The following is a 144179-nucleotide window of genomic DNA, read 5'->3' on the forward strand; positions in this document are numbered from 1 at the left end:
GGTTCTTAATATAGAATCTAATTAGAAGGTTGATATATGACTTATTTCTTATATTTACCAATTCTTTCTTAAATTACCCCTATTAAATAATTAAATACCACAATAATACTTATTACTCATTAACAATGCACCTATATATTTTATAAAGTGAGTGAATGCTTATTACTCATTAATTCCACGCATATATCAATTCTACCATTTTATATTTTTAATAAAATAATTTAAAACATTTTTTGAAATGTCAGTTTTTTAAATAAGTTTTAACTGAGAGTATTTTAGGAAATACATACCATGTTTATTATTATTACCTAATTTAATTAGCTTTCTTAATTTAATCAAAGTAGTTAAATAGGTCTTATATTAAGGATCGGAGGAGTACATTATTATGATTAGGGCTGCACATGGGCAGGGCTGGGCAGGGCAAACCCCTTGCCCGATGCCCAGCCCGAAAGATGAGCGGGCTGTGTTTTGCAGCCCACTGCCCGGCCCTGCCCAGTAGAAGCCCTAACCATTTTAAGCAGGGCAAGGACGGGCTGGGCAGGGCGGGCTTTTTAAGCCCAGCGTAATGACACTATGCCTTATATCATATGTAGAAAAAAAAATTCAATTATCGTGTTTTGAGACAAGTGAGAGGAAAAAAATTATCACGAATGAGTCTATCACTCATATATATATATATAAGGCCCATGTAGTCTTGTTCTTCAACTTTCAATTTCTTATGGGAGGTAAACAAAAATATATTTAATAATTAGAACATTTAATAATCAAGCTAAATCAGTAGTTCAATCCCTTAGTTTATTCATATAGTTGGCAGATTCTTATAATCATGTGAAAGCACAAAATTTGAAAGGTGGTTTTATTTTTCTTTTTTTTGTTTTAAAAAATTGGATGTAAGAGAAAAAGAAGGAAATTTGACTTGGAGTAATTTAGCATATTGAATCTTATATTTTGATATTTAGCTCTTTTATATAATTATAATTTTATGTTCCTTTCATTTTTTCTAATTTTACCTAATTTTTTTGGCCAAAACAAAAGAGATAATTGCTTAAAATAATATTATCTTATATATAATTATATATTTTTTCGGGCAGGGCGAAATGGGCAGGGCAGCATACCCTGCCCGTGGCCCTGCCCTGCCCGTGAATCAGCCCAGCCTGAAGATGCCCATTTTTGTTTGGGCAGCTTTTTACTGGGCTGGGCTAGGCGCTTTTCTTGCGGGCTCTGACGGGCTTATTGGGCATGCGAGCTTCATGCACACCCCTAATTATGATGTGTAAGGGCAGTTATTTATTTATTATAAATGAAATAAATTATTATTGTAAAATGATGTACTTATTATAAATATAATGTCATATATATTACATTGAATATTAAAAAAAAAAAGTTACATTATGTATAATGGGACTTATCATGAATTTATATATAACATAAAAACTCTATTAAGTCAAATCATTTATGAATTCATTATTAATTATGAATGATGTGAATTATTTTTCACATTTGCACCGATACTAAATACTTGATTGGTAATATTGATGTAAAATTGTACATTAATATAGGGGGCATTTATATACTGATTGTTGACTGGAATTAATAATTTTTACGTCATAAATTATTACTGAAAGTTACTTGATGTTTATTGATTTGTGCATTTAAAAAAAAAGATAAAATAATTTTTTTGATATTTTGTTTGAAAAGAATAATAACAATATAAAATTATACAATAAACTTACAAATAACAATACATTTTTAAAAAAAATTATTATTTTAGATTTAGTAATTTTATAGTTTTTTTTTAGGATTCTCTCTTTTATATTTTTGTTTCTTGCTTTTCCTTTTTTGAAAGAGCAGTTTGTCTATCTAATTTAAATTATCAGAAAATATTTCTGAGTTGAGAGGATAATAGGGAATTTTCTCTTTTAAATTGGTTTTTTTTAAAATTGTATTGTTATCACAAAATTTAGCTAACTGAGATATAATAAATATGTATAACTTTATGGTTAAATTGTTAATTCCATTAACACGATATGTGTATCACATAAAATAAAAATAAAAAGATATAATAAAAGATGAAGTAAAATTAAAGCAATCGTTTTATCTTAGTATGATACAAATCTTGCTTTAGTGTGATCTCTCACCTTAATATCTTATATTTTATTAATTTTTAGTTAATTAACATTTTCATCAACTCAATCATGTCTCTTCAGTCAGAGTTAAATGAAAGCAATTTGCCTTAACCTGGAAATCAAAATGAATAAAAATAAATCAAATTAAGAATATGCCAGAAAAATAATATTAATTCCCCTTCAGGACTCAAATTAATACGGAACTATTAGCAGACATAACTTCAAATCATTTGTTTCTAATCAGCTCCAATTTCTGTCTAATCAATTGCTATTAAAGTTCACCTAATATACTTTCATTCTTCTAAGTTATAATTATAACTATAAGTTATAAATGTAATAATAACAAACAAAAAAAAGCAGTAGTAATTTTGAGGGAGGATGCATAAATAAGGATTTTAAATTTTTTAAAAGTATAAATGAGTTTTTTCTTTTTCAGTTTATTTGAATATTAAAGTTTTGTTTGATTTTCTAAACAAAAAAAATAAGACAAAAAACAAAACAAAATTTTTATCACTAATTTTTAAAAAGTGGAAATTTCATCACAATAACAGGGCAGCTTCTTCTCTGTGTATTTTCTTTAAAAAAAATTCCAAACAAATTATTTAATTTATTGTACTATTGAGCTGATTTGAATCTGAGTCATATTAACCACAATTCAAGAAAAAAATATTTTAAATCCACAAGGCTTGTCTTTACTGGTTAAGGATCTTACTTAGTTTTTATATATGTCTCAAGAAATAAAATTAAAAACATTTTGCTTGTGTTTTAACAACTAAAAAATGACGAATATGACATAGCCATTTCCTTAGCTAGTAAACAAAGTTGGGATCTTTTTTATGACTAATTTATGACAAGAAAGGGAAAAAAGATGCATCCAATAAAATAGAGTGACCAAAAAAGAAAGTGACATAATATTAATTAGGATAATGGAATTTCCATTTATATTGAAGTTTTCATTCAGAAAGTTATACCTCATCAGACACTGATAGATATTCCCGTGACTTTTTCTTGATGTTAAGTTTCTTAAATAATTCAATTTTTTGTCAAAGTAAAATTATACAAATTTTATCTATTTTAAAAAATACATACAAACTTAAGTTACCAATTTTCTAAATTCTAACTAAAATATTTTTTTGGATATACTATCTCATAAATTTGTTTTATAGATGATGCTTTAGCTAAAATAATTTAAAATTACTCTAAAATATATAGTTAGAAAAATAAAAGTAGTGTAACTTCAATTTGTGAATTATATAAATCATTAAATAAAACCTGCATGTTATGCAATTTCTAAAGTAAGAGAGAATTACAAAAAGTAATTTTTTAGTCAGAACAAAACTCATAAAATATTTTTATGCAGTTTAATTTTATATTTATTTAAGAGAGAATTACCCAAAAAAAGAAAATAATTAAAAAAAAGTCTTAATAACAGCATGTAACGATAAGTTCTAAAGTAGAAAATAACAACTTCTTATACTTGTTTTATAATTTTTTTTTAAGTGAGACCTCATTATAATTCTCTCTTTATTTAATCTAATAATATATATTTTATTCTAGATAGGTCAGTCAATAAATTTAATTTAATCCCAATTTAATTTTATGACCCAAGTAAGCGTTGACGCGAACATTAGCAAGTGGGGATTGACTATTCCATTTAAGACCAAGGAAGATTAGTGCTAATTTGCTTAATGCTCATCCCACATCAATTAATTTAAATATTTAAATGTTAAAATATTAACTTAAAAATGCGAGAATGAATTGGCATTTCATCTTTTTGCCTCAGTTTGCTCCATCTTTATCCTCCACCGTGGCCCACCTCCTCCACTAGCGGTGGCGGGCCGTGGACGGCAAAACTTGCTCAGTTGAGTTTTGCACACTTCTTTCCCAATTTCATTTTCTCAATAACTTCTAAAAATCTCATAATAATAACATACTATTTTTATAGTATAAGAACTAGTTAATTTATTGAATTTGATGTTAAATATAATATCTAAATTCACTTTGTCTTCCAAAATTAATAATTTTTTAAAAATATTTATTCATATTAAATGTAAAAGGTTTAAGATTAAAAATAATAGTTTAGAGAAGTTACCAAGTTAAATAATTTTATTAATTTTTTAAATGATTTATATAATTCTTATATTAAAAACCAGAGGTAGTATTATCATTGGTCTAAAAATAAATTATTATACTCATAATTGTTTCGTTGCATCTTTATATAATCTGTAATGCGGTTAATTTTCATTTTATATAATTTTTTGTGGTAAGATTAATACAAATGCACGTTAGGTGAGAGTTACATTATTGGCTGCCAATTTCTTTTTTTAATAAATTAACAAATTATGAGTATATAATGATTAATATCTATAATTGAAAAAACTATAAGACCTAACAAAAAACGGTAAAAAAATAAATTAAAAAGGAGGTGATAAGGAATTGAATTCCAAATTTCCAATTACTTGACTTCATTACCTTTAATATTTACATAATACTAAAATTTAATGGAACGAAGTAAAATATGCCTGTTCATAGAATAATGCGACTTACGTGACTCAATTTATTGCGGATTCCAACTTGGTTTATTTGAAAATAAGACAACTGGATTTGGTGCAATAGTGAAAGATATTCATCCAATTGTGCAACTTTATTTTTTTAAAAAAAAAGTACTACCTCCGGTCCTTAATATAAGACCCTGTTTGACTTTTATTTTGGTTATAAATATAAGACCCCAATCCACTTTATCTCTCATATTTATACATTTTTTTCCAAGATAGTCCTTCTAATAATTGTAGTTCTAACCAATATAGTTGATTAGAAAGGATATTTTAGGAAAAACAACATCTATTTATTATTAATAAATAACTTAACTTCTTTCCTTAATTCCTCAAATTAGTCAACTGGGTCTTATAATTAGGACCGGAGGTAGTACAATTCGCTTTATTTGAGCTGGATTTCTACTATTGAAAAGAATAAATTAATATGATAGCGTAATACGTAAGAATGCATACGGATAAGTGTATACTTAACCACATTGTTAATCCTTAAACTTGGGTTTAACTTTTTAAGGTAGCTATTGTTATTTTGATATATCAGCTTATCTGATGAGTATTCTCATCAAATTGTTTTTTTTTTTCCTTTTACTTGTTCAATTTTATTTGTAAAAAGGCCAATGGACAAAATACATACAGTCACATAGATTTTACAATAATTAATTCAAAATTCATTTACTTGAGCTTATTTGTCCCATCAGTTATAAGCATAAAAGATTTGGATCTTATATTTAGGACCAAAATAAAAATCAAACAAGGTCTTATATTAAGGACCGGAGGTAGTATTATATTTAGATTTAAATATTGTCAAGTTTAAATAAATGAATTTTTTTAATATGATTTTTTTATTTATAAAATTTAAAGATATAATCTTACTTAAAGTGTATTAAGTCATTTTCATTCAATCGAACCACTATTAGTAAAATGTTTTATTTTTAATTATCTTTTATCCTAATGATGAAAACTGACACAAAATTAGATGGATTTGTCTTTCAGATAAATAAATGAGTGAGAGTTGTAGGCTAAGGATCTAATGGAAAAGGAGATTGAGGGTGGATTTATGACTTACTCTTGAAGTTTCCTCTATTGATTTTTTTTTTTGTGGTTAATATTATTGTTCTTCCTACAATTTCATCTAATTTTGGGTTCGACTCCAGCAGTTTTAAATTATTAGTTTTGATCCTTATAATTTTACAAGGACTTAGTTTGAGTTTAAGTATAGGGATGAAAGTCAAAACTTATTGAAAATATAAGAACTATTCGTTAAATTCAGACTAAAAAAATTTACTAAAACCAACAATTTGAAACTCATGCCATCAAAACTAAAATTCAATCAAATATTAAGCACTGACAATATTATCAACCCATTTCTTTTCTTTGCTTCTTTTAGTACTAAAATTAATTGATAGTAATTAATTAGTAGTATATGGTTTTCTTAGAGTCCAAGGAAAAATGGGAATAATAATAATTGTGTTGCTTAACAAAGAGTGAAGTTTGTTAGAGGAATTATGGATAACGCCAATTAACAATATTCTTTAGCTTAATGATTGCAACCATGGCAGGTTGTAGACCAATCAGAGACATTCATTCTTCCAAATGCTTTCATTGAAAGCTCTCTTATACTTTCTTGACATGCAAATTAGGCAAATTCAAATTTTTTTTAACAATTTTGCGTCTACACTAGAGTTTTTTTTTTTGGAAAAAAAATTGGGCCTGCATGTCTCTATAGGTCTATGGGATTTATATTCAAAATAATAAAGCCATAATTTTTTAAAAAATTAAAACTTTGATGGTTTTTAATATGAAATCAAAGACAATAACTCAATAGACATTGGAAAATGTGACTTTCCAAGGCAACACAATGTCAAACATACATATAAACAATGTTCGAAATAAGGAGAGGATGTTGTTGGGATCAAAGGGAGACTAAAATGTAATTGTTTGTAAGGAAAAGGGAGTTGCATTTCAATTGTCTTCGATCAAACAAATAATCAATGTTGTAATAGTTAATGTTTGTAGCATCTTTCAATTATTTAAAAACTCCATGTATATTTTTGTATCTAAAACTTGTTTGGCCTTAGATGCATATTTGAAAAAAGTTCAGGAATGTATATGCACCTTAAGCTAAAAATTTATCAAGTATTCCTCACCAATAAAATTTTCTTTATTATTACCGCTTTAATTTGGCAAAAAAAAAAAATCAATGCTTCAAAATTTACATATATGATTTTATTAGACAAAAATATACTACCTCAGGTCCTATTCTTATAATTAGGACTGGAGATAATATTAAATATATAAGGCTAAACATTTTTTTTTTACTAGTTACATATTCTTTTGTTAGAAGTAATCTATTTAAAATACTATCAAGTATTATATGTAAGTATTTTTGCTAGTAAAGATTTGAATTTCAATTAGGGGACGTTTAGGCAACTCCAAAAACGCTTTTTCGCAAATGAAAACAAAATTTCTAACATATTTACTTCGTATACTGTAAAAATATTTTAAAATCATAATTTTACTTCTATCTAAACACCCCCTAATCACGTTATGAGTCACAGCCCGCGTCATGATGCTTACTGGCTCAGTTTCCAATAGAATTTGGGTGACATTTTTTGTCCCCACTCAAAGCAGAAGGCCCACATCCTTGACAGCACGCTCAAGCATTCGATCAACTCACGAAGAGCCCACAAAAGGCAGCGGGACCTTCGTGTCACATTACGCGCCCACCATAAACGCTCCACACAATAACCCACTAACAAAATTCATCATCATATCTTTTTTTTTTTTGGGGTTGCCGGACATCATGTCAATGATACTCTATATAGCAAAAATAATAATAATGTGTCCAATTTTTAAAATACTAACATTTAATTATAAATTCATATAAAATAAAAAAAAGTACACATTATCATGTTTGATTGGATAAGTTTTTCCATAATAATAAAAGAGAAGATTTCTCTGCTTGATTTGTGTGATATTTTATAAAGAAATAAAAATTAATTATTTGGTTATTTTAAAATTTTATGATATTTTTATGCTTCTCATGTATCTCTGATTAAAAAATGTATATTATTTAATAATTCTATGATATCTTTATCAATCGCCATATCTTTAAACATTCTCCCTCATCCACTCACGCACATCACTGAATTTTCAGAAGCAACTAACCAATTTATTTACATGCATTTTACCATGTTCAGTCATTTTAATATGAGAAAATTACACACAGATCCCACAGAAGATAATTAATTCTTCAAAAGTCCCTCGAAATCCTCAAATGCTTTCTAAGTCCCCACTACTTCAGAGCAAACAATTAAAATTGTGAAATTGCCTACTTGCCCTCACTGATTGAAAATGTTGTAATTGACTGCTATGTAGGTTGTGACTGTATGCTGTGCATGTTATCATTCAGTTGAGTATATGTTGTGATTAGCTTCTGTGTATATTGTGAATGGCTCAAATATAGGTTGTGATTAGGAATGTTTAAGGTCGGCCCGTCCCGGTCGACCCGTTCCGGTCCCGATCTTATTGGGACAGGACGGATCTATTCCAAAATTTTTCGGGACGGGACGGGACACAGGACGGGGTCGTCCCGGTCCCGTCCCGGTTCCTTTTTTTTTTAATTTTTTTAATTTTTTATCCTATTTATATAATATTATTTTTTATATATTTTTTTAAGATTTGAGATTATAGTATGGAACTATGGATATATTTATTTAGAGTTTTTATATTTGTTAATGATTTGAGATTATTGATGATTAGAATTTTTAGCAAGTTTTTATTGTGTTAAAAGCTTTTGTTTAGAGTGTTTAATGATTATTATATGTAATATTTTGAATTTTTGTTTAAGAGTGTCCAAACAAATAAAAAAGAAAATAAAGATGTGTTTTGATAAGGTTTAAGCCCAAAAAAATATAATTAAAAAAACAGATTTTATTAAAAAAATTTAAAAAAAAAAGTTCAGGACGTCCCGGTCCCGTCCTGACCGAGACCGGGACAACCCCGGGATGGGCCGGGACACGGGACAGAAAATCTGTCTCGTTACTGTTCACCGGGACGGGCCTGTCCCGGTCCCGATCCGTCCCGTGAACAGCCCTAGTTGTGATTGGCTACTATGTAAATTATAACTGTAACTGTGCATGTTGTCATTTGGTGAGGGTAAGTATGTAATTTCACAATTTTTTTTTTTACTCTGAGGTCCTTGGGGATTTAGGAAACATTTGGGGATTTTGAGGGACTTTTTCAAAATTAATTGTCTTCTATGAAACCTGTGTGTAATTTTCCCTTTCAATATATACATGCATGCATTGCCTCTACTTTTTATACTTTCTTTAATATTGCTATAATTTGATCAAATTAATTAACGGTGCTCCGGTCCAACCAATGAGATGCCATAATAAGATGAACCAAGTTTCAAGTATTTTTTCAAAAGAGTTATAATTTTAATAAGATGAATCAAGTTTCATATTTAGTGGCCAATCTAAAATTTTACGAATGAATGTGCAAATTTACTTATGATTTTATTTCTCAGGTGTATCCAACACTTTGATTTTTTAGTGGTGCAATTTCACTAACAATATTTTTTTATTGTAATTTTATCCCTGATTTTTGGATGCAATTTTACTTCTTAGAAGTCAAATTACACTAAAAAATAAGATTATGAAAAAAAATCACAGCACCAAAAAGGTCAAAGTAGTAGATGCATCTGAAAAATAAGATCATGGGTAAATTTGCACCTCTTATTATTATTTGGACCAATCATGGGTAAAATCATAATTTTACTTCTATCTAAACACCTTAATAAGTCACTGCCCACGTCATGATGCTCACTGGCTCAGTTTCCAATAGAATTTGGATGACATTTTTTGTCGGGAAAATTACACTCAGGTCCCACAGAACACAATTAATATAAAAAAGGTCCCTCGAAATCGCAAAATAATTCTGAAATCCCCAGGGACCTGTGTGTAATTAATTCTAATTGTGAAATTACGTAGTTACCCCTGTTAATTTGAACTTATTTACAACCTCAACAGTGGCTGTTAACAACCCGAGAAGAGGTGGTTAACAACCTCAACAACGCCCCTGGTATTCCACAGAATGAGTTGTCATGAGCATTGCCGAGGTTGTCAATCACGTCTTCTTGGGTTGTTAACAGCCACTGTTGAGATTGTAAACGAATTACTGCAATAAAATTAGAACCTATTTACAACCTCAACAGTGGCTGTTAACAACCCGAGAAGAGGTGGTTAACAACCTCAACAACGCCCCTGGCATTCCACAGAGTGAGTTGTCATGAGCACTGCCGAGGTTGTCAATCACGTCTTCTCGAGTTGTTAACAGCCACTGTTGAGATTGTAAACGAATTGCTGCAATAAAATTAACAGGGGTAAGTAGGTAATTTCACAATTAGAATTAATTACACACAGGTCCCTAGGGACTTCAAAATCATTTCGCGATTTCGAGGGACCTTTTTGATATTAATTGTGCTCTGTGGGACCTGAGTGTAATTTTCCCTTTTTTGTCCCCACTCAAAGCAGAAGGCCCACATCCTTGACGGCACGCTCAAGCATTCGATCAGCTCACGAAGAGCCCACAAAAGGCAGCGCGTCCTTGGTGTCACATTACGCGTCCGCCATAAACGCTCCACACAATAACCCACAAACAAAGGTCATCATCATATCTTCTTTTTTTTTTTTTTGGGTCGCCAGACATCATGTCAATGATACTTTATATAGCAAAAATAATAATAATGTGTCCAATTTTTAAAATACTAACATTTAATTATAAATTCATATAAAATAAAAAAGTACACATTATCATGTTTGATTGGATAAGTTTTTCCATAATAATAAAAGAGAAGATTTCTCTGCTTGATTTGTGTGATATTTTATAAAGAAATAAAGATTAATTATTTGGTTATTTTAAAATTTTATGATATTTTTATGCATCTCATGTATCTCTGATTAAAAAGTGTATATTATTTAATAATTCTATGATATCTTTATCAATCGCCATATCTTTAAACATTCTCCCTCATCCACTCACGCACATCACTGAATTTTCAGAAGCAACTAACCAATTTATTTACATGCATTTTACCATGTTCAGTCATTTTAATATGAGAAAATTGCACACAGATCCCACAGAAGGTAATTAATTCTTAAAAAGTCCCTCGAAATCCTCAAATGCTTCTTAAGTCCCCACTACTTCAAAGCAAACAATTAAAATTGTGAAATTACCTACTTACTCTCACTAATTAAAAAAGTTGTAATTGACTGTTGTGTGGGTTGTGACTGTATGCTGTGCATGTTATCATTCAGTTGAGTGTAAGTTGTGATTAGCTTTTGTGTATATTGTGAATGGCTCAAATATAGGTTGTGATTGACTACTATGTAGATTGTAACTGTAATTGTGCATGTTGTCATTTGGTGAGGGTAAGTACATAATTTCACAATTTTAATTTTTTATTCTGAGGTCCTTAGGGACTTAGGAAACACTTGGGAATTTTGAGGGACTTTTTCAAAATTAATTGTCTTCTGTGAAACTTGTGTGTAATTTTCCCTTTCAATATATACATGCATGCATTGCCTCTGCTTTTTATACTTTCTTTAGTATTGCTATAATTTGATCAAATTAATTAACGGTGCTTCGGTCCTACCAATGGGATGTCATAATAAGATGAACCAAGTTTCAAGTATTTTTTCAAAAGAGTTATAATTTTAATAAGATGAATCAAGTTTCATATTTAGTGGCTAATCTAAAATTTTACGAATGAATGTGCAAATTTACTTATGATTTTATTTCTCAGGTGCATCCAACACTTTGATATTTTTAGTGGTGCAATTTCACTAACAATATTTTTTTATTGTAATTTTATCCCCGATTTTTGGATGCAATTTTACTTCTTAGAAGTCAAATTACACTAAAAAATAAGATTATGAAAAAAAATTGCAGCACCAAAAAGGTCAAAGTAGTAGATGCATCTGAAAAATAAGATCATGGGTAAATTTGCACCCTTACCAGGTCTTATTATTATTTGGACCAATCAACTTGGGCTAACATTAGCTCTCATTCGGGGCCCAACCATCAACTTTCAGGCTTATGTACAGGCCCATGTTAGAGTACAAGAACCCAGAGATAATTTCAAAAAACGAAAAACACATCATAACCTCAGAAGTCAGAACCCCACGCGGAAACCAAAAAAAAAAAAAAAAATGGAAATACTGAGTGTTCCGAGTAGGGTTTAATTACTGGTCGTTAAGACGCTGAAACCCCTCTTTCGCAGAAGCCGAAGCCCTCTGCTTCTGTAGCAGCACGCCCCCACAAAGCTGCGCGAATTACAACCCTATCACATTCATCAAGAAAACTCGCGTTTACGCGTATGTTCATATTCATTTTGTAACATTGGTGGTTCCGTGGAAATCTCGAGGTTTTGTTGTGAAGATGGTGGAGAGCCTGTTGGCAGGTACAGAGACCAAGAATCCATTGGATTCTGGTTCGGATCATTCTAACGGGTCGGTGTTATTCAGCCGTAGAATCGAGTTTCTTCCCGCGAAGAAGCCCTTCAAAGGATTTTCCGATGGCGGGAGTGATTTTAAGCTCGAGACTTTAAACCCCGTCAGCTCATCTGAAGCTCGGCGACCTGGTTCCGGTTCGGTTGGAAAGAAGCACGATGGTTCCGAATTCTTTGATTTTGGTTTGGATCCGGAGCTCAGTTTTGGGATTACCGTTCGAAGGATTGTGAGTCCGTCCTTCACTGGAATTCATCTGCTTTAGCTTCTTTCCTTTGTTTTTTTTTTTTAATTAACCTGATTGCCACAGCTGAAAATGGGACAGTGTGAAGGTTAATAATTTGGGATGAAAGTCAGTTCAAATAGAGATGCTCTTCATCTTTCCTTTTTCAGGAGCGAAAGCTGAAACGCGTTAATTTCCGTTTCCTCTCTACTTCCCACCTTCGTTATTCAAGTCTTCCCTTGAACTTCGTTAGTTGGCATGCCTTCTGTTTTCATGACTGCTTCTTGATATTGGGATTACCGTTCCAAGAATTACCTGTGCGATCACCTCAGTTTGATTGCTTTTCATTTGCTTCAGCTGCTTTCTTTTCCTTCTTTTCAATTAACTTGATTGCCGTGTCAGAAAATGGGACAATGTAATTGTTAATAAAGATAAAGCTCGGACAGGGAGCATGTGCCACCGATAGCAAAACAACGGGCGCTGAATCTTTATTATTTTTTTGGGGGGGGGGGGTTCACTCTTCAAACTTTTCACAATGCTAGCATAATTTTAAATTCTTTTATTTAATACTGTTATAGCTCTTCATTTGTTTATTCTGGGTAAGGACATGGCATTTTACGTTTTGTGCTTATCTGTCTTTGGGCTCAATTACAACTCGTTATTTGTTATTTCCAGGGAGCTGGCTTGCGAAATTTAGGAAACACTTGTTTCCTTAATTCGGTATTGCAGTGTTTGACATATACGGAGCCTTTAGCTGCATATCTACAAAGTGGAAAGCATAAAAGTTCTTGTGAGCTGCTCAGCTTTATTTTCTATTCTATTCTATGACATGTATCTTGTGTAGATTTTTATATAAAGTACTTTATTTATGTTCACCTTTTGCTTTGGGGTATTGTTTCATTTAATTTCTACTAACATTTTATGATCAATGTAGGTCATGTTGCTGGATTTTGTGCATTGTGCGCGATACAGAATCATGTCAGTCGTGCACTCCAATCAACTGGGAGAATATTATCTCCAGAGGATCTGGTTATGAACCTGCGCTGTATCCTTGTGTTCGATTCTCTGCTTTTTGAATAGACAGTTAGAGAGAACTAATTTTTCGTTTGCTTAAAATGTTGGTAAATTGATAAGAGGTTAAACTGCCTATCTTCAAATGTTGTGGTTCTTGTTATATTTTTTTCCTGCTCTTTTGTGAATTTAATCTTTTTCCACAATGGAGGATCTTGGCACAAATGGTTGTTCTTATTGGGATGCTAAGGTGTCCATTGGCCCACAAATTGTCAGGATTTGTTGCCAGTTATGATTTTTTTTTTCGTTCCAAATATTACTTACAATTGACATGTTGTAAAATACAAATATCGTATATTTTCTGCATCAGTCATGATGTCCATATCTGCTACTTCTGTTAGGGTGTAATAACAGCTGATTAGATTATGGTATGAAGCATCATTTTATTTTCTCTTTTGTTGACCATGCGCTAGATTATGTTAGCTGAGGCATTGTGAAGCCGTGTGAGGTTAATGTCACTAATTGTTTCTTAAATATAGAGTAATCTCCTCTTAAGATGTATTAGAATTTGTCCTTCTTGACAATGAGATAGGCATATCACGGAATTTCCGAAATGCAAGGCAGGAGGATGCACATGAGTATATGGTCAACTTGCTTGAATCAATGCATAAATGCTGCCTGCCTTCTGGAGTTCCAAGTGAATCCCCTGGTGCCTATGAGAGGAGTTTGGTTCACAAGATCTTTGGTGGTCGTCTCCGTAGTCAGGTATCTCTGGTTTTCTTACTCCTAGGTTTCTCTGGAGAAACTTGATCAGTAACTATTGTTTGGTTATGACGGGGGAATCTATGTAAAACGGACACCTTTATTTTAATGATTTGGCAGTTCTTGTTCGATGATTATTCCTTGACAATAACAAAACAGTTTGACTTCTTTTCCAGGTCAAATGTCATCAATGCTTGAATTGCTCCAACAAGTTTGATCCATTCTTAGATTTAAGCCTTGAAATATTCAAGGCAGATTCATTGCAGAAGGCACTTTCAAATTTCACAGCTGCTGAGTGGTTAGATGGAGGAGAAAGGCAGTATCAGTGCCAACGATGCAAGCAGAAAGTTAAAGCTCTCAAACAGCTTACAATTCATAAGGCTCCATATGTGCTGACCATTCATCTAAAGCGGTTTTATGCTCATGATCCTGGACAAAAGATTAAGAAAAGAGTTCAGTTTGGTTGTGCACTGGATTTGAAACCTTTTGTCAGTGGCTCCTATGTGAGTAACTTTTTTCATTACATAAAAACTGCAACACTTTCTTTCCATATGCTATTTGCTGTTCTTCCAATTTCTTAAAATTAAATAACATGATAGACATATGGCCCTTATATGAATTGCAAAGGGTGAAAGGACCCAAAAACACAACATCAATTCACTGAAAAATGAATTGCTTATCCCCCCTCAATATTTAAAGCTGCAAGGAGTTGGTTACAGACGCAAAACAGAAACATTCATTCTGTCTCCTAATTTCCTAATATCCTGAAACTACCCGCTCCTAAGATCGTCGTCCTAAGCACATGGAGTTAACAGATAAACCTCATGCGACACATGAAGATAACAGATAAACCATAGAAATTATGCAAAGATAACGGATAAACCAGATAGACTAGTAAAACAACACTAAAGTCAGGTAACAATGTGTTTTCCACCGGGATAACTATCCTCAAATAATGTTTTGCTTATTGGGAAATGTCGAGCTGTGTTGTTTGATTGGCTTCTATATGTATCTGTAAATTATCATCATGGTTAACTCATTTTCTTAACTGTAATCTATGGTAGGATGGAGACTTAACGTATTCTCTTTATGGGGTGCTGGTTCATTCTGGCAGCAGCACTCATTCTGGTCACTATTACTGCTATGTCCGCACAGCAAATAACATGTGGTACACCCTGGATGACAATCGGGTATGGAAAACAATCTCTATATGGAGTTCTTGGCCTCTGATTTAGTTGAATATGAAGTTGAAGTGGGAAAAAGAAGCCATTTTTTTGTCATGGAAAGGGGAACGTAGCATGCATGTTTTTCTCAAACTCTGTTCACAGCTATAACACCTATAAGTTGTCATTTTGTTGCTTCAGTTATATTTGAATAAAACAGCTGGTGAACTACTGGCTATAAAATGGTCTGCATACATTTTCAACTTTTGTTTTGATGACCGTGCTTGGAAAGAATAATATTTACATGTGGAAAGATACTAGTCTGTTTTAATTTGTTGTCTTCTGTGGGCTCCTCATTACTGTAACTTGTTACAACAGGTGAGCCATGTTAGTGAGCGGGAAGTTCTGAATCAGCAGGCTTACATGTTATTTTATGTTCGGGATAGGAAAAGCAGTGTTTCAAAGAAACCTGTCGACATAGCCCAGAAGGAGAATATAGAAGTGAATGTGAGTGCAAGTAAAGCTACTGTATATTCGAGCCAAGCTTTGAAGAAAGAATTGGTTCTAACTGGTCAAACAGAAAATTTACTCAGCAAAACATGTTCGTCTGCTGAAGCTCCGAAAAGTTCATTAAATATTGATTCTTTGAGGGGTTCCTTATCAAAGGATGCATCAAATCAGCAAAGAAATAGCCCTTTAAAAAATCGCTTGATACAAAATAAACAATCTGTATCTGAGCCATGTTCTCAGCCACCGGCACAAAAAGATTGCTTGATACAAAATAAACAATCTGTATCTGAATCATGCTCTCAGCCACCGGCTCAAAAAGAGTCATTAGAATTGCCCCCTCTTGCTAAATCAGAACCTGAAAGCTTGTTGCCATTAGGTGAATGTGTAAACAACAGTTGCACTCATAATATGAAAAACTTAGTTGCTTCGGCAACTGACTTTATAAATAAAGGCAAAGAGAATGGAGTTTCTAAAGAGGACGTGAAAGACACTCTCTCCTTGGCACCATCTGTTAGTGACCCTGAAAAAGCTGCTTCTCAACCTGTGATAGATGAAACCTCTCAGAAGGTAGATGATTTCATTTCATTAGCTAACATAAGTTTGGGGCAGATTTGGTGCTCTTAAAATTATATTGGTTACTAAACTGTGATTCTCTCTTCATGTAGATTAATGGTGTTACTACGCTTGGAGGTTCAAGTGCTAATACATCAAAAAGCACTGCTTCTACAATTTCTCTAATTCAACCAAGCAATAGCAGTTGTCAGGTTAATATATTTTCCCCTTAAAATGGACTTTGCTTGGAGCTTGGTTGACTTTCTTTTTACCCTTTTTTTTTTTTTGTAGGTTGGGGGTTCTGCAACTGGTTCGGAAGGTTGTGACAAATCAGGCAATCAAGTGTGTGAAAAGGTTGTTGGTAATCAACCATTGGTTCTTGACAAGTCAGGAAGAAGGTCAATGGATATTGGTGGCCTTAGCCACAAACGCATCAAGAAGTCAAGGAAGAAACTTTTGAAGTATCGGGTTTCAAGTTTGCATGTTGGCTCTAACTTCCTTGTGATGGCATCTTTTAGCTTGCGGAAGAAAAAGAAAAATAAAAAAATTGAACGCCAGACTTCTGATATAAAGAATCTAAATAAAGAAAAGCTGGATGAATATATCTCTTCAGATGTAGGGCCATCAAGTAGTGTTGGGAGTGTGGGAACCAAATCATCTTATAAACATGCTACTAATCATCTGTCTATGAACTCAGTTGGTGGTGAATCAGTGATGGAAAATATTGCCAATGGAGAATTTAGAAAGAGGATTGATCAGGACTGTGCTGTGCTTGCCACTGCCAAGCATGTAGAAAAGGTCTCTGGGCATAGCTCAGTTGCAAACCATTGTGATTCTAGACAGCCCAATAGGCTACGAGATGGTAACAGAGAACAAATGCATAGTAGTTCGATGAGTAAGCTTGCCCGAGGTCTAGAGGGTGAGTTCTTATTGCTGCTCTCCAGGTTCCTGATTTGAGTCTTGGTATCTTCATATCTGACATCACTGTTCTTTATTTTGGTACAGTTCCACGTTGGGATGATGTAGAATTGCCTTCATCTCAATCCAAGGAGTCAAAGAGTGAGATCATGAGCATTGGCTATGTTGGGGATGAATGGTAAGTCTAATTTTAAAATGCTCTTTTATCTGTAAGCAATGATGACATGGCAGGTAGTATTGTTTTTAGTAATCCATATCGTATTCAAGTAGCGCATACGACTCATGCATGTACATACATGCCCACCTACGCATACACATGTTCACGCACTTTTAAAAAAAAAACGTTACTCTGATGTGTGTTTCAGATAAATCTTTTTATGCTTTTCATATTTTGGTGCCAAACTTTTCAAATTGGAAGTTATGACATGTTTAATGTCTCCAGGACATGTCAGTATGGTGGAATTTTTTATGATGAGTAGTAATTTTGGACTAATTTTTTCAAGAAATATTGATTCTGCGCTATATTATTTGTTATACATATAAACATGTTCTTATTTAAACATATCGCCACAATGATTTTTCCATTCTACATTTTTTCACAAGCTGCTGCATATTGCAGTGCTTTTACTATAACCGCACTGGACTGGCTGATACATACTGTGTATTGCTATTTACAAATTAAACTTTGGTCATTTTAAAATGTTATAGGGATGAAGAATATGATATGGGGAAGAGAAAGAAGTTAAGGCGCTTTAAGCATAGCTTTGGTGGGCCAAACCCTTTCCAAGAAATTGCCACTGAGAAATCTCGGTTTAAAAGGGCAAAACTCGAGCAATGTCGCTCAGGGAACCTTCCGTTCCGTTCAGGATTTGTGGTAGACATTAGTAAGTTGTCGAGCTGAAATTGTAACGGAAAACACTTATGATTTTCCCAGTTCAAAGTTGTGTTCCTAGCATTAATTTGCCTGAGAGCAGAGTGTTGTTAGGCTTTTATCATATGCTTTGTGGACATTTCTCTTTTCAGAGAACTGTTAGCTGCGCATGTTCGAGAAATGATATGTGGCTACCTTGGGTGGCTCGAAAATTTTGTTCCTCTTAGTTTTCACCTTAGCAGGGTCATCTTCTAACACGTAAAACTGTTTCCTGTATCGTTTATTTGGTGGATGGATGTATTTGGCTATGTACTTGAGGTTAATAGAATTCGTATATTTATTTTTATTCTATGATTCTTGCACTCACATTTTGTTATTTTCGTGTGGCACACTAACGGTCATTTTCAAGACTGTAACAGAGCAGCTGATGGATTGAAGTTTTTTCCCTTCGCCAACTCATAGGTTGGAAGGTTAAGTGAATTGGAGTAGTAGTGAAATTTCTGAGGGTTTATTCATTACACGAGGAGTTTACTGTTATTTTAATTAGAAAAGGAAATAATCGTAATTTTAACTAGAGGTGGGCATGTGTTAGTTTGGCTAGGTTGCAAATTATTTAAGATTAATAATTAAATAGGGCAATTCCAGCTAATGAGCTAAACCGATTTATCTGAGGGAAATGAACCGAAATGGTTGGGCTTTTGGGCATGGCCTATTTTTGCTCACATTTTTTCCTTGGCCAAAAATTTTAAAAAAAGGAAGAAAAAAAATTAAAATTTTGAAATGTAAAAAAAACTAAAAAAATGCCTTTTGATTCCCCCCCCCAAAAAAAAGTGGGGAGCCCCTCGCTGGAACCCTGACGGCAGCCGGCAGGCAGCCTACTCGGCACAAGTGCGGTGACTGCCAATGGGGGGCTTTTCTTTTGCAAGGGGAATTCTTTTTTCCAAAAAGGGAAGGAAAGTGAGATTGGTGGGATTTGATCTTCCAACTCGGTGGTTTCCAAAATCAAGAGTGGCTGCTGAACTGACAAACTTTGTTGATATTATGGAGCAAAAGAAAAAATTAACTACTTTATTTTGGCTCTAGCTTATGATAACAGTTCATCTAGGAATAACAAGTCTTGATTATAAAATGATATGTTTGAATTTGGGATTAACAACATAGTTTTTTTTCCTAACACAACTTGTAAGTCAATTAAAAGTGATAATAATTCATCTTAGAATAAAAAATCTTGATTGTAAAATAACAACAATTCATCTTTAATTTTTGGAATCACCAAGTTGGGAAATCAAATCACACCAACCTCACTTCCCTCCCCTTTTTTTTTTTTTTTTTAAAATCCTCCTGCAAAAAATAAAAAGCCCCAATGGTAGCCACCTTGCAGGTGCCTAGTGTCGGAGCTCCCGCATTGACAGGAGGCCCGCCAGCTACCACAGTGGTCGTCCGCCAACAAAACCCTGCGAAGGGGCTCCAAACTTTAAAAAAATGAGCATTTTTTGTAATTTTTCTTGAAATTCAAAATTTCAATTTGGGTTTATCTTTTTTCTATTATTTTGAGGTTTAAGGTGTCTCAATTGAAATATCATAATTTTAGGCTTCTTTATTTAGAATTTTTCTAAATAAAAATCTAACTATACTAAATTTTTATACAAAATATCTAACAAAGCGGGGGCTAGAATTTTTTTTTTAGAAAAATGAATACTAGAACAATATATATTATTATTATGGAACAGATATTTTGAAAACCACCTGGATACATAATTGCAATTAGCACATCATGATAAGATTCAGAAATTTTTTTTTAAAAAAATTTTAAGTCAAACGATAACTAACATTTGCCTTTTATCTAATGCAACATACAATTGGCCAAAATTTAAAAAAAGTAATGATTTTGGATTGGTTTATTTGAGTCCTCATAGGCTCAACACTAAATCAAATCAAAATAACATTAAAATAAAATAACTGAAGTGAACCAGGAAAGAAGGATGATGGATAGATCCGTACTTGATAATGATTTTGCAGGTAATAACTATTATTAAGCCAGGCCTTGAAGCTCTCTAATGATTTAGCCACAAGAGCATAATTTTGCGTGATGATGAACTGCATGGTTTCGTTTCTGTTAATAATTCAAGTGAATCCAAAAACCACTCATTGAGCAGCAATTATATATTTTTATTTTTATTTTGAGGCATAAAAACACCAAGCCAGACCAAACTGCTCAGACCTTTAAGGGCAAAGGCAAAAGCAGCAATTGTATATTCTTTCTTTGTTTCCAGTGCGTCGAAACCTTTCCGAATTCTTCATAACTCTTCGAATAGAGTTGCTTGATGTCTGGCTCTGTAGTCAATATTAATATACAACCTCAGGTTCTAATTATAAGAAGTAGTTAACTAATTTGAGGAGATTAAGAAAAGAAATTAAATTGGTTATTTATAATAAATGGATGTTATCTTTCCTAAAATTCCTTGCTAATCAAGTTTATTAGTTAGAACTACCATTGTTAGAAGGATTACATTAGAAAAAAAAATACATAAATATAAGAGACAAAGTGAATTTGGATATTATATTTTAAATCAAAATAAAAGTCAAACATATACTTATATTAAAGACCGGAGGTAGTATTGTTCAAATAGAAAATCTAGAGTTTAGATATAAATTTACCTGTGAAATATTCCCCCAAGCGTATTTGATATCATAAATATTATCATGAGCATTTTTAAATGGAGCAAAAATGTCATATCTACTACTTATACTTAGCGACTGTCGTGATGGGGCCATGTTCAGATACCGTAAAGTAATGGACATTGGACATATTTAATGGATATACTCCTCCGGTCCTAATTATAAAACTCAATTGACTTATTTGAGGAGATTAAGGAAGTAAGTTAAGTTGGTTATTTATAATAAATAAGTGTTGTCATTCCTAAAATATCCTTGCTAATTAAGTATATTGACTAAAACTATCATTATTAGAAGGATTATCTTGAAAAAAAAATGCATAAATATAATAGACAAAATGGATTAGGGTCTTATAATTAGGACCAAATAAAAAGTTAAATGGGGTCTTATAATAAGGACCGGAGGAGTAACATTTATGCTCAATTTGAAAATCAAATGTTAATGTGTGATGTTACACTTACACCCAAAAAATATTTATTGGATTAGATGTACATGGAAAAAAATTTTATAAGTAGGTTTGAATTTTAACCCCTAACTTTATTTGGCTTTGGTAACCCAAAAAAAAAATTATTTGGCTTTTAAAGTTAGGAATTCATAAGGTAGTACTCCAAGATTCTAAATACGGGAGCCAATTAAAAAATCAATTTTGATCTTGAATATAAACCAACACGTAATCTAATTTGTATAAAGATATTTTAAGGAGATAATGCTATATTAATTAGAATTAAGTAACTTAGTTATATTTCTTAATCTATTCATTTTAAATAAGTAACTCTTATATTACAGAATAGATGAGTACTCTCCAGCTTTTTATATAAATTGCTTATAACTAATTCATAGCACAAGAGAGACAATTAAATTATTAATTTTGTCTGTAACTTCTTTTTCCCAAATTTTTCTATTTAAAAACAAAAGAAAGAAAAGCAAATCCTGTCTCATAGTTGAATGTACTGTTACAAGATTGGAAAAGATGTAGTCCTAAAAAAGTTAATGCTCAATTTGGTGATTAAAATGTAAATGTCCTACATAAAGGAGAGGAAAGAGTATTTAATAAATTTTTTAAACTATTAAAAAATAATGGGAAAATGACAGATAAAGAAGTTTCAAAATGTGAAATGTCAATTTGGGAAGCTAAGGAAATGTAATTACATATAGGGAAGTCCTTCCCAAATTAAAATTTTGAAATTAAGTGAAATGACAAAAATACCATTTGTTCTTTTTTTTTAAAAAAAAACCCAGCCCCTCACTAGTGGCTGGCGACCGGTGACCACCGCCGGCAAATGGCCTCCGATGGCCGCCGACTGCCTTCGGCCACCGGTGTGGTGGCTGTCAGTGAAGGATTTTTGTGACAAGATTTTTTTTTGGAATGGGATAATATTGGTTCAGAGTGGCAGGGGTGGGATTTGATCCCACAACCCCTTGGCCACTTGGACCAACAAAAAGGAAGATAGTCATTGGGCCATCAAAGATTTCTTAACTTTATAATGCAAACAAAAATATAAGTTAACTCTTTTACTGTGACTCCAGCTCGTAACAACAATTTATCTGAGGATGACAAGTCTTAATTGAGAAATAAAAAGTCTAAATTTGATATTCACAAAGCAAATTTTCCTTATACATAACAAATAGCAGCATGTGCATTAATTAAAAATGATAATAATTTATTTAAAAATGACACGTCTTTACTGAAAAATGACAAGTCTAAACTTGATATTAACAAAGAATGTACGTTAATTAAAAATGACCATAATTTATTTGAAAATAACACATCTTTACTAGAAAATGATAAGTCTAAACTTGATATTAACAAGGCAACTTTTCCTTATACATAACAAGAAATACCGAATAAATTGTTGTTATTTTTCAGTAAAGACGTGTTATTTTCAAATAAATTATGGTCATTTTTAATTAACATACATGCTATTTCTTGTTATGTATAAGGAAAAGTTGCCTTGTTAATATCAAGTTTAGACTTGTTATTTCTCAATTAAGACTTGTGATCCTTAGATAAATTGTTGTTACGGGTTGGAGTCATAGTAAAAGAGTCAACTTATATTTTGTTTGCATTATAAGTTAAGAAATCTTTGATGGCCCAATGGCCATTTTCTCTTTTGTTGGTCCAAGTGGCCAAGGGGTTGTGGGATCAAATCTCACCCCCGCCACTTTGAACCAATGTTATCTCATTCCAAAAAGAAAATATATCTTGTCACTGCCTCTGGCTGCCGGTCACAGGCCACCAATGAGGGGCTGGTTCTTTTTTTCCAAAAAGGACAAAGGGTATTTTTGTCATTTTATTGAATTTCAAAATTCCAATTTGGGAAGGAATTCCCTATCTGTAATTACATTTCCTTAGCTTTCCAAATTGGCATTTCACTTTTTGAAGCTTCTTTATCTATTATCTTCCCAAAAATAATACTCCTAGGAAATAATGAGTCTTTTATTTTGGAACACTAAACTTTGACTTAATAATTAAAGACAACAATAATTATTAATTATTATAAAAAATCAATAACATCAGCAAATTGACAAAAAGTAAGAACTCTTGAAGAATGCAAGTAGCCAAGTACCAGCTTTTATCCCCCCACCGAAAGCCGCAAATCATATTAACCCACTTTTTAATATTTGAATCATTAGTTAAGTAAGATTAATTAGTTTACATTTTTGACCAAAGAGATTAGTTTAGATTAGTACTTTAATTAGGAGATAAGATAGAAAGAGACTGAAAATGAAATATGAACTCTATTTTCATTTGACTAATTTGAACTCAGATTTACCGACTAACACAATGTTTTAGCGTTTTGAATGTTAAAACCAACAATAACAAGAAGTTTTATCTATTCTATGGGATGGATTACGTAGATTATATTTCTCCGATTCTAAATATAAGACTTTTATACACCTCCGGTTCTAAATATAAGGCTTTTATACATACTAGTATAGGGTCATATATTTAGGACCGAAAGAGTACTATATTAATAAGTAAAAATATTTTTCAGAACAACTAATTTGAATTTATTTTAGATTAAACTCTAATTACAACTTAAAAGGATATTTTCCTAATATAATTTTCTTTTCCATAAAATTCAAAAGACAAAAAAGGGAGAGTAGATATGCTACTGAAATATGGGAATCCTAAAATGGCCCTTTAAAATAATTTAATTGTTATGAAATCTATAAGAACTATTATATTATGAAATTAATTTTTGTGAAGTGACTTTGTTGCCTTCAATAAAATTAGTTTCACTGCTTTAATAATTATTGTCCTTTGATAAGTTAAAGTTTTTACTCATTAAATTGTTGTCATCATTTTGTTTTTTGTTTTCATATTTCAAATTAAGAGCATTTAGCTAATTTTGCTATAAAATTTATCTTTAGACTAATTTGTAGTGATCCCACTGTGATCAGATCATTTTGAAGATTCAGAATTGGAATTTGCAGATTTTAACAGTATTTTTGTGTCCTTTTTCCATTAAAAAAATTAAAAATAAAAAGCAAAAGATGAAGATAAGAGACAGTGGAGTCATGATTATTGTAAATAAAAATGTAATAATGTGTGCGTGTGTTGATTTCACGTTACTCCTCAAGCCCTCACCCTTCAATGAATGCAAATCATTTCTGTACTTTTTTTTTGCTCTTTTATCCTTCCACTGTCTCCCTTTTGGCACGCGTATCCTTTTTTGTGTGTCTTTTGATCTTTTCACCCAGCAAGTAAATGTGATGATATTGTTTATATTTCACTATATATATAAATTTTAGGAGAAATTAGAATAGAAGACCTAAAAAAATCATATTTATTGTGGAGGATCTTAAAAATTCTAATTATTTAAAAAGACCAAAAACTAAAATATAAATATACTAATACTAAACTACCTCTAATGAACCTTATACTCCCTCTAACCACATTTCAATTGCTTAACAATTAGCAGCTAAAAAATAGCACTCTATTATCTTCACTTTTTATTATTTTTTATTCAATCTATACATTATAAAAATTGTGCAATATAATTATATATAATAATGTTCACTTAAATTTGATCACTAAAATTTAATAGTCTGTGTTCTAATTTATTTTTAAAAAAGTTAAATTTTATATACGAATCTAATTTTTTCTTTTCTATAACATTAAATTAGAAGCAATATTTCAAAATAAATTATGCTAAATTAATTTAAAATTTTCATAAAAATTTATACATGTTGAAATATGTTTTGAAAAATAATTTTTATTTTGATTTTGATTAAAATAATTAAAACAATTTATTATTAATTATTTTGCAAATTTTATATATCTTTATCTATCCATATATTTTTATTATCATTTTCGCTCATTTATTATATCTGACTATTTTTTAAAAATTATTTAATCTAATTTTTAAAAATAATTAAATATATAGTTTTTATTATAATATATTTAATATGACGAACACGGTTGAGAAAAAAAGTAGAGATGAAGAATTTGCCCTCATCTTAATGGCTGAACAAAAAGACTTTATTTTTGGTTAAATATTTTGAGTGCGTTTTGTTTCCAGTAAATAAAAATAGTATAGATATTAATGGTAATTGGCAAATATTTAAGGTATGGTTAGTGGAAATGGAAGCGATTTAATCAGGGACAATCAGGAACAAGCAACCATGTCTTCCATTCTGTCTTGTCCTGGCACTTATTTTGACTGCAACTGTGTCTTCCATTAGTATATAGAGGGACTATAATGAAATAAAGCTACTTTGAAGTTTTTTATGAAATGAGGCATAAAACAAAACCACTACAAAGAAGTTTTGTGAGTTCGAAGGAAACTTTGAGTTCATATTGGTTGTGGGTTGAGAATAGAAATTAAGCTCTATGAGATCTGATTTTCTGTTATTTCTTAGTAGCTCAGTGGTGAAGTGGTAGGCTATGAACTGATTGGTTGTAGGTTAAAATCCTACTTAGGAAAATTTGATTCATTCTGATTTCTTTAATTTCCCTGTCTTGTCTTTTTTAAAATTTTATATTTATGTAAAATATAAAATACGTAAAATTTAAAGTAAATTACACTATTAATAAGTTATTGATACCATGGGTTGGTTAGGCCAGAATTATTGTAAATATATGACCTATATTGTGTTTTTGGGTTTCAAAAAGAGTGACATTGCATCAAGTGGAGAAGATGATAGAAAGGGTTTTTTGTAAGTACCGACATGTACAGAGAAGACTGTTTTGAGGCACTGGTGAGGAGGATAAATAAGACAATACGGAATCATCTGAAAATGGGTTAGAAAAAAAAATTAAAGTAAACATTAGGTCAAGTTATTCAATAAGATCTTTTAATTAGTAATATATCTAAAGATTTACTTATTGATAGAATGTAATGATACTATCTTCTGTCCTTAATATAAAATTCTGTTTAACTTTTATTTTGTTTTTAAATATAAGATTCTAATTTACTTTGTCTCTCATATTTATTTTTTTTTTAAATTAGTCCTTGTAATAATGGTAGTTTTAGTCAATACACTTGATCAACAAGAATATTTTAAGAAAGACAATAATTATTTATTATAAATAACAAATTTAATTGGTTTTTTTAATATACTCAAATTAATCAATTGACTCTTATATTAAAGAGTGAAAGTAATATTTTACTATTCATATAGCTGATCTCATAAATTTACCTATTGGTAGAGTATGATGATCCGTATATTTGGTCTCATCGAATGAAATAGACTTATCAGATTGCCTCAGGTGGCTCCAGAGGCCAATAAGACATGGTGCATAAATTTTTTCTTTTTGGTTTGTTTTGTAAGATGAAGGAAATGGACCACTTGGGAGAGGGCCCACACAGTGTTAGATTTTTGGTGACTGTCGTTATCCCACAGGGCCTACATTTGAGGAAATGGTCCCCATTTTAGAGAAATGTAAGAAAATGGGGGGTACAAACTTCACTTTTTCCAGTCAACAAAATATAGTTTAATAACCCATTAAATCACCCCAACAAATCAATAGTCCCCATTTTAATGTTTTCCTTTCACACCTCTCGTTTCAAGATTTCATATAACTATATTCCACTTTTATGGATGGGGTTCGGTTTTATCCAAGCCAAATAAACCTAAATAAAAAAAAAATCAAATTAAACATAAAAGGGTCCAAATTAATTAGATCTTTCCAATCATCCATTTATGCATTTGGAGAGACAGGGACAGTGAAAAAAAATATTATTCATTCTAATCCTACAAGAGCTAGATAATTAATTTATCAAAAATTAATGAAATTATTTAAGTTAATTATTTATAGAAAAATATCAACTTTTCTAAAATACCTTTTTAAATTTGTACTAGGAACCATTCGGTTGATAGAATTCCTCCTTTATTATGTGTGATAACTGAAATAATTTAACAAATTATAAACTTGAAAAAATAAAAGGAATTAATATATTATATTTAGAACTAAATCAATTATATCAGGTAGCTGTTCTGTTCGTACATTTAGAATCATTAGAATATTGCATATGAGATTTCTATATTGTAACTACTCAAATCCACTCTTCTTTTTGGCATGCCTCCCAAAATGCACTTTTATCTTCTATTAGTAAAGAGGTAAAAAGCAAAGCAATGATTTAACTTTGATGGTGGAAAGTTGATTTGCTAGTGGTCATAAAATGATGCCCTAAAAGCCCTAACATGATAATTTTCTGTCTTTTAGTCCAAAACTGCTTTGGTTCCTAATGAAATGAGAAGGATGGTTTGGTTTTTAAAGAGAAAAGAGAACAAAAGGAAAAAAAAAAAAAAAAGATAGAACATTAACCAACCCACAAAGAAAAAAACTTTAACACAAAAGTTTCATGGCATTCACTAGTGTAAGACAAAACACAAAGCAGTTGCATGTGCATTAATTTTTCATTAATTAATTACGATGATGAGTTATCAAGTTGATGGGAAGATTTGGAGCATTAATTAGTTATGTTCCAAGATGTTAGTTATGCTTGTCATATAGATAATGTTGAAAATGAAAAAGGAATACTGTGAAGATACTTCCTCTAATCTTTTTTATAAGTTTTAAATAATTAAATTACACAACTAAGAATTGGTTAAAATATATTAAAAACACTAAATATATAAAAATATTTTTATTTATGGAGAATGTGAGTGCCAGAAAAAAATGTATGAAAAAAAGATAAGAAATGCATACAACTAATTAAGAATAAAAATATAAAAAAATATTAAATAGTTAGACATTTTCAAAGTGTACTTTATGTTGGCGGCAGCAAATGAGGAACAGCAAATCCGGTTCGAGTCGCGTCACAAGGACACTGTCCTTGAGAGATATTCCGCAGCCCCTCGATGTAACAGGCAGCGGCACTCCCCAGGATCAAACGAACCCTTCCTGCGAAGCAAGGTAGCAGAACAGCGAAAGCGATTGTAACAGGAAACACAGCGGGAGAGAAGAGGAAGAGGATGGAACAGTGTGTTATCACGCTGCCTGGACAGTCCCTTATATAGGCGCGAATGGCCACATCACCGGAGGACGCATCCCTCTGTTTCGCCGAGCGGGTACGACCGAAGCAACGTAAGGTTCCGTTGGAGACGGAACAGCGCGAACGTTGGTGCACACAACGTTCGCCTACACCCCGCGAGACGCGTCCGGTCGGCCACAAAACGAAACAGTAAGCCTCTTGACTTTTAACAGGTCCAAAATAAGGCTTTTCTGGTAAGCATAATTTTATTAAAAAATATTCAACAAAGTTTAAAATAATTTTCGTAAAATGAGGCTTTACCGCGTTTAATTCACGCGCAGGGGGGGAATCGCCGGTTTACAACTGCGTTTCCCTCCTGGTGGCCTGTTGTTGTGTGCGCGAGGCCCACTTCCCTCTTGGCCCATTTACTCCCCCAAGGATGCTTGATCTCATTTATACACTTAAACTTCTTCTCATCTTTCCCATGTGGGACTTTATTTGACACACATATTGCATTATTTCACAACAATCCCCCACATGTGTCAAATAAAGAGCCAGAGTTACACACATGGGTATAATCATTGTATCTAGTGGTTCTTGCGACTATGAACTAGACCTAGACTGATAACACTTAGTACACAGAGATGCCAGTGAAGCCTGCTTCTATGAACTGTCATCTCTTCGGCGTGTACTAGAGGCATTAAAAGTCAGATTATACCCCCACATTTCCGCTGTTAACGACGGTTTTGCGCGTTATAACGGCCGTGCGCGTGCCTGGTGCATAACGAATGCTCTAGAGATTTTGCCATGATCTCATAGGAGCGGCCCCACTCCACATTCGTAGAGGTGATTTCATTTAAGTGTACCTGCACTGAATACACCATCCCGTAGGATTTGAAATCATTAAGAGCTTTGCTCAACCCTCCAATATGCAATCTAGCACTTTCTCACACATCATAGGAAGGGACTAGTAATTTTGGTTTAGTGCTAGCAGTACTAACGAGCGACTTGTTCTTACCCATTGAACCTTCTTCATGGGATCACCAATCACAAAGGTTGGGTTGCCATCGCTGTCGTAATCATACTGGCTTTAGTCCCATTCCCCTCGATGTTTCGATAATTTGTTTCCTCCCTAGGGGTTTTGTTAATGGATCTGCTAGGTTCATTTCTGACCTCACAAAATCGATTGAGATCACCTCGTCCTTTAGCAGCTGCCTTAAAATATTGTGTCTCAATCGAATGTGTCTGCTTTTGCCATTAAATGTTTTATTTTTGGCCGTGGCTATTGATGCCTGGTTATCACAGTGTAATGATATTGATGGCGTTGGCTTGTCTCCCAATGGGATATTTGCTAAGAAGTTTTTCAACCACTCAGCCTCTGTACCAGCCAATTCCATAGCAACTAACTCAGAATCCCTTGAGGATCGAGTTATGATGCTTTGTTTGGCTGACTTCCAAGTGACAGCTCCACCACCAAATGTAAAAACATAACCGCTAGTGGACTTTGTCTCGTCTGAATCTGAGATCCAATTAGCATCACTGTATCCTTCTAATACAGCGGGAAATCCACTATATAGTATACCATAATTCATGGTACCCTTCAGATATCGTAATAATCTCTTCAGAGCTTCCCAATGTTCACTGCCTGGACAGTGAGTATATCTGCTCAATCTGCACACAGCATATGCTATGTCTGGCCTGGTATAATTCATCAAGTGCAACAGACTCCCAATAATCTGTGCATACATAGATTGAGCAATCGGATCTCCTTTATGCTTCTTTAGATGCACACTAGCATCATAAGGGGTACTCAAAGGAGTTTCATCATAATGTTCAAACTTTCTCAGTATTTTCTCAACATAATGTTCCTGAGAAAGTAAGATGCCATTTTCATTTCTTGTGATTTTAACACCTAGGATTATTTTTGCTTCACCCAGATCTTTCATATCAAAATTTGAATTAAGAAACATTTTTGTTTCAAGCACCACATTCATACTGGTTCCAAAAATAAGCATATCATCCACATATAAACAAATAATCACACAATCATTATTCATAACTTTGGTATAAACACATCTTTCTACTTCGACAGTAGAGAAACCACCACTCATTAAAACTTGATCTAACTTCTCATGCCATTGTTTGGGTGCTTGTTTTAAGCCATATAGAGATTTTACTAACTTACATACTTTGTTTTCTTGCCCAGGAACAGCACACCCTTCAGGTTGTACCATATAAATTTCCTCTTCTAAATCACCATTTAGAAATGCTGTTTTGACATCCATTTGATGTATAAATAGCTTATGAATTGATGCTAAAGCAATAAGGATTCTAACAGATGATATCCTTGTAACAGGAGAGAATGTATCAAAATAATCAATATTTTCCTTTTGGGTAAAACCCTTAGCTACAAGCCGTGCTTTGTATTTATCTATGGTTCCATCAGGAAAATATTTTTTCCTAAAGACCCATTTGCAACCTATAGGTTTTGCTCCTGAAGGCAAGTCTACCAAAACCCAAGTTTTATTTTTATTTAAGGAGTCTATTTCATCTTTAATTGCTTCTTTCCAAAGCTCTGCATCCGGAGAAGAGATTGCTTCATAAAAGTTTCTAGGTTCATTTTGTACTAAAAATGTGTAAAAATCATCTCCAAAGGATGTTTCCTTTCTCTGTCTTTTACTTCTCCGTAATTCTTCAGTCAAAACTTGATTTGTTTTTTCTTGGAAAGAGGCAGAAGGATTTTCAACACCTTTGGGAATATGCTCAACTTTTAATGGAAAAATGTTTTCAAAAATTCAGCATCTTTTGTTTCAGTAATTGTGTTTTGATTCAAAACTAAAAAACGATAAGCAGCACTTTGTTGAGCATAACCAATAAACATACAGTCAACAGTTTTAGAACCAATTTTCCTTTTCTTAAAATCAGGCAATAAAACTTTTGCAAGGCACCCCCACACTTTCAAATATTTAAGATTAGGTACAAAACCTTTCCACAACTCATAAGGTGTTTTGTTAGTTTTCCTATGAGGTATTCTATTTTGTAAAAAGCAAGCAGATAACAAGGCTTCACCCCATAAGTTATCAGGTGCACCAGAACTCACAAGCAAAGCATTCATCATCTCTTTTAAAGTTCTATTTTTCCTTTCTGCAACTCCATTAGATTCAGGTGAGTAAGGAGGTGTTACTTCATGTATTATTCCCTCTTTTTCACAAAAGTCATTTAGTAATAAATATTCTCCTCCTCTATCAGATCTAACTCTTTTAATTTTCCTACTTAGTTGATTTTCTACCTCTGCCTTATATAAGATAAATTTTTCAAAAGCTTCATCTTTATTTCTTAACAGGTACACCTTAGTGTATCTAGAAAAATCATCAATGAAGGTAATATAGTATCTTTTACCACCTCTAGTCTCTGTTTGTTTCAAATCACCTAAATCAGTATGTATTAATGACAATAACTCAGTCTCTCTTTGTGTAGGAAAATGTGATTTTTTAGTCATTTTGGTTTCTGCACAAATCTCGCATTTACCAATATTATTACTTTTAGTTTCAGAAATTAATTTAAGGTGTTGCAACCTTTTGATATATTTCCTATTAATATGCCCTAATCTAGCATGCCATAGATCATAAGAATCAACCAAGTAAACAGAAGAAGATGCATTATCATTCATATCGACACTCAGTACAAAGAGACCTTGATTACAGTAACCCTTCCCCACAAGAACATTGTTCTTTGTCATCACAATTTTGTCAGACTCAAATGACACTTTCACCCCAGCCTTTCCCAAGAGAGCCACAGAAATTAAATTTGCTCTCATATCGGGCACATACAGAACATCATTTAGCACTAGAGACTTCCCAGATGTGAGTTTCAGCACCACTTTTCCCTTTCCCTGAACCTTTGCAGTTCGGGAGTCAGCGAGATAAATTTGATCTTCCCCTTCTTCGAAGGAGGTATACATTTCCCTGTTTGCACATATGTGCTTGGTAGCCCCAGAGTCTACCACCCATTTTCTCACATCAGAGATGAGGAGGGCCTGAGAAAGCATTGCAGCAATTACTTCATCATTGTCGCTGTCATCTCCTTCAACCAAATTCACATTTGGCTTGGGAGGATTTTCATCCTTTTGAAAACTTCCCTTAGCCCTCTTCCTGCACTGTGCTGCATAATGTCCAGGTTTGCCACAAACAAAACAATTGCCCTTCTTCTTGAATTTGGAGTGCCTTTGGGTTTGTAATCAGGTTTCTTATTTTTCTGTTTCTTTGAGTTAGGGTCGTACCTCTTGTTGCGTGGTTTTGTTTCCACTAGGTTTGCTTTGGCAGCCGTCTCTTTCTCTTTCGCTGCTTGTATTGTCCTTCTGTTGGTATCTTCAATGATGATGTGAGTGATCAAGCCGGTAAGCGACAATTGTTTCTGTTTATGCTTGAGTTGTTGTTTGTAGTTGTTCCATGAGGTTGGTAGCTTTTCAATCAGGACCCCAGCGATGAACTCGTCAGGAAGATTGATCTTTTCAGCCCGAAGTTCCTCCAGTAATTTGTGGTATTCATTGATTTGAAGCTTGATGTCTTTGTCATCGGTCATCTCCCACCTATAGAAGTTTCCGACCACAAATTTCTGCTTCCCAGCGTCCTCAGCAGTATATTTGAGAACCAATGATTCCCATATTTGCTTGGCCTCTTTGTAGACGCTGTAGATGTCAAACAAATCATTAGATAGTGTACTGATCAAAGTGTGCCTGCATACTTTGTTGGCCTGGTGCCACATATCCTTCTGTCCTTGATCAGCATCTGCAGCAGGTTCTGATTGAGTCAGCGCATTGACACTCCATGCATGTCCAGAATTGTGTAGACACGTTCTTGCCACCGCCTAAAGTTGCTTCCATCGAACATTTCTATCTTGGATGTGTCAGGGAATGGCCTAGGAAGCGGTATGGCTGCCGGGACGTTCAGGGGAACGCTGACAGGAACAGCACTGGAGCCAGCAGCGTCGTTGTTTGCAGCCATTGTTCAGGATATCTCTCAAGATTGTTGGCGGCAGCAAATGAGGAACAGCAAATCCGGTTCGAGTCGCGTCACAAGGACACTGTCCTTGAGAGATATTCCGCAGCCCCTCGGTGTAACAGGCAGCGGCACTCCCCAGGATCAAACGAACCCTTCCTGCGAAGCAAGGTAGCAGAACAGCGAAAGCGATTGTAACAGGAAACACAGCGGGAGAGAAGAGGAAGAGGATGGAACAGTGTGTTATCACGCTGCCTGGACAGTCCCTTATATAGGCGCGAATGGCCACATCACCGGAGGACGCATCCCTCTGTTTCGCCGAGCGGGTACGACCGAAGCAACGTAAGGTTCCGTTGGAGACGGAACAGCGCGAACGTTGGTGCACACAACGTTCGCCTACACCCCGCGAGACGCGTCCGGTCGGCCACAAAACGAAACAGTAAGCCTCTTGACTTTTAACAGGTCCAAAATAAGGCTTTTCTGGTAAGCATAATTTTATTAAAAAATATTCAACAAAGTTTAAAATAATTTTCGTAAAATGAGGCTTTACCGCGTTTAATTCACGCGCAGGGGGGGAAATCGCCGGTTTACAACTGCGTTTCCCTCCTGGTGGCTGTTGTTGTGTGCGCGAGGCCCACTTCCCTCTTGGCCCATTTACCCCCCCAAGGATGCTTGATCTCATTTATACACTTAGACTTCTTCTCATCTTTCCCATGTGGGACTTTATTTGACACACATATTGCATTATTTCACAAAACTTTATAAAATGGATCAGAACTATTCAAAAAACTGAAGCCTGTTGTAAAAAGGAGACGGAGTATTTCATACATCTTTCATGCAAAACACAAGAATAAAAATAATACTATTGAAAATAATAATAACAAAAATAATAACAAAATTTCATGATTAAGAGTAAAAAATTCCACATTGGAATTTCGATTTCCTGAATTTTTATCTCTATAAAGTCATCGAAATTTAGTTGTAAGAGAGAAATTCGGTATTTATAATAAAAAAGTCAACCATTGATTGAGGACAAATCTAAAAACTTATGTTTGTCTACAAATTTAATTGGTCTGAATAATTTTTTAATGCTATATAAATATAATTTAAACTATAAAATAAATACTCCTATGGTCTTTAATATAAGACTCATTTAACTAATTTGATTAGATTAAGGAAGTTAGGTAAGTTAGTTAATTATAAGAAAATTGACACATTTTTCCTAAAATACTATAATCATCTTTCTCAATATCCCCTCTCTCTTTTACTTAATTATGGTTGAGGGAGTATTTATAGGGGTAATTTAGAGAAAATTGATAAATATGAGAAATGAGTCTTATATTTAGGATCAAAACCAACTCAAAAATTGAGTCCTATATTAAGGACAGGAGGAGTATTATATTTGGAAGGGAAAGAGTAATACTTTTAAAATATACATTGAAAAAGGAGAAAAAATTTATTACAGTTTAAAAAGGGATGAAATTGTTATTCAAAAAAGAGCAAAGATTGCAGGGAAGAAAGAAAAGCCTTCATCGATCATCAATGATGATGAGCACACTGAAGATCTCATTAAATCTCCACCAGCAAAGCTGTCATAAATTCACCAACCACATCCTCAACGAAATTTCAAATCAATTCAATTCAATTCTTTCATTTTCATTCATGAACCTCAAAACTCACTCCTCCACTAGCACGGTGGAGCCTGTCTTCCTGAAAATGTTGCCTTGTCTCTTCTTCATTTGAAGCACCCAAAGGGAAAGAAAAACCCTCCATGCTCCTTTGCTTCAAAACTTGACTCTACCTGGGAACTTGCAACACGGCTTCACAAGGAACTCTCCTCAGCTTTTCTTGGTACAGAAGGAGACAATAGTTAGTGTTTTGCAGTACTTTTTGTTTCTTCTGTGTTAATTTCTTTTCGTCGCCTTTCTCGATCTCCAAGCAAATCTAGACAAAGTTCACTCACATTCTCTTGTTAAAGGCCATAACTTTTTTCCCATTTTCCATATTTTTCGATTCTTCTCCAGTGTTGATTTCTCCCCCCTAATCTCCTCTTAAAATTTACTGCTATTGGGGTCACTTATGGAGTCAAAGCTTCAGAAATAAGCAAACGCTACCATGGTCAGGCTGATTTTCAAGTTCTGAGAGAGGCGTTTCTTTGTGGCTTACTGAATCGTTTTTGCTAAATGGGTTTGGGAGTATTTTGTTCTATTTTGGTTCTCACGCTTCTCTTCAAGCATTTGGCATGCCAGCAACCAAATACAGATGGATTTTTTGTGTCTGAATTCTTGAAGAAGACTGGTTCATCTTCAACTTTTTCCAAATCCTACAACTTCTCTGGTTCTTCTTTCTGTTCATGGCAGGGGGTTCTCTGTGATGCTCAAAAAGAACAAATCGTTGAGTTCAAAGCCTCTGGGTTAGGCCTCTCTGGGCCCATTCCGGATAATACCATTGGCAAGCTCAACAAGCTTCAATCTTTGGATCTTAGCAGCAACAAAATCACTGGCTTGTCTTCAGATTTCTGGAGTTTAACTTCTCTCAAGAGCCTTAACGTTTCTTCCAACCAGATTTCTGGCTCATTGTCAAACAACATTGGCAATTTTGGTTCCTTGGAAACCTTAGACTTGTCGAACAACAATCTCTCTGAAGAAATTCCAGAAGCTATAGGCTCCCTTGTCAGTCTTCGCGTCCTCAACCTTAGCCGGAACGGGTTCGAACACACCATACCTTCGGGGATTTTAAAGTGTCTGTCTCTGGTCTCAGTTGATCTTTCATCAAATCGTCTGAATGGGACTCTTCCAAAGGGTTTTGGTGCTTCTTTTCCAAAGCTTCAAATGTTGAACCTTGCAGGGAATAGTATTCATGGTCGAGATTTTAACTTTTCTGGATTAGATTCTATTACTACTCTCAATATGTCTGGAAATTTGTTTCAGGGTTCAGTTATGGGTGCATTTCAGGGAAGCTTGGAGGTCATTGATCTGAGCAGGAACCAATTTCAGGGTCACGTTTCTCAAGTACAGTTCAGTTCTAACTTAAACTGGTCTCGTTTAGTTTATTTGGATTTGTCTGAGAATCAGTTTAGTGGTGAAATTTTCCATAATTTGAATGAAGCCCAGAATCTGAAACACCTAAATCTTGCGCACAATAGATTTACCAGGCAGAAATTCCCACAGATTAAGATGCTCCCTGTGTTAGAATACTTGAACTTGTCTAGAACTAGTCTTGTTGGTCCATTCCTTATGAAATCTCACAACTGAAGCATCTGAATGCTCTGGATATTTCTATGAACCATCTCATCGGGAAAATCCCCTCGCTAAGCAACAAAAACCTCCTAATTCTTGACCTTTCTATCAACAATTTGAGTGGTGAAATACCCCAATCTCTCTTAGACAAGCTCCCAGGAATGGCGAAGTACAACTTCTCGTACAACAACTTCACCTTGTGTGATTCAAAATTTACCCCTGAAATCCTCAAGACGGCATTCTATGGATCAGTTAACAGTTGTCCAATTGCTGTAAACCCCCGAGCTTTAAGAAAAAGAGCCTCTGATCGAAATGGAATGAAGCTGGCTCTCGGATTAACTCTAGCAATCATCTGCCTTCTTGCTGGGCTTTTATTTCTAGCATTTGGCTGCCGAAGGACGACAAAAATGTGGGCAGTGAAGCAAGCTTCATACAAAGAAGAACAAAACATATCAGGACCCTTTGAATTTCAGACTGATTCAACAACCTGGGTGGCCGATGTCAAGCAAGCAACTTGGTCCCAGTAGTAATTTTTGAGAAGCCATTGTTGAACATCACATTTGCAGACCTCTTGTCTGCAACTTCAAACTTTGATCGAGGTACCCTTTTGGCTGAAGGGAAGTTTGGACCTGTTTATAGAGGCTTTTTACCTGGCGGGATTCATGTAGCTGTTAAGGTTCTGGTTGTTGGCTCTACATTGACAGATCAAGAAGCTGCAAGGGAGCTTGAGTATCTTGGTCGCATCAAGCATCCCAATCTTGTTCCTTTAACTGGGTATTGTCTAGCTGGAGATCAGAGAATTGCTATATATGAATACATGGAGAATGGGAACCTGCAAAACTTGCTCCATGACTTGCCACTTGGAGTGCATAGTCCTGAAGATTGGAGCACAGACACATGGGAGGAAGACGACAATGGTGGTGGGATTCAGAACTCCGGCTCTGAGGGATTACTCACGTCTTGGAGATTTCGTCACAAGATTGCCCTCGGCACTGCCGAGCACTGGCCTTTCTTCACCATGGCTGCTCGCCTCCAATCATTCACAGAGATGTCAAGGCCAGCAGTGTTTATCTGGACTACAACCTAGAGCCAAGGTTGTCTGATTTTGGTCTAGCTAAGGTTTTTGGAGATGGCTTGAACGAGGAAATTGCACGTGGCTCACCTGGTTATGTTCCACCAGAGTTTTCCCAACCTGAACAGAACTCCCCAACACAGAAATCTGATGTTTACTGTTTTGGGGTTGTCTTGTTTGAGCTGATAACCGGTAAGAAACCTGTTGGGGATGATTATCAAGATGAAAAGGGAGAAACTTTGGTTAGTTGGGTCAGGGGACTGGTGAGAAAGAACGAAGCTTCAAGAGCCATTGATCAGAAAATTCGCAACACGGGTTCAGAAGAACAAATGGAGGAGGCCATCAAGATTGGTTATCTTTGCACAGCTGATCTTCCATTGAAGAGACCAAGCATGCAGCAGGTAGTTGGGCTGCTTAAAGATATTGAGCCTTCTGCTACTTAATGAAGGAAAATGAAGAGGAGTAATTGAGGCTGTTTTTTGCTTTTAATTTAATTGTCCCACTGGTTTTGAGCTTCCCATTGGGGAAATGTAAGTAAAGCAATTCTAGGATTGTGTTCTTTTGAGATTGATGGGCTTTTATTTCCTTTTCACCAACCATCGTTGGTAGATGAAAGCTCTGGTGAGAATACGCTCAGAACTTGATCTCTTGTTAACACGTTGCTGCTTGTACTTGTTCATTCGCTGTAGTCATTAATTTATATGTTCCTTTAATTGCAAGGCCTCTCTATTTTTCTTTCTGCTTTTTAACATGTCCTGTATTTGAATTGGAAAAGAGATTTTCAGCAACCCTTTTACTCTAGCAGATGACGGGTGTGTTTGGATGAAACCAAACTATGGTTAGGAGAATAGCTTCTGGAGAATAGATTTGAAAAAAATAGATTTTGGGAAAAATAGATTTTGTAAAATTGATTTGAGAAGTGTGAGTTGTTTGGATATTTGTTATTAGAATTACTTTTTATATATCCATTGACATAAATTAATATAAATTATAGAAAAATTATTTTTATGATATATTTTAATTTGAAGGAAAAAATTGTTAATATATATTTTTATTAACATAATATAATATACTATAAATAATTATTAAAATAATTAAGTGTATATATTTATAAGATATAAGATTAAATATATTTATAAAAATATGTTTATAAAAAAAACAACAAGATACATATCTATAGCTCTCACACTCTCCCATTTTCTTCCAAAAGTAAAAAATTTCTACTTTTCTCAAAACCATGGTTTTGATTTTTTTAAGGTTGTTTGGCTAACTTTTCCAAACCATAGTTTGAGCCCAAAACCATTTTGGAGTGCTTGCCAAACACACCCGAAGACAAAGTCACTTGGAAAAGTTTAAAATTGAACACAAGTATAGTTAAATTACTTATAATAATTTTAAAATTTTAAAAAACTTATTTGAAATTTTTAATTCAAAATTCAGGTCTTATTTTTTTTTAATTTTTTTTTTATGAGTATAAAAATGGCAAATGTGCACTTTTACCTTTACCTCAAATTTTATTTTTGGATGCAAGTGATCTTTGATTGTACCCAAAAATTAAGAGTAAAATAATACTTAAAAAATAAGATCAGGATAAAATTATATTTTTATCCAAATGTGGTTAGAGAGACATGCCTCTAATTTTTGTCAATGAATTATCTACAAATCTTTGTATGTACAAAAAATAAGAGGATATTTTTTGTTTTGTACAAAAAGAAGTATTTAAGTTTCAATTAAATTTAGATGAGACTTTTAATTTAACTTCTAGATAATTTGGAGATGATGATCCATATGGAGAATTTTGGACAATGGAAACTTATGTCAAATCATGTGTGAAGATCACATAAGGCACCCATACTAGTATGTTTTGGATCATCTTTAATATAGAGAGCATTTGAACATATAGCTTATTATTTTCCAACAATAACTATTATAGTTAAAAAGCAAAACCCACTCTTCAGTCAGATAAAAGTACAAAATATATAATGATTCAATTTAGCTTGGATCTTATTTATCTCTGGCCTCAAATATATGGATAATAAATATTTTTTCCTTAAACAAAAGTATATGTCATAATAATCGAATTTCAAATGAGAATTAAAATAGGTTTTTTTTAAATTAAATTGTTTGGTAGAAGTTCACTTTTTTAATTTTATAGGTGATTTCACTTTGGTTTTTTTAATTTTCAAAAGAATCTTTTCAATTCGCTAATTCTAATATATTAGTTTTCAAATGACAATTTGTTAATAATTCTAGTATAATTTTAAAAAATTAAACTTAATATATCATTATTTGTTTGTTTGGCCAAAATAATATGTCACGATTGAAAATTTTTTTTTAATATTTTAATTTGAAAATTTACATTTTTTGGTTAATGACATTAAGATTAGAGGACTGAGAAACATTTTATAAAATTAAGGGATTAAAACAAAATCTTGTGTAATATCCAAGATAAAAGATATATTTTTGTATAACTTTTAGGGGACAATATTATCTTAATGTAAATTATATTATTGAATGTTTTTTTCCTCTATCCCTCTTACATGAGCACGAGTGTAGGAGGGACACCCTGACCTAAAGGCGTAAAAGGGGTTTTTTTTTTTGGGGGGGGGGGGAGACAAATTAAAGGTGCTAGTATTTTGGTCAGAAAAATAATCAGTTCGATTAAATTTTAACTCTTCAATTAATAAGATAAATTGTGTTTATTTTTTTTAGATTGATAAAAAAATAATTTTAAAATAAATATGCATATGATATTTAAAACATATAGGCGACGCAGTGCTTGGGTTGTACAATGGTGCTTAAGTTTTGGAAATTCATAATATTTAATGAAATACTAATTGGAGTGTTATATTTAAAATCAAATTAAATCTCCAACTAGCTCTTAAATTAAGTACAGAATGTAGAGGTTAGATTGAATCAGTGTAAATTTCTATATTCATTTTTCTTTATCTTCCTTCTGTTTTTCAAAGTGTTATTTTTTGAACGCACTTATTATTTCATTGAAGCACTGATCTTTGAAGTGTTTTTGAAAAATTTTAATTGTCACCTAATTTGGATGCTTGCCATGCCTAACAACTTAGCTTTCCCAATTTTTATCATTTGGAAGTGTTATTTGGTATGTGGAGTCTAATAAATAATAAATCAAATTACTTTGGAATAATTATATAAAAATGAGTTTTTGTTTAAGAGAAATACTTAACACACTTGCGTATTTTTTTTAGCACAGCAACTTATTTTATGTACATATGAGTATACGACACATCTTATTGCAATACTCCTCCTATAAACGTTAAACCTCCTAAAATTTCATTGTTAATAATTAAAAGAGATGGACGCTGGGAATTAATTAAATTGTTTTTTTTTGCCAGGAAATTAATTTAAATGTTAAACGTTTAATTATAGCCAAAACATGTTTAAGTTGGGTGGTCCTCATGATTTATAATATCTAATTTCTTAATGACCACATTTGATTCATTCACCTAAAGCCACCTCAATCATATTTATTAACTGTTTGTTGGGGTATGCTTTGAAATTGACATTAATTAATCCGCTGTTAATTTATCTAGGAAATATTATTATTATTATGTTTTTAATTTCAACATTTCATTCAATTTATGGCTTAATTTTTTTAGTTTAAAAATGTATAATTGAATATTTACAATTTTTCAAATTTTTTTAATCCCTGCTGTCAAAATTTGGTGAATACGGAGGTCGAGAGTAGCGAGCCTTTTCGTACGTATTTCATATCATGTACAAGAAGATGTATAGGTACATTTTGCTGATATAACTTTTTTTTTTTTTTGCCAAATTGTTGATATGACTAATAGTCAGATACTCTCTTAGTACCGTAAGCAGGCATGTTGTTCTTCTGTACCACTTCTGATTCTTAATATGAAATCTTGTTTGATTTTTATTTTAATCCTAATTATAAGATTCTAATTTATTTTATCTCTTATATTTACGTATTTTTTTTAAGGTAATCAATAGTAGTTCTAGCCAATAAATTGATTAGTAAGGATATTTTAGGAAAGATAACATCTATTTATTACAAATAATTAATTTAATTTATTTTTTTTAATTTTCTCAAATTAGTTAATTAACTCTTCTAATTAGGACCAGAGGCAGTATAACAATCAAAATTATAAAAAGTTGTAGATTGTGATTAAAAGATAATATCTCGGGTCCTCAATATAATATAAGAGTTAATTGATTTGAGTAGATTAAAAAATAGTTAAATTAATTATTTATAATAAATAAGTGTTATCTTTCTTAAAATACTCTTGCTAATCATGTGAATTAGCTAAAATGATCAATTGATGAAATATTTAACATGTGCAAGTACTACAAGGACTATCATAAAAATAGATAAATATGAGAAATAAAATGGATTTTGGTCTTATATTTAAAACCAAATTAAATGTTAAATTAGCTTTTATATTAAAAACCAAAATGAGTAGTTAAGTTCTTAATGATTGACTAAATTTGATTCCCCTAAAGCCACCTCAATCGTATTTATCAATTTTTTGGTCAAAATAATCCACTCTTCATTTTCAAGATTCTAGATGTATCATGTTTTTAAGTTTCCATATTTTCATTCAATCCCTGGTTTGATTTGAAATGAAGAAGAGAGGAGCGAAGGGATAAATTCGATTTAGACAATTAAAGAAATAAAGTTAAAAATTTTTAATTATTTTTTTTACTTTTTTATTTTACATCCTTTTTAATTAAAATTTCATAAACCTATTTTTTTTAATTTTTTAAATCAAACTCATTAAATTTTTTCCTCTTTTTTTTTCTCTCCATTTCTGTCATACTAAACAGAGGATAAAAGTGCCTAGTTCAATTCAGTCTTTCTAATTACTATCGTCAATTTGACTAAAAAAATTAACCTTGGAAAGCAAAGTTTTCTGTTTTGATCAAAATAACAATATTAATTCACGCTTATTTTTTTCTTTGGGGCAAAAAATTCATACTTAATTGATCTAACGATCTAAAATATTGACTAATTACTTAATATTATCTCCGATCCTTAATACAAACGTTAGTTGACTAATTTGAATAGATTAAGAAAATTAATTAAATTCGTTATTTATAATAAATAATGTTATTTTTTCTAAAATATCCTTACTAATCAAGTGTAGTAGCTAAAAATATTGTTACTATAAAAACTATCTTAAAAAAAATATATAAATATAAGAGACAAATTAAATTGGAGTATTATATTTAGAATTAAATTAAAATGCAACTAGATTTTATATTAATAAATGAAGATAGTAATTGGTTTGCACTTAGAATAAAGGCATTAGAAGTTGAATTCATTATTCAACGTACTAGCAGCAATTAAGGGTCAGTGGTTTAATTGTGATTGAACAAGGATTAACTCAATTATAATTAAAATATTGAAATTTAAAAAAATATTTATACATGATCCAAAAAGAATAATATTTAAATAAAAAGATATTAGCTTACAAATAAATGAACTATACATATATAAATTATATAGTATAATTTAACAAATATAGCTACTTATGTGCAGATAAAATGTAACCCCAAATTGGACGAGAAAATTAGATTTTAGAGTAAAATACGCTAACTTTTTTTGTATTTTACTCTAACTATATTAGCTTCCTTTTTATTTTAAAAAATATATTTAATTTCAAATTGTTAACTCCGTTAGAAATGTTCTAAAAAGATATTTTTTAATTAAGATTTATCCTTCCTAACACCAAATTCTTAAATTTGCGCTGAAAATTTTTGACAATTTGAATTTTTTTTTTTTTTCCTTATTTTTTATTTTTACAAATAGTTATTTTTTTAGTGTTTTATCATATTGAGATGAAAAATTATTTATTTATTTAATATAGACATAAAACCTTGAATGAAAATTTGATTAGTTCTTTAAATAAATACATAATAGACTAAATTTATAACAGAATTTTTTTTCAAAATTTTAAATTTAAATGATTTCTATAGTCTCTCAAACTTAGATAATTTATATTATATTATGAAAAAAATTTATTTAATATATTTTCTATCCATTTAAAAGAAATTTAAATAAATAAGTTTTATTATGTAGTGAAAATTAAAATTTTAAAATTTTAAAATGTAATCAAAATTAATAAATTTTATTGCATATTAAAATTTTGAAAATACATGTATTAAAAAAAAATTTTTGGTTGTATCAAAAATGAATTTCTTGATAAATATAATGTTTAAATAACCTTTATATCAATGAGGGGTATTTTGGTTAAATAAAAATTTAGAAGTCAAACTTAACAGTTGGATGGATGAAAATGAAATTTTAAATATACAATGGAGGTTTGTATAATATGTATTTTAATTTCAAGTGAGGTTTATATGCATTTTTATAATAGAAAAGTTTCTGTAATTTAGATAAAATAGAGGGATAGTTACGGTATTTTGCTCTAGATTTTAATACTGCTATTAGGCGCTAGACAAGTTTTACGGATTTCCAGTGGGCTCCAGTGCGCGTTTGTAACCTGTAAGCGGCAAGCAAATCCCAAAGCTTATTTTAAATTGTTAGGCTTTAAGTAACTAACTACACAAGTACAGTTTCTTGACATTCCTGTGCGGTGTCATTAGTCGGTAGTCCAAAAAGGAAACCCGCTGATACAAAGAGGGCAAGAACAGGAAAATAAAATAAAACAATAGATTTAAAATAATAAAATCATTTTTGTGCACCATAATTTCTGAGAAAATCCCAAAAAAAAAATAACAGTTGAATTTGAAAATTCTAAATCAGAAATTACTATAAAAATGTGTTATCATTTACTTTTCAAGCATAGTCATTTGTTTTTATAAATGTAATAACCACTACTAATTTGAAATTTTAAAATTTAACAATCATTTTTTTTGGATTTTCTCATGATTCTTTCCTTTGGCAAATAAAGCAACTTAAACTCAAACAAATAAAAAACATGTAATATGAACTTAATTCAACAATAATACATTTTTATTATGTATTATGTTTTAAATCAATAATTAATTGTCCTTTTCTTGGAGGAAAAAAAGAAAAATGATGGATAAATCCCTTGTTAGAAAATTAATTGGCAAATGGTGCCTATGATTACGGGTTACACAAAGAAAAATAAGTTACACATAAGTGAAGTTAAGTTACAGATAGAGAAGATGATTTGCATAGAATATTATTCTAATACAAGAGACTAGTTTGCATGATAACTTGTATAAAGAGAAGATGGACTGTACACAAAGAATATTCATTTACACAAAGAGAAGATGTGACACAAGAAAATATACTTGCACACAATGAAAGATAGATTATACATGAAGGAAGTTAAGTTGCACACTGAGAAAGTTTAATTGCACAAAGTCTCCAGGTACCATTTACTAATTAAATTTTCAATAAGGAATTTATCCCTAATTTTTTTTAAAAAAAAAAGCTAGTGAAACGAGGCCCTCTGTAACGCGACATAAAACTCCTTTTTAAAATTTCATAAACCTAAATTCAAACTAAACTAAATGAGAAATATGATAAATGAAACGAAATCGACTAAAGTATTGTACTATAAAGAAGAATTGAATTAGATGAATTATATCAATATTTGAACTTCTTGTATATATAAAATTGTATATATAAACCAAAAAAAGGAGGTGGTATCCGTGGCTACTGATGTTTTACCAGTTTGTCTGTCCCCAATAATTAATTCTCAGTGACCACGCCCTATAGGGATCATCGAATCAATAGCAATAAGTCTTGTTTGAAGAGGCTCATATACGGAACGTCTCGATGTAATACTGGGAGCGGGATATTCAATTAACCAAGATTCAGAAGCTGAAATTTCTTTTCAACCGCCAATAGGTTTAGCCAGGGCACTCCTATTCACAATGCAAGTGACTTTTGAAAGGATTTTTTATCCACAACACAAGTCATTTATAAAATCATTAATATTTGTCTACTAATTTTGTCTTTATAATTAATATTTAAACGTGACTCTTTATACTTTCTCTCTTGTGCAAAATCTCATTTAATATGAGTATAGTTAAAAAATTATAATTTAAAATAGATTTAATGAGTTATTTGTGATTTCTTATTTTCAAAATTAATTTGAAGTCACTTAGATTATTATTTACAATCGAGAATGGAGTGACAATAGTTAAGCCAAAGAAAAAAAATTAATCGCAACACAAGGACAGTGACGCCGTTTAATGAAGCCGTCAAGTCAACAGAAGCAACGGCCATCTTCTGTGCAAGACCGGTAACGGAGGACTGGACGTTACCTTCCATGAGCAAGAATCACCTGAAGTCAAGAGCAGTCAAAGACACAGATACCCTCCCACTCGTTGCTTTAAAGCAATCTCTCTCTCTCTCTCTCAAATCTGTGCCGCTTCGCGAAATCCCAAGCACGTTTGCGTTTGTTTCAGACACTACAAAACGCGACCTTTAACTGTTCCTTACTTTACTCTCTGCCGGAGGACCATCCATGGCTGACCGTGAGAGCTCCGGAGCTCTCATAGACGGTAACTCTGAACTGCCCGAAGAAAACGAATCAGCAGAAGAAGAAGAAAAAGAAGGAAAGAGAGAGGAACTAAATCGAGTCTCTGAAGCACAGCCTGGCGAGTCTCAGCAAGGCGACTTGCAGAATTCTGAACTTTCCCGGCAAGCAGAGCCACCGGGGCCTGATTCGGAAACCCTAGCTGTGCCCACTTCGCTTGAGCTGGAAGAAAAAGATCAGAATGCCGGTAAGCTTGACTGTTGGTAATTGTCCTTTTTGCCGAAATGAGAAATTCTTTTGCTTTAGTTTTTTTCTTCATTTCTAACGGCTTTTTGAGAAGGTAATGAGTTGCGTCGTTTGCCCTGCAGATACCTCTACTACGCAGGAGGCTGTGAAAGGCCAAAATAAGGTCAGAACATTTATACTTGATGTATTTTGAGTCATGAGTATTGTATCTAGTTTGGTGTTATCGTTTAGATTGTGAGTTTCGTGTCTTTGAGCTAGAATTTTTGAATTCTTCGTGTCCAGAAGTGAGTTCATAGTGTAGTGCCCGGCTGGAGGTGGAAAAGAAAAGCTCCATCTTAAGAGTTCGTTAGCAAGATTTCTGCGTGAGCGCAAATGTTAGAAGCAACGAATGTTGTGTGATAGTTACATGTTTGCTTTGTTCGCCCCCTTGAATTCTTTAACAGAAAGAGATTCCAGAAGTCGTACCAGGAGGAACTAAGTAATTGACGAATTCTGCTTGGCTTATGGCTTGTGTATTTGTTCACTGAGCTTTGGTATATTTCTCTGTTTTATACACACAAGCGTTTGTGGGCATCTACAGTTTAGAACTCGCGAATTGCGTATAAGTTTTTATCTATCAATATAAAGAGTGGGTGTTCACCTTTTCGTTAACTTTATTTTATTTTCCCTTTTCTTAGGTTGACGAGATTGAAGCTGTAAATGCGTAGTTTGAGAACAAACCAGATAAACTAGATTAGAGCAATTGAATGATCACTTTAAGTTCTACCACTGGTTTAGGACTTGGAAAACCTGTCTTCTTGAAGAATCATTGTTGGCTCTTTCATGAATTACCTTTTCTTTGTTTTGCTTGATGTCATTTTGGTCCCTTATTTATTTGTTTAAATTTAGTTTCTCTGTGCGTGTGTCTTGCAATTTGGTCACTTAACTCTCAATCTGTTTCAGATTCATCCCTTAATTTTTATTGTTTGAAAATGGCCCCTTAATCTTTTCCCTCTCAATGTTTCTAAATCAACCCTCATCTCTTAACTTTCTTTCGTGTTCAAATCATAAAGGACAAAATTGAAAGTTAAGGGACCAAAAGTGATGGCGAACCCTTTGTCTGTTCAAAATGTAAGTAGATGCTGAGAAACTTACCATAAGCTTGAAAGTTTGTTCAAATCACCTCTCTAGGAAGGCTGATCTGCAGACCCTAAAATGATGTTATAAAAAGCTCTAGAGAAGCAGACAGACGCCAATTGAAAGGCTTTTGTCGCATATTACATGAAAGTGAGTCTATTGTGCTTGTTCTTCTTATAAGAGATGGTCCATGTCTCTGGTGCTTACTTGGAGCTGTCTTTCTGAATATGAAGAACTACTTATTTTATTTAATTATGTGGTAGAAGTTTAGACCTGAATCTTTGTGACTTCTTAACAACGTTGTTGAGGAGTCTAAGAACACTTCCCCTGTAATTTGGGCTTGTGGTTAGCATTGCATGATACATTTCAATTCTGTCAGCTTATGTACTGATAAAGTGTCTACCCGAGGTTCATTCAATAGTCAGAAATCTGTTGTCTCGTAATAATCAATTTGCTTAATTTGGGTACGTCTTAAGTCGGTCAACATGCGTTATGACCTCAACTCTATTATCTTATGCACTGATAAAGTGTCTATCCGAGCTTCATTTAGTAGTCAGAAATCTTTCGTCTCTTAAGAATCAATATGCCTAATTTGGGTGCGTCTGAAGTTAGTAAACATATATTTATGATGGGTCCAGGCTTATGCTTTGGTTTCTGCATTGGTTTACGGACAATACCAGCATTAGAACTCTGCATTTTCTTTGCAGCCCACTTATTTCTTAAGTTATAAAAGTAGGCCTTTTCATGAGTTAACCTTTCTCAGGAGCCAGTTGGACCTTCTGACAAGGAACTTACTGAAAGAAAATCAGTCCAGACAACTCAAACACAGATAGAAAATCAACCTCAGGTGTCGGTGTGTTCAAGTGCATTGTCTGAACTGTCACCAACATCCGTAACACAATCTTTATCATCTGCTCCTAGTCCAGCTTTACCAGAACAAAGACAATCTTCTCCAAATGTTAATAATGCAAATATGCTGGAAGTATACAAGAAAAAGCCTTCTCGCCGCAATACCTTGTCTCCTGTTTCTGTTGTGAGGGCATCCTCATCTGATGGATACAATTGGCGGAAGTATGGCCAGAAGCAAGTTAAAAGTCCTACAGGTTCTCGAAGCTATTACAGGTGTACTCATTCAGAATGTTGTGCTAAGAAGATTGAGTGCTGTGACCATTCAGGCCATGTTTTAGAGGTTGTATATAAAAGTCAACACAGCCATGATCCACCACGGAAGACTAACCCCAGTAGAGAAAGTAAGTTTGCATCATCCAAACAGCCTAATGTGGAGAACATTGTTCTAGAGAAGCCCATCAGAGTGCTGAATGATCCAAATCCGTGCCCTTCTTCAAAGGAACCTCCACAAGAAGCACCATGCAGTGCTGATAGGAAAAGACTAAACTCATGTGATCAAAGTGATAATGGTAAAGTTGTCTTGAAGGATGAGCATGTTATTGAGACAGAGCCCAAAAAAAGGCAAGTTGATGTATGGATTTACTTTCTCTGAAGACAAAAAAATAGTGCATGATATATTTTTCATTTCATTTTGGAAGGATTTAGTAGTAAGTGGCCTAATTTCTCTCTTCAAATTTGATAATCAGAGTGAAGAAAGGTGACGGTACATGCCTGGATTCTCCAGTAAAACCTGGAAAGAAACAGAAGTTTGTCGTACATGCAGCAGGAGATGTGGGGATATCGGGTGATGGATACCGATGGCGCAAGTATGGACAGAAAATGGTGAAGGGGAACCCTCATCCTAGGTGCATGCCTAAAACTTTCTGGCTTTCTACACGCACATGATTTGATTATCAGCTACTAGGTAGAATAATATGTTTAAGTTGAATCAGTACTTATCATCAATTAAGAGAGACCCATTTCTCTGATTTTCTGTTTCCAAGCTTTGTTGCTGCTTCCATTAAGGGGAATATAAGAAAAAAGCAATATACAGTTAAATCCCAAGCTGATGGCGCATATGAAGCTTATTTTTATCATATTTCTTTCAGCAGAAAAGTAAATATAAATGGTAGAGAGATTGGTAAGTAATTAGATGATAATAGATGTTGAAATGGCAATGTCATTAGTTCTCCATGAAGACCCTAAGTCTGACAGCACTAAAATGGGGTTGGAAATATGAATAGCAGCGGAAATTGAGTTTTCTGCATAAAAAAGTCTATGGTAGCCATATTTGCCATGGTTTCGCGATGCAGTGATTAAATCCATTATATTCTTCAACATAAAGAATTTAAGTGATTGTTTTCTTTCTTTTTTTTTTTTTTTGGGGGGGGGGTGTTCTGTTGAAGAACAATTTGGACTTCGTGTTGATCCCATTCTTCTGTGCTTGTTGAGGTGGTGGCATTGATGCCAAAGAAATATTCATACACTAGGAACCTACCATCTTGGTGCCTGTACTATAATGAACTTGGTGCACTCAATTTTCCATGTTAGGGATGGTGCAATTGAGAGGTCTACAAGGAGATTCAGCTAAAGAGGAAAAAAAGAGAGAAATGTTGATGCCTCGCCAAAATGAAAACTCCTAGTTCCACTGAAGTCAAGGTTGGAATGGTGCACAATAGAGGGAGAGGTATTGCGATTACAATTTTCAAGTAAAGTGAGAGTGACAGATGGTGAGAGAGATTACAGAGAGGACTGAATGAGGTAGATATTGTCTGAGATCAAGATTGAGTGCTTGACACGTGAGAGCGAAGAGAAAAGTCTGGAGAAAATGGTTTTAGAAAGAAGCAATGTGGTTGGCCAAAAAAAGATGAAGAAGAAATGTGAAATTAATCCCTGTAGGGAGAAACGATATTTCTAAGAGATCAAGAACTATGCGAGTTCCCTCTAGTAATAATAATTAGTATTGCAATCAATTTAAATCTATTTCAGCTGTTAGATGAAAGTTTGCTTTTCTGTGGATGTCAGATGAAACTTCAATCTTCTAGGCATAATGTAGAAGCTTGAAATCAGAGCATGGCTGACTGGTTTCAAAAATACTTATAGCACCTAACCCTTCACTAATACATAGCCAAATATCTTTTGAAAAACCGAGTAATACTAGACAGTCTCTAACAAATGAAATCTTTACATAAGTTGAATTTTTAGAACAAAAACGCAAACAGATATACGGTGGAATCAATTTTCAAAATTTCTTACTTGTGCAGCTGCTCACAACCTTCCAATCACTGTTGAGTGTTGGTTACATTATTAGACACTGGATCAGATTTATCACTAGGTCCTCCAATGTTGATGTAGAATTCTTCTATTTTCCATTCCGTATGTGAAAGATGCATCTGCTTCTCTTTTGATAGAACTATATGTTACTCGATACTATTAACTAATGCTGATTTGAGCATTGCGGGCCGAAATAGGAGATAGCTTTTCCATTAATAAGATTTGAATCCTTGCCCTTGCTGAAGGGATATTGAGTACCGGTACTTCTTTTTTTTTTTTTTTTTCACTCCCCACTGTTATTGTAAAATTGGAAAACATGCCTTCAACCACTTTAAATGAACATAGAAGTAAGCCAAAGCATCAACCAAATAGTGATTATATTTTTCTTCTATGAAAATTTTTGTGAACAAAAACTTCTATATGGAGCATGCTTTAAATAAGTTTACTCAAAATAGGCATCGCCCATTGGTTGAGAAATGGGAAACACTAGCATCTTGTTGGATCAAATTGAAGTCAAATGGTTTGGTCTTTGGCCAAGAGAAGGAGTGAGATGCGGGGACCTCTAGAGAGACCACAAAGGGAAATGGTTGACCTTGACTTGTGCTTTATTTTATCATCTATATGTGGTTGCCACAGTGTTTTAAGGTCTGTGTAGAGAAATCAATTTCGAATAAACTGAGTGCTTTATTTTATTTCTCGCCTGCCAGGAATGTAATAAGAAAACAGGTGTCTTTAAACTCACCTTAGCTATTTAATATGTTTCAGTATAAAGTTCTATGGTTGTAACTGTTTTAATTTTAAAACCGGCTTTAGCTTTGCTTGAAATATCAAACATGCACCTGTCTTGATGCATTTTATTGTATCTCTCGTGGTGCAACAACCAACAAATCATGATAGAAGCATTTTAGGCAGCTTCTGGAATACTAATTCTATCTTTCGGTGTGCTTAGATTGTACTTGTTCTTCATATTTATGGGTTTTGAAGGCATGCATCCTATAAGAGGAATAATAGGGAGATGGAACATCTAGTGTACAATTACGTTGCATATATATAATGTGCCATTGTTTCCTTCCCTTCTTTTTAGTGGCCTATAATTGTCTTCCATTTCTTCTGATGAACAGTTTGAATTTTCAGAAACTACTACAGATGCACTTCAGCAGGATGTCCTGTGCGTAAGCACATTGAGACTGCTGTCGATAACTCTAATGCTGTAATCATTACATACAAGGGAGTTCATGACCATGACATGCCGGTGCCTAAGAAACGGCATGGCCCACTAAGTGCTCCTCTTGTGGCTGCAGCAGCACCTGTTTCAATGAACAATTCACAGCAATTCAAGAAAACAGACAAACTGCAGAAGCAAAAATCTTCCACGCAGTGGTCGGTGGACACCGAAGGCGAATTAACCGGGGAAGCCTTGGAACTCGGGGGTGAGAAAGCAATGGAATCGGCTCGAACTCTCTTGAGCATTGGTTTTGAAATAAAGCCTTGCTAAAAGATACTTTCAGAAAATCCTGCAGTTGTATCTGTATAAATTAATTGGCAGGTATTGTGTATTTTTCCCGCTTACCAATTTTCACCCCTTTGTAGTTTTTCTTTCCACGTAGTGTTTCGGTGGGAACAATTTGTTAATATTTGGTCGTACAACCTTTCAACTTGGCTTAATGAGTTTGGTAGTGTTGGAATGAATATAGGGTTGATTGGCACCATTGTTCCCATTGAAGGTCAGAATAGTAGAATTAACGACTTCCACACAAATGCTTCGAAATATAGTTGATGGCAGGTTGCATCTGTCAGCATTTAACATAAAGTCAAACTAGAGTTAACAATCGATGTTAATGTCTGTTAATCTGATGTTAAAGTCTGTTGACATTTGAAGGACATTACTCTAATGAACAGCTTATGATGACCATTATTCTGTGCAAAATGGTTTTTGATTATTTTTATTTTTAGTTAATACCACGAGGCAAAAAATTTTTAGTTGCATTTAGTGTTTTTTCCCCGAAGGAATGTGATAATTTCGTGTGGACTTTTGGAACGAGTCTTAACAAGACTGTTTCTCAAGCATTCCATCATGGAAAATGACCCTTTTGGGAAGAAATATTGACAATTATGAACCGTTTTCAACTAAAATTTCATATTGTTAATTGAGGGGTAATTAATATCCTCAACTATTGTTATATTGCAAGATTTCGAAGGGTCATTTTTCCTTGGATTATTAGACAATGCGTCAACATAGCCTCTTTTCAAATCATAATAACGGGCGCCCAATGGGGATATTTCTTCTGCGGGGTGCTTGGCACATCCCATAAGTATTTTTAAAAATACTTTCACAAAATCAAGATAATTTTTATCACGTATTTACTTTGTATATCATAAAATCATTTTTAAAATTATGATTTTGATTCTGTCTAAACAACCCTACAATAGAGACTCTCACACCTGCATATGGATTTCCATGAATTATATCGTCAATGCAATACACATACACCAAGAGATATAATTGTATTTCTTATAATTGAAATTTATATTTAGAGAAAATCACCAAAAAAGACATTGGAATAGAAAAATGGCAAACAGAGATCCGTTACAATATTAGTAGTATTGGTCTTGACAATAATTAACAAGTAAATGATAGCAATTTTTGAGAACAAGTTGTTGTATGTAATTTTTTAATTTTTAAGATTTTTTTTTTACGATTTTTTCTGTTTATTCAATTTTTTTTTTTGGGGAAGCTTACAATAAAACCAGACATAAGACTTCTGTCGCCGTATCCTTAAGACATCATTTATGAAGACTTCATTTTTATTTTTTACCTGCATCTTTATTTTTTGTCATTAAAAGAACTTGGACTCTTGCATATGATAATATTTCTTACCTCCTTTCTATTATCTAAGAGCTTAGATAACACTAGAATATGTACATTTCATTTAGATGATTCTACCCGTAGCAGAGTTATGACGATAAATACCTATTTTACTCATGTAAAGCTTGATGTCAAATTATTTATTATCATGGAAGAATACAATTTTAGCATATGGGATAGGGTTCATAAAATAAAAGTTTAACTCCAACCTGAAGTCAAATCAAGTAAAGGCAATTGCAATCACCCAATGCATGTGGTAAGTGGGAATAAGAGGCATTAGTATTGACCAAGCACCATAATTATTTGTCAGGCGCCTTATAATTTACTAACAACAACACGGGAGATTGTAAGTTCAATTCCACTTATAACATTAAGCTATTATCGCTTGTTTTTCTACTTAAAAGGCATTTAATTGCCTGTGTGGTTTACAATACAATAAACAACCAGAATCTTCATAAAAGGTTATATTTTAGTACTCTTTTTTCTTATATAAGTTTTTTTTCCCTCACCAAAGAAAATATATTTTCATTAATATAGAAACAAAGAAACAAGAAAAAAAAAAAGCCCAATAAGGGGTCCAACAAAAGGGCCGAAAAACTAAAAGCCCATAAACAGCACAAACCCTAACCCTAACAACAAAACAAACCAAAAGGAGTAGCCATTGTCAAGTTCACTTAAGAGTCCCACCGTCTTGTTGTTGGAATCTAGGGGCACGAAAACTTCATCATTGGCATTGATGCTAAAGCAGAGGGTGGTGGTTTGGAAAACCCATCCCGAAGAACCCATCCTTCTTGTAGGCCAGAGAACAAGCAAAGATGGTTGTGAAGCAAACACGGAAAAACCCATAGAAACTAGAACATTGATAGCCACTAGCAACAATGAACGGCATTAGAGGAGGAAGAGAAGTCACCTTTGACAACCCACTGGTTACCACCGCTTGATGAAACTCATACCTTTCATCAACATCTTGGATTTGCCACTACCAAACAACACCAAGGACTGTCATAGAGTATTTGGCAACTGAAGCAAAGACGATCGTCGACTAAAACCCTCCCCCCCAGAATGCAAATCCAAGCCATCAAGTCTAGGTTAGAACTATTACCTTTCATCCTAACATCAAAAAAGGGGATGCCACAAGCAAAAACCACATATTTGATAATAGCCGAAGAAACAAAACATACCGCCACTAAAACCCTATCAACACACAATGACATCCAAGAGATGGACGTCCCCTTTCCCGATGAAGAACATCGAGGAAGGAGATGTCATAATGGCCGCTCGCCCAAAAACGAGGAAAGGGATGCTCTCACCGCTCAAGAGGTTTCTGGAGAGGGGAGAGAGAGAAGCTCGCCCCTTATAATATTAAAGTAAAACTTCAACTAAATAGGGAGGAGTATAATCTATAACCCTAAAAGACAAGTAGATAAATTTATTGAAATTTGGGGAAATTGACCAAATGAATGAAATGGTGGAAATATTTGGTTAGAAAGACCAAATGATGAAGGCCCTTGAAGGTTCAGCGATGATATGCAATCCGGTTTTAAAAGAGCTACGTGAACATGTGAGTTTCATGAAAATATAAAGTGACATGCAAGAATTTGTAATGCACCTTTAAAAATTGATTACCCCCACTAAGTATTTCATTTTTTTGGTCCTTCTGCCCAGTTTTTTCCTGCAATTTTTATTCATCGTTTTTATATTTAAATTTTATTAAAATATGTGAAAAAATATTTTTTAGAAAATAAAAAAGCCGTATGAAATCCGATGATTGAATTTTTTTTATTTTCAATATCTCTTACCAATTTTTTTTAATCAAAAGTGAAAGTCAATAGAAATGCCAAAAGACCCTAGTTTCCCTTCACAATCTCCCCCTCACCCATAGAAGGTGGTTGGTCTAGGATACAAAACGTGCTCCTTATGGAATGCGAAAGTTTAGCTAACTGATCACTAATAAGAATTTGTTTCCTAGTGATATGTACCGAAATAACTGCCCACTCCCTATAGAATAAAAGCCTAGCATCGTCAACTACGTCTTTAAACATGTAATTCTCATCACAGTTTCTATAAAACAAAGATCTGGCTTCTACACAATCAGTATAAATCACAATCTTCTTATAGCCTCTGCTCTAACAAAGTTGCAGCCCATGAATCATGCCAAGAAGCTCTACAACAGCTGGTGGTACAGATATAATCTTACAGCTAAATCCCCCAATCCACTATCCTTGACTGTTCCAAGCACCACCACCACAACCACTTCTTCCATCTTGCAAGATTGATCCATCCAATTCCAATTTGATAAAGTCATCTTGGAAATGGTTGTTACAATCTTTTACATAGTGAGTGGTAGAGTAGAACTTACCAATTTTATATCACATATGAATGATTATTATAATACTAATTCCGGTTCTTAATATAAGACCTTATTTGATTTTTATTTTAGTCATAAATATAAGATCCCAATCCACTTTGTCTCTAATATTTATGTATTTTATTCCAAGGTAATCTTTTTAATAATGGTAGTTTTAGCTAACATACTTGATTAGCAAATATATTTTAAGAAATACAACACCTATTTATTACAAATAACTAACTTAACTTATTTTTCTAATATCCTCAAATTAGTCAACTAGCTCTTATAATTAGGACCAGAGGTAGTATTTAAAAAAATTGATGATTAAAAATATACGTTAAAAATATGATACTCCTCTAGTCCTTAATATAGGACCCAATTGTTGAGTTGGTTTTGGTCCTAAATATAAAACCCATTTATCATATTTATCAATTTTCTCTAAATTACCCCTATGGATACTCTCTCAACCATAATTAAGTAGAAGAGGAAGAGGGAGTATTAAGAAAGATGATTATGGTATTTTAAGAAAAACGTGTCACATTTCTTATAATTAACTAACTTACCTAACTTCCTTAATCTAATTAAATTAATTAAATGAGTCTTATATTAAAGACCGGAAGAGTATCTTAAAGTGAAATCAGATTTTTTTAAAAAAAAATTAAAAGGCTTTGTAATTTAACCTAGTGGCATTGATGCCTCCCTCCAAGTAGGACGTTGCCACTTTAATTTTGTTTGCAATTCCAGGTGGTCAGTGTCCTTTCATTAACAGAAGATTTTTTTTAAAAAAAAAAATTCATTCAGTTTTGTAATATATAAATTTCATAACGATGAATTGCTTATATTCCACCAAAGATTTAAAGGAGCATAATTGGAAAAAAGTGGAAGAAAACAACGCAAAAAACGACAAGGAAAGTACCGGACGTAGCCGGTAAAATTGCAGTGCAAGAACCGGATTTCCGGGTAAAGCTTAATCTTGTCACTGTCCCACCTCCAAGTCCCGACCTTTCCTTGCTTCTTGATTCTCTCTCTCCGTCTCCTCCACTGTTTGCCAATTAAACTTAGTTTATTACATCAAATCCACTTCGAAAATCAAGTATTTAAGTTGGAACATCAAAGATCAAACCCATAGCAGTTCACAATACCAGTCAATTGTAGGAAGACAACGTTTTCCTTGCATTTTCTGGGAAACTTTCTCTGCTAATTTCTGGGGAGAAAAAGCTTGCTGGCTCCGAAGGAATGTGTCAGCTTTTTCTCCATGTGGGGCGACTGATAAAAAAGAAATAATACGCGGCACAGTTCGAACACCCGTATTTTCTTTCTTTTTGAGGTTGCAGAGTGCTCTCGTTTTCCGCAATGCAGTATGGAATCTCAGAGTTTCGAGGCTCTCGGAAGCTCATTTTGAAAGTTATCGGGAATATAGATGGAATGCTGCGCTTTTTTAGCCCATTTAAACCCTAACTTTGGTCAAAAAGGTGAACCCATTTTGGCTTCGATCATGCTATAGTCCTGTACCCTATTGGCTTCGACCTTCGAGTTTTCCATGTTTGGGCTGTGTGAAAATTTGGGTATGAGAAGAACGAGGTCCGGGGGCTTTATTGTCTGTTAATTTACAGGTTCTGGGTGGCTGTGAGCGTGTCTTTGAGTGATTTGAGAACTTTGACTGATTCCCACGTAGCTGAGATTACAGTCAGCGTTTTGGAGGTGAGAATCTAAGATCTGTGTTTGGAGTGTTCGAGAGTTCAACTCCTGTAAAAATGAGGGTTTCATTGAATTTCATAGGCTGCTGATAAATATTAGGGCTTAAAAGCCCACTGGTGGTGGTTGGTTAGATTGGAATATTTTGGTGATTGTTTAGTGAGTTCCAAGACCCAGATCAATGTCTGGAGCTCCAAGATTGAGGTCTATGAATGTTGGTGATTCAGAAACAAGGCCTGTGCTTGGACCTGCTGGGAACAAATCTGGATCATATAGTTTGAGGAAGCCAACTTCAAAGCCACTGAGGAATGCTGATAAATTGCGGGAGGAGATTGTATCAGCCAAAGAGAAGAAGTCTCGTCAATTTTCTACCACTGTCACTTCCTCTCAGTCGCATCCTTCAAGTGTTGCTTCAGTACTCCGCCGGCATGAGCAGTTACTGCATTGCAATTTGTCCTTGAACGCCTCGTGTTCATCTGACGCCTCCACAGATTCATTTCATAGTCGAGCATCTACTGGCAGATTAGTTCGGTCATATAGTCTAGGAAGTAGAAGGAAGCCGAATGTGACAAAGCCAAGAAATGTTGCTTCTGACTGTCTTTTAGAATCTCCTCCTCCTCCTGATGGTTCACAGTCCAAGAAGAGGTGTGCCTGGGTGACTCCAAATACTGGTTTGTTCTTCTCTTTAACTATTCCTGAATTCATGAGACATTTATTACTGAATACTGATTTTGGAACTGACATGGGCTATAATTGATATTATCTAAAAAGGACTTGGTGGACATATCTGTGATTCTGTATGTGGCTCCATAGATTGAAGTTACAATCAGGAATATCTGTAGTTGATTTCAAATTCATCTAGAGCTCATATTGCTATTTTACGATCATTTTTAGAGTTGAAGATATGTTCCGCTTGCTGAAAGTTGATATTGTAGATTAAACAATTTGGATTCATTTGATTGATAACGGTGATTGTGTTCTTTTCCCTGTAAGTGGTCAAATGGACTTCAGTTTTCTGATGCTTGGTTGCTTCTATAAAATATTCGAGTCCCTATTAATATTTACTTTTCTTCCCCATGGATTTCATTTTGATATTTTGAAGAGATGAAATGGAATATATCGTTATGAGTTATTAGTAAAGAAATGGCATGAACCTGAAGTATTGCTGGCTGTAGAGCTCTGAGTGGGCTTCATAGCAAGATGCCAGGCTTGACCTTTCCCAGAAAGTCTTCATAAGATTTATATTGAATTTGATTAGCATTTTTCTCAGATTTGCTTTCTGACTAATTTCAACTGTTGACAATAGAGCCGTGGTATGCTACTTTTCACGATGAAGAATGGGGAGTTCCAGTTCATGATGACAAGTATGTGATGCAGAATTTAATTGTCAAGTCTTTTTAGGGAAAAAGAATATTCTTCCTTAGATAGATGTTAATCTTGACACTTGATTCATGTAGGAAATTATTTGAGCTTCTTGTATTTTCAAGTGCTCTGGGAGAACTCAGTTGGCCAACCATTCTTAGCAAAAGGCATATTTTTAGGTACTACTTCACTAGGAGTCCGATATTGCCTTTTCTTTTCCTTTCAAATCTAAAACTTACTTAAAAGCCTCAAATGTGAACTGGCTGCTGGAAAAACCATTGTCCTCATCCATAGCCTCTTTCCTCATGATTTTGTTTGCAGTATTTTTATTCAAGGTTATTTGCAGGGAAGTTTTCACAGACTTTGACCCGGTTGCTGTCTCAAACATGAATGAGAAGAAAATCGTGGCACCAGGAACCGCGGCAAGCTCTCTACTTTCAGAACTTAAACTGCGTGCTATAATTGAGAATGCACGTCAAATAACAAAGGTAGATTATCATTTTCCCTTGACCTGCTCAACGTTAGCAAAATCAATACACTTGTGGTTGGTTCATAAGTTCTCTACTTAACTCTTGGACCATTACAAGCCAAGAGAATCATCGATCACAAGCTTGATTGTATTCTAATAATGTTACACTAATTACAAACGAAGCCAACTAGTTTGTGTCATGCAAGTTTGATGGCATTTTCTGCACTGCTGCATATATTTTCAACACTGTGCTTGAGTTTGATGTGGGCGTTGTCTTTTTGCGTCATCATTGTGACAGATAACTATTGTGTCTTGAATTCTCTGCGCAATCAATTGAATGACCTAGAATTGTTGTTTTGTGATCATTTGGTTTGCTAGATTCAGTACTAAAGTTAATGGGATGGTGGTGGTCCTGTTCCTTATGGCATGATCTTCTGTGCAGCCTGATCTCTTAGGAATCCCGTTTATGCCATAGCAGTTATAACTAATAACTTGGATTCTTTAACCTGCCATGTTGCTTAGCTGGTTCGTCTTAAGTTAAACCAAAAACATGTAGGCATATCAGAAGTGGACCTCACTAAATGCGCTTAAATATTCATTAATGAGTGATTTAGTCTTCCATTTATGTATAGCTCGGATCTACAACAACAACAACAAAGTCTTATCCTCCTAGGCGGGGTCGGCTACATGGATCGCACGACGCCATTGAGCCCTGTCCAAAGCCAAATCTTTGGATAGATTGTTAATTAAAAGATCTCTCATAGCTCGGATCTACCTACCAAAGAATTTCCCCACCAAAATTCCCATTTGTACCGAACTGCATTAATTGCAGATGGCATCTTTTGTGGATATGATGATAATCATCACAACTAACATTCTGCAGGTTTTTAACTGATGTGCCAGGTAATGGATGAATTTGGATCGTTTGAGAAGTATATTTGGAGCTTTGTGAACCACAAGCCCATAGTGAGCAGATTCAGGTACCCTAGACAGGTTCCTGTGAAAACCCCAAAAGCAGATTTTATCAGCAAAGACATGGTGAGGCGGGGATTCCGCAGTGTGGGCCCGACGGTCGTGTACTCCTTCATGCAGGCTGCTGGGTTAACAAATGACCATCTCATCAGCTGCTTTAGATTCCAGGACTGTGTTATAGCAGCAGCAGCAGCAGAAGGGAAAGAAGAGAATGGCATCATCAATGGCACTAGTAGTACTAATAATAATATTACTGAGCAAAAGGAGACTAACAAGGGGGAGATAGAATCTGATCTGTCCATTGCCATTGATGATTTGCGCTTCACTTCAGAATAATGGCTGCTTATTGATTGTGAGGATGATGATCTATTGGCAGCTCAGCTTATTAACTGATATTAACTGGGTCAGTCCTTATGGCGGTGGGGAATTTGTGTATAAATTTCATGGGGTCCCTCCCTTTAACCTGATGGATTCTTGTATTTTTGCAGAATTGTAGATTGTAGATTATCATTATTATTATTATTACTATTATTGTTATCACGAATGAATTGAATCAAGCTGGTGCCACTGCCGTTGTAGAAAAAGCCTTGTCACATTAATGTACAATTTTTTGTACAGTTGGAATGATCAGTGATAAGAATATTGGTTTAATCTCACTTTCAATCGTTCAAGAAAGTAATTTTCTTTTGATCTATTGTTTCTGTATTCTTCATGGGCTTTTCCTATATAACGAAAAGTATAGTATTACTCCTCCGATCCTTAATATATGACTCAATTATTGAGTTAGTTTTATTCTAAATATAAGATTCATTTATCATATTTATCAATTTTTTTTAGATTATCCTCATGGATGCTTTCTTAACTATAATCAGGTAAAAGAGAGAGATGAGGTATTAAGAAAGATGATCATAATGTTTTAGAGAAAACGTGTTACATCTTTTATAATTAATTAACTAACCTAACTTTCCTAATCTAATCAAATTAGTTAAATAGGTCTTATATTAAGGATTGGAGGAGTACTTTATTTGTATGATCCTTTTTCACAAGGGAAAAAAATTGAAAGTTAAGGCCTAAAAATCGTTAGCATGCATTATTAAGAGTAAAAGGTTTTATATAGCACAGTTTCTTTGAAGACTACAGAAATAAACCAGTATTATTATTAGTGTTTCAAAAGTAATGATGGGATTTTTTTTTTTCCAAAAAAAGTGTTGTAATGATATCTTTGTCCCAACATAATTTTGTAAGATTAAAAATAGAAAATTATACAACTTTTGAAAATAGAAATAATAACTCATCAAAGGAATTTTGAATTTTTATTTTTAAATATTTTTATTAATATAAGGTATTAATTTTCAATTATATTATTGCTGTTGTTATAGGGCACATACAGATACAGTATAATAATAATAATAAATAATAAATATGACAACGATAAATCATAGAGGGCGCGTTTCCTTGTCCTCGTGGACTCCTTTGCTGATAGGCATATTTTGGTTCCACCTACAACACCGACAATAATTATTCCCTTTTTAATTAATTTTTTTTTTTTTTTGGTGGTGACACCACAAGTAGTTGAAAAGCATTGTATCATAACCCCCCTAGTCCCTATTACATGAGTTTTTCTAAAAGAAGTTCTTGATCTTTTTTATAACACTCTTTAATATTTTTAATGAATATTAAATATTTTTTTAATAAATATATATATGTGTGCTCATATTTGATGAGAATACGAGTCGTGAGAGAATAAAAATTAATATACTACTAGAATTTAGTGTTATTAATGATTATGATATTGAGAATCATTTGAATTTTATAACAAATTTAATGCTTTTAATTAATTATATTGATACGTGTGAATTAGTGAGCTTTTATAATAAAGAGCTGAAATATAATTCGGAGAGAATTAGTAGAGAGTAGCCTTCCTTTCCTTTCGTTCTTTTAAGTTGGTTTTTTACCTTCATATAAGTGTTCTATCTTGCCTTGTAAAAAAGAAGAAACAAGTGTATTGCAATTGATGAACCTAAGATCACAACTTTCAATCAAATAAAGGAAATAATATTTAAAATATTTAGAATCATCAAATACTAATAGGCCATGAACATTTTAGCGAGGTTGTAACACTAAACAATTTGGTCATTTTCTCAAATACTACTTCCGATCCTTAATATAAGACCTTATTTAATTTTTATTTTGGTCCTACATATAAGACTCCAATCTACTTTGTCTCTCATATTTATATATTTTTTTTCAAGATAGTCCTTCTAACAATAGTAATTCTAGTCAATACACTTGATTAGTAAGGATATTTTAAGAAAGATAACACCTATTTATTACAAATAACTAACTTAACTTCTTTTCTTAATCTCCTCAAATTAGTCAACTAGCTCTTATAATTAGAACCGGAGGTAATATCATTTTTTGAAAGATGAGCATTGAGGACACCTTTATTTTGGTCACTAGGGGAAAAACTTTAATTTAATTATCATTTCCAATTCTTAATAGAAGAGTTAGGTAACTAATTTAAAAATATTAAAAAAATTAGTTAAATTAGTTATTTATAACAAATGTATGTTGGCGTTCTTAAATGACCCTATTTAATCATATGCATTAGAATCATATTTTGGTGGGAATTCATTACATGGATATTTTGGACAAAAATTATAAATTTGAGAGATGAAGTAATTGAAATCTTATATTTAGGATCAAATTTAACTCCAACTAACTCTTATATTTAAATTTTTTTAACCTGTTTTATATTAAAGATTGGATGTGGTATTGTTTACAAACCAGAGATGAATTTTAAAATTAATTGTAAATTTGTAATACAAGTACAGATCTAGGACCCCTTACGATGTGTTTTTTGGCCTAGGAATAATAACCTTATTTATCAGGAAAAAACTTGTCTTAATTATCCCCATGAAATTTGACGATTAATCTTGTCTACTGACTATTAATACTAATATTAATTTGCTGTGTGAAAAATAAAATTAGTAAAAGGAAATCAGTGTCTCAGTCATATATTTACGAAATTAAACTCAACTAGACAAGCAACATTGTGACCCAAAAAAAGCAAAAGAAGCAGTACAAAAAAGTAATTTAGCCATCAGGGCCTAGTTTGCTTCTTTTTTTTTTATTTGTTTGAGAAAAAGGGCCAAGGCATAGTTAGAAAGGATCGAAGTGCTAAAACCCACTTCTTTACAGATCAGGCTCAAATTGATTGGACCTAGAAAAAATTCAAGTTCCACGTATGGCCTGATCTGATTTTTAAAAAAATTAAATTTCAACAGTTCAAACATTTTAAAATAAGAAATAATAAAATTCGGACAATTTAAATATAGTTTAACAAATAATGTACTGTTTTTGCCTAAAAAATAATAAATTTACTTAGACGTGAAAGCGCATTTGTTGGAATGGATTTAATCTTAGAGTTCCCGGCCTGAGAGAAATTAATTTCAAGTTTAGAGTAACATGAGGATTCTCTGAGTTACAAAAAAAAGAACTTAGATAACTTTTTATTATTGTTATTTTTTTTGGGTGATTATTACCTCCAGTCTATAAGAGTGACTTAATTAATTTAAATTGAGTAAAAAAGTTTGTTAAGTTAGTTATTTACAATAAATATAAGTTGATTTTTCTAAAGTATCGTTTTTAATCATGACCACCCTTGGATGCAAACTATCGATATGTGTAATCAATAAGGATACTTTAGAGAAAAAATTATAAACTTAGGAGGACAAAATTGATTAAAGTTTTATATTTAGGGTCAAATTCAATCTCTAATTAGTTTTTATATTAATGATGAGAAATAACCAACAAGGATTAGGTTTAACAGAAGAAGTTAGTCTCTCATAACGTGACGCACTAATGTTTAAATCCTGATTGAGAGAAGTGTCCATATTTAATGACTAATAATATTTCGAATAGAATTATTTACAGTAAAGAAAGATGCTTGTGTTTTTTAAAAAGAAAAGATGACAGGTAGCATTCCAAAAGGAAGAAGATTCTTGGGTTAATACAAACTTTGGTTCTTCAAATTTGCCTTCATTTTGGTTTTAGTCTCTCAAATTTTAAATCATAGGTTTTGGTTCTTGAAGTTTCTTTTCATTTAAAACATTGGTCTTTATAACCCATTAAAAACTTAGACTATTTTACCTCCAAAGGGAGCAAAACCTACAGTTTGAAATTTGAGGGACTAAAATCAAAATGAAAACAAATGTGAGGGACTAAGTATTATATTAACCCCAAGATTCTTTTACTAATTTCCACAGATAATAAAGCTTAGCTAATGGGAATAATATCTTGTTCTATATCCTGGGAAAATCTCTCAGTTGTGTGAATGGAATAAAGGGGACGAAAGGAGATAAAGAATACCTAGTTCAGATAAGGAAGCAAGGAACCATGGGTTAAGGTTTTGGGTAAGGCTAGGATTACTAAAATATTGTGGACAAAAGAAAGACAAAATTACTAAAATACCCAAAATACTCATATTATGCCACGCATTAGTGGGAATTTAGCCATGATTTAGTTATCAAGTCAGGGTATTGATTTTACGCCGTTGACAAATTAATTTAAGGGTATTATGAATTTTTTATTTTATTTTGGGGGATCTATCTTACTCAACCTCTACTTTTTGGTACATAGCTAAACTGCAATTAGATTCCATTTTCATCCTCAAGTAATTGTTAATGCATTAGCGTTACTCCACTTGTTTTAAATATATAAGTCCTTCTAGAAGGAACTTTTTATTCCATTTTAAATGTAATTTTCAAAATTTAATACAATATTTACTGAGATACCTTTCGAGGAAAAATAATGTTCCTAAGTTATTTATTTGAGTAATGTGTCTCAAGTGTTAGAATCGCTGCAACGTTGCCTTGAGACCAATGAACATTGACGTTAGCCATTAACTTCAAATTCATTTCAGATTAAGGACCATTTTCGCCAGAAGAGTGTTTGCTATCCTAAAGTTCAATAATGTGAAACAATTGTCACTCATTTTTTGTGCAAAACACAATGCACTATTGCAACACGTTTAGGATGTCACATGACCTGCCAATTAGGTAGGTGTCCGTCAAAAAGTTTATTAGTTTGTACCAATGATTAATTGATGATACTGTCACACATTGTATCTGTCTATGATGTCATAAACATATATTACCTCCACTTTTTAATATAAGAATTAATTTGATATTTAATTTAGTTTTAAATATAAGATATAACTTCTCTTTATCTCTCGTATTTATTTATTTTTTCTAAAGTAATTCTTATAATAGTTGCACATATAAAATGTTTCATCAAATGGTGGTTGTAGTTAACACATAATTATTAAGCGTATTCTAAGAAAGACAACACTTATTTCTTATAAATAATTAAGTTAACAAACAAACTTAATTTGCTTAAATTAGTCAACTAGCTCTTATATTAATGACCGAATTTAATAGGTATTTGTTTATAGAAAACTTAGTTCTATTACTAGTAAGGATAGACACATATATCTCGTGATAATACAGATTAACAAATTGTTTTTCCCCCTCTTTCCTCCTGTTTTTAACCAAAACAGATGCAGTTTGTGTTTTAATACTGTATGTTGGGAGCCTCTATTGCTGGTCAAAAAAAGACACAGAGCTTTTATTGGACTAGTGAGTGTTTGGTTAATAAGTCAAGATAAACGTATATAACTTATGATAACATTACTAATTAATCGATCATTAGTTTGGATTAATAAACTTTCTTTTTAGTTATGAATTCCTAATTAGTAAAACTTGTAAAAAATTATGGGTACCGATTGCTGCAGATGATTAAATTTTATTGTGTTAATTACTCTTTCATAAATAATTTTAATTATATAAAACGATAATAACATTTTAACTAATAAAACTTTAAATCCATACCTAATTTTTCAAAATACTAGTTGTCGTTGCTGAATTTTTTCCTCAAAATGAAGTATTAATTAATCTTAAAATCAAGTCTTTCTCACAATTGATTTTACAATGTACAAGATAAATATGTGAGAGGAATTTTTCTCAACTTGTGTAAAAATATTCTTTTATATAATTATAAGGGGTTACCAAACATTTTAAATCTGACTCATTCAAGATTTTTGGTTCTAATTGGAATCCATAAAATTCTAGTTATAAGCTCTAATTGAAATCTATATAAAATTTTAGTTTTCTTTTCCCAATTATAATTTTCTCAAGATTAAAAAAGGATAAGAACAAATGCATAATGTGACAATATTAAAAATGAAAAAAAAGAGAGAAAAAGATGGGAAAAATGATACTTAATATTAAAATATCCATTTGATCACTTGAATAATGAAAATTCTCTTTTAAATACACATGACTGAATTAGGATTTTAAAGTTTGTTAAAAAGACTCATTGGTCAACCAGTCATCAGTACCGGCCGCCGCTACAAGAGTTAATGTGGGTCGCCAGTTGTTGGGTGATTGGCCAATGACAGATGGAGTTCTGGCGGCTAGCTATTATTTTTTTGAAATTTTTTTAAAATTTGGTAACATAACTAACAAGTTCTTTAAAACTATTAACAAGTTCAGTAGAGCAGTTAATAACAGGCTTTTCAAAAAATTTAAGAAGAGATATTCTTACAAATAATAAAGAAGATTCTTTTACTAATTTCCACAGATAATAAAGCTTAGCTAATGTGAATAATATCTTGTTCTGTATCCTCGGAAAATCTCTCAGTTGTGTTAATGGAATAAAGGGGACGAAAGGAGACAAAGAATACCTAGTTCAGATAAGGAAGCAAGGAGCCATGGGTTAAGGTTTTGGGTAAGGCTAGGATTACTAAAATATTGTGGACAACAGAAAGAAAAAATACTAAAATACCCAAAATACTCATATTATGCCACGCATTAGTGGGAATTTAGCTATGATTTAGTTATCAAGTGAGGGTGTTGATTTTACGCCGAGGACAAATTAATTTAAGGGTATTATGAATTTTTTATTTTTTATTTTTTGGGGGATCTATCTTACTCAGCCTCTACTTTTTGGTACATAGCTAAATTGCGATTAGATTCCATTTTCATCCTTAAGTAATTGTTAATGCATTCGCATTACTCCATTTCTTTTGAATATATAAGTCCTTCTAGAAGAAACTTTTTATTTCATTTTAGGGTTAATTAATCCGCAAGTCCTTATAGTTTTAACAAATTTTGAATTAGGTCCCTATAGTTTTTTTTCTTTTTATTAGGTTCTTATACTTTTACCTTTTTTTAATTAGGTCCTTGTATTTATTTTTCTTTTAATTAAGTCCTTATAATTTCACTAAATTTTTAATCAGGTCCATGTAGTTTTAATTTTTATTTATTAATTAAATATAAGCTTAATTAAATAGATTAATACTGAAATATAAAATATTAATAATTAAATTAAATTAATAATTATGTAATAAAAAAGTAATAGAATTAATTAATTCAGGAAATTTTTTTAGAACAATTAATTTTTTTGCTGAAAAAATTAAAATCATTATAATAATTCAATATCTTTAGGATATTATTGTTTATAAACTAATATTAAATAATATATACTATTTTATGTTTATATAATAGTACTATTAGAATTTATAAAATAAAGAATAAAAAATTCAGGGACTTAATTAAAAATAAGGTGAACTTATAAGGACTTGATAAAAAGAAAAATAAATACAAGGACCTAATTAAAAACAGGTGAAAGTATAAGGACCTGATAAAAAGAAAAAAAATTATAAGGACCTGATTCAAAATTAGTTGAAACTATAAGGAACTGTGGATTAATTATCCCTTCATTTTAAATGTAATTTTCAAAATTTAATACTCCTCTGATCCTTAATATAAGATCTAATTATTGAGTTGATTTTAGTTCTAAATATAAGATATATTTTCTATATTTATCATTTTTTCCTAAATTACCTCTATAGATACTCTCTTAACCATAATCAAGTAGAAGAGGGAGAGAAGATATTAAGGAAGATGATTATGGTGTTTTAGGAAAAACATGTTTTTTTCATAACTAATTTACCTAACTTTCTTAATCTAATCAAATTAGTTAAATAGGTCTTATATTAAAGATGAGAAGAGTACAATATTTACTGAGATATTCTTCGAGAAAAAATGATTTTCCTAAATTATTTATTTGAGTAATGCGTCTCAAGTGTTAGAATCGTGCTACGTTTGCCTTAAGACTAATGAACATTGACGTTAGCCTTTAACTTCAAATTGATTTTAGATTAAAGACCATTTTCGTCTGAACAGTGTTTGCTATCCTAAAGTTCAATAATGTGAAACAATTGTCGCTCATTTTTTGTGGAAACATATGGCACTATCGCAGTACGTTTGGAATGTCACATGACCTGTCAATTAGGCATATTAATCCATAAAAAAAAATTTATTAGTTTGTACTAATGATTGATTGTGCGGTCACACATTGTATCTGTCTATGATGTCATAAAGATAACCTCATATTTTTAATATAAAAATTAATTAGATATTTAATTTAGGAAAAATAACAGATAAAGAAGATAGAATATATGATATTTCAATTTAGGAAGCTAAGGAAATTTAATGACAGAGAAGGAAGTCCTTTTTAAATTGAGATTTTGAAATTCAATCAAGTGAAAAAAGTCCTCTTTATCTTTTTTGTTTTTTTTAAAAAGCTCAGCCCTCGCCGCTAGCTGGTAGCCGGTAAGGGACCATCGCTGTGGTGGTTGCCGGTGGAGTTTTTTTAGTCATTTTTTTTTTTACATAAGAGAATATTGCAAGATAGTAGTAGGGATGGGATTTGATCACATTACCCTTTGGCCATTTGGGCCAACAAAACAAAAGGTGACCATTGGGTCATCAAAAACTTAATAACTTTATAATGCAAACAAAAATATAAGTTGACTCTTTGACTGTGACACCAGTTTATGACAATAATTTATCTGGGAATGACAAGTCTTAATTGAAAAATAACAAGCGTAAATTTGATATTAACAAATCAACTTTTCCTCATACATGACAAGAAATAGTATGTATATTAATTAAAAATGACAATAATTTATTTGAAAATAATACGTCTTTACTGGAAAATGACAAGTCTAAACTTGAGATTAACGATGTGTTTTTTCCTGATACATAACAAGAAATAGTATGTACATTAATTAAAAATAACAATAATTTATTTGAAAATGACATATCTTTAATGAAAAATGACAAGTTTAAATTTGATATTAACAAAATAACTTTTCCTGATACATAACAAGAAATAGCATATATATTAATTAAAAATGATAATAATTTATTTGAAAATAATATGTCTAAACTTGAGATTAACAATATGTCTTTTCCTAATACATAATATGAAATAACATGTACATTAATTAAAAATGATAATAATTTATTTGGGAATGACATGCCTTGATTAATAAACATGTTGTTTCATGTTATGTATAAGGAAAAGACACATTGTTAATCTCAAGTTTAAACTTGTCGTTTTCTAGTAAAGACGTGTAATTTTCAAATAAATTATTATCATTTTTAATTAATGTACATGCTACTTCTTGTTATGTATAAGAAAAAGTTACTTTGTTAATATTAAATTTAGACTTATTATTTCTCAATTAAGACTTGTTATCTCTAGATAAATTGTTGTCAGGGACTGAAATCACTGTAAAAGAGTCAACTTATTTTTTTTTTTGTTATAAGGTTAACAAGTTTTTATTGGCCCAATGCTCATCTTCCCTTTTGTTGGTTCAAATGGCCAAGAGGTAGTAGAATCAAATCCCACCTCTACTACTTTCTTGCAATATTCTCCCATGGTGAAAAAAAAAATTGTGACAAAAAAAACTCTATCGGTGGCCGGCACCGGCGCCTGGCAGCGGCGGCTGCCTGCTGGGGGCTAATCGTTGGCCTTGGCCGGCTATCGGCGAGGGCTGAGCTTTTTTTTTTTAAAAAAAAAAAGACAAAGGGCATTTTTGTTATTTCACTGAATTTTAAAATCCCAATTTAGGAAGGACTTCCCTCTCTGTCATTAGATTTTCTTAGCTTCCCAAATTGAAATATCATACATTCCACCTTCTTTATCTGTCATTTTCCCTTTAATTTAATCATAAATATAAAATTTTAATTTATTTTATTTATTTAAAAGTAATCTTTATAGTAGTTTTATATATATTAAAATTTTTATATTATAGAAAAATAATATCTATTTATTACAAAATAACTAATTTAATAAACTTAATATACTTAAATTAGTTAACTTAATCTACTTAAATTAGTTCACTAGCTCTTATATTAAAAATTAAAAGTAGCAAGTAATTGTCTAGTTAGTTGTATTACTGGCAAGGATAGACATATATATCTCGTGATAATATAGGTTAACAAGTTGTTTTTTTTTAAAGAGAATTATAATGAGGTTTCAAGCAAAAACAATAATTATTAAGGGTATTTTGTTTTTGTTCTTTATTTTCTTATTCTTAAAACAATTTTATAAAATTGTTTTTAAGAACAAGTTTGGAAAACAAAAAACAAAAAATTTTGTTTGGAAAATAATTTTTAAAAAATCACATTTGGAAAAAAAATAAAAAATTATATTTTGACAAGTTGTAGTTATCACCGGTAATAATAGATAATATGTAGTAGAGGAGAACAGAAGAAGATTTCTCTAGTTTTTCAAAACAAAAAAAATAAAAAATACAAAACAAAAATAAAAAAACATGTAAAAGTTGTTTTAGTTTTTCAGTTTTTAAAAATATATTATTGTTTTTTGGTTTTTTGAAACAATCAACTAAAAACAAATTGCCAAACAAGTTTTTTTGTTTTTCTGTTTTAAAAAATAAAAAAAAATTTTCAAAACAAGAAACCAAATAAGCCCTAAAAGTCTCAATAACAATTTAAAGAACTTGTAATGACAAGTTTTAGAGTAAAAAATAATAATTTATAAAACTTATTTTTAATTTTTTTGAGACCTTATTATAATTCTTTTTGTTTTTCTTCCTCTTGTTTTTAACTAAAAGATGTGCATTGTGTTTTAATATTATAGGTTGAGAGCTTTTATTGGACTAGTGAGTGTTTAGTTAATAAGTCAAGATAAACATATATAACTTATGATAACATTATTAATTAATCGATCATTAGTTTGGATTAATAAACTTTCTTTTTAGTTATGGATTCCTAATTAGTAAAACTTGTAAAAAATTAGGGGTACCAATTGCTGCAGATGATTAAATTTTATTGTGTTAATTACTCTTTCATAAATAATTTTAATTATATAAAACGATAATAACATTTTTACTAATAAAACTTTAAATCCATATCTAATTTTTCAAAATACTAGTTGTCGTTGCTGAATTTTTTTCCTCAAAATGAAGTATTAATTAATCTTAAAATAAAGCCTTTCTCATAATTAATTTTACGATATACAAAATAAACATGTGAGAGGAGTTTTGTTTCGATTTGTGTGAAAATAATCTTTTATATAATTATAAATTCTCTTTTAAATACACATGAGCGAATTGAGATTTTAAACTTTGTTGAAAAGACTCACTAGTCAGTCAGTCATTGATACCGGCTGCCACCACAGGAGTTCAGGTGGGCCACCGGTTGTTGGGTGACTAGCTGATGATAGATTGCTAGAGTTTTGGGGGCTAGTGACTTTTTTTTTTGAATTTTTTTTAAATTTGATAACATAATTAACAAGTTCTTTGATACTATGTTTGGATGGAAAGAAAATGAGGGAGGAAGGAAAACTATGAAGGAAAATGGGGGGAGAAGTGATTTTTTTCCCTGTTTAGATGAGGAAAGAAAAGTGGGAGAAAAGAAAAATTGGAAAGAAAATAAGATGGTCCCACAGTCCATTTTCCTCCCAATTTTTCTCTCCATATATGGAGAAAAAATGAGAAGAAAACTTATTTTTTCTCTCTACCCTTACATATGTTTTTTCAGCAAATAATACCTATTAATTTTTTTATTTTTAAATTTATTTATTATTATCAAGTTTTTCTTCTGTGTTTACTTGATTGCAAAATAAAATAACTAAAATTAGAAAAATCCTTCTAAAATGAACTGAAGGAAAAAACAAGTAGAGTTGTTGTTTTGGTTTTTTTAGCATTGCATTACATAAAATGTTATTTTTTTTACAAAATTATTTTATATTAAAATATAATAACATGATAATATATCTTTATCAAATAATTTGATTTTAAATTATATGATTATGTTAATGTAAATATGGTTTTTCATTATGATATTTAATTTGATTTTAATCAAAATATATTTTGATATAACAGAAAGGGTATTTTAGTCATTCATATATTTACTCATTTTTTCTTTCTATTTTCTCTTGTCCATCCAAATATCAGAGGTGATAATATTTTCTCTCCAATTTTCTCTTCTCTCTATTCTCTCTCATCTTATTTTCTTTCCTCTCAACTTTTCTTTCTATCCAAACAGAAAATAAAACTATTAACAATTTCAGTACAACAGTTAATAATAAATTTTTCAAAAAATTTAAAAAGAAATATTTTTACAACTTTAATAAAATAATTAACAAGTCATGTAATTATATTAAACATATCTTGTTACAGTAATAAATAAGATATAATTTTTTTTAACAAATATGAGTTTTCTTTTCTCAATTGTAATTGTAATGTAATTTTTTCTGAGATTAAAGGATGAGAATAAATGCATGATGTGACAATATTAAAAATGAAAAATATCCCAACAAAACCAAAGAGAAAACCAAAAGGGTACTATCCAAATGTCACAGGCCGATACTGAGGATGCTGGTGTTGTCAAGCCACCCGTCATGTTACTGTTATCTCAGTCCTCAACGGCCATACGAATTCCTCTGATGGTTCATTATAAATAGCTAGAGCCTCACGCACCCAAAATGGCTACCATTGTAGCTTCCTTTGCGGCTTCATTCCTTGTTTCTTCCTCTACTCTTTCTTCTTCTTCGTTGTTTCTCTCCGTGAGGCTAAGTTCTTCTTCTTGGTCCCGCCTTCGTTTCCCTATTCTGCCCCTGCGCTATCCATCAAGGAGACTCATGGCTCAGACTTTAGTTTGTGCCAGTCTTGGTCTAACTCAGCCGGCAAACATCGAAAACCCCAAGGTTACTTATAATCTCTTCGCTTTGTTATTGTTAATGGGTTATTTTGTGGTTATCTTTCTGCCCTTGTTTTGTGTTGGCATTGATCTGGCGCATTCGCCTGGTTTGCATGAGTGGTTCTGATCTTACTGTATTTGGGGTTTCAGTGTCACACTCACTATTTCAGTCAGTCCAGTTTAATGGAAGTCCCGTTGACTGGATATCTGATTTGTTTTGTTCAATCTGCTAACTTTTGTTTCACATTGTCCAATACGAGAAGTCATTGACTTGAGAGTTTTTACTTTCTGGTTAGCATTTAAATTTGAGTCTTTTTATATGTTTGAAGGTTATAGAGAGATACCATCGCGTTGAGTGGCCATCTTTCTTCATTAGAAATGAAATCAGCGAGATATGTTCTTGTTTCTTTCGTGATTTAATATGTAATTCTGAAGTTTGTTTTTTTCTTTCTGTTTGTGTAATTCCCTGGCAGATCTCTTTCACGGCGAAGGAGATTGATGTGACGGAATGGAAAGGAGACATACTTGCAGTAGGTGTCACGGAGAAAGACATGGTAAAAGATGAGAACGCAAAGTTCGAGAACCGGATTTTGAAGTCGCTTGACTCCAAGTTGAGTGGTTTATTGGCTGAAGCTTCTTCCGAGGAGGATTTTTCCGGAAAAGTTGGCCAATCAACAGTTCTTAGGATACCAGGACTTGGATTCAAGAGGGTTGGCTTGATTGGGCTTGGACAATCAGCTTCAACTACAGCTGCATTTAGCAGTTTTGGTGAGGATGTTGCAACAGCTGCAAAGACTGCCCAGGCAAGTGATGTTGCCATTGTTCTCGCTTCATCCGAGGGACTTTCTACAGAATTAAAGCTTAAAACTGCTTCTGCAATAGCATCTGGTATTTGTTTAATGATTTTGTATATGTAGAATCATAATTGTCTGGTTACCGATGCATGTTTGAGCTGAGATGTATAATTTAAATTTGACATGTGTGCTTGAACTTTGCTAGGGACTGCACTGGGAATACATGAAGATAACAGGTACAAGTCAGAATCAAAGAAAACAGCTCTTAGATCAGTTGACATTCTTGGTCTTGGAACAGGACCTGAATTGCAAAAGAAACTTAAGTATGCTGAAGATGTTTCTTCTGGAATAATTTTTGGAAGGGAGCTTGTGAACTCCCCAGCTAATGTGGTCACGCCAGGTTTGTTTGACTCTTGTGTTTGTAAAAGATATATTGCTCCCATGCTGATGTCACTGGACAGGCTGCTAGCCTATTTTTAATTTCATTTCCTTTATATGTTAAAGTCTGATTTGTATCTCTATATGCTCATATGCTTGTCTAATATGTTCATGAACTGTTTAACTCAGGGGTATTGGCAGAAGAGGCCACAAAGATTGCTTCTGCATATAGTGATGTTCTAACAGCTAAGATATTGGATGCTGAGCAATGTAAGGAATTGAACATGGGATCTTTTCTCGGAGTTGCTGCAGCCTCAGCAAATCCTCCTCATTTTATCCATCTTTGCTATAAACCTCCTAGCGGACCCGTCAATGGCAAGTTGGCTTTAGTTGGAAAGGGTTTGACATTTGACAGGTAATTTGATTTTTTATAGACAATGCATCTTTCTACTTCAGCCACATTTTAGAATGAGTGATGATTCCAAACTGATGTTTTCTAAGGTGGTATTTCTTTTATGTAACTGGTGATGATATTATTACTTCTATCATTGGTTGAAGTGATAATACTTAACACTGCTCCCCCCAGGGGCGGGGGAAGTCAACACTAACTTGCCATGAGTTACCAAGTAGATTGCTTTTTTGTCTTTTTGCCATATACAAATTGCCTTTGTAGTTCAGATTTATATTTTATTTTTGTCTGCAATGACTGCTTCAAGACTTATTGTTGGTAATTTATTTTTACTCACTATAAAAGACTTTTTGTGTTATTTTTCAAATTAATCTATCTGTATGTTACCAGTGGTGGCTACAACATCAAGACAGGACCTGGCTGTTTAATTGAACTCATGAAATTTGACATGGGTGGTTCAGCTGCAGTTTTAGGTGCAGCAAAAGCTCTTGGTCAAATCAAACCTCCTGGAGTGGAGGTGAGACGTTGATTATTTGTCATGAGTCGACTTTGTCCCTTGCATAGAATAACATGCTAATCGATTGATTAGGATGTAATTTACCTTCTGTCTTTCAACGTTAAGCCTTTGCTTGGTAGGTGCATGGGATGTGGCAAATTACGAGTTCAACTTTTCAGGAACAAAGAAAAATTATATCTAATGTTAAATTTTGAAAATTATCGATCTAATTGGATTTCTGCATACGGCATTATGTTGAAAGTTATAAGTCCTGCGTTTCAGGTTCATTTTATTGTTGCTGCTTGTGAGAATATGATAAGTGGAACAGGAATGCGACCTGGAGACATTGTCACAGCTTCAAATGGAAAGACTATAGAGGTGAATAGGCTGATTTTTTTTAATATATATACATATACTATTTCAATCTATTGAACATGGCACATAGCAATATGTGGGTCTTGATTAGTTAGCAATGTTCATTTCTTCTTTTCAGACTAGCTTGCTTGCTGGCGGAGAATTAGTATATCCTATTCTGTACATATCTTGTTTTTTAGAAGAGTCCAAAATGCGTCTTCATTGAGTTGGAATTATTGGCTAGAATTGGAAGAGAGATGCATCAATTTATTTTCCTTTTTTTTTCCTTTCAACTTTTGGAATTATTTCAAGCACATCAGCACTGCATGGTATTGCTAATAATATCTGAACGTAATGCATAGTTAAAAAGTTTACTTGTGGTTTGCTATCGGAAAACATTGAATTCAAGTATTGGCCTTTTGGGAGCTAAAAATATCACGTATTACTTGGCTTATATAACTTATTATTAGCATCTGAAGTTGCATTTGGCTTTGGGTTAAACCTCTTGCAGGTTAACAACACAGACGCTGAGGGTAGGCTTACTCTTGCAGATGCTCTGGTATATGCTTGTAACCAAGGAGTTGAAAAGGTATGTACATAGTTTATATCGCTGTACGCCCACATATTTCTAATATGCACATAATTCATAACAGATTTGATTTCCTGTTTGTTGCCATTTATATCGCATGGTTGAAATTTGCCTTCTAATAGATACTGCAGGAACCTTTCTGATTATTGGTTTTTCTTAAATAGGATGGTTTGATGAATACGTGCGATTGTCAGTCTTAGAAAGGAATTTGACTCGAGACGTGTACACACTGTTTTGGAAAATATTTGCTAATTTGGGGAATATTTGCTTATTTTTGACAATATGGTGCCCCTATGAAGATTTTTTCCCGAATTTCATTTGGATTAGAATAATACTCAAACTTGTTAGTTATATAGTTTGTTATCAAAACCTTGGTTACATGTTTATTGACTATGCTACAGATAGTTGACCTGGCAACCTTAACTGGAGCCTGCATTGTTGCTCTTGGACCCTCAATTGCAGGTGAATATTAACTTGCTTGCATTACATTATGCTTGAGCTTGGTGTGGGAGATGTTTTTAGGTTTACTGGGAAAGCGTGAGCTGGGCCATGTTTGTTACTCGATGCTAGGGATAGAAAGGGGAAGGGAATGAAAAATGGCTGGAAGATACCCTTCATGCCCTTATTTTTTTAAAAATAAATATGCTATAAAAAATAGGCTGTTTAAATAATATGATAACAAGGGCATGGCATATATTGCACAAAAATTTAAGTTCCCATTTTCTCTCGCCCTCTCCTTGGATGCTGTCATACCAAACGTGGCCCTAATGTAGAGAGAGGTAGGATGTGAAAGAGAACAACTGTTACAGAGGCCACATTTTGGTGGCATTTTCCCTTCTTGCACTTGGCATACTTACTAGTAGCTTAACTCTTACATTGATTCATCTTATTATTAATTGATTACTAATGCGAAACATTGATTTGTAGGTGTGTTCACTCCTAGTGATGACATGGCAAAAGAACTACTGGATGCTGCAGAGGCAGGCGGAGAAAAACTATGGAGGATGCCAATGGAGGAAAGTTATTGGGAAACAATGAAATCAGGAGTGGCTGATATGGTAAATACTGGTGGTAGACCAGGCGGGGCTATTACTGCTGCTCTATTTTTGAAACAGGTATTTGTTGTAATTATTCAAGTCATTTTACTTCTCTTATTCTCCCCAACTTTTTGAGCCCATGCTCCCAAGGATTCATAACAAGTTCTATATGGTATACTTTCATCTTTATTTTGGCATTCAAGATGTCTATGATTCAGTAGTATTATTGGTGTTCAAGGGAGTTAAGAGGCATGGGATGCCACTATTTTGGTGGCATCTCCCGCTGTCATTGAACATGGAAATCTTTTTGATAAAAAAATATGGAAATATCGTGTATTTCAATTTTCAATTTTTTTAACATAAAAGGAATTTAAATATATGGAAACATCATGATTTAATACTACTTTCGGTCATTAATATAAGAGCTAGTTTGTCTTTTATTTTGGTCATAAATATAAGACACTAATCTATTTTGTTTCTTATATTTATCCACTTTTTTCCAAGATAGTCCTTATAATAATGGTAGTTTTAGCTAATCACTTGATTAGTAAAGGTATTCTAGAGAAAATAACACTTATTTATTACAAATAACTAACTTAACAAACTTTCTTTATCTACTCAAATTAATCAACTGGCTTTTATAGTAAGAACTGGAGGTAGTATTAAATTCTTTTATGAGATCTTGAATCGCCATTCTCGCTCAACTGTTTTTCTTTTTTGGATGGGTCTTTATTGTTTGTTTGTGTTGTATCTCAAATCAATGCAATGTCCGAGCTTCTTAACCTATAGCATTGTGCTTAAGATATCAGTGTCCTTAGAGCTTCTCAGACCATGAACTTGGTCAGTTTGAGCCAGGTATACTTTGCCATTGCCACTTCCTGATTGTAGAGTGTTGTAAATGCGTGTTTGGATTTGAAACATTTCGCTTGAGGTTTAGTATTTTGTCATTTTCTTCTATTATTTTTTGTTGTTTTCTTGGTTAATTTAACTTTTGGGGCCTCAAGTTTGGCCAAAACAATTAATGACTTGCACAATTTAAAACATTTGCTTGTATATTTTTGCAATAAAACTTACCATGATTGGATAGACTTCTAGTTTGATGTAAGCGATCAAATATACAAGCTGAGCCAGAGGAATTGGTGCTTTGGCAAGCTGTGCTTCTTTCTTGTTTCATTTTCTTGCTTGTTCTATTAATAGTTCTGCGGGTACGTGTAGTGTGGTCCTTTGTAATAATGTTCTATGCATTTAATAGAGAGAACATACCGTTGATGTTCCCCTTCAGATCTTTTCACATGTATACAATGCATTGCCTTTCTAAATGCAAAGATCCAGATCCTTGTTACACATGTAAATATAGGATTTCTGAGAAAACTTTCTGGTTTTGCAGTTTGTTGACGAGAAGGTTGAGTGGTTACACATTGACTTGGCTGGTCCAGTGTGGAATGAGAAGAAGAAATCTGCAACGGGGTTTGGCGTTGCTACTTTGGTGGAATGGGTTATGAAACACTCCTCTTAGAGGCAAACTATATGAAAGTATTGTGTTGGAAAGAAAGTTACATAAGTTGGAAATGCATACTCTGAGGTGTCTGGTTCAATGGGGATTGATTGGTTGGTTCTATGAATAAAATGATCTTTGAGAGGACAAAAAGAAACAAGTGGCGGACCGAGGCTTGGTTTTTCAAGGTTGTTTTGATGTCATTTAAACTTGCCATCTTTATTGTATAAAAAACTTGCGATCTTTAGTTCTGAAAGTAATTTGCCTCTCTTTGATGTTAATTGTTGATATTTTTGTCAAGGTTTTAAAAATGGGACTGGCTCTTGAACCAGACCAGGGACTGATTCAAAAGTCAATGGTTATCAATTATATTTTCAGCATGTTTCTATATTAGATGCTAAGAAAAACCTGCGTTAACTCTCTAATGACATATTTTTCTTCGGTTTTAAATGTAAGAGTCATTTTATAATGTATTTTATACTATAAAATGGAAGTATATTATAAAATGGGTTTTACATTTGAGACCGGAGAAATAACAGTTTTCTAACTTTATTTCTGTTTAATATATATGTATTTTCCTCAAAAAAAAAAAAAACTGTTTACACTGGAATAAAATGAATGACAAAATAATACCCTTGTGTTAGAAATTTAATGAGATCACTAATTGAGGAAAACTTTCTTTCTCTGCTTGATAAATAGATTGTAGGAGTAATTTATTTATTATTTATAATTACACATCAAAATTATGGTAACTACAAAATCAGGTGTTAATATCTCATATTCTGATTACAATTCCAACCAAAGAAAGGCATGGAGAACATAACCCTCCCAGCGTCATTCATTGTGAATCCAGTGATGATAAACACGCCATGCCCACAAAATCTCAGCAACTCCATCCAACTTCAACCCATCATAGTGCATCACATTTACATGCTTGAAAATATCCAAAGTATGACTTACATATGCATGATTACATACATAAGCATGTTTAACAAGTTTCAAACTATGCCAAAATTCTAGTTAACAAGTCACATATTTAATTGAATAAGTGAGGATATTCCCGCTTTGTCTTCACCTCGTTCTTTCAAATTGCGTTACCTAGAGCTGTAGCCCCCTACCCAATATGCCAAATTTGCTAAAATCTATTTACATAATTAGGTAGGCTAACTAAAAATATGATTCTACCAAGAAAATATTTTTTTTAACCCCATTATCTATTATTTGATGTTATCAAATATTTGAGCATTATTATTTCAAATAAGAGTTCTAATATATCTTTCCTTTTGCAATTTTAATCAAGGGGTTTGTTTAGTGAAAGCCAATGAAGACAGCAACGTGACATGACCTTGACCGTTAAAACCGTTAACTCAGCCGAGATTCAATAATCGGACGGCGAAGAAAGCATCAAATTAGTCAGGCAAATGTCTCGCAAATCCCCACACTTGTGTACATGAGGCCATTTCTGGTCCAAAATGCTTTTCTGTCATGAAACAATCCACAGGGAGTCGGAAATTTCTCTAACGATCACAATTCACAAGTGTGCTGGGTCAGAGAAAGACGAACACACACACACACACACACACACACACACACACACAGCGTACAGATTCAGAAAAAGAGAATTAGAGAAAGTGAAGAAGTTCAGAATTTAACTTCGAAGCAATGGCGAGAGGGCCTCTCGCTCGTCATCTATGGATCTCTGTGTGTATTATTATGCTCCTTGTCCATCAGGTCAATTGTTTTTACCTCCCTGGTGTTGCACCTCAAGATTTCCAGAAGGTAATTCCACTTTATTCTGGTTCTTGCGAATCTGTCAATATCAGTTTCACGTCAATTTGCAATGCATGCTTGTAATTATTATTTTTCTTTGGGAGTGAGGGTAATACTTTACGTTTTTCAATTAGAAAAAAAATGCTTGTTAGCTTAAATGCAAGTTCAACACACTTCTAACAGTGGCATCAAAAAGATGAGTACGTACAAATATTTGTCTAATAAACAGCTTTTTTTTAATCATAATATTAGCTTTGGTTATTTTTCATTGGTGGCAGGGAGACCTGCTAACGGTGAAAGTGAACAAGTTGACTTCCACAAAAACACAGCTTCCTTATTCCTACTATTCGCTGCCTTATTGTCGCCCAGATCACATTGTTGACAGTGCAGAGAATCTCGGAGAAGTTCTTCGGGGTGATCGCATTGAAAACTCACCCTATGCGGTAGAGTTAACCTGTGTGGAATGCTTCCGTGATTCTTCCTTTGGTTCAATTACTTTAATTTATTGAACAATTTGAATTTCCCAGTTTAAAATGAGAGAGCCACAGATGTGCAGTGTTGTTTGTCGTCTAACTCTTAATGCAAAAACAGCCAAAAAGTTCAAGGAAAAGATAGATGATGAATATCGTGTGAATATGTGAGTCATTAGTGACTTTAAACTTTACACTGCTCTGAGCCTGCTATATATATATTTGTGACCATTTTTTGTATTCGTTTCCTTCATTGTTGCAGGATTCTGGATAATCTTCCTTTAGTTGTTCCTCTACGAAGGCCTGGTCAGGATGAATCATCCAAAGGGTATCTGCATGGATTTCTTGTTGGCCTTAAAGGACAGTATGCTGGGGTAAGTACCAGCTCAACGACCTCTTGTTTTCATTGGATTGAATCTGTTTTGACTTCTCTTGAGTATGCACAACTGTAAACAGATGAAGGAGGAAAAATATTTCATCCACAACCACTTATCGTTTGTAGTCAAATATCATAGAGATCCGTTGACTGAATTGTCAAGGATTGTAGGCTTTGAGGTTAAACCTTTCAGGTTGTATTACAATTCTTCTTCACCTGATTGTATATCAGTCTAATGAATGGCTGGTTTTACTTATAATATTATCTGTGAATACAGTGTAAAGCATCAGTATGAAGGTGAATGGAATGAGAATATCCGCTTAACTACTTGTGATCCGCATGCAAAAAAGGCAGTCACCAATTCTGAAACTCCTCAAGAGGTTGAAGACAAGAAGGAAATTATTCTAACGTATGATGTTGAATTCCAGGTTACTTACCATAACTTACAGTTAACTCAATTGCTTACTTGCCAGTGTCACTGAGAATTCTGTCTTTATTTGATGTTGGTTTCATTTAACTATCTGGAAAGCTTTCATCTTGCAGGAGAGTGATATAAAGTGGGCATCTCGCTGGGATACCTATCTCCTAATGGCCGATGATCAGATTCACTGGTTTTCCATTATTAATTCTTTGCTGATTGTTATTTTCTTGTCGGGCATGGTGGCTATGATAATGTTGCGGACACTTTACCGCGATATCTCTACCTATAACCAATTAGAGATACAAGATGAAGCTCAAGAAGAGACAGGATGGAAGCTTGTCCACGGGGATGTTTTCAGGCCTCCATCTTACTCTGACATACTGTGTGTATATGTTGGAACAGGTGTTCAGTGTTTTGGTATGGTTCTTGTCACTATGATTTTCGCTGCCCTTGGATTTCTCTCGCCATCAAATAGAGGAGGCTTGATGACGGCCATGCTCTTGCTCTGGGTCTCCATGGGATCATTCGCCGGATACTCATCAGCGCGTTTCTATAAGTTGTTCAAGGGAACAGATTGGAAAAAGATAAGTCTGAAAACAGCCTTCATGTTCCCTGCTATAATCTTCGTAATATTCTTTGTGCTAAATGCTCTTATTTGGGGAGAAAAGTCTTCTGGGGCTGTCCCTTTTGGAACAATGTCTGCTCTGGTCTTTTTATGGTTTGGCATCTCAGTTCCACTTGTCTTCATTGGTGGTTATATGGGTTTTAGAAAGCCAGTTTCTGAGGATCCAGTAAAGACAAACAAGATTCCTAGGCAGATCCCAGCTCAGACCTGGTACATGAACCCTGTGTTGTCTATTCTTGTAGGAGGCATACTCCCATTTGGTGCTGTCTTCATAGAGCTATTCTTCATTCTCACATCAATTTGGTCACATCAATTTTACTATATATTTGGTTTCCTCTTCATTGTGTTCCTCATACTACTGGTCAGCTGTGCTGAGATAACAGTAGTTCTCTGCTACTTCCAGTTGTGTAGTGAGGACTATCACTGGTGGTGGAGGTCTTATCTGACTTCAGGTTCATCAGCTCTTTACCTTTTCCTTTATGCTGCTTTTTACTTCTTCACAAAGCTTGAGATCACAAAACCCGTTTCTGGGCTTCTGTACTTTGCATATATGCTGATTCTTTCATATGCTTTCTTTGTCTTGACCGGTACAATTGGGTTCTATGCATGTTACTATTTCATAAAGCTCATCTATTCATCAGTCAAAGTTGACTAGTTCTCGCCATGCGAAGGCAATGGCGGGATGGTCAAATCACCTTTTGAAGAGTTAATGTCTTGTTTGTTTGGAATGGAGAGCTGTGGCTCTCCATTGGTTCCAATCTTAAGCTTTGACGGAAATTCTTGTTAGTCTCTTCGGTATAGTATATTCTGCATTTACGATAAGTATCTCTGTTTTGTTAGTGTTTATTTTTTATTTATTTTTTTGGGCTCAAATTCGGTGGTTTGGGAATTCTGTAGGTTCAATGTAACATCTAAGCTACAAACATTGCAAAGATGTGCTTACATGTAATGAAAAATTATTCCGCCTAGGATTTTTCTGTGCCAATGTGTTTAACTCAGCATTCACTTTAAGTTCTAACAATGTAATGAGCTTCCAGGGACCACAAAGGAGCGGGCGTAATCACCTGAGAAACTATGTAATCTTAAAATTGTCCGTCCACGAGGAATTCGAACAAGGAAACGAAGCCGTTAAGAAAAGAGATCTGGAAATAAGAGGCATGTCTCAAGAGCTGTTCAAACATTAATCCCAAAACCAGACTAAATTTAATAGAATACCCAAACAAACGTTTGATTTAATACATAAATATATAGATCTGCTATATCTAAGGATGCCGTAAGTTCATTGAAAGAGACCGACTCAACCAACATATATATGTGTGTGTGTGTGACCATTACTGATACACAAAAGGGCATCAATAACATAAACATTGGCAGACCTTATAGAACAGTCCATTTGAGCTGGATTTACAAGGGAACAGACAAGAGTCTTTACACCTCTTCCATGTCTCAATACAATAACTGACATGAATTTATAATACATTGCTTGTACAACACTTTCTTGACAAGTCCAACCAAAACAGAGCTGGTCAATGATAACAAGTATTTCAGGCGAATAATTATACAAGAAAATTTAATCTGCATCATCAGCAGTAAAGTCAGGTTCTGGAGGTTTTTGTAGTTTCACCAACTCCCTCGCAGTCTTAGCATTCCGATTGCGATGTATGCCCCGAAGAGCATTGGCTGCAAACCTTGAAGCTAAGAAGGTAGCACCAATGCTGTATGAACTGCCACTAACATTACTTTGAGTTCCTTCTGACTCCTCAGGTTCTTCCTTTCGACGAAGCTCCATGGCCTTCCTTTTAGAATATCGCCGCCATGCTGCTTGAATAAAGCAGGCAGCCCATGTCCTCCATTGCTGTGAGTAGAACCGGAATGTGTGTTGAACCTGTCTACTATGAAGGCGCCTAAACTGACTAGCAACGAATTTTAACTCATCTGCGATCAAGGCGAAACATTCAACCTCTGTTAATGCCTTAACTGTTCGAGTAGAAGTTGGGAGATTAGAACCAGATCTAGGATCCAGTGCCCAGGTTAAAAGCTCCTCCCCACAGAAGTCAGTCTCTTTAAGGAAACCACGGTTGAAAAATCCGCTTCTACCACCATCTGTAGTAACACTTTCGAGTCGACCACGAATGATGAAAAGCATCTCATCAACTGGATCTCCTTCCCGTACAATGTAAGTATTCTCAGTAAATAAACAAGGTTTCAGTCTTTCACAAATGGCATCAAGCAGTCTCTCATCCATACTCTCAAACAGTGGAACCTACAAATGCAAAGAAGAAATTAATGTTGGACAAATTCAGATGCTATAGCACTAAATTGTCAAGTGTAGAAAAGAAAAGGTCCAAAAGATCTATTAAATTGCGTAATAGATTTCTAAAGAATTTACGAAAGCAAATTGCAAGAGGTAATGAGATAATCTTTATGCTTATAAGACAAAACCCCAATATAAAAGATGCGATTAGCAGCACAAAACCATCCACATACCACTTATTTTGTGCTTTCAGAAGACACTTTTCATTCAACCTAAAGTTAATGGGAAAATGGAAAAGCTTCTGGATGCTTCATAAATAGCATGCTCCCAAAAAATGTAGATAAAACATTATTTTGCAGAAAGTTCCGTTAAAATATGTACAGCTTCCAGTAAAAAGGGGTCTACATGAACATTGAAGAGCTAAATGGATAAAGAAATCACAAGAAACAGCCCCCATTTTGAAGAGATTTGATTACTTGGGGGGAAATCCAGATAAATATATTCATGCAAAAGGAGGATACAATCATACAACTATAAATGGAGTAACTTTAGCTATAACTATGGCCAGGGCTGAACTAATCTAATCAAAAAACGTATCTGACCAAACACAGTTTCTCTGTGTTTGATTTTGGTCCTTTATGGTGCGTCTTAACTTTTACAAGGAATTCACAACATACCCTTCTCACTAAAGCCAGACACAGGTGACGCTTGATGTCTCTTCTAAGATCCTTTGGAAGTGTCTGAACCAAACTTTCTTCATCCACACCACGTGTTGCTAACCACTTATATTGATCATAGCGTCTAACCCGCTCTCTCAGCTCTGGTGGGAGCAAGCGGTGATGCATCCACTGTTCTGAATCACGCCTTTTGACTCTCATTTCCTCAAGCCTTATGGTAATAGATTGAAGATACGTCTGTATTCGTGCAAAGGGGGTGAAAAAAATGAAATCTCAGTATCTGATCATTAACAATCTGCTCTTCATAATTTTGTGACATAATTTTGCACCAGTGAATGTGTATTTGATTGAAGAATTATTCTGAATCTCTTTAGCATGCATACAATTATTTCTCAATACAAATACCAATATCCAATACATCAATTCAGGAAAGGAAACTTCAAGAACAAGGCAACAGTAGTGTCTCATCTTTGACTATACATGCTTTCACTAATCACCAAATGAAAACAGCATGTGATCAGCCTTTCCTCAATGTAAAATATGACTTTCTCTACCAGAGGTTGATCATGCTTGTTTGACCATACCATTCTATACCATTTCTTCCCCCCCCCCCCCCAATGATATGAATCTCACTCAAAAATGTGTGATCTCATCGGCCCACTCTCTGCATGAATGTAAATCGAATGTGACATTCAATATCATTTTAATCAGTCATATATCATGTTGCTATGAAGGCACGGAAGGTTAACATGCATAGCCAGCAATTTGACGCAAATAATACAAATCTATGGACATCAGCGATTTCCTATCTTGGCAGATTGTAAATTGCATGAGTTCCAACAACGTTAGACACAAAATATGTTAAACTCCCTGATCTTGAGCATACCTGCATGTTACCAATTAGAAGTGCAAAGAGGATAAGGCCAAATATGGCTAGTGCTATTGAAAAGATGGTTTCCCCAGGATAAGTGCTGGTTTCAAGCCCCTGGCCAAGTGTACTGTAATGAATTCCAGTGGAAACTATTATAAGCACACAAGTAACTATAAGATTGAAAAAGAACATATATGACTTCCGAAGAGGCAATTATAAGCCATAGAAATTTAAACACATCTTTAGTCAATTGAAAAGGGGGATTGGTTAGTACTTATTGGATAAGCTTTTAAAGAATAGGTTTTAGCAGGGCAATCAATATTTAACTATTAACCCAATCCTCATTACTTTGTTCGTAAAATAAAATAACAGGCAAGATAAAAAGCCATTTCGTGAATCACAACCTAAAGCCACCCTTTGCCTCCCAAACTTTCAGACAAGTATTGAAAGAATAAGTTTGAGCCCTTAGTTCAAACCTTTAAAGTTTAAGAGTATCTCTGGTAAACAAAAACAGATTGTCTGCGTGCTGAACTGATAACAGTGTCCTGTGCACTATTTTTTTCCCCCACCACACAAGTGAAACACAAACTATTTAAAGGGTTAAATGCCTATGAGCATTATTTAGAATCCAGTAAAATTAATCGAACTCAGTAACTGACTACCAAACTACCTTCAGAAATGAATGTTCAGTCACAGAAAAAGCTGCACATTAATGTAAGTTATGCTCCAAAGTAGTGGTTGTATTTTGAAGACACAGATAATCAAAACAACAAAGCAAGTATTTCGCAACCGAGATAGAAGAAACATATAGAATATAATTAAAATTAAGAAATGTACTTGTGCGATTTATGGGCCACACACTTACCCTGGAGCAGAAAGTCTCCTTGGTAATAAGATGGCTCTTAAAGCAACTTATTCCTAAAGTTATCAATTTTATTAGACGTATGGCACATCCTCGTTAGGAATATCTACAGGCACACTGGCCTAGGCAGAGTTTGAAATACCAACTACACAAATAATGCAACAATTATTGTCAATTTTTATGTCTGATTCCATTTACCGCTAACAAATTCATTTCTTATAATCAAACATATGAACGTGTTTGTATGCATACATATCATAAATATAGATACTTCCAGGAAAACACTATGTAAAACAAGCTTCAGTTCAGGCAGAAGACATAAGTTAAAATTTGTTACAAATGTAGTAACAGAATACATATGGATCTCCAAAGGAAATAATAACACTCACCTCAAATTCTGGAGGCCCCACCATAAACAATAACAGTATTTGGAGACAAACTTTTTTGATGAAATAATGCCAGATGACAATGCTTGTTTAAAAATTCCAAAATCAAAAGGCGAATCATCTTTGGCAGAGCAATGTTCCTTAAGAATTTGATCACTTGTTTTGTTCCACTCATTATAACCTTCCATAAACTGGTTACCACAATACAAGAAATCCTTTTTGCACCCATTCGTACATGCCTTCTGCCAGCATGAGTCATTGCGTTCAACAGCCAACAAGTACCAAAAAGCCCCAACTATCTGCAGAGAGTCATTGTTAGAATAGAACATAAAATAAAATTAAAAAACCTCGCAAATTTATGGTATCATCAAGCTAGGTAGCAAGCATAATGGCATTAGAGTGAGCAGGCATAATAGATCAACTAGAAGACAGCAGAGAAGACCAGCAGAAGTGAATTTTATAATAACAAAACATAAACTTACATGACTGGCAAGCATGTATAACAGCAAATAATATGCAGCACCTTCCCATGCAGTTTCAGCAAAGACACCAGCTGTTCTCTTAAGTTCTGAAGTCAGTGGTAACATCCGAAGAAACCTAGGAACATACTGTAGTAAGATAATAAACAGCAAGGCCTGCTTTGTTGCTAATACATCGGAGCCTTTTGATCTTTCAAGAAATCTCCAAACCACAACCTGGATACAGGGACAGGAAAAAAGGGAGCAGAGAAAGAGTTTAGGATTTTCCTAAAATCTGCATAATTACAGCTGCAGTGCAGCAATGCCAACAGACTAGTGACGCAGGACTCTACAATACATACAAGTCAGAATATTCAAAGTAGCATTAGCTATAAAAGAACATCAATGCAATTAAATAACAATAAATATGTAACTTGACATTGAAGGCTGGGTCATCTTAGTTATGACTGCGCTCAAGTGAAAGGATATATTTGTTATATGAAAAGAGGGTGCCTAAATGAAAAGAAAACTATGTGTTTATAAATGGTGTCTCGCTGTTAAAAGGAAGGGAATAGAATCACACAGGATAGACACTAGTAGCTGCATTCACATTATCAATATGTGGATAGAAACATTATATAAGTAGACAGGCAGCAAATTACTCAAGATCACTAATTGGGAATGATTGGAAAAAAGAAGCACAAGAGAAGAATTCACTTGTTCTGACAGGAAAAAATTATCAATTTATCTCATTAATTTGATTAAATGAAATAACAAGGAATAGTAGAACAGTCGGAAACCGATTAAAAACCATCAAAGATCAAAAGAAATTATCAAGAATATGAAAATAATGTATCATATATAAGTCGGTCAATAGGTGAGTTGGTACAACCCCAATAAATAAGTTGCGTCATTTAATGACCAGTCGAAAATTTCAAATGGAAGATAAGGGACCCAACCTAAAACCAACCATTTGCCTACAACTTTACAGTCCAAAATTAATCAGGATTGATCATAAGGTATAAAATGAGATGATGTCTGTATTAATCAGAATTCAGAATTCGTCCATCTTATTTTCATTCTCCAAGTAGCTGTTATTCTCTTGCATCTAAGTGCATTCTTACTGTTGTTGGAATCACACAATGAATGGCTACAATCAGTCTCTCAAGGGAATTAGACTTTATGTGAAGCAAATCTTATTATCCAAGTACCATTCACAGTGGATGGGGTTAAGTATAAGAATAATCAGTCTACACAATAACTAGGGCAATATAACCAAATTTTCCAATAACCCAAGGTCATATAGAATACTCATGAACCAAAAAGCGAAGACAAGATGAATGACATTCTAAAGCCAGACGTCAAAAAATACCACTCACTCATGAAATAAACATTTCTAAATATAGAAAATGTGTACTAAAGTTGTAAATGCCATAGTATCAGCCAACAGAGACAAACAATTTTATGAGCCATTGTAACAAAAATTACTCATTTACGTGGTTGAAGCAAATATCAGCACTACTGCATCCAATGATTCTAATTTTCTGAAGCGTTTTAGAATATGTCTTCTATAAGATCTTTAGAAATCTTCAGTCTGGAAGATTTTAGAATTATTAAAGAAGTGTTGCCGAAATTAAAATAATTATGAAAAATAGCTTCTTTTAATTCCCCCCCCCCCTTAATCTGGTAGAGAAGAATTCATTGAGAGGAACCAAAAGAGGTAACAGTCGTTAAAAGTTAAAAAGAACACAAAAAATAATAGTAAAAGTCTTCATTTTTAATAAAGTCAAGCCCTCTCAGTATTTACAAGTAGAATCCCCTTAAAACAATCCATAAGTACAGACAAACTAGAGCAAGAAGCTGACAGAAGCTAAGGTATAACGCTGCATCAATCTAACATGAAAAGTGACAAAGTTGTCAGCAAAACATGGATACAAAAGAATCATAAATGCCAATGAAAGTCACGCATAATTTGGATGGAGAGAAAGATTGATATGAGTTAATCCAATCTGTTTAACCTGTGGTAAGGGCAGCACAGATAGAAAATCAACAATGAAATACCGCCGTAAGTATCGCGTGGCTATCTGTGTTGAATCTATCACAAGCTCCCCCCGTCCAAAGACACGAGACGATGGGGCAATATAGGCAGTGCGGAATTGGAGAGCCATGTGTATAAGATAGAAAACATCAATAACTGTCCTCAAGGTGGTGACAATGATTGCCATTTTTCGATCTATACCAAGGCAGTTAGATGGATCATCGATGACAGGGAGATAGAAAAATAATGGATCCACAGACACGGCCAAAATGCACGAGACAACAAAAAGTTTGTTCAATTGGAGTAAAAATTTGTCTTGAGGATCAAATATCTTCTTCTCTGACACTTTTAGATCTTCAGGGAATACTGCCTTAGATACCCCGAATCCAAGTGATCGTCCAATTGACTTCAGTCCTTCAGACCCTTTCATCATTCCTCTTTTGAAAGACCTAGAGGTTGCAGTGCTTGCATGGCTACCATGGTTTAATTTCTCAATACTAAATCCACTTTTCTTAACTCGAGTATCAGAAGATGAAGAGAGCCTAGAGTCCAGATCATCCAACCTAAAAGCAAATTAACAGAGTCCTGATAAATAGACCACATTCTGCAGTTTAAACAGGAGCAAAGTAATTTCATATTCATAAACAGGGCACACAAATCCAATCTACAATCAGATGAAAGAAGGATGAACATGTGGAGATATGCATTATCAAATATCAGTTGCATATAACACCTAAAGCAGGTTTCCTTTTTTTAGCTTTTTTTGGTTGACAAGGGGGCCTAGTCTCCAAAACCTATATCATATTTCTACTTGACTACAGCTGCTATCAATAAGTGACATCATATATAATCATAGATCCGTCCAATGGCATCTTTTTCATGGTTTTTCTTTTAAAAAAACCAAAAAATTGATAACTGATAATCGATAAATAAATCAATAGGGCTTAGAAGTGTCTGTCCTATGCCCACAAAAGGTAATAATTATTTTTTTTTTTTAACTGTAGAAAATCTTGCAAAAGCTAGCTATTGAAATGGGTGGAGCAATCCATCTAAGCATCTCATAGAGCAACCGATTCATCTAAATAAATCAACCCATACTCCTTGATCCCTATTATATAATTGATAAACATGAAGGTCATCTAATGTAACTTAAATTTTTCGGTTGAGCAAAAAATAGTCACTTATAGTAATAGTAATTTTTCCCTGTCAAGACATAGTTTCGAACTCAATGAACCATACTGCCATATGACAATCTCATGTGAAACTGATAGTAGGAATCTGGAAATGATGATAACTTAAATTCATCCCCCCCCCCCTCAAAAAAAAAAAGAATGCCTCATTAGACCATTCCTTCATGTTAAAGATATTAATAGAATCGTTCCTCGCCTTCTCCTAACAACTAAAGTTTTTTAAATTAATTGGTGATTGAAATAGCAATAAAGCCCTTTTGATCAAGGCATCAAGAGTTTGACCATTGCCACTCCCATTCTCATAAATCAATTTCAGCGTAATGTATGGCAGATTGTGTCAACACTTCAAGCACAACAGGCTTTTGCATGATTCAGTGTGTAGAGATATTAATACAATCATCCCTATATATCATTCATGGGTCTTTTCCAAACAGTTTAAGGGGGTGTTTGGATAGAAACCAAACCACGGTTTCAAAAGTGCTTTTACAGTTTACGAAGTAAATATACAAAGAAGTTTGTTTCATTTTGCGTAAAAGTGCTTCTTGAGGATTGCCAAACACCTCCTAAGCTATTGTAGAAAATAATCTTAAATATATGACAGTACGCATAAATAAAGCAATAACCATGTTGAATAACAGTAATGATAAAACGTAAGCAAAATATGGACCTGTAAATGTTAGTCACTCTCTTCTCCTTCATATCTCAACAACTGTTATCTTGCAATCAACTGTATTTGTTACCTCACAAAATTTCCCAGCTGATCAGCCATGTCTTGTAACCACATTCATATATCTTTCAAGAATTGATCACATAGGAATCTGCATCCAAACAGCAACAAAATTCAAAATAATGACCATCAATATTTCTTTCTTCATGCTAAGATTCTGAAGGTCCACTAAGGACCTCATGCCAGAGCCTGAAACACTTGCCAGTTCAAACCATGAAATCATACAGTTATGAGGATGACCTGAGACAGACGTAAAAACTTGTGCTCATGTCTACCTTTCCAGGGTCCGCAAGCTCACAACAACTATATAAGTATGCTCTATATACACTGATTGCACCAACAGATACTACTATTGCATTCAACAATATACAAACATGCGTGACACTTAAATTTACTAATCCATTTGGTTGTACTTACCAGTCTTATTTGAGATTATTCAGTATGCATTCCATATCCATTAAACTTTCAGATATAAATGTACAACTCAGAAGCTTGCTAAAATACCCAAATTCAAGTAAAATATCCTGCCTAAATCTAAAATTAAAAAAAAAAAAACTGCAAATTACTTCATGTATTTATTCGAGCATGATCATTGCTTCCTTCAAGTTGACAGTCAAGTTCCTAAATTACTCAACGACAGTTTGAGGATATAAACATGCATTTAGTTTAACGAAAGCGCTCCTATGAGCATAATCAATGAAAATAAAAATTTAAAAGAAATTTGGAAGTATTATCCCAAGAGGAGAGGTGGGGAGGAGGGAATCTGTAAAGTTCGTCACTAAAAATGAATAAGTGACTACTACAATTAAAAAATCAATGACAATCCAATCAATAACCCTCATAACTTAGGATCATCTATAAATACATACACATACGTATAAATCTTAGAAGTAAAGCCCTTCCAGTTAAACTCAGTGCAACCAAGAATAACTTCGTCAATGTAAAGTCAATCAACTCCGCTTGTGATTCCATAATGGGAGCGATCCAGATTATTCAACGTAAGGTATCTATGCAATTTATTATGATTTACAGTTCAACCACTCTACAATCCATCAAAAAAGTTTTATCAGTAATTAAAGCCCATAGAACCCATACCTTAAGAGAGATAACTTGGGTTAACTAAATAGTTCCCTTCTTTCAAAATCAAAACCATTTTAATCTAGAATATCATGTTCAACGGTTACTCTTTTTCTTCTTTTTTTTCCCGGATTATGACTGATAAGGAGAACCCCACATCAATCCTGAAGGAAAATAAGAGCGCGCCTCTATCAACTAGCACTATCACCAGTTCACCACAAAAACAAACCATTAAAATCACTGATTATGAATGAGGAACAAAGTGGTTTTTCAGATTAACGACGACCCGACTACTTCAACTGCAACTGCAAACGGCACCCCCAAAAACTGTCAGCCCCATGCCACAAAGTAAATTAAAATCAAATTATGTGCATCTATTCTCGTCAAATTATAAGCACAAGCACACAGACATATATATAAAGTGAAAAAAAGAAATCATACGGACCTAACGAACACAAACTCGATCTTCTAGTGACTGCGATTATTTGGGAAAGCAAAAGACGGAGAGTTAGGAGGAAGCAAGCAACTTACAGCAGAACATCATTTGAGAGAAACCAGGGGATTGCAACTTCGAAGGACTTGAGCAGAAGCGGGCGAAGAGGAAGACAGAAAAACGAAATCAGAAAAATATCTTTTGCTAATTCTTGTTGGGCAAAAAATTATTACACCAAGATTTCCGATAAAAGGTCAACGAACTGTCCTTCGTTACCTTAAAAAAATGTAAAACGAAAGAGGACGCGGTCTGGGATTTGGGTCCAAAGTCTAAACGCATAATTCTTCAAATTGATTAGGCATCTGAATATCAATACTACTTCCTGTCCTAATTATAAGATCCAGTTGATTAATTTAAGGAGATTAAAAAAATAAGTTAAGTTAGTTATTTGTAATAAATAAGTGTTGTCATTCCTAAAATGTCCTTACTAATTAAGTATATTGGTTAGAGCTATTATTATTAAAAGGACTATCTTGAAAAAATGCATAAATATGAGAGACAAAATGGATTGGGGTCTTATAATTAGGACCAAGTTAAAAATCAAATTGGATCTTATATTAAGGACCGGAGGTAGTATTTAATTTACACATCAAAAATGGTTTTTTTTTTACTTAATATCTTTTTTTTCTTTTACTTACTTAATATCTTTCAACATCAAATATAAAATTCCTTCGGCAAAAACATATCAAATATAAAATTCATAAAATCATTCCGGAATTATCAGATGTCCCGAAGGGAGTGCACATTCATAATAATCCACTATTTATAAGTAAAAATATACAAATTCAGATTATGGTCGGATCAAAAAATACACAGAATGATCTCGCTGAATTAGTTGTGAGTTTAAGCCTAGGAGCTGGCACAACAAAAACAAAATGAAAAAAATTCTTTATGTAATATTACCCCTGGGCTTTTTTTTTTCCTTTTGCTTGCAATCCTGTTTTCCAGTTAAAAAAACAAAACGGATAGACAATATGGTTAATTCTTTATGTAATACTACCCTGGTTTTAAATATAAAAGTTAGTTACCTAATTAGATTAAGAAAATAAGCTAAATTAGTTATTTGTAATAAATATGTGTTATTTTTCCTAAAATATCATTACTAATCAAGTTTATTTGTTAGAACTACTATTATTAGAGGGACTATCTTAAAAAAAAAGATAAATATGAGAAACAAAGTGGATTGAAATCTTATATTTAAGATCTAAATAAAAATCAAATGAGATCTTATATTAAAGATAAAAGGTAGTATATAGAATACACCTCACTATAATATAATAAGGGATTCAAGTAATATGAATTCCTTTCGGTAATATGAATTTTATCAAAAATAAAATAAAATAGAAAGAGATAGATATTTAGTTGTACAAATTAACATTGTTTTATTCAATCACATCAACACAAATGAATATGAAAATGTTAATAAAATGAATTTGTTATATAATAATATATAGAATTTAGAAAGAACTCCTGTGAGACTAGAAAAAGAAATATAATTACTAAAAAAAAATCGTGAGCAGCTAAAACTATTTATCATACAAACTGCTCAGTTGTTATAAGATTTTCTTGGTAATACGTTTTTTCAGACCTTATCGCAATTCTTTCTAAAAATTATGTGATTCTTTTTGTACAATTATATGATTTAATTAATCGAGAGCAAGTACCTTGAATATATAAACCACACAAGTTTTATTTTTTTCCAACTAAACTTTGTACCTGCGTGATGCACGGAATAATTCTTGTGCCAAAAAAATTTAAGTAATTTATTTTCGTTTATAATAGCGAGTTAAAATGAAACAATAAAACATGGCAAATGGCGAAAATACGAAAGACTCAAAATGGACAAAGAAGCCAAAAGTCGCCGTTGGCCACCTACCGTATTTAGAAGACGACAAATGATGAGAATACCTTGTAAAAGAATACATTAATTTAATCCGTTTAAATTTGAGATTTAAATAATTTATATATATTTTAAGTATAACCCAAAAAAAAACCCAGGACACTTTTATTTTGCACGAGTGAGTCTAGATAGTTATCTCTGGTTCTTAATATAAAAATTAGTTAATTAATTTGAATAGATTAAGAAAACTAATTAAGTTAAGTTAATTATTTGTAATAAATAGGTATTGTCTTTTCTAAACTATCTTTATTAATCAAGTGTATTAGCTAAAACTACCATTATAAAGACTACCTCGGAAAAAATAAATAAATATAGAAAATAAGATGGGTTGCTAACTATTCATAACTAAAATAAATACTCCCTTCGTTCCTTATTATAAGAGACATTTGATGTTTATGGCATGTTTCCATATATAAGAGACACTTAGAAGTTGTCTCTATTTTTTTGTATTGATTTTCTATTTTACCCCTATTTATTTTATCTCCAACTCATACTCTCTCTCTCTCTCACTTCTCTTTCTTTTAATCATTTAGGGTCCGTTTGGGACCACGTTTGGACCCCAAACGTGCGTCCCAATCTGGCTTTTAATGTGACTGTGGTTTTACATGTTTGGATCTGCAGTGGGGCTATCTGACTTCTGTAACTGAAACGGACTTATACAATAAGCTCAAAAAAGCCGCTTTTCTCCAATCTGACTTCTGTAAAAGTCAGATTGACAAAAAAGTTACTTCTCCACCGTTAATCCAAACACACCCTTAATTGTTCTCTCTCATCTCTCTCTCCTTATTAATAGGAACATTATTGGAAAAAACATGATACTTTTTACACATTAATTGTCCTCAACTAATTTTAACTGTTTTTTTATCAACGTAATTTGATTATTTGTCTCTTATAATAAAGAACAGAAGGAGTATAAAACAATACAAGCTATGCGTGAACATTAAGCTGAATGGTATTAAACTCAAGATTTGACATTTTCTACTGATGATTTTACATTATATGAATATTAATATTGAAAACATGAATAATTTATTAATTTAGAAAATATTTCTAACTGGCACACGAATTTAAAGCATAATAGGCGTTGTCATGAACGACGGAGCTTCCAGGAAAGTGGTGAGAAATCGAATCGTGAGATTGAAATAGTCGTGGCCGCAAAAAGCAATCACTTCTATATACATTCTCGATACGACATAGTTTAATGCCCCACGAGGACCACTTAATATACATTCTCGCGTTAACTCTGCGCAATTTTTCTAAATTTATAAAGGGTTAAAAAAATATTTTCACCAGAAAAAGGGTAAAAAAATACTTTAGGCTGCACTAAAAAAATATTTTCACCATATAGACAAAAAAAAAAACCTTTTTTTAAGAGTTTGGCATTGTGACAGGGGTTTTGATGAAAGTGAGAGTACAAATGAAAATGTAAGAGTCACATAGCATACCCATAAAAATCTAACGAAATTTTATCTATGTATTTAAATTATGAAAAAAAACAAACCTAATTAATCCATAACGACTGTCGAACCATCCACAGCCAGACCATTCACAACCACCTTAGGTCATCGACAAAACCATCCCAAAATACATAACATCCATTATAGATCCGAGACATATTTTTTTATCCCCCAAAGAGAATCAAAAATTGAAGAAAAGATAAGCCATCGAAGAAAGAAACATTCAAGCACCAAATGAATAATCATCAAAGACAGTCAGTGGAAGCTGAAAAGGACGGGATGAGGATGAACGTGGGGGTGAAGGTTGAAGGAGGAGAGAAGACGAGGAAGGATGGAGGAAAGGCAGGGGTTGAAGAGAAGACGGGGTTGCGTTTGTAGCTAGAGACGCCGAGACTTGTCACCACCGCCACTAGTGGACTTGCTGGTGTCCAAAAGCGGGAGAGAAATAGGGAAGGGGAGAGAGGTTTGAGATATGAGGAAGGGAACGTAGACTAGGTCCCATGGGTGTGGGAGCTGGATCCATCAATTTTGATGGAAGTGGGTTCTACAAGAAACTCAATTCTTTCTTCTTTTTTTTTGGTCAATACAAGAAACTCAATTCAATGATACCAAACATGTAAATTATGGCCTATGGATTTCCAGCTCCAACTTCACTTCTACGGGCGGAGGGAAGGGAAGAAAATAAGAGAAAAAAATAAAGGGGGGAAAAATAGAAAAAATCCTTCTTCTTTTTTTAATCCTTGTGTTTGCATAAACAAACAGAATAGAAAGTTAACAATAATAATATCTATATGAAAAGGACGTTTGCCATGCTCATTCTCTCTCCTTTAAGGCAATTTTGGAAAGCACCTTTTTTCTTCAAAATCACCTCATTTGAGGGGGAAAACTTCAAAGAAAAAGACGTGTGAACTGCATACCTCTTTTTTCTTCGCTTTTTACCTTTTCTCATTATCAAAAGAGGAGAAAATCAATTTTCCCTCTCGTTTCTCCTTCGGTTTTGTCTTTCCCTTATTCTTCACTCCATCCATACACAAGGTTAGTCAATCATTTACACAGAAGATGCATGGAAGGGTTAAGCGTCAACAAAAAGATGTGTACACTAGTTCTAAAACCAGTTTGCTTCAGCGGCTGCCCAGAAAAAAACAAAAAGATTTTAATCTAACATGGAAGATTCAATCCGAAAGATCTCAAATGACCTGAGTGCTAGAACAGGTGCAAACTCAGATAACACACCCTCTGGTACAGCATAAATCAAAATGAGGCATCCTAGCAATGACCTGCAACCAAGAGATTAACCCCAAAAAAAAAAAAGTTTAGCCTTGCTACAAGTTAATTATCCCTTGTTCAGGAAAAGAAAACAATGGAAATTTACCTTCTTCGTAACTTCAATCCAGAAGGCTGTTTTGAGGATCGTCTTCAACAAATCAGCCTGACAGTGGCGGCATGCTTCAGGAGAGCAGCACAATCTTGGGGTAGAGATAAATTGTTTGACGATGCAGATTTTATTTATTAATTTATCTCACCTCCATTATTCTAACAGTTTTTTTATTATCATTATTTTGATATTTCCTTTGGCCAACATTTTTATTTTGATATTTCATTACTTTGAAGGAAGCAAATGGGAAATGAAGACAGCCTTCTAAATTTCGCAAGACATTATCTTCATCAGACGTTTTGCTTCTTTCAAAATAAAAAATAAATGATTGGTATCTGAAAGATTCAATTCAAATACGCTCAAAAGAAGAATCGCAGAGCCGGGGGTCTCCATACATGCATTTCTCACTCTTGAGAATCTAGCGCACTTGCGATAGTGTTCCTAGCTTCTTCACATAGGATCGTAGGATCACTTCCATTAATAGGTCTGTGTATAACAACTTTCACGGAACCTGGGTTGACTATATCCTCCCTTCCTGCAGGCATGATTTGGCCAGTTCCAATAACAGTAATTGGTACAACTGGCGCATTGGTTTTTGCAGCAACACTGAAGGCACCCTTCTGCAAATCATCAAGAAAAGATGATAGAATTGCTTAGATCCATAAAAGGGACGTGGGGAGATACAAGAAAAAGAAAAGTTACTCCCTAATAACCAGGGAGTTGACCTTACTATTTTGAAGAAAGAGCAGAGAGCTACTATTGTTTAGGATGTTTCAGACCTGCCCATGGTCAAGGGATATCTTGCAGAGTGCATCACTTCTCGACTTACATTAGCTGTTGGTGTATCCTTTTGGGTTTTTGTGTCTGTCTGCGTGTGTTCTGAGTGTGGTGGAGAGTGCTGGCCTCTCGAATGCCAAGGTTGGGGGTGGAGGAAGAGCGGAAAGCTACTATTGTTTAGGATGTTTCAGACCTGCCTAAGGTCAATAGAGTATTTTGCTGTGTGCATCACTTTTTTTGACTTATATTGGCTGTTGGTGTATCCTTGGGGGGCAAGAACCAATTTGTAATCTGAGTGCGGTGAAGAAGAGTGCTGGCCTCTCAAATGCCAGGTTGGGGGTGGAGGAAGATTTCATTTTCTGTTTCTGTTTCAGAGCGCTTCCTTCTGTATCATAAGCGCAAACTTTGTGCAAGTTTTCTTATATTGTAACTGTCTTTCATTTCATTGAAGGGAAGAGCATTTGATTTAATATAAATCAGTGCCAATTTTCTACTATTCTGCTTTGGGCTCTATCAGAAGATAACATAGAGGTTTAGTCTAATTCAGTGGCATGAATGCCAGGGAACATATTCTTTGCTCCCTTGTCCCTGGGGATGACCAATCTAATGTAATACCACAATCTTCCTCCATTTGAACGCTGTAAATTGTGGCATTCCAATCATCATGCATGACAGATGGCAGTTTCATTCCAATTTAGTAGCTTAGAGGCTTGACAGGAAGTTTTAGAGAGAGTGAAGTGCCATGACTGGTAATGGGGAAGAGATGTGTAGCAATGGAGAAGGGGGTAGACGAGGGGAGCAGATTTAGTGCACATTTGCTGATGCATTTCCTTGTGCGTCTCCTTTTTTCGTTGATAAAAGATGTAGAAGATGGGAGAAAGATGTGCATACCGTACAATGTGTTAATCAATAATAAAATATGAGACGTGCAAAAAAAAAAAAAAAAAAAAAGCACCAGATTCGTTCCCATGAATTGACTCATCCCACTCTAATTTGGAATTTAAATGAAAATAAATATAAACAATGCCCACTCCCAGTTGTTTCAAAGTTTGAACGCCATTAATAGGGTGGAGTGGATTTGAACGGCGACTTTTCTAATGTTCCACCTAAATAGATGAAAATGAAAACAGAAGAAAAGAAAATTTGAGTGGTTAAAAGATGAAAAGAAAAATTTTGATTAACCTGATCCATCCTTCCTCAACCCATCATATTGCTTTTCGAGCATCCAACAGATGTTAGAACACTTAATCCATCCCAATCCAATCCATTGACCAAATCAAGCCCTAAGTAGGCTAATTATGCTAAACATTAATAGAAATTTACAGACTACTGAACCAAATCTAGTGTCAATGCACATTGTTCCCTTCAAATCAGAGAACTAAAATACACATCCCTGTCCCAGTCAAACATTTCTTAATGAGACCCTATTTCCATAGTAAACATCACTAAAAAATTATAAATCCAGAATACAACCTAAAAATCATTTGCTTGTTAAGCGGAGAAATACTTTTTTCAATTGTCCTTGTATACCTTCCAACATCATGGCTTCCCATGGCTAACTACTTAAAAAATTATCGTCTAATCAGATGAAAGAGTCATAGGAATCTTGGCAATAACTCACCTTGAAGGAGCCAAGTTTTCCATCTTTGCTGCGTGTTCCCTCAGGAAAGAAAAACACAGATGCTCCTTTCTTGATAAGATCCATACATCGTTTAAGACAGTCCTATATGAAGAAGAAGCAAAAATACCCATGGTGTGACTGCTGAATTTATGCTTGCATCAGGCATAGAGAATAAAATTTCAGAGAACACATTAACATCTCATATAGCAGAACTAAGTTTATCTGCATAAAGAGTAGCGGAGGATTACCAGCTGGCTTCGGCTGTCCATGCGTTTTAGAGGAATCATTCCCAAAAGAAACATTGCCCACCCAATAATGGGATAGAGAAATATACTGGTCTTGCTGATGAATTTGAAGCTTCTCCCAAGAGTTAGAAGGGTGTATATGTCTAAGAAGCTCTGGTGATTGGAAACATAAACAGCAGGAGTATCTCGAGGCGGCATATTCTCCAATCCCTCAAAGTTGACTTTATAAAATGGTGTCACAGTAAGTGTAGACCATATTTTGGCAATAAAATGATGGTAATTTCTTCGATGACGATCAAATAGAATAACAAAGGGGTGGCCAACAAGCATCAGTAGAAATAGAAATATGGCAGTGAAAGCAGTAACGGCATAAAAACATGCTCCCCTGATCCTTGATTCCACTTTCAATTCTGCAATTTGAAATTGATAGTGAGCTAGTCTTATTTTTAAAGAATATATGATAGGGGATTTGACCAAATTGAATCATCAAGCTTACTAGATAGAGAATAGTCATCTTCTGGGGACCCAACTGTGGCAAGTTCAGATCTTACAACTACATCTCTAGAAAATTTATTCTGGACATGGAATTTGCAATCGTGACGAATTCCACAAACCTCTACCTTTGTATCAGAGGATTGCCATAGCATACTGCCATGCTTCCTTCGTATGCCCGGTAAGGTACTTTGGGAAGCTATGTATTTTGACAAAAAAAAAAAAGCACAATGATATGAGGCCATCTTATCTTTTACCAAGACAAAATTTGAAGGGCCAACCCTATCGGTGATCTATTTAGCAACTTCAGAGATCAGAGTTCAAAACCAATACACTAAGATTCATCAGACTTTAATGATTTGTATACTAAAACGTCACAAAACTTGTGAGAATTCATATAGTCAATAAGTATTAAGATATGGCCCAAAGAAAGTAAAATTATTAAGCATGCATGAACGTATGGACAATCATGAAACGAGGGATTACCAATCTGACTTAGGGTAAGGAAACTTCTTCAGATAATATAAAACGGCACTATTTATTCCATTGAATTAGAAACACAAATCTTGGTCAAAGTTCACAAACTGCAGCATTAGAAAAGGAATATAAATGAAAATTGAAACAAATGTTTTCCAACTAATATTAGGATATTCCACAGCCTATCAAGATAATTAATAAAAAGCGTGAGAGGGAAGAAATTTAAATGAATATTTTTCTATCATATGATAAATTAGCCAACCAATATCACAAAAAATTTATGTGAAGAAAAAAATTTATGCCATGTTAATATAATATGATTTAACACAATTTAGCATTTTTCAAGGAAAGGCATACTTACAATTAAGTGCACTCCTCAAACTTTTATCTCTGATGTGGGAACCTTTATGACAGTAAAACTGCATCAAGGCGTATTCAGACAAAATGATCACAAGTCAAAACTCACAATACTAATAACAGCTTCCAAAGGGAAACGGTGCCATTGTGCATCAAAATGTGGTAATTTTTCAGAGACATTAAATTGCAACAAAAAGGCACGTTGGAGAAGACAAAAAAGAAAGGAAAAGCGAGACTCAAGTTCAGAAATACTTCTGAAGACAGCAAACAAATTACTATACTTAGTTATTTACCCAGGAAGAAAAGCGTAATCGGTGAAACATGATCTCCACCAGAAACACTTATCGGAATTAGTAATTCCGTCATGATCCTTAAACATAGTCTTCACTCAGCCAAAGGATACAAATAATAACTAAATGCCAAATCAGCTAGTAAACAACTAATACAACGGGTTCATTATTGCCCTTAATCACGGCAATACACAAACTCAGCTTCTACCAGAAACTAATAAGCCCACATAAGGACACTTTTTTCGCACTCTTTATCCATTTCAATTCTCCCCCTCTTCTCAGAAACCACCGGCATGAAAGAAAATATGAAGATCACAATTACCAGAGTACTAGACAACTTCGGCAAGGATCTCACTTCCCGGCGACCTAGAAGTAACGAGGAAACAGAACAGGAAAGCAGTTAAACAGAACGCAACTGGAAATGAAGGAAGCGTTAGAAAGAAATAGAGTGAAGGAGGGCTTACAGGAACAATACGTAGGCGACAGGGGAGAGAGTGAAGCAACTTCCATGAATCATCAAAGAAGAAGCAATAAAAAGGGATTGAGGGAGTTGGTAATAAGAGGTTGCAATTAGGGTTAAATAAGCAATCTGGGTCTGGTGATGTCGCCAATTTCAAGGCACAATCCTGCTCTTATCTTGTTGCCAGAAGCAGGACTCTCTCTCATTAAAAAGAGACGACCAACCCGAGAGGGCCGGCAAATTCGCCTCGAGGCACTAGGGAGAAATTGGCCAAGGGAGAATAAGCTAAGCTGGGGGGAAAAAAAAAAAGAAGGAAAAATTAATTTCCATACCTTATGATTTTCTAGAGTTTTGAATTGTGTCCCCGAATTAATTTGCAGCTAATCCATTCGGTTTTTTAACTTTTTTTCCCCCTTTTGTCACACAGCTTAACCCATTCTTTAAATTCATTAGTTCAATTGCCAAATGGCAGCTATCATGATGAAGTTATATAGTTGTCATTGATAATAATCAATATAACTACTAATTTTTACCCACAATTTGTTATTAAGCTCTAGCTGATTAGTTATTACCAACTTTTAAAATTTCCAAAGTTGAATTTTCAGTAGATGAAATTGTATTTGTCATTACTTATTACTGCCTCTGGTTTTTGATAACTTTTATTTTGATCCTAAATATAAGACCCTAATCCACTTGGTTTCTAATATTTATCTACTCCTCCGGTCCTAATTATAAGACCCAATTGACTTATTTGAGGAGATTAAGGAAGTAAGTTAAGTTGGTTATTTATAATAAATAAGTGTTGTTATTCCTAAAATATCTTTGCTAATCAAGTATATTGGCTAAAACTATCATTATTAGAAGGATTATCTTGGAAAAAAATGTATAAATATAAGAGAGAAAATGGATTGGGTCTTATAATTAGGACCAAATAAAAAGTCAAATTGGGTCTTATAATAAGGACCGGAGGAGTATTTTTTTTCAAAATTGTCTTTCTAATAGTATTAGTTCTAGTCAACAAACTTGATGATTAAGGATATTCTAAAAAAGACAACACCTATTTATTACAAATAACTAATTTTACTTATATCTTTAATCAAATCAAATTAGTTAACTAGGTCTTTTATTTAGGATCGGAGATAGTATAATAAAGTGGCTAATTAAGTACCTTGAGGAAACTTTTAAATGATTGTGAATCATCGTCTTGGCTAATTTATTAGAGTATCTAGACTTATTCATGAATGATGTGCTGCAAATAGTATGGCTTGAATTAATTGTGCCCTCAGCCCACTAAATATGTATTTTGGTATGTTTAGAATTCATGGAATTAGCCAAAGTCGCTCTACTATGGCAATAGGTATTTAGGTTGTTTCTTTCTATCATAGTAGACGTTAAATATTATGTTTAAATTTTAGTAACCTTAGTATATCTTTTGTTGTCATATGTATCCTTTTTTCAACCGTAATTGATCTTTGAATTAGTTTAATTCATCTTTATCGTGATAGTGTAATAAAGAAGTTTAAAGTTGTACTACTAAGGTAGAATCAAATTATTCATGTACGTAGCAATTTTTATGTATTATTAATTGATACAATGGTTATTACAAAAATGACCCTACAGACCACGATGGCATGTAGCATTAGTCTTTAGGGTGTGTTTGGTTAGAGGGGAGGGGAGGAAAAATGCCCCTCCCCTCATTTGGCTCCCCTCCCCTCCTCTCCCTCCTCCCATTTTAGCTTCCCTTCAAATTGGGAGTTTTTAGAAGAGAGTTAAATTTTTAGACCATTATACCTTTATAATTTTTTGATATTCCATAACTACCCATAAAATATGTTATTATAATATTTATTTTAAATAAAAAATATATTATCCTAAATAAAAATTAAAAATATAAATTATTATAATTAAAAAATATATTATAATAAAAATTAATATAAATTATTATAAAAATAAAAAACATTATTTAAATAAAAAATTATAATATTATAAAATTAATTGTTTTTATAAATATATTATTCATTAAATATATTTTAAAGCTGAAAAAAAGCATAGCCTAAAGAGAATAAAATTTCAATTTTTTTAGAACATATAAAATATGTTAATTTGATTATTTTAAATATATTATTATATTAATTAGAATTAGAAAAATACTGCGCCACTTTTTTAATGCACATATTAACATGATAAGACTGAATTTTTTTTTAAATTATATGATTTAAATTAAGATGTAAATTAATTTATATAATATATCAATAAAAAAATATACACTAATATGTAAGGGTAAAATGGTAAATTGATTATTACTATACCTCCCCTCTCCTTTTTGAACTAAACAAGAGATCATTAAATATTTCTCTCTTCCTTCCTTTTTAATCAAACCAAATAAGCTGAAAATGAAACCCCTCCCCTCCCCTCCCCTCAAACCAAATAGGCGCTTAATAGGGTTACAATAAAGTGACAATGATGCTTCATCATACCTCCACACTGCGCCACCCAAAAGTAAAAAGGAAGAAAATCTAAAATGAGGATTTTATTGAAGCAATTGTTATTATGAAGAAATTAATTGTTAATATAGACGAATAATATGTAAGGAAGGGAATTAGGGTTAAAAAGAGAATCGTCAATTTTGAAATTATGAGCGAAGGCTTATTGATTAAGCCAGTCAGCTTGGGGAAGTAGAAGCAGCTAGGATGATTTGCCGCCTCCGACCCAGTATTTGTTTTGCTCCGCTGTCTCCACTGGCCAGAAACAACGCAAGCATCATCCACATTGATAAAGATGATGTAGCCATTAATATGATTAATCTTAGTTTTAATCATGGCCTCTTTTGGACCAAAAAAAAAAAATCATGGCCTCTTTTATGAAGCATGCCTCCTGTGGTCAGCCGCAACGTTTTCCTTTCAATTTACAGCCTTTAAGATTTTAAAGTATTATTTCAAGAGATAATACCCCTTCTAATCCTATTTATAAGCTTCAAATTTGAGGAGATATGTAATCCATTTTATAAGCTTTAATTTAGATTTGTTTTAATATTTAATGTTTTTTTTTTTTTCAATTTGTCCCTCAATTATTTATTCTCTCTCTCCTTGCCAATCTCTACTATCACATTTTTCACATGTTCTTTTTCATCTTTTTCTTATTTATTAGGAGGTTATACTTAAAAAGAAAAAGATATTTTTAACTCATTGATTACTTTTAACTAATTTTAGTTAATTATTTACTATCCGTAAATTAGTTATTTAACGTTTATAATGAAAGCCAGGAGGAGTAATATATTATTGTTAACTTAGGTGTACAATGAAGTTCATGTCAAACAATCTTGTCTTGCAATTCTCTCAAGAAATTATAATTAGTTTTGAGCAACTCTAAGGGACACTTACTATATGGTTTTGTAATTAATTAATAATGAAAATTGAACTGATGTTCCATTTATGATACACTGATTTTTGATATATTTTTCAGTTCATTAATTACTAATTAAGCATATGGTACAAAGCATGCACCTAAAATGATTTCATTATGCTCTCTTGCTTAGGATACCTTTTACAAATTTTTATGAACCAACGGAAATGAATAGACTTTCCTCACCCTATCATAAATAAATTAATACAGTTTTATATAAATAAATATATATAATGAATTAGAGATTTTGATAAAAATAGCAATTCTAATATATATGTGTGTGTGTGTTTTCTATACATAATATAAGTATTTTTCACATACATGATTTTTTTTCCAATATATAGAGTATATCTTGAAAATTCATCCGCTTAATTAGTATTGATTAGAATGAAATGGCAAGAAAGAACCACTTGGCAAAACGAATATATGATCTCAAACTACAAGAGACTCCAAATAACCTTTGATTAATTGCTTTGGTGGGTTTTAAGTGTGTTCAATTATTAATTGTTAATTTAATAAAAGGAGGGTCACCTAGCTAGAGTGTCACAGTTTACAATATATATATATATATATATATATATATTCTCATACAATTGCGACCTTGTGATTTGTAATTCCGTCCTTCTCATTGACAATAAATGATGTGTATATATTATAATACTAAGGGACATTGCAATTTTAAATTGTGTAAATTATTTTATATATGCTAAATAGTACTCATCTGGTCCTAAATATAAGACCCTTATACACGTCTTATATTTAGGATCAGAGGAGTACAATTTTTAAACTTTGAGTCTATTATATGTAATGCATTTTTTACAAGTTGAAAGCATGCATGTCATGCATATTTTAACTTGAATAACTCAGATGCACTTACGTGTTTTTATCTTTCAATTTTTTTTTCCGGATATATGTCCACACCATTTTCATTATTTTGAAGAAGACGATAAGATCATTCCATCATATGAAAGTAGTGAGCTTACTTTGATTTTTTTTTTTTTGCCAACACTGAGCTTACTTTCATGGCCATTGGATATTTTTTGAGGGGGGGTAATGGCAGGGATTTAATGCTGAAAGTTAAAACTTTAAGGCAATTAAATTTAAATTTGAGATATCATGGGAATTCTACCACTTGGTCTTTAATATAAATAACTTGTAACACATTTCTCATACTAAAGAATGTATTATATTTTAAAAAAATTAATTTTATCCTTATTAAAATTTTCTCCCTCTATATTTACATATCATTCTCATATCTCTCTATATATTTTTTCTATTTCCAATAAAAAAAAATTGGAAACAAGCACTAAAATATACTATAAGTGACTTATATTTAGAACCAAATAAGATTAGAGTGATATACAACTAGTCTAGGGTTAGTTTTCATTATTTAGGATTCATTTAGAATAGTTTATAAGTAGCTTTTTAATTATAATTTATGAAATATGAAATAAATATGTTAATAAAATTTGTTTCCACTTACGTAAAACGTATTTATAAATAATTTTTAAAACTGTGTTTTACAGTTTATAAATAATTTTTAAAGCTGTGTCAAATAAGCCCTTGACCTTTTGATTGGGTTGGATTCCTTTTAGGTGCCTTTAGCATCTTTATGGATTTGCTAAAAAGGGTTATTGATTTAGTGCCTGTTTGGCATCAATTATAAGCAGCTTATAAGCAGTTTATTTTCACTATAAGCCCGATTGAAAAATTTTGAGTGTTTGGTTGGGCTTTTCTGTAATCGGGTTTCTGTATAAAAAGCTGCAATAAGTTATAAGCTAAAATTAATAGCTTATGGCTTATAGCTTATAGCTTATGACTTTTGAAATATGAAGAGAGAAAAAGTTAAGAAATTTATTACCTCATTTGGTTCTTATTATAAATCTCAAATAACTAATTTGTAGATAATAAAAAATCAGTTAAAATTAGTTGAAAGTAATAAATAAGTTAGAAGTATACTTTTATTTTTAAATATGCTCCTAAAAATATACTTTTATTTTTTCACGTTTCATTTTATATGTAAAATATTTTTTATGACTTCTTCATATTAAATTATTTTAATTTCATTATATTATGTGAAATCATTTTTTAATCATGTTTTGTTATTTATTAAAACTCATATATATTTTGGTCATTTTACAACCAAACTTACTTTTACTCAATCATAATCCAAACAACTTTTTACCAATCTCACTTTTACAAGCTAACTTTTCTAAACTCCAATCCAAACACAATTCAGCTTATCCAATTTAACTTTTACCTAATTTCACTTTTCCATAAACTACTTTTTCAATAAGCTGCTTTTTCAATCGCTAATCCAAAAACCTACACAGAGTAATCGAGTCTGACCATCTCTTCCCCCTTAGCCTTCTCTTTGCGATCAACGACCTAGGCCCCTGCTCTCCTAGTCTCCCTTTCCCACAGTATGAGCAGTCCAGTCATCAATGTGAACTCAGAACTCGGTTGTCCCTAATTAAGTTCAACATGTCAACATGTATTCATTTGTTTGCCATATCATTTATGCCTAACAAATTTTTTTAACACCGTTAATTAGTTTTTATTTAACAATTTTAACTTTAATACTATTGCAACTTAGTCCCTATTATATTGACTCAGTTGTAATTCAGCATCTAACCATTTAAAACTAAATTTCTATCGTTTTAACCATTTAAAACTTTACTCCATATATCTTTTTAAAATAAAACTACATACTCCTCCGGTCTTAAAGTTTAAAGACTGAATTGAATCAAAATTATAAGGATTAAATGATTAATTTTTCTTTCGTAAAATATAAGTTGTCATTGTAAAACTTACCATTTTTAAAGTTGTCAAACATATACGTAACCTGTCAGTGGTTAAAATGTAATTTCGAATTATGGGTAATATGATAATTTGATAAAAAAAATAAAGGTAAAAGAAGGATTTTTTTTTTGACCAGCTGTAAAAGAAGGACCTAGACTCTGGAAACTTCAGTGCCATTAATTCATTTCATAAAAAATATATGTCATTTCCTATTTTAGTAGTCCTCATATGCCATTCTCGCAACCGGTAATGTTGTTCGCCTTTATCACATTATTTTGTTTAGATTTTCTAAATTATTATATTTAGAACTCTGTAAAGTGGCTAAGTGCCTTAAGGAAACTTTTAAATGATCGTGGATCCTATCTTGACTAATTTATTGAAGTAATTATACTTATTCACGAATAGCGTATTCGAAATAGTACAGCTTGAATCAGTAGTGTGGAATTTAATCGTAAATTTTGGTATGCTTATAATTTATTGAATGGGCCAAAGTTTTCTCCACCATGGCCAAGGGCATTAGATTGTTTAAGTTTTCTCTGCTATGGCCAAGGGCATTAGATTGTTTCTTTCTCCTATGGTAAACGTTAAATGTTATGTTTGAATTTTTATAATCATGGTAAATTTTTGGTTGTTACGTTTGTTCTTTTTCAATCATATAATTGATATTTAAATTAATTGGTTCAATTTTTCTTTATCATGATGGCGTAACAAACAAGTTTAAAACTTTTCTACTGCACTAGAATCAAATCATTTATATAAATAGTAATTTTTATTTATTATTTATTTATAAAACAGGCATTACAAAGTTGATTCCATAGAAGGAGTCTAGTTGAGTGAGGTTGTCATCGTAGCATTAGCCTTCAATGATTGAGGTTGTGGTTGCGGCAGTGGCAGTGGCGGAGGAGGTGGAGGCGGAGGAGGCGGTGGTTGTGTTGGCCCAGGGTGACAAATAGGACATATTGCACTAAAATGATTGTCAGGCAAGACTCTTACATATAGCTTCAACCCTTGCTGACAATGACCTTGTATGCCGCTTATGAAGTAAAATGATCCTGGCCTATTCAATATTACCTTGGCCTGTCCATCATTGTAACCTTGAATAGGGTCAGACTTGTTGCAGTTATGATAATGCTCCTCTTTTACTTGTAGCACTGACTCTGATCCTTCATCGTACTTCCACACTATGACCAACAAAACAAAAGAATATCCTAAATGATGATTGAAGCGATAATGAAGAGATTAATGGTAAAATAAAAGAATGATGTATGTAAGAGTGACAAAATATTTAGAGTTACAAAGAGCGTCGCCAATCTTAAAATGGTGAGTGGAAGCCCATTGATTGAGCCATTCAACTTGAGGAAGAGGAAGCAGCCAAGATGATTCATTGTCTCCCACCAAATACTCTTTTGCTTCACACTTTGATATTACCAGAAACAAAACAAGCATCATCCACACTGATGAAGATGATCTAGCCATTGATATGAATCTTGGTTTTACAGCAATGGCCTCTCTCATGGAGCCCTCCTTCTCCGTTGTTAACCGCTATGTTTTCATTCTCAATTTATAGCCTTTAGGATTTCAAAATATTGTTTCAAGAAATAGCAGATTATTATAATGAAGTTTCAAATGATATTGTCTTAAAATCCTATCAAGAAATTATATTTAGTTTTGAGAAACTCCAAGGGCCACTTAATATATAGTTTTGAAATTACTTAATGAAAAAAAATTCATAATTGATGTTCAATTTATGATACGTACATTTGATTTTTAATATTTTTTGGTCCATTAATTTTACTAATTAATCATACGAAGTATGCGCGTAAATAGATTTTCTAATGCTTTCTTGCCTAGGATACGTTTCACAAATTTTTGCGAACCAAAGAACATCAATAAGACTTTCGCTCAGCCTATCATAAATAAGTGAAGCTTTTACAAATAAGTATATAATATACTACCTCCCATGCTTGATATAAGATTTAATTAGGAGGTTGAATTTGGTTCTAAATATAAAATCTCAATTCACTTTGTCTTTTAAATTTATAATCCATTTTCCAAAACATTCTTATTGATTACACATATTAAAGGAGTTTTCATCCAATAGCAATCGTTATTAAAAAGGAAATTTTAGAGAAATCAACTCATATTTCTTACAAATAATTAATTTAACTAATTTTCTTAATTTATTCAAATTAATTAACTAAAGAATTTGATGACAATAGAAATTCTTTAATTTTAACTATCAATATATACTCCCTCCACACCTTTCTATAAGATTCTTTTAACTAAATTATGTGATTTTAAAAAACAATCAAAATTAGTTAAAAGTAATAAATGTGTGAAAATTGAATCTCTTTTTTTTTTAAAAAAAAATATGTCCTCATTCAATGAGAGAGCAAATAAGAGGAAGAAATACTTAATGAGATTAAGATGACGGATGAAAGATAATATAGTGTGAGAAAAAAATGATGAGACATCATAGAAAAATTAATTAAGGGCAAAATTGGCAAAAACCTATTTAATATTTAGACACCCTTGAGTAAAATCTTATAAAAAAGACCAAACCATTTTAAATTTTGGAATCTTATAAAAAGTACTAGAAAGTATCTCTTTACATAAATGATTCACTACAAAAAAAGAAAAAGCATTAGTGACGAAATTTAGCAACATAATTTTATTTTGTTGCTAACCAATGGCAAATTATGTCACTAAAATTAGTAATGAAATTTAGTAACAGAAAATTTTTGTCACTAATTTGGTGATAGATTAGTGACAAAATTTTATTTTGTCACTAATTCTGTCGTAAAAAGAAATAACGAAAATTAATGACAGAATTTTTTTTTCATTAATTTTTGTTACTAATCTGTTACTTACTCCCTTCACAAAACATTTTTTTGATGGAATTAGTGATGGAAAAATTCTGTTACTAATTTTCGTCCCTATTACGTTACTAATTTGTTTCAAAAAATTACAATATAAATATATAAAAATTATTTTTTAATATTTATTATTAAAATAAAAATTTAATATATGATACTTTTTATAATATATTATATAAATAAAAAATAAAAACATTATAAATATAAATAATAAATATAATATAATTATTATTTTATTTAATATTGGAATAAAAATATTAATGATTTGTTATTTTTAATAAAATATAAAAACTAAATTGAAATAAATAATAATATATCAAATTATATAATATATATTAAATTATATATAATATTTATTATATATGTAATTAGAAATATGATATATATTTATTTTTTCATAAAAATTCTGTTGGTGTTTCTCAGCTTAACTAGTAAATGTTTCAGTATGTACACAGGAGATCCTGACCTCAAGCCACCACTCCTTCAATTTGTCAATTTATGACGTGGCAATAACATATACAAGACGATAATGTGGTATTATGAGATAGAAGACGTGATGTTGCGGCAATGACGTGAAATAAATAGTGATAGTGGAATTAGCAGCCGAACTTTGCCGCTAATTTGTTGTTGTTTTATACTGATTTTTAGTCTTTTACAGTGTAACAAACTACAATTTGAATTTTTACTGAAAGAAACATTCACATTTAGTGTTTAGTAATGTTTCGAATAGAATTACCTCTAATAAAAAATATATGTACTTAGCCAAAAAAAATTGGATTATATGTTGAAATTTTATCTGCTTAATTAGGATCCATGAGAATGAAATTGTGAGAAAGAGCCACTTGGTAAAAACATTTATATGATCATATATATCTCCGAGAGTAAATTTATGGGCAAATTCACATAAAATAACATTAACATTTGAAATTTGGAATTCTACAAAGTCACTCTGATAAGAAGAATTTTAAATTGATCACTTGTATTGAAATGAGATTTTAAAATGTTGTTACTTTTACAATTTTACCCCTTTTTTTTTTCCCAAAAAAAACAACAACTTTCGGCCACCCTCGCTGGAGACATCACTTCTAGCCGACCGAAGTGCCAGCACCGACGGCCCAACTCTGCCGACCGCGGCAGCTAATAGTCGACAACTTTTTAGCATCGACTGCGCTAATGTGACGACACTTTTATCAACTTTTCCTATTTTATTAATGTCATTTACAACAATTTTTTTAACAAGTTCAACACCCGAAACACAATCAATACGAAGGATCCTATTAAAAATAATTTACCAGAGTATTAATTGCATTGATAGCACTTTTAACGAGTTTCAATGCTTAATAAATATTATATATAACAACTTTTTTTTAATTTCATTACTTGAAAATTGAAATTGTAAAAAATTGTTGTAAATCAAACCCTATAACAACAAAACACAGAGACCGTAGAGACTAATAAGCACTCATTGGAATTAGCAATTCCTCCATGATCGTTAAACATAGTCTTTACACTACTACAAAAAAGTCCATTTTCATCTCCTATTTTCATTTGAAATTGAAAATAGATGAAAAAAGAGTGATATATTCATCTGGTTAAGGTAAACAGAGAAGTATAAGGCCCAATCCTTGTCTGTTGGTCCATGACAGACACGTATGGGCCATATACTCGTTTGGTCCATTGGATCAAACGAGTATACTCCAAGTATACTCGTCTCGTCTAGTCCAAGTATACTCGTCTCGTCCAGTCCAAGTATATTCGTCTCGTCCAGTCCAAGTATATTCGTCTCGTCCAGTGGACCAGACAAATAACAGGTCCCATTTCATCTCCCCCACCCCCATTTTGCAAATTCCCGCGTCTTCAGTGCCCCTCCCCCCCAACAATCACTCTGCTCCCTCCTTTAGCTCACCACCCCCATTTTTGCCCTCTTTCAGCTCCGTCCTTCAGCTTCAACTCATGGTCAAGCTGCCCCAACCTTCAGCTCTGCTCCCCTAACCTTTAGCTCCATTCCCCATTGTTCGCTCCCCAACCTTCAGCTCTGCTCCCCTAGCCTTCAGCTCCATTCCCCATTGTTCGCTCCCCAACCTTCAGCTCCCCCAACCTTTAGCTCCCCACATTCTCCTCACCTAGCCCACCACCCCCTACCCCGTCTCGGCCTCCCCCAACTGCACCCCGTCTCAGGCCCCCAACCCCTACCCCCTCCTCTAATTGCTCATTTTTAACTTATATGTATGAGCTAATTTTTGTTTCATATCAAATTGATGATGATAGTTACTTTCACAACTTGTGCGCTTCTACAAGGTAGGAACATTTGTATGGATTCATGTGTCCAGCCGTTTTGCAACCTTTGAATAATACCATTAAGAGGCGAATGAGATACGTGGATAATACCATTGTGGACACTGACTTACCTTGTTGTTTTGCTGCAATCATTGAAAAGTAAATAGCTTATATCTATATTTGTATATTTATATATTTAATTTTTAATGAATCTTTACTAGTTTCCTTTCTTTTTATGTTTTAGTGAACATTGGTCGTTGTGCATTCCTTGCCCCAAGGATAATGTCATTTACTGGTATGATTCATTGGGGCGTCCCCCAAGTGGCGAAATGAAATTTGTCTTTACCATGTAAGTTTTGTCGTCACATATTTAGTTTTCCTACTTCATTAAGTTGTTCTAATATTTAGTCATTTCTGTTTCGTCATAGGTCTTTGAAGACATATTATATATAGGGTGGGAAGCACGAGGAAAAAAATAGCAAGACTATTTGGCACAAATCAAAAGCAAGTGTTTTCATTTTTAATTCTTTAATGTCATCAACTATATATATACACACACACATATTCATCTTTCCTACTCACTTTGATTTTACAGTGTCATCTACAACCAGGAAGTGCAGAGTGCAGATATTATATTATCCATTTCATGCATGAAATTATTGATTCTGATTGTATTAAAAATTTTGAGATGGTAATAATTAGTTTAATTATAATTATTTTCTTTTTTCTATTGAATTGTTGTTTTTCTTTAATTCAAAATCTTGATGAATTCAATCTTCTTATTACTTACAGATTTTTGATGATGACAACTACTACACTGATGAAGAGATTGATGCTATTCGAGATCGTTTGGCAGGACAATTTCTCCAAGAGTTTTATTTTCAAAATGATACATGAGATTAAAAGGATTAGATGATACTGAAGTTTCTTGTATCATGCATGTGTAGGGTTATTTTGATAGTTAAAACATATGGTTAGAATGTTATTAGGATTGTGGATTCTTTTTGTATGGAATGGATTCTGCTGGATTATTGTTATTTTGGTTGAATTCAGCTTGTATTTTATTTTGGTTCCATCTTTTAGGGTTTTCTGTAAAGAAAACAGCCAATTTCACTTGCATAAAACCTTTTTTTTTTCTTAACATATTCGGCTTGAACAGACGAATATAGGACATCATATTCAAAAATTAAAATGTCCTTACAGTTTTCAAACAAGACAGATGGAGAGTTGTTTATACAATCGTTTATGTCCTCTCGCCTTCTCTCAATTCTCTAAATTTAGTTTATAAACAATTGTTTCAAACAAGTTTTTATGTTTCTTGTTTTTAAATGTAGTTTTTTTTAAAACAATAATCCAAACAGATTTTTCATTTTTTTCCTTCCTAAAACTTTTTTTAAAAAATAATTTTATAAAACTATTCAAAACAAAATAGAATCAAACAATATTTTAATTTCCATGTCCTTACATTTTTCCCAAGTTCTAAATTAAGTTTCCTGACTTTTTTTTTCTTCTTTTTATTAGGTTCTTTACGTCTACTTTGTTAGATCAGTTGGTCCTTTAATATAAAACCAATAAATAAGGACCCAGAGCATTAGAGAATTTGTTAGACATAAATGACACGGCAAACAAATGGATAAATCTTAAGAAGTCGGATTAGATGAAGCATGTACAAGTGTGTCCACATTGACTATGATTGAACTAGGTACTCTCATTGTGGGAGGCCTTTTTGAGAGAGAGCAAGGCTGGGTCTTCAAGTGTTTTAGATCTTGTTTGGTATAAAGTATTGGAAGTGATAGTAAGGATTATGATTGAAATTGGAAAAATATGTTAAAAAAATATTTAATGCTTATTACTTGGAATTGAACAAACTTATATGTGTGAGATTAGGAATACCATGAGAGAATACCTATGTAAATATAAATTTTTATTGAATTAATTAAAAAGTAGGTATTACAAATAGAGCCCGTAATATGGATTGAGCCCAACCCACTAAGAAATGACGGGTTGGGTTGATAAAAATCATGCTCATTTTAAAACGGATCTTTTGAGCCTGAAACCGCCAAGACTGAACTCGCGGCAGGCTAACCCGTAGGGTTGGCAGGCCAGCCCGTTTTATTTTTTTATTTTGTTTTTAAATTTTTTCCCTCCCTCAAATATAATTATGTTTACTCCTTTGGTCCTTTATCTCATTCTTATTATTTAAAATTATCATAATGCAATATATCTTTTACTTAATATTATGAATTTTACTTGTGGCAAAGTTAGTTGAGCAAAAAGAAGGTGATTCTAATTATGAAGCTTAACGAAATAATTTCACATCTTCCTATCATTCTTCAAACTATATCAACATTGAATAGTAGTTCATGGTTGAGCACTTGATAGTGATTTGTAACATTGTGTTTGTATTATTATTAATTTAGATTTGTTATGTTTTAATTTGGGATGTATGTTTAATCATTTAGGGTGATGAATCATGTATGCTTATAGTAGTATTTTGAAATGTTTGGAACTTTGGATTTCATATTTTATTTATGATAATTTCTTTATGCATATTTTATTTTAGGTGTTTAAGAATTAGAATAAATTTTATTAAAAGAAAACAGAAAGCACAAAAAAATTAAAAAAAAAAAAGTGACGGGTTGGTGGGCCTAACCCACCAACCCCTGGCGGGTTGGGTTAGAAAAATATCAAACCGCCAGAAGTCGGTCTTTTTAGGACCGGCCTGTTGGTCCTTAAACCCGCCACGGGTCAACCCGTAATTGCGCGGGTTGGCCCGTATTACCGGCTCTAATTATAAAGGTCACCCTACAAAAAGAAGCCTAGCTAGACAGGTAATGGTGACATCGTAGTATAAATCTTTGACAGCACTCAAGCCGTTCTATAATCTACAAGTCGAGATTCTGTAGATGATTTTAATATGGTGGAGACTCCTTGTATTTAGGCTCTTATTCCCCAGGATTCTTTCTGTTTAGATTCTTTTTTCCTGAAAATTATTTTTATTTTCAGATTCCCTTTTTCGAGAACGATGAAAAGATTGGCATTTTGAAATTTCATGACAAGAACTGTAAGGAATTCCTGAGGCATGATTGCCAGACAAGACTCTCACATGTAACTTCAACCCTTGCTCCCAATGATCTTGTATACCACTTATGAAGTAAAATGATCCTGGCCTATTCAGCACTATTTTGGCGTGCCCATTGTTGTGACCTTATCCTGCTATTTAAAACAGAGAAGAATTTCTTTGTCCTATTACCTCGTTGTATTTTTCATATGAAAATGTATCATTTTACTCTATATTTATTATTGAGTAGATTTTGTTCTCACATGATATGGTGTGTTAAATGGGAATAAATTTAGAAAGTTAACTTTTAAAAAAGAATTAATGAGGTTTAACGTTTTTTTTATTGTGGTAAAATATGTTAAAAGTAATTTATAATTAGAAACACCTGTATTAGGAGGGACAGTTATGAATCTTGAATCGGATTAGTCGATTCCTTGGACAATTGGTAATAAGATTTAAAAAAAGTCATGAATACCAGACAATAATAGGAAAAAACTGATAAATAGAAACAAAGAGCACCAAAGAGAATTAATAAAACTTTCCTCAACCTGTGATAATAAATAAACAAACAAAGTCTCTATAAAAGTATAAATAAGTATATAATAAGGATTGATGAATGGAATGAGACACTGAGAAAGAGCTATTTGGCAAACATCCATATGATCACAAATCACAATAGACACCGAATGATCTTTGATTGCTTTATTTGGCCAAAATAAGAAAACCTTTGATTGCTTTGGTGGGTTTTACCTCAACTAATAATATCTTTTCGTAATTTAAAGAAGTATAAATCACAAAACATTTTTAAGTATGTTCGATTAACTTAATAGAGGCACATAGCAGAGTGTCGCACCTACGCAAAAAAAAAAAAAAAAAAACTACATAGTTGTGATTGGGAACTTGTGATTTGTTATTTTGGTCCCTTTATTAACAATAAATATCTTATATATTTGTTATGAACTTGTTATTTTTTTTTCATTGATTAAATTAAATTAATTATTAAAACAAAATTCAAATCAAGTTTTAAAACTAAAATTTAATTTGATTAGTTTAAGTTAAATTCAACTAATTCCCTTGTAATCCAATCAAAACAAATAAATGAAAGTTGCTAATATATATGACTGCTAAAAACATTTGTTCTCTGTTATTAATACACACGTAAATACAGAGCTGAACTAATTTTTTATTGGGTAAAAGCATATTTTTATCTGCTTATTGTTTAATTAGGATTCATCAGTTATAAGAGATTGTGAGAAAAAGCCACTTGACTAGGCATATATATGATGACAAAGTACAATAGACACCGAATAACATTTGATTACTTTAAATAAGTCCAGCGTTCTAACAAAAACGACCAAAAAAGTTAATGTAGGCCTACGACCTCCTAGACTATTACCACTCCTAATAGCAACAAAACAAAAAACAAATAGAAAAATCTAAAAAAATACCAGTTAAATTTCAAAATTTTAAATTATAAGTTTCTTCAAAAAATGTTATTATTTACTTTTTAAGTACAGTTAATTGGTATTCAAGTGTAGAAAACAAGACTGATTTAAAATTTTAAAATTTGAGTAACATTTTTTTGGGATTTTCTCAAGAAAAGTTCGCATTTAGTGATTTAGTCTTTTTTGGCCAGTATTAGGTTAAGCAATGGCTTACTATTAACTTCTAGGATTTTATATCACATCAGCACTTTTTCTTTGAATTATGGACACAAATCGCCATACCTGTATAGAAAATAGGCACTATGTTTTGAATTGCACACTATTAGTTTATTATGTATATATTTTGGCTTTGATGTTGGCATTTAATTGGATAATGAATGCTCTTTTGGTGTAGGATTACTGTGACTGACGAATAAAACCATTTTATCTACACAAGGGAAATTTGGAAGCTCTTAAAAAGGAGAAAGATCAAAAGAAAAACTCGAGAAAGGCAAAATAGTTTATGTGGTAATTTATTAAAGTATTTGTACTTATTCACTCAATGGTGTACTGCAAATAACATGTCTTGAATTCTTAGTGCGGGTTATATGGTAGACTTTGTATTTTGGCTCTTGATTGTGCCCTGTGCCCTATATTATTGGCACAGTTGGAAGTTACTGAATGGCCCAATGTCCGCTTTACCATGGCATTAGGCATTAGGCATTAGGTTGTTTCTTTCCACTATGATCATCTACGTTAATTGTGCCCTAAGCCCTATATTATTGGTACAGTTAGAAGTTACTTAATACAATAGTTATTTTGACATTTAATTTCATTCTAAATATAAGACCAAAATATATTTTGTTTCTCATATTTATCTATTTTTTCTAAGGTAATCTTTGTAGTAATTACATATGTTAAATGTTTCATTAAATGGTAATTTTAACTAACACATATAATTAGCAAGCATATTTTAAGAAAGACAGCACCTATTTATTACAAATAACGAACGTAACTAGTTTTCTTAATCTATTCAAGTTAGTTAACTAGCTTTTATATTAAAAACTAGAGGTAGTATGGTTGAATTTTAATAATCTCAGTAAACCTTTGGTTGCAATGTTTGTTCTTTGCATATGATAGTTAATCTTTGAATTACTTAGTTCAATTCGTCTCTAACATGATAAGGTAATAAATGGGTTTAAAGCTCTTATATGGCCGTAGAGTCAAATGATTTATGCAAATAGTAACTTTTTTTTATTCATAACATATTACCTCCAGTTCTTAATATAAGACTTTATTTAACTTTTATTTTAATTCTAAATATAAGATCCCAATTCACTTTATCTCTCATATTTATCCTCTTTTTTTTTCAAGATAGTCCTTTCAATAATAGTAGTTCTAGCCAACAAACTTGATTGGTAAGGATAATTTAGAAAAAACAATATCTATTTATTACAAGTAAATAACTTAACTTATTTCCTTAATCTATTCAAATTAGTTAACTAATTCTTATATTTAAGACCGGGGCTAGTAACTATTATAAAGATGACTTCGTAGGAGGAGTCTAGCTATAGATGAATGCTCAGGCATGAGTGTGATTTTCCTTTTTTCTTTTGGACAAAGAGTGTGAGTCGTTACCCACGTAAAAGATCAAAATACCATTTTGATCAACCTCTTTTGGACTAGGACCAACTTTGACTTTCTCAGTCTTTTATTATATCTATGCTCCTTCAATTTTATTAATTCTAACTCTTGGTTCATGCGGGTATTCAAATTTCCCCAAGATTTTTCTGATGTCGATCGAGTAAACTTCTCAGTGTAAACGTTTCAGATTTAACATTTTAATAATAATATATTCATACAGCATTACATTTGAACCATATTTTGCTCATCTACTTGTATGAATCTATAGCAAATGGATAGAAAGAGAGTGTGTTAACTGATAAGATTCCACAGCAAATAATATCTGACCAATCAATATTAGATTGAATTGTATCTGTATAATATATATATATATATATATATATTGTGTAGTGTGGTATTATAGGAATACAGGTTGTATATAAATCCATGTATCAGTAAGAGGTAGAGATCATCACTGAATAAACTTATTTTATATATCATCTCCAATCCCTAGTTGCAAACAGAGTGAAGGGGAAAGGAGGGGAGTGGTTTCGGTGCTTATATCAATGGAGATCAGCACCAATGTTTAGACCGTTCGGATATAAATTTTTCTACTTTTATTTTAGAAAAAACTTATTTTGATGTCTACAGAATTTACAATAAAGATAATATTTGAAAATTATTTTTAAAAAATTATTAGTTTTCAAAATTTTTTTAAAAAAATTATTAGTTGAAAATTTTAAATCTGAACCATTTGAAACTGTATTTGGATTATGTAGATTTTCATAGCAACGATAAGAAACTGATTTCAAAAGAAGTTGCTCTTTTCCTTTTCTTCCGTGCGTTATTGCTTCCCGCTCTTAGTAATAAAAAGCAGGATGTGCTGTTGAAAAATTATATTGCGAGATTGACACACTGTCAAGCATAAATCTCATTTACTGAGGAAAAACTAAGCAATTACACAGACTACTAATGAATAAGACATCATAATGTATACTCTGGTGCATAATGAATAAAGACCACTGTCATATTGATTGAAGTAACTAAATATTATGTTCGAAATTAAAGTAGCCAAAAGCCAAGTTTCCATGTGATTAAATTCCAAACTTCTCTTTTGCTTATGTTTTTTTCCCCCCATAAAATTTCTGATTCCAAAAGGCTTTGATTTTTAATTTTAGCAAGAAAAAGGATTATGATTCTTCTAATGATTCCAAACGACACAAATCTTACTTTTAAAAGGGGTTAATATCATTTTTTGCCTGTAAAATTTGACCTCATTTTGTTTTGATCCTTAAAATTTGAAATCAGGGGTTTTGGTCCATCTCTATCTTTATTATGAGTATTTTAGTTTGTTTTATATATGACTCATAGAAATAGTTCATCAACAAGGAAGTTAGACAAAGTCAAAATTGCTAGCTCGACCTCGTTGTGCTCTTGTGTGCATATGTAGAATTTGGTCACACACATTTCGCTTAATTATTCTCTCTTTTCTCTTTTTCTAGCAATATGTGCGTTTAAAAGAGTCACAACACAAGAAACAAATCAGAGCCTGTCTTAAGTTTGAGACAAACTAACCAGTGATCTATGTATACGCAAATCTTTATTGAATTAAAAGGTAGGTGTCACCTAGAGGTTGAGATCCCTTAGGTGATGGTTTTGATATGGTGGAAACGTTTTCTGTTTAGACCCCTTGTCCTTAGATCCTTTTTCCTTAGAATCATTCGGTGGATTAAAATCCTCTTTCGGAGGAACATGACAAGATTCGCATTTAAATCGTGGCGGAGCATGATGACAAGTAGCACAAAAAGGATCTTGTGGCGGAGGAGAAATGCAATGAGGACAATCTCCTATGGCGTGATTGCCAGACAAGACTCTCACATGCAGCTTCAAGCCTTGCTCACAATGATCTCGTGTGCCACTTATGAAGTAAAATGATCCTGGCCTGTTCAACTCTATCTTAGCCCGTCCATTTTTGTGATCTTGAGTAGGGTTAGACTTGTTGCAGTTATGATAGTGTTCCTTATTCACTTGCAGCACTGACTCTGATCCTTCATCGTACTTCCATACTATCATCAGCCAAGAAACAAAGAAGAAGAAGAAAGATCTTTAATGACGATTGAAGCGATGATGAACAAATTAATGATTAAAATGTTAAGGAGTGAATAATTAGGGTTACAGAGAGAATCGCCAATCTTGAAGCGGTGAGTAGAAGCCCATTCGTTGAGCCACTCAGCTTGAGGAAGAGGAAGCAGCCAAGATGATTCACTATCTCTAACCACATACTCTTCTGCTTCACAATTTGATATTACCACAAACAAAACAAGCATCATCCGCATTTATGAAGATGATCTAGCCATTGATATGGATCCTAGTTTCAACTATGCCTCTTTTATGAAACCCTCCCTCTCATTGGCTAATCACTACGTTTCCTTCTCAATTTATAGCTTAATTTTAAAATATTTTAAAATATTGTTTTCAATAGATAGTAGATTATTATTAACTTAGAAGTTCATGTCAAATCATAATCTTGTCTTAAAATCCTCTCAAGAAATTATTTATAATTTTAAGAAACTCTAAGGGACAATTAACAAAGTTTTGTGATTAATTAATGAAAAATTTCAGAAATCATGTTCAATTTCTGATACATTGATTTTTAATATTTTTGGTCCATTAATTACTAATTAGGCATACAAAGTACTCATGCACGTAAAACGATTCTATTGCTCTATTACGGTCTCTTGCCTTGGATATCTTTTTACAAAGTTTTGTGAATTAAAGAGAATTAATATGACTTTCTTCAGCCTGTTATAACCAAATAAATAAACGAAGTTTTTATAAATAACTTTATAATATGTTAGAGATTTTGATATAAATAGCAATTCTAATGTGTGTGTATTTACAAAAATGATTCGTTTTTTTTATGAATGGAATATATCTTGAAATTTTATCCACTTAATTTGGGTTGATCAATTGAATGAGATTGAGTGAAAGAGCCATTCGGCAAACATCCATATGATCACAAGTCTCAATAGACATCGAATAAACCTTGATTGCTTTGTTTGGCCAAAAAAAATGTACAACCTTTTGATCCCTTTGGCGGGTTTTAACTTAAACAATACCTTTTCGTAGTTTCGATAAGTACAAATCAAAAAACATTTTTAAGAATGTTCGGTTAATTTAGTAAAAAGGACAGGCAAAAAAAAAAATCCTATGTAGTTTTCAGCTTGTGATTTGTTATTTTTTCACTAAATTAATTTATTCACTAGAATAAAAGTTAAATCAAATTTTAAAATTAACAGTAGCACTTTTTTTTTGGCAAGTATTAGGTTAAGGGATCGCCTGCTATTAACCTCTAGGATTTTATGTCACAACAGCACTTTTTTCTATGAATTATTGACACATATTAGCATATTTGTGTATATTTTGGATACACAAAATAGAAAAAGGAGTATTCTGTTTTAAGTTGCACACTATTACTTAATTGTTCATATTTTAGCTTTGATATTAGCATATAATTGGCTAATGAATGCTATCTTGGTGTAGGATTACTATGACTAAAGAATAAAGTCATTCTATCCATATGGGAAACTTTGGAAGCTCTTTAAAGATCAAAAGAGTCACTTGAGGAAGACAACATCACTCAAAAGATAGATGCTTGAGGAAGGCAAAATTGCTCAAAAGAGAGAAGGTAGATAGACGCTTCCAACATTGTGACTTTGAACCTCATTATTGCAACGTTCTTTGATCTTGACAACAAATTAAAAGTCGTGGCTTTGAGTCAACTACTCGTAGCGGAGACTTCCAACATTGTGACTTGAGATTTATTCGTTGTTTACATTGTTGTATTGGTATGATTTGAGGTCAATTGAAAAGGGAGATTTTGATTCTTTGTACACATGGCATGCTATTATAAAGGAGTTCAGTGATTGGATTATTATACTTTTTGGACTCTTGATATCAACCCTTCCCCTTTTTTTCTTGTGCGCACTCAATATCCCAGGCTAGCCCCTATGTCTTGGGGAATTCAATGAGTCTAGACTAATCTGAACTCAAGGCATATGACAAGAATCATTAAGGTTGCCACCACTGTCCCCTAAGGTGTTGTGTTCTCATGTCTCAAACTCAAGATCTGTGATTAAGCTGGAACGACTTCTACCTATGGTCCTACTTATTACAAAGCATTGACAATGAGAGATAAAGATTAAAAAAACTCATTAAAAGAGTGTTGAGTGAAGGTAGAAGCTTATAGGATATCAGATTTCTACTTAAGTTGTGCAGGTAAAGGGGTCCATACCATTGGCCAAATGGATATGTGTTCCTGTTCTTCTTTCTCCAAGCATTTGTTACATGTGAATACTTGTTATTATTCTCCTCCTTCTCTTGCTTTCATACTTTAGTTGATTTATTGTTCATTTATCCAGCTTATCGTGGCAATTTGCATTGTAAAAAAAAAAAAAAGGTTCAACGATTTCATGACAATGATAATCGAACACATTTAATATTAGCTTTTTTTTCCACCTTTCTTAACATTAGCTTTAGACTCCACTTAAACTTTGTCCGGTTCACTATTTATCTTTTATAGTACCACCTCCAAATCTTAATATGAGAACTTATTTGACCTTTATTTTGATCCTAAATATAAGATCATAATCTACTTTGTTTTTTATATTTATCTATTTTTTTTTCAAAATTGGCTTTGTAATAATAGTAGTTTTAGCCAATATACTTGATTAACAAAGATATTTTAGGAAAGATAACACCTATTTATTATGAATAATTAACTTAACTAATTTTCTTAAACTATTTAAATTAATCAACTTGTTTTTATGTTAAAGACTGGAGGTAGTAACTTTTTTTTCCTCTTGTATGGAGCCAGGCATGAAGTATTTTCAGTTCTAATGTAAATTTGTACGCAGTTTAATTGTGGATGCATAACATAATATGAAAGAAGGATATGTCCTTATCTACTTTGCAGAAGTGCTGTTCCGCCCAGAAAGCTATGTTTGGAAAATAAATGTCACATGAAGAATGACAATTTAGTGATGATTAGTATGAGTAACAAATCCCATTAACTATACCTTCTAAATATATTTTTTCGGTTGTCCCATTCTACTTTTACCGTTATCCATTTGGATTTGAGGTGGGAGGATGGACACATAAAAAAAAAGCAATATCATGTTAATTGAAAGTAGATTATAATTTCAAATTAATGATATAAAAAATTAAATTATACTGTAATTTTTTTTCTTTCATATATGAGAAAATGAATCCTAAACTTTATCCAGTTGTCCAACTTTCCCATGAACATATATATACATGACCATGTTATTACTGCGAATAAACCTAAAATATTTTTAAAAGACTTGCAAGACTCAATGTCAATCAAATACACTCTGTTAATAAACCTAACACATTTTGAAAAGAAACGCAAGACCAAACGAGTGGTGGCATACGTCCATAATAGAACAAAGTACATGCGCATCAATTTAGGCAATATAATACTTATTTATATAACAAGACAAAAGAGTTTTGCTGAACTACATTTTATTTTCAAATCACCTATCGCTATCCAAAGCTCCTTTCTATACCAGCTGCAGCGTTATAAGGACCTCTCAACGAGTCAGAATGCAAGCTGGACATACAGCTAACTTATGAAAGGGTATAATTGATCTTTGAATTACTTAGTTCAACTCGTCTCTATTATTATAGTATAATAAACAAATTTAAAGGTTTTCTAAGATGGTAGAGTGAAATGATTTATGTAAATAGTAATTTTTATTGATTTATAAAGTAGTTATTACAAAGATGACTCTGTAGAAAGAGTCTAGCTACGTGAGGGTGACCTCTTAGCATGAGCCACTACTAGTTGAGACGTCGTGGTGATGGCGACAATATCGGTGGTGGTGGCAATGGAAACGGCAATGGAAATGGTGGCAGTGGCACCGGTGGTGGCGACGACGACGGTATTGGATAAGGATGAGAATAATATCGTTGATTGCCAGATAAGACTCTGACATGCATTTTCAATCCTTGCTCACAATGATCTTGTGCACCACTTATGAAGTAAAAAGATCCTGGCCTATTCAGCACTATCTTGGCACGTCCCTCATTGTAACTTTGAATGGGATTAGACTTGATGCAGTTATGATAATGTTCTTCTTTCACATCTAGCACCGACTCTGATCCTTCATCATACTTCCACACTATCACCCAAAAAACACAAAAGAAGGAAGATCTAAAATGAGAATTATATTCAAGTGATTAAGAAATTAATAACTAAAACGGAAAAATAACATGTAAGGGAGGAAATTAAGGTTACGAAGAGAATCTCCAATCCTAAAATGGTGAGTGGAAGCCCATTGGTTGAGCCGCTCAGCTTGAGGAAGAGGAAGCAGCCAAGATGATTCACTGTCTCCAACTAAATACTCTTTCGCTTCATACTTTGATATTACAAGAAACAAAAGAAGCATCATCCATGTTGATAAAGATGATCTAGCCATTGATATGTATCTTAGTTATAACTATGGCATCCTTCATGAAGCGCTACTCCTCAGTGGTAAACCACTACGTTTTTGTTCTCAATTTATAGCCTTAAGGATTTCAAAATATTGTTTCAAAAAATAATAGATTATTATAACGAAGTTAACGTCAAATGATGTTGTCTTAAAATCCTCCCAAGAAATTATTTAGTTTTCAGAAACTCTAAGGGACACTTGATATATAGCTTTGTAATTAATCAATGAAAAAAAAATCATAACTAATGTTCAATTTATGATACGTTCATCTTTAATTTTTTTGGTCCATTAATCATTAGTTAATCTATCATAGATATTTTATAACGCTCTCTTGCCTAGGATACCTTTCACAAATTTTTGTGAACCAAAGAAAATTAGCTAGACTTTCCCCGGCCTATCATTTTTTTTTAACCAAAGGAAATAATGCTTTTCTTAACAAACTAATAAAGAGTTCGACGCAACCAAATCAGAAACAACTAGAACCAGTCTGCGAAAACAAACAAACAAAAGCAAAATCCAACCAAACTGAAATTATATCAATAACGGAAATAAAACCAAACCGAAAATTAACGAAGAAGAACTGAGGAAAAATCAGTTCTAACCGAACTGGAAACCGAACATGAAAATTTTTAAAAATAAAACCAAATCTCTAATTGAACACCTAAACAATCAAATCAAAAATCCAAATTAAATTCTATTCAATTCGGAATTCAGTTACGGTTCAATTTTGTGCAACCCTATTCATTATTGACAATAAATAATGTGTATATATATATATATTATAATTTGTGTGCGCCTTCATTATTAGATTTGCGTAGAGTATAAAAAAGAACATATTTTTCATTAAGTTAATTTGATCATTAAAAAAATAAATCAAATTTTAAAACTAAAATTTAATTTGATTAGTTTAATTTTTAAGTTATATTCGACTAATTCGATTGTAATCCAGTCAAAACAAACAAATAAATAAAATAGCTTATATATATGTTTGATAAAAAAAAAAATTTCTCTTTTAGCAATAAAAATACATGTAAAGAATTGAACTATTTTTGAAGCTCGATGAAGGAAGAATGAAACCATTCTGTCCACACAGGGAAACTTTTGAAGCTCGATGAAGGAAGACAGATTAAAAGAGACACTTGAGGATGCAAAAATCGCCCATTAGGGAGAAGGGTGGATATAAATTGCCAACATTATTGTCATTTTGAATTCCATTATTGCAATGTTCTTTGATAGAGACAAGCAAAAGTCGCAACTTTGAGTCACAACATGGTGACCTTTTGTGGCTGAGTCCCAACATCGCAATGTTGGTCGTATAACAGCAAAGTGCAAAGACCAAAAAAAGTTTAAGGATATATTCTTCTACCTTTGTGCTTGGCCAATATTTTGGACTTCTTGGATGTATTTGAGCATGTCATGATCAGAATTTATCTTATATCTGGACTTGGGTTAATAGGCAAATGGGCCATAGGCTTCGAGTTGGCTTAGGGAAAATATTTGGGTATAAAGATGGCCTCTAGGGTTAAGGTAGAGGGTACGGAATTAATTGTCCAAGTCTTCTCTCTGTCGTTATCTTCTTTCTGCTTCCCTCTGAATTATTCCCTGCTGCCTTTTCTTTTTCTGCTATTGTTTCCTAATCTGTCATTGCTTGATTTCTACTTCGTTGTCATGTATTCCAATATATAACTAGTAGAAGCACTTAAATATATATATTTAGTGGCAGGTAGTCTTTGAATCTGATTTTGAGCCTTGTGAATATATTAGTTTTGCTGTCTCCTTATAAGGTTCATAACATAGCTTTGGGTGTGTGCTATGTGCAACGTGATAGATTTCCGTTCTTTAACATTAACGAGTTTAGTTGAAGGTAAAGGTATGATTTGAGAAGGGAATTTGAGTTTTTTTTTTTTTTCCAACTAACCATAGGTATCATCCTATTAAAGACAATCTTATTTGAGACATTATCAGGCACTGAATGCATGCACCTCTTCTAGTGGGAATTTGAATTTTAGTCTGTCATGTTGCAAGGTACTAACTCATTCTGCTAGATCCAAACTCTATTGGTAATTTGAGGTTTTGGACTTATCGAGGTTTAGAGATGTTAAGGGTAGGAAGAAGACTTGGGCTGCGCAGAAAATGAAATTTATGAAAAATTTTGGGTTCCTTTAAAGTCCATTCTCATAACAAGGATGAATTATGTTTATTCGCCCATGGATAAAATTTTAGGGGATGAAGTTGCTTCAGTCAACTCCCACCCATGAATAAGATAGAAGAAATTATCTATGTTGGTAAATGAGTTTCCAGAAAGGGATGTATGTGTCACCTCTTTCAACATTCAGTTGCAGGTGTGAAGGATTGAGTGTGTATCTACCTACGAAGGCTAACTCGATCGGTCAAAGTGTGGGTGTGTCTGTCGATAGATATAAAATGTTACCTCAACTTTTTAATATTAGATCTAGTTGACTAATTTGAAAATATTAAGAAAATGTATTTGAATTGTGTAGATTTCATAGCAACAATGAGCATCGAAACTGATTTGAAAAGAAGTTGCTATTTTTCCTTTTTTTTTTTCCTTTTCGTCTGTGTTATTCCTTCTAGCTCTTGAGCAGGATATACTGTTGAAAAATTATATTGCGAGATTGAAACCCTGTCAAGTATAAATCTCATTTACTGAGGAAAAACTAAGCAATTACACAGACTATTAATGAATAAAGACATCATAAGGACATCATAATTTATACTCTTCTGCATAATGAATAAAGACCACTGTCTTATTGATTGAAGCAAGTAAATATTATGTTCGAAAGTAGCCAATAGCCAAGTTCCCAGGTGATTAAATTCCAAACTTCTCTTTTGCTTGTGTTTTATTCATAAAAATTCTGATTCCAAAAGGCTTTGATTTTTAATGTGAGCAAGGATTATGATTCTTCTAATGATTCCAAACGACACAAATCTTACTTTTAAAAGGGGTCAATATCAGTTTTTGTCTGTAAAATTTGTCTATATTTTGGTTTTGATCCTTAAAATTAAAACCAGGGATTTTGGTTCATCTCTATCTTTGTTGAAAGAAAAATGATTGAGTATTTTAGTTTGTTTTATATATGATTCATAGAAATAGTTGATCAACAAGAAAGTTAGACCAAGTCAAAATTGCTAGCTCAAGCTCGCTGTGCCCTTGTGTGTATATGTAGAATTTGGTCAGACATTTCCCTTAATTATTCTTTCTTTTTTCTTTCCCTAGCAATATGTGCGTGTAAAAGAGTCACAAAACAAGAAACAAATTAGAGCCTCTCTTAAACTTGAGACAAACTAACCAATGATCTGTGTAAATGTAAATCTTTATTGAGTTAAAAAGTAGGTATTACAAAGGTCACACTGCAAAAGAAGCCTAGCTAGCTAGCTAGCTAGGTGATGGTGTAGGATAAACCAGAGCCTGTCTTAAGTTTGAGACAAACTAAACCAATGATCTATGTAAATGTAAATCCTCATTGAATTAAAAAGTAGGTATCATCTAGAGGTTGAGATCCCTTAGGTGATGGTTTTGATATGGTGGAAACATTTTCTGTTTAGACCCCTCCCTTGTCTTTAGATCCTTTTTCCTTAGAATCATTCGGCGGATTAAAATCCTTTTGCGGAGGAACATGACAAGATTTGCATTTAAATCGTGGCGGAGCATGATGACAAGTAGCACAAAAAACGATCTTGTGACGGAGGAGAAATACAATAAGGACAATCTCCGATGGCATGATTGCCAAGCAAGACTCTCACATGCAGCTTCAAGCTTTGCTCACAATGATCTTGTGTGCTACCTATGAAGTAAAATGATCCTGGCTTGTTCAACACTATCTTGGCCTGTCCATTTTTGTGATCTTGAATGGGGTTAGACTTGTTGCAGTTATGATAATGTTTCTTATTCACTTGTAGCACTGACTCTGATCCTTCATTGTACTTCCATACTATCACCAACCAAAAAAAACATAAGAAAGATCTTAAATGATGATTGAAGCGACGATGAGGAAATTAATGATTAAAATGTTAATGAATGAATATCGAGGATTACAAAGAGAATCGCCAATCTTGAAATGGTGAGCGGAAGCTCCTTCGTTGGGCCACTCAGCTTGAGGAAGAGGAAGCAACTAGGATGATTCACTGTCTCCAACCAAATACTCGTCTGCTTCACAATTTGATATTACCAGACACAGAAAAAGCATCATCCATATTGATGAAGATGATCCAGCCATTGATATGGATCCTAGTTTCAACTATGCCACTTTTTATGGAACTCTCCTTCTCAATGGTTAATCACTACGTTTTTCTTCTCAATTTATAACTTTAGGATTTTAAAATCTTGCTTTCAATAGATGGTAGGTTATTACTCCCTTTTCTTTTTTATAAGCAACAACTACTATCTTCTTCTTGTCCTTAAGTATAAGCAACATCTACAAGTTGTCTTAAATTTATGCACCAAATTTTCTATTTTGCCCCTATTAATTATTTATTTTAATACTCAATATATTTTTTATTTTATTTTCAAAACCATCATCTCTCTTCATCACACATTCTCTCTCTTTCATAATTTTTTTGTAATAATTTTTTTATTCTTTTTCTTATACTCTCTCTCCCCAATAAATAAAGGCATTTTGGAAAAAAAAATTTAATTTCTATAGATTTATTATCTTTAACGAATTTTAAGTAACTTTTTGATCTACGTGATTTAGTCCAAAATTACTTATAAAAAAGGACGAAGGGAATATTATCTTAGAATTTAATGCCAAATAATGTTGTCTTAAAATCCATTGAAGAAATTATTTATGGTTTTGAGAAACTCTAAGGGACACTTAATACAATTTTGTAATTTTGTAATTAATGAAAAGTCGCAGAACTGATGTTCAATTTATTATACATTGATTTTAATTTTTTTGGTCCATTAATTATTAATTAAGCATACAAAGTAAGCATGCATGTAAAATGATTATCTATTGCTCTATTATGGTCTCTTGCCTTGGATATCTTTTTGCAAAATTTTGTAAACCAAAGAGAATTAATACGACTTTCCTCAGCCCGTTATAACTAAATAAATAAACAAAGTTTTTATAAATAACTTTATAATATATTACAGATTTTGATATAAATAGCAATTCTAATGTGTGTGTATTTACATAAATGATTCGTTTTTTTATAAATGAAATATATCTTGAAATTTTATACACTTAATTTGGATTGATCAATTGAATGAGATTGAGTAAAAAAGCCATTCGGCAAACATCCATATGATCACAAATCGCAATAGACATCGAATATGCATAATTATGCTCATAATAACCCATGAAATGATATCAAATAATATCTAATAAATGGGTTAGATCAGACTACTTGATGACATGTACCATGAGTAAAGAATAGTTTAAATGGTGTGAAATATAGTGAAAGCATGCATTAGGTTTGCTACAGTTTAATTATTCAAAGTTTGCACTTAAAAAGGGTTGAATTTGACCTAAAATGAGCTAATAATTAAGTCCACGTGATTATGAGCAAATAGAGTAGTTTGATCATGAAACTTAATAGATAAATAGATCTCATTTTTAGCTTTAAAATGAGTGATAATTCATTAAAATTAGAGTTATGTAAAAAAATTATTTTTCTATCCAAAGTTAGAGATAAATTTCTGAAAATTAGAGAATTGACCATATGAACAGTGCATATTGACATGGAAACTGGGCACACACGAGATAGATTCACAACATGGAAGTATTTTTCTCTTAAAGATCTCTTTAAAAGTTTCAAATAGAGCTTAGAACCACTTCATTTCATTTTTTTTAGACTTAATTATAATTTTTTAAATTTGAAGCAATTTTTACAGTTACAATGAAGAGTAACTTGAAAAGGATATTTTTAAAATTAAATTTTTTCAACTTAAAGACTTAATGAGTAGTTTTAATTGCTTCTATTTGATGTGAAAAAGGGTTATAAGTTGAAGTGTTACAATTCCCTCCAAAAGATAAAGGGTATTTTATAAGTAATAACACTTAGTTTTTAGTTTATTATAATTCTGACCCCAAACCTCAGGGGCTTGGGCCTGATCCACCCTAAGTCCAACTTCCCCCACTCATACTTGGTGGATTGGTTGTTATAGATCACTCTCTTCTTTCTTCTTTCATACTAAGTACTTGTTGAAACTGCATAGGCATGACGTAGATATTTATACATTTATTTAGGTGTTCATAATAAAAATCTTGTTTTATGAGACCAGCACGAGACAAACTTCTTTGTGCAGCTTATTTTCAATTATGCCTCGAGTGTCTTAGATTTACTTATATTTTCTTAAAGTTAATCTAATCTCTCTTGATTAAATATAAGACTCAGATAGCTTTCTTTATATGCATAGTGTCCATACTTATGAAACAAAAAATCATAAGGGTCATGTCTTAGACACTAGCATATGAGTGTATATTTCAAGAAATCTTCCTTTTGCCCATATACCATTTCAGTATACACTAGCTATTTTCCTAGCATAATATCTTAGATCACATCTATCATGATCATGGGTTATATGTTAAAATAGCAGACATTGAAGTATATTTTCATGATAACGTCAAAATCAAAAGATATCAATAGAAGTATTACACCTTCCAAGGACTTACACAGCAATAAAGCAGGAATCTTGTCATTTGCTTCCCATTTGTGGATTTGTTAAGCACATGCAGTATGAATCGCATGCTACGATGTTACTTTTATGTCAATTTGAAATTTGTTATTAACACCATACAGACTTATGTTTAGGTACTCTAGCATCCAAACCTAAATTCTTCATTCCACTTATCACTTATAATGTCCATTCATGAAGAATTTCATGTTTGGCTATAGGCACCATGAATGTGGGTATCCATGATTTGATCCATGTACATGTTCTTTTGTTGGATGTCATCTTAACTAGCTACACTTATATTTTAGTTGAGGCAACTTTAGTTTATGTTTTTTTTCTACCATATCAATATTTGTTACCATTTTATTGGTGAACACATAAGTCTTATTCTTGCACACTTTCCTTAAGTGTCAAAGGTAGTTGCTCGTATAAGAGAGCTAATCTTATCAACCTGTATGACATACTAGACATTGTATATTATTATGCAGACACAGAATAGTGATAAAACAATAATTTCTTTAAAATATATATCATGTTACATAAGTCTTGTAATTACATTCTCCGTATGCCAAGCACTTTTACATGTTTTTCGTGCAATTCTCTCGATATTGGCTTGGTCAAGAGATTAGCAACTATACATTTTGTTAATATGTATTGTACAATGATAACCTGTGCCATGTAGTCTCTCACAAAATTGTACTTAATATCTATGTGCTTTGTCTTACTATGATACTTAGGGTCTTCAGTATAGGCTATAACTACGGTATTGTCACAGTGCACTAATACTGAATTTGTACTTTCATTTCCAAATCCAAGGTGTTTTATAAACTTTTTAAGCCATATTGCCTCTTGAACTGCTACAATACATGCCACGAACTCAGCTTCTATTGGATGTAAGGCAATGCACATATGCTTATTACTACTCTAACATATGGCGCCATTGTTCAGCAATAAGGTGTAACTAGAAGTTGATCTTCCCTCATCACCATCTCTGACTAAATCAGCGTCAGAGTATCCAACTAGGCATAGACTGCTTCCCTGGTAATACAAAGCATACTCTGATATGCCCTTCAAGTATCTTAGAATTCTCTTCATTGCTTTCCAATGTCCTTCACAAGGGTTAGCCTGAAATCTACTTACTAATGTAACTGCAAAACACATATCTAGTCTTATACACATCATAGCATATATTAGTCTACTAATAGAACTGACAAAAGGAACTCTCTGCATTTTTTTTCTTATCAGACTCTATCTTAGGACATATTTGAAGACTTAGTGTTACTCCTGTAACAACTGGGATGTCTGAGGGATTGCAATCTTTCATATTGAACTGCTAACAAATTTTCTTGATATAACTCTTTTGTGAAAGAGAGAAGATTCTCTTTGAGTGATCCTTTTGGATTTTAACTCTCAAAATATACTTTGTATCTTCCATATCCTTCATTTCAAAGTTCAATGATAGCCATTTCTTAATAGCTATTATCGAATTTAGATTACTTTCAGCCAACACCATATCGTCTACATATAAGGATAATATCATGAAGTTAATGTCAAACTGATTTATATAGACATAGTGGTCTTTTTCAATCATTTTAAACTCATATGAGGTTATGCCTGTGTGAAACCTCAAATACCACTGTCTGGATTACTGCTTTAGTCTGTAGATGGATCTTTTCAGTTTACAGACTTTGCTTTCCATTCCTTTTTTAATAAAAACCTATAGGCTGTTGCATATAGATTTCTTCATCCAACTTACCATGTAGGAAAAGTATTTTTACATCCATTTGATGTAATTCTAAGTCGAAGCTGTTTACTATTGCTAGAATAAGTCTTCTTGAATAGAAATGAACAACAGGTGAGAAGGTATCCTCGTAATCTAGACCTTCCTATTGTGTGTACCCTTTTGCTACTAACCGAGCCTTATATTTATCATTTAATCTATCTATTTTTCTTTTTATCTTGAAAACCCATTTGTTACTAATAGTTTTTCGTCTCTCTATTGCTTTCTTCCACTCATCACCAGCATGACCTAATAAGGCCTCTTACACAAAACATGGTTTATCATCTCCCTCTTGAGTAACCATGAGTGCTTCACTTTCAATTGGGAAACGTCTCTCAGGAATACTTTCCCTTTCACTTCTTCTTATAGGAGTTGGTTGTTTATCTTTCTTCTTTTGTTTTGGTCTTTGTGTTGACCCTTTCATGCTCCCACTCATACTAATGTATCGAGATGATTGAGAATTGCTGGTTTGTTCTGTACCTCCTTGTTCCTATATCTCATAAAGAGATATAGTCTAATATACTTCTCCCTTGCCAGGAAACTCATTTTTAAGAAATGTTGTATCTCTTGATTCAACTTTAGTAATAGTTCTATCTTCAATTTGTCTAATGAAAACATATCCTTTTGAATGTTCTGGGTACCTTATAAAGATATATTTCTTTCCTCTTGGACCCAAAAAGAAATTAGAAAGTTCACTTGAGCCATAATTGATTTAACCATGTCTAAGTTCTATTTCTTCTTTTAGCAACTCCATTTTGTTGTGCAGTGGCACAAATTGTTAGTTATCTTGTTATTCCTTTTTCTTTACAAAACTCTTTGAATTGATCAAACAAGTATTCATGACCTCGATCACCTCATAATGCTTTAATTTTATTATTTGTTTGATTCTCTATTTCATTTATGTATCATCTAAAGCACTCAAGGGTCTCAGACTTATGTGAGATCAAATAGACATGACTATATTGTGAATAGTCATTAATAAAGGCAATAAAATACCATGCTTCGCGCGTTGCCCTCACGCTCATAGGATAGCATATATCAGTGTCTTAATTTCAATGTATTTTCAGTTCTAGTTCCCTTACCGAAAGGTCTTCTAGTTGCTTTTCTAGCTAGAAAATTCTCATACAAGGACATTTTCATATTAGTGATTTTATGTAACAAACCCTCTTTAGCTAGTTTAATCATTCTATTTTACTTTATATGTCCTTGTGTAACATGCCAAGTATTCATATCAACACTACTAGAAGAAGTAGTGAAATAGTCATGTGTATTAAAATCACAAATGATATCCATGATGAAGAACTTTTTTGAAAGAAAATTTGAACCACAAAGAGTCAAATTAAAAAATATGTCTGCAAGCTTGCCGTGAAAGTTAACATTAAAACCATGTTCTAGAAGGCATAAAACAGAAACTAAATTCCATTAGATGTCACAAGCATAAAGAACATCATGTAGGACCAATGTTTTTCCAGCATATAAAGCTAATTTTCATATGCCAATGCCTTTCACCTTGATCCTTGCATTATTTCCCATATATAGCTACTTGCTTAGATGTGGCAGCTGACGGTATTATACAGAGGATCCTCGATCCCATGTTACATGGTTTGTTGAGCCTTAGTTTAGAATCTAAGAAGAACAAATAGATTCAGTTAGAAAAGCAGTACTTAAAACATAAGAAACGTGTGAATTCACATAATTTATTAATACCTTTTCCTTTTCATTTCGCTTAGTGCAATCCCATGCTAAATAGCCCTTGTTTTGGCAGGCATAACATCTGACCTTCTTCAAGTCAAGTTTCTTCTTCTTGCCTCCCTTCTTGTCTTTGTTCTTGAGCTGCTTCTTGTTCTTTTTGAACTTGGAGTCACCTTTCTTTCCCTTCTTGTGAAACTTCTTGCCTCTTTGAAATTAGGCTTTGAGTTAAAAGAACCTACACTCTCAGTATAATAGGCTTGGCTAGAGGACTTGTATGCCTCAATGTGCTCATCTTCTAATTCAAGATGTTTGGCCATATCATTAAATGTGACAATACTCTTATTATGGGTGAGGTTAACTTTATATGTTTCCAGCTAGAAGGAACTAACCTTATCATGACTTGAACTTGTTGCTCATCGATCAAGGTATACCCAGCCTCTTTGAGTTCCCTTATCCTGTTGGACATCACCCTCAAGTACTACTTTATTGGAGTGTTTGCCTTAAGCTTATAGGTATCAAACTTAATCATTAACCTTCTAAGCTAAGTCGTGGATATCCCACCAAACTTGTCTTTTAAGGCTATCCATATGGCTTGAGCCATATTAAACTTTTCAAACTCACACATGAGGTCGTCAGCAATGGTGCTCAAAAGAGTGATTCTAGCAATACTATTTTTCTTCTTTTAAGCCTAGAAGAGTTCTTGATCTCTTTAATGTTGGGTTATATTCCCAGCTTTAGGTTCTTTCATTAGGACAGCCAAGGGCTCTAAAGCCTCTTATTCCTCTAAAATTATTGCACCTTTTAGTGCCAAATATTCTAGTTGTCTTTGTTAAGTTTTTCACTATTATTAAGTTTAGCTATGATATTTTTTGTTGCCATTTTTAGTTGTGACAAAGCTATTCCACATTAAAAAGATTGTTCCCCATATGAGAACCAACAAATTAAAAGATATTTAAATGATTATATACAACATTAGTACACTATACAATGTCTTGTACTTATATTATTCCTAACTAGAAAAATAATGACAACGATAAGTCTACGATCAGGAGCGTATATTTGTACTTCCCATCACATAAAGTCTAGCATCATCATTAGATTCTATTAAGAATTTAAAATAGAAGTACTTTTCAATAAAAAATAAATCTTAGAAGACTTATCTCATGAAAGCTCCCACTCAAGAAAGCTATGTTAATAAACGCCAAAACATCAAACAAATTTGCATATAAGTCAAGTCACAATATTGAAAGTATTACAAAGAACTATGTCTCTTGATACAAAAATCATAAAATAAGAAACATCATAAAAAAATAAAATCCAAATGTTCTATGCAAAAATTGATAAGAGCCTTTCTACGCTTGGGTGATTTGAAGTGATTCTTAATCACTACATTTATAGACCAAACCCAAGTGTCTTTCAGTTCCTATTTCTTTTTAGCTCTAACTTCTTCACGAAATATCATCATGATATTTGCGTAAGAGTTAATACTTTTATTGTTGTACATGCTTATAACATTTTTTTTTTTCAAAACTTCATTTATATTCTTGACAATTTTAATTCTTCTTGCATCATACTTCACTATCGTTCTTCCCAATATATGAGGGAGAAGTTGATTTACTTCTTTGTCCTCTTTAAGAGGTCTATAAGGATAAGAAGTTGCTGAATATGGTCCAGAATTAGTATAAGCATCTTGGAGTTCCTCCATAGGACCATGTGTAATACCTTACTTTTGTACCCCAATAACGCATTAAATGAAAGTATTTGGAACCATATTTGTTGGCCACTAGATTGGAAAATTAAGTTTTCAAAAACTTTGCTCTCAGGTTACTATTCATAGTAACCCTTAAAATTTTGGCCACCTTTGAAAATTTATAACTAATTGTAACAAATCAAAATACAATGGTTCTAAGTTCTATTTGAAGCTTTATTAATTGTCTACATAGGAAAAATAATCACTTGTCTTATTACCTCACCATTCAAGTCTAGTTTTAAGCAAAAGTGGTATTGCTCATTTGATCATTTTCTAATTTTCTAGAATCTATGCTTAATTTTGAATAGGCATAACTTTTTGTACAAAGCTCTAATTTTAATGAATTATCACTCATTTTAAAGCTTAAAATGAGATTTAATAGCCTGTCAAAATTCATGACCAAGCTCCACCAGTTATTCAGATTCATGTGGTTACCAAATTTGACCCTTATTAGGTCATTTTTACCCCCTTACTATGTCATTTCTTAGGAATTCTTGCTTTTCTCAAATTATGTAATCATAACTAAAACATAATGGCATATAAACATAACTTAATTATATCTTACATCACTATAGAGCCATTTGGTCATTCAACATAGCTATTTACAATTTATACAGAATAAGTCCCAAGTACATAATTTCATCATTATTCAAGGGAGTCTTCTTGCTAACTCTATTTATGTTCCTTTACCTCTTGATAAGTCAAGCCCTAATTGTTGTAATTTAAATATAGAAGGAGTGAGATTTCATAGAAATCTTTGTAACAATGAACCACAACAAAATGTTAACAATGTAATGTACGTTATGGTATATATTAATACATATCTCATGCATCATTCTGTTCAGTATACACATCTAATACATATCATTTTATTATCATGCCATGGAAAGAGAGCATGTCATCATATTATTCCATTCCATTACTCAATTATGCATATTTCCAAGGCATCAAATACAAGGAGTTTTATACATTATAACATATCTAGCTCAACCACCTCATAGCATAACATAAGTAGCAAACAACACACAAAGCTAGTTAACGTCAAGTTATAGGTTATTGCTATCTCTTTCAAGTTTTAACCTTTGTTTTCCTTCTTTGCTCTTGAAACTCACCTCTTGCCAATGCCAATTGCCTATCAAGCATTTAAGAAGAGCATTCCACATTACAAATAATTTCATACATAAACTCTTTTGATTTTCCCTAACCCTTTCCTTTAATTTTAGGGTCATTACTTTATCTTTCTCATGGGTATCGTCATATGCCTCCCCTCCATGATTTTTTATATAGAATTCATATTTTCATTTAGATTTATCAAAATCCAATCACTCCCTATAAAATTCCACTTGGTAGAGAGGTAGGGTCTAGGGGATTCAAAATTCTATTTTCAATATCAATACTTCCAAACACTTTTCTTTGGTTTTTGTCTACACAATTTTACCATTAAAACACATTAGAACCATCGAATTGACATGAATCAAACTCTAACCCTAAGAACCTCTCAAGGTCAAGACCTACATACAACCATAGGGAGTTGGAATTTTTCTATAAATCAAGCACCAATGCAAGTTTTCCATTCATTTCTATCCACTAATCCCTAGTTCAACTTCCATCCAATCATGTCATGTTCTAAACCAAACTGGACAGCAACTTTTCATAGATTTCTAAGCCACTAAACTCCATCAAAATTAAATCTAAATCAAGCCTAAAGCATGGCAATTAAAACCTTAATGGAATCTTGAACTTACTATGGATGGATGCTTGAAGTTGGCCCAGCTTTCTTGCACTTTCTCCTCTTCCTTTTCTCTCTTCTTTCTCTTTGTTTGAAGAGCAAAACCTCCTCCCCTCTATATGTCCTTACTTGCACAAAATTGTGGGCTTTAGAGGGGGTATTTATAAACTTGTAATTAAGCCTTTACCCTTGAAGTTGATCAAAATTGCAGTAGGTATTTGGCTCATGATCTAACCATTCATTTAAGCCTTCTTCCAAGTGTACAAATCATGGGCTATAAGGCTTACAAACTTGCCAAGTGTTATGCCACCTATTAACATGTGATTTTTAATCCTATTATTTTATTCCTTTCCTATATGAGAACTTACATAATTCCCTCTATGTCTAAGGCTCATTTTTGGAGCCATTTTTATTAGATTTAAGGTTTTGATAATGACAAAGTAAATAGTTAAACTTCTTTGGATATCTTTACTAATGAGTGTTTATCGATAACTTTATGGATAAAAAGAGTCTTCGATCATGTATTAGATAAATGACTAAGTTTCTTTGAATTTAGGTACTACTAAGATTTTATCAATAACCTGTTAGATAAATGCGTTTTGGATAACGTTATGGATAAATGCGTTTTTGGATAACCTTATGGATAAATGCGTTTTGGACAACATTATGGATAAATGCATTTTTGGATAACCTTATGGATAAATGCATTTATCGATCATGTATTGGATAAATGGCTAAAATTCTTTTAATAGTGCTATTATTAAGTATTTATCAATTATTTGATTGATAAATGTCACACCTTACTTATATAATACCTTAGCATTCATTTAGAACCATTCCAGACCACTTTGGATGGTCTTAAGCTTAAAAATTTCAATTTGGATGTTAATTTTCGGAAAATTACTGTTCACTGTCCAGTTTTCAGATTACAGGTCCAACTTTGAAAAATCATAACAAATTCTAGAAAAATCGTATGGAGGTGTTCCAAAATTCTACGGAAAGCTCTTTCAATGCTCTTTAAGGGAAAAATATTCAACTGAACTCATCCTCATTGAAAACATACAGTTTATTGGATTAAAATTACTATTCATTTGGTAAAATCTGGACTTTCCAGATTCTGTGCCTTAACTTCGAAAATTCATATCTCATTGTATACACATCCAAATGATGTGATTTACCACTCATTTTAAAGCTTGGGATATGCATTATAAGTGTACCAAATTCCGTAGCTTAACTCATTCATATGATAGGTCGAACTGAAGCTTGAAATTAACTGCTTCAGGACCTACGTTTTATCCCTTAATATCTCTTTACTTTAATTCTTTTTATTTTTTTGGCATACCTAACATGGGCTTACTTTTTCCCATTCATGCTTATATACTTTCATTCATGCCATAAACATCCTAAGCACATACATTGAATTGATGGCATTCATAACATAACTTACAACATAGGAGAATTATACATTGAATAATAATATCAATCATTAGCATTAATAATTCTCCACTTCTTCTCCTTGCTTCTCATGCCCTTAGTGCCCATCATTGATTTGACCTAAATGGTTGGTTAGGGAGGGGGTGAGATTTGAGGGAATCTCAGTAGCAAACATTACCACATACATGCACAAGATGGATGCTAGTGTATGGTATGTAGTTTTTCATAAACTTAAATTAACTAGTGACATGCCATCATGCTTTATGCTTGGTATAAAAATGCATGGCCATGGGAACATATTAAAAACAGCATTTCCAGCAACAATCATCATGTCACAACATCATTCAAACAACAAATACAAACCAACACATAAGCATACCATATCAAGCACATAAAGGGTAAGTTCACTACCTTGCACCTCAAGCTTTCCTCTTACTTTTCCTTTGACTCCCTTGACTTTCCAACCATGGTAGCTTTCGCTCAACATTATCAAACATCCTCTTAGATGTTCCAAGATCCTAAACATAATCACATTGGTCACACAACCCATTAGGACTAAGAGATTACATAAAGTTCAAGACTAGCTTTCTTGAACCTCAACCCTTTCTCCTAGTCTTAGGGTTTTCGTTCTAACTTTTCTAACATAAATCTCATCATTTCCCATCCTTATGATCTATTTCCTATCAATTAGGACCACTTTAGATGGCTTTAGATTTAAGAATATCAAATCTAGAAATTTTGGTTCGCGGGTACTGTTCACGCAGAAACTCCAGAATTTTTGCTCAACTTTGAAAATTCATAATTAAATCTATAAAAATCCAAATTGAGTGCTTCCAAGTCTCACTGAAATATTATTAAGTTAAATTTAAATGAAAAATAGTTTCAGGAACCAATTCTATGCCTAACAGTACCAGAATTGTACGGAACTCGACACCCTTCCAAAAGCTTAACACTGTTTCCAGATTTCAAACCCTAACTTTGAAAAATCACCATAAATCGTACACATATCCAAATGAAGTGTTCTACCCATGGATTTAAAGCTCACAGAGTGTACTTTAAGCATGCCAAATTTCAGAACCAGATATGAACAGTAACTAATTCGAAAAAGCCATCAAATCAGCACGTAATTCTTCCAATTTTCACATAGATCCACTTGGATCTACCATACTTTGAGGTGTTCTAGCAAGATCTAACAACCAAACTCCCTTCCCCACTCATCAACCATTTCGACCAGCCATCAAAAGGGAGAGAAGACAGATTTTTCAACCTTAAAAGAGAAGGAAAACAAGACAAGAACACATCTAGAACCAAGATCTCACCTTGAATCCTTGATTGATGACCAAAGTTGATAGCTTTTCCTTGGTTCTCCTTCAAAACCCTCTCTTTTCCCTCTTCCTCTCACTTGGACGAAATTCCATCAGCAATTAGGGGGAGAAGAAGCTCATTAATGTGTACAAAATATCCCACCAACCATCATTAATGTTATGCCAAGTGTCATTAGCCTACTTAATCTTAATCCTCTCTCTTAATTAACTTAAATCATAATGTAATTAAATTCCAAAGTCAAGATCCTCTCCATTGGTAGCTTGACACTTGGAAAGCTTTAATTACCATCCATTAAAGGCTTGACAAGTGGCAACTTGTGGCCCAAGTAAAGTGCAAGACTCTGATTAATACTTTATCGGTGCACTTTTACTCCGGGTTTAATTTCTTTTCTCTAATTACAGTGCTCTGGCCTCTGTAATTATTTTTGTCAGATCCATAAATTCTCTTTAATTCTAGAGAGTATCTATGAATTTTCTTAGCCCATAACACTTCCTTTAAGCCTTGCATAAATTCATTTACTAAAATACCTTTTATCGGCAAAACCGGCTCTTTAATTTCTTAAAGCCACTCTACTGGCCTTTTGGTTGCGGGACTAATTTTATAAATTAGTACAACCTTTCAACTATTTAACCTCATTTTTGTATACACTTTTGAGGTCTCTTGCTATTTCAAATAATTACCTCAAACGGTATACTTTTTACCGGTCACAACCTCATAAATTCCATTTAAGTTGCCTCAGGGGTATTTTCATC

The 144179-nt window shown here is 32.8% G+C and overlaps 10 protein-coding genes across 17 annotated transcripts; 6 read left to right on the plus strand and 4 right to left on the minus strand.

Moving 5' to 3' along the window:
* Window positions 1-11947: 11947 nt before the first annotated feature.
* LOC114719525 (ubiquitin carboxyl-terminal hydrolase 23) lies at window positions 11948-18550 on the plus strand. The gene is made up of 11 exons (XM_028905037.1): window positions 11948-12418; window positions 13088-13202; window positions 13347-13457; window positions 14016-14188; window positions 14362-14688; window positions 15250-15375; window positions 15727-16425; window positions 16524-16622; window positions 16702-17329; window positions 17416-17506; window positions 18037-18550. Exons 1-11 carry the CDS (start codon window positions 12122-12124, stop codon window positions 18227-18229), a joined length of 2859 nt encoding a protein of 952 aa, XP_028760870.1. The 5' UTR covers window positions 11948-12121; the 3' UTR covers window positions 18230-18550.
* Window positions 18551-35004: 16454 nt separating this feature from the next.
* Window positions 35005-38320, plus strand: LOC114719512 (probable LRR receptor-like serine/threonine-protein kinase At2g24230). Its single transcript, XM_028905019.1, is given in 4 exon segments — window positions 35005-36521; window positions 36524-37042; window positions 37045-37527; window positions 37530-38320. Coding segments are annotated over 4 exon segments (2565 nt in total). The 5' UTR covers window positions 35005-35479; the 3' UTR covers window positions 38051-38320.
* A 7640-nt stretch (window positions 38321-45960) lies between these two features.
* On the plus strand, window positions 45961-52311 carry LOC114719526 (probable WRKY transcription factor 32). 2 transcript variants are annotated; one of them, XM_028905038.1, is made up of 5 exons: window positions 45961-46328; window positions 46450-46490; window positions 48207-48913; window positions 49039-49197; window positions 51740-52311. In XM_028905038.1, exons 1-5 carry the CDS (start codon window positions 46070-46072, stop codon window positions 52098-52100), a joined length of 1527 nt encoding a protein of 508 aa, XP_028760871.1. In that variant the 5' UTR covers window positions 45961-46069; the 3' UTR covers window positions 52101-52311. The 2 variants fall into 2 exon arrangements, with proteins under 2 accessions (XP_028760871.1, XP_028760872.1); XM_028905039.1 differs by having other exon boundaries at window positions 48210-48913.
* A 4586-nt stretch (window positions 52312-56897) lies between these two features.
* Window positions 56898-60975, plus strand: LOC114719527 (probable GMP synthase [glutamine-hydrolyzing]). The gene is made up of 5 exons (XM_028905041.1): window positions 56898-58187; window positions 58823-58880; window positions 58974-59057; window positions 59225-59366; window positions 60251-60975. The coding sequence occupies exons 1-5, from the start codon at window positions 57698-57700 to the stop codon at window positions 60653-60655; spliced, it is 1179 nt and encodes a 392-aa protein (XP_028760874.1). The 5' UTR covers window positions 56898-57697; the 3' UTR covers window positions 60656-60975.
* A 12110-nt stretch (window positions 60976-73085) lies between these two features.
* Window positions 73086-79313, plus strand: LOC114719542 (leucine aminopeptidase 1). The gene is made up of 10 exons (XM_028905055.1): window positions 73086-73405; window positions 73872-74286; window positions 74398-74592; window positions 74760-74985; window positions 75370-75496; window positions 75758-75853; window positions 76341-76418; window positions 76820-76880; window positions 77346-77533; window positions 78843-79313. Exons 1-10 carry the CDS (start codon window positions 73184-73186, stop codon window positions 78969-78971), a joined length of 1737 nt encoding a protein of 578 aa, XP_028760888.1. The 5' UTR covers window positions 73086-73183; the 3' UTR covers window positions 78972-79313.
* Window positions 79314-80612: 1299 nt separating this feature from the next.
* LOC114719514 (transmembrane 9 superfamily member 10-like) lies at window positions 80613-83414 on the plus strand. The gene is made up of 7 exons (XM_028905020.1): window positions 80613-80729; window positions 80999-81163; window positions 81248-81357; window positions 81453-81564; window positions 81647-81759; window positions 81844-81994; window positions 82110-83414. The coding sequence occupies exons 1-7, from the start codon at window positions 80613-80615 to the stop codon at window positions 83265-83267; spliced, it is 1926 nt and encodes a 641-aa protein (XP_028760853.1). The 3' UTR covers window positions 83268-83414.
* A 400-nt stretch (window positions 83415-83814) lies between these two features.
* Window positions 83815-97401, minus strand: LOC114719519 (probable cyclic nucleotide-gated ion channel 5). 4 transcript variants are annotated; one of them, XM_028905024.1, is made up of 8 exons: window positions 93684-93810; window positions 92089-92166; window positions 90139-90721; window positions 88145-88357; window positions 87666-87961; window positions 86430-86541; window positions 85544-85780; window positions 83815-84875 (listed from the first exon to the last, which is right to left on the minus strand). In XM_028905024.1, the coding sequence occupies exons 2-8, from the start codon at window positions 92130-92132 to the stop codon at window positions 84183-84185; spliced, it is 2178 nt and encodes a 725-aa protein (XP_028760857.1). In that variant the 5' UTR covers window positions 92133-92166; window positions 93684-93810; the 3' UTR covers window positions 83815-84182. The 4 variants fall into 4 exon arrangements, with proteins under 4 accessions (XP_028760857.1, XP_028760859.1, XP_028760858.1 ...); XM_028905026.1 differs by having other exon boundaries at window positions 92016-92166; XM_028905025.1 differs by lacking the exon at window positions 93684-93810 and adding an exon at window positions 93598-93614.
* A 309-nt stretch (window positions 97402-97710) lies between these two features.
* LOC114719521 (1-acyl-sn-glycerol-3-phosphate acyltransferase 1, chloroplastic) lies at window positions 97711-103337 on the minus strand. 4 transcript variants are annotated; one of them, XM_028905030.1, is made up of 9 exons: window positions 103101-103337; window positions 102959-103002; window positions 102351-102408; window positions 101517-101711; window positions 101024-101430; window positions 100776-100877; window positions 98773-98997; window positions 98375-98431; window positions 97711-98279 (listed from the first exon to the last, which is right to left on the minus strand). In XM_028905030.1, exons 1-7 carry the CDS (start codon window positions 103144-103146, stop codon window positions 98782-98784), a joined length of 1068 nt encoding a protein of 355 aa, XP_028760863.1. In that variant the 5' UTR covers window positions 103147-103337; the 3' UTR covers window positions 97711-98279; window positions 98375-98431; window positions 98773-98781. The 4 variants fall into 4 exon arrangements, with proteins under 4 accessions (XP_028760863.1, XP_028760862.1, XP_028760865.1 ...); XM_028905029.1 differs by having other exon boundaries at window positions 98375-98997; window positions 103101-103336; XM_028905032.1 differs by lacking the exons at window positions 102959-103002; window positions 103101-103337 and adding an exon at window positions 101999-102096 and having other exon boundaries at window positions 98375-98997.
* Window positions 103338-122187: 18850 nt separating this feature from the next.
* Window positions 122188-122897, minus strand: LOC114719516 (early nodulin-like protein 3). Its single transcript, XM_028905022.1, has 2 exons — window positions 122738-122897; window positions 122188-122627 (listed from the first exon to the last, which is right to left on the minus strand). Exons 1-2 carry the CDS (start codon window positions 122895-122897, stop codon window positions 122188-122190), a joined length of 600 nt encoding a protein of 199 aa, XP_028760855.1.
* A 3526-nt stretch (window positions 122898-126423) lies between these two features.
* Window positions 126424-127061, minus strand: LOC114719517 (early nodulin-55-2-like). The gene is made up of 2 exons (XM_028905023.1): window positions 126881-127061; window positions 126424-126764 (listed from the first exon to the last, which is right to left on the minus strand). The coding sequence occupies exons 1-2, from the start codon at window positions 127059-127061 to the stop codon at window positions 126424-126426; spliced, it is 522 nt and encodes a 173-aa protein (XP_028760856.1).
* Between the last annotated feature and the right edge of the window lie 17118 nt (window positions 127062-144179).

This window comes from Neltuma alba, unplaced genomic scaffold, assembly GCF_004799145.2.
Source record: "Neltuma alba isolate B1F8T4 unplaced genomic scaffold, ASM479914v2 tig00011920_pilon, whole genome shotgun sequence".
Taxonomy (NCBI): Eukaryota; Viridiplantae; Streptophyta; class Magnoliopsida; order Fabales; family Fabaceae; genus Neltuma; species Neltuma alba.

What these genes read in the sequence shown, in the direction of transcription:
- LOC114719525 (XM_028905037.1), top strand. Translation starts at nt 12,122, where the DNA reads ATGGTGGAGAGCCTGTTGGCAGGTACAGAGACCAAGAATCCATTGGAT. An exon ending in TAGATGAAACCTCTCAGAAG is followed by an intron (nt 16,426 to 16,523) that starts GTAGATGATTTC and finishes CTCTTCATGTAG; the next exon opens with ATTAATGGTGTTACTACGCT. An exon ending in GGCTATGTTGGGGATGAATG is followed by an intron (nt 17,507 to 18,036) that starts GTAAGTCTAATT and finishes AAAATGTTATAG; the next exon opens with GGATGAAGAATATGATATGG.
- LOC114719526 (XM_028905038.1), top strand. Translation starts at nt 46,070, where the DNA reads ATGGCTGACCGTGAGAGCTCCGGAGCTCTCATAGACGGTAACTCTGAA. An exon ending in AGAAAAAGATCAGAATGCCG is followed by an intron (nt 46,329 to 46,449) that starts GTAAGCTTGACT and finishes TTTGCCCTGCAG; the next exon opens with ATACCTCTACTACGCAGGAG. An exon ending in AAGGGGAACCCTCATCCTAG is followed by an intron (nt 49,198 to 51,739) that starts GTGCATGCCTAA and finishes TTGAATTTTCAG; the next exon opens with AAACTACTACAGATGCACTT.
- LOC114719527 (XM_028905041.1), top strand. Translation starts at nt 57,698, where the DNA reads ATGTCTGGAGCTCCAAGATTGAGGTCTATGAATGTTGGTGATTCAGAA. An exon ending in CTGGGTGACTCCAAATACTG is followed by an intron (nt 58,188 to 58,822) that starts GTTTGTTCTTCT and finishes TGTTGACAATAG; the next exon opens with AGCCGTGGTATGCTACTTTT. An exon ending in AGCAAAAGGCATATTTTTAG is followed by an intron (nt 59,058 to 59,224) that starts GTACTACTTCAC and finishes GGTTATTTGCAG; the next exon opens with GGAAGTTTTCACAGACTTTG.
- LOC114719542 (XM_028905055.1), top strand. Translation starts at nt 73,184, where the DNA reads ATGGCTACCATTGTAGCTTCCTTTGCGGCTTCATTCCTTGTTTCTTCC. An exon ending in CAAACATCGAAAACCCCAAG is followed by an intron (nt 73,406 to 73,871) that starts GTTACTTATAAT and finishes ATTCCCTGGCAG; the next exon opens with ATCTCTTTCACGGCGAAGGA. An exon ending in AAGGGTTTGACATTTGACAG is followed by an intron (nt 74,986 to 75,369) that starts GTAATTTGATTT and finishes GTATGTTACCAG; the next exon opens with TGGTGGCTACAACATCAAGA.
- LOC114719514 (XM_028905020.1), top strand. Translation starts at nt 80,613, where the DNA reads ATGGCGAGAGGGCCTCTCGCTCGTCATCTATGGATCTCTGTGTGTATT. An exon ending in CACCTCAAGATTTCCAGAAG is followed by an intron (nt 80,730 to 80,998) that starts GTAATTCCACTT and finishes CATTGGTGGCAG; the next exon opens with GGAGACCTGCTAACGGTGAA. An exon ending in TTTGAGGTTAAACCTTTCAG is followed by an intron (nt 81,760 to 81,843) that starts GTTGTATTACAA and finishes CTGTGAATACAG; the next exon opens with TGTAAAGCATCAGTATGAAG.
- LOC114719519 (XM_028905024.1), bottom strand. Translation starts at nt 92,132, where the DNA reads ATGTGGTTACAAGACATGGCTGATCAGCTGGGAAATTTTGTGAG. An exon ending in TGGGGCCTCCAGAATTTGAG is followed by an intron (nt 86,542 to 87,665) that starts GTGAGTGTTATT and finishes AATTCATTACAG; the next exon opens with TACACTTGGCCAGGGGCTTG. An exon ending in TTCTAATTGGTAACATGCAG is followed by an intron (nt 85,781 to 86,429) that starts GTATGCTCAAGA and finishes GCACGAATACAG; the next exon opens with ACGTATCTTCAATCTATTAC.
- LOC114719521 (XM_028905030.1), bottom strand. Translation starts at nt 103,146, where the DNA reads ATGGAAGTTGCTTCACTCTCTCCCCTGTCGCCTACGTATTGTTCCT. An exon ending in TTTGAGGAGTGCACTTAATT is followed by an intron (nt 101,712 to 102,350) that starts GTAAGTATGCCT and finishes CAAAATACATAG; the next exon opens with CTTCCCAAAGTACCTTACCG. An exon ending in AGATGACTATTCTCTATCTA is followed by an intron (nt 101,431 to 101,516) that starts GTAAGCTTGATG and finishes TTCAAATTGCAG; the next exon opens with AATTGAAAGTGGAATCAAGG.
- LOC114719516 (XM_028905022.1), bottom strand. Translation starts at nt 122,897, where the DNA reads ATGCGGATGATGCTTGTTTTGTTTGTGGTAATATCAAATTGTGAAGCA. An exon ending in CAAGATTGGCGATTCTCTCT is followed by an intron (nt 122,628 to 122,737) that starts GTAACCCTAATT and finishes GGCTGATGATAG; the next exon opens with TATGGAAGTACGATGAAGGA.
- LOC114719517 (XM_028905023.1), bottom strand. Translation starts at nt 127,061, where the DNA reads ATGGCTAGATCATCTTTATCAACATGGATGATGCTTCTTTTGTTTCTT. An exon ending in TAGGATTGGAGATTCTCTTC is followed by an intron (nt 126,765 to 126,880) that starts GTAACCTTAATT and finishes TTTGGGTGATAG; the next exon opens with TGTGGAAGTATGATGAAGGA.